The sequence below is a fragment of the Taudactylus pleione genome, unplaced genomic scaffold (genome assembly GCF_031769625.1).
Source record: "Taudactylus pleione unplaced genomic scaffold, aTauple2 ptg000178l, whole genome shotgun sequence".
Classification (NCBI taxonomy): domain Eukaryota; kingdom Metazoa; phylum Chordata; class Amphibia; order Anura; family Myobatrachidae; genus Taudactylus; species Taudactylus pleione.
This window is the reverse complement of record NW_028284580.1, coordinates 5,502,585-5,624,480: the sequence shown is the minus strand read 5'-3', so window position 1 is coordinate 5,624,480 and position 121,896 is coordinate 5,502,585. Positions and strand designations below refer to the sequence as shown.

At 43.6% G+C, this 121,896-nt stretch overlaps 1 protein-coding gene across 2 annotated transcripts; it reads right to left on the bottom strand.

Moving 5' to 3' along the window:
* Positions 1-3,765: 3,765 nt before the first annotated feature.
* PDE6A (phosphodiesterase 6A) lies at positions 3,766-103,571 on the bottom strand. Of its 2 annotated transcripts, none has more exons than XM_088475798.1 (22): positions 103,098-103,571; positions 44,150-44,302; positions 43,345-43,434; positions 42,190-42,330; positions 37,882-37,956; positions 37,134-37,198; positions 36,329-36,395; positions 34,407-34,454; positions 33,246-33,395; positions 30,498-30,641; positions 28,654-28,723; positions 27,344-27,486; positions 27,097-27,204; positions 25,332-25,441; positions 24,334-24,421; positions 22,194-22,294; positions 20,007-20,114; positions 14,290-14,353; positions 9,738-9,812; positions 7,513-7,596; positions 5,866-6,022; positions 3,766-3,934 (listed from the first exon to the last, which is right to left on the bottom strand). In XM_088475798.1, the coding sequence occupies exons 1-22, from the start codon at positions 103,569-103,571 to the stop codon at positions 3,849-3,851; spliced, it is 2,601 nt and encodes an 866-aa protein (XP_088331924.1). In that variant the 3' UTR covers positions 3,766-3,848. The 2 variants fall into 2 exon arrangements, with proteins under 2 accessions (XP_088331924.1, XP_088331923.1); XM_088475797.1 differs by having other exon boundaries at positions 27,344-27,490; positions 28,658-28,723.
* Positions 103,572-121,896: the final 18,325 nt, after the last annotated feature.

The following is a 121,896-nucleotide window of genomic DNA, read 5'->3' as shown; positions in this document are numbered from 1 at the left end:
AAACAGGGAGCACTCCTATTAGTGACAGTGCGGCAGGACCGCCTGTCACTTGCCCAGCGGTGAAAGTAACAACTCTCCTGCTAATCAGGAGAGGTGTGTATACTTACTGGTGCTGCTGCGGCCAGGGTGCTGAACAGAGAGGGGGGAGCGTGGACTCGGACACGAGCCAGTTTCAGCTGTGGCAGGCCCCGCTGAAGCTGTGGACTCCCCCATGTGGGGGACCCTCCATAGGATGACCGGACACAGGCTGCAGTAGCCATGGTGGTACCCCCCCTGGCGTCTCCCACAGTGCAGGCAGACTGCCACAGCCAGCAGTTTTCCTGTCCTCATAGATCTTGTAAAATATTATCAACAAATAAAAAATAGGGCTGGTGACAACCCCATGTGCATCGGTTTTCTCGGGAAGATTCTAAAAACTGGGGCTGATGGGGCATAGTGGGGAGGAGCCAGTCACACTTTTCTATTCTTAAAGTGCCAGGCTCTACTCAACCCCCGTCTGCAAAATATCAAATAATATCAAATAAATTCCCTTCTGATACCCAAAAGAGTCTCAGAAGGGAATTTATTTGATATTATTTGATATTTTGTATAACCCTTGATATTTAATACTTGTTTTAATTATATTTTCTTTGATATACCCCCATTTTGAACACTTGGGAATATTTTAAAGGGGTAGTATTCAATAAAATTTGTGTTTTAATAAATATACTCATCATATTGTTTGAATTATTATATTTAAGTGTGCCCCAAAAAGCCATTTTTTTGTCTTCTCCTTGCCTTCTGGCAAGAATACAAAAATAAAAAGTATAGATACTTAAAATTTGGGAGCACCACCAACCAAGAGCTGTACCATAGGTATTGTGTCAAAACAGCTAATATGTTGGGATCTATTATATAAATTATGTCCTATTTGATCTTGTGCTGGAATCAAGTTGTATATATGAACATTACTGTGGTTTCACTGATTTTGGTAAATTTAAGAAGTTTATAGATCACAGCAAGATTTTGCACAAATCCCCTAATGTTCTATTACCAGCAAAAGATTTATGGCCAACACATATGAAATGGAGTTCAAATTTAATAAATTTTCAATAATGATCGATTCATGATTCTTAACTTTGAATTGGATGTTTATTAACAAATACAAAATGAAAAGCTATTTGGTTTTTATTTGAATGGCTCCATCGACTGAATGAACATTTCTGGTAAATTTTCTATTTCGTGAAATATGCTAAATGTTTTGTTAGTTTCACACTGACAATAAAATTTGTAAAGAATTTGTATTTCATTTTTATTATAGAAATTACACTATTTCTCATGATGGTATTATTGTTATAAACAAAGTAATCTTCTATCAAACTACACATTTGTGGATATGTCCATTAATCACCATTCACGAGATATGGGTTAAATAATCTATTTTATGGGCCTACCTTATACTTGCAAAAATGTAAAACCCCATTTTTCCAGAGACCCTTTGCAGCTGGACAGGCAGACCTGGGTGCACTACTATCCCCATCATGATATGTCTACTGAACATTTTAAATCCCCTGCTTAAATAAATATTAGCATACAAAACCCACATACTAAGAACAGTTCTGAAAAACAGAGACATTTTCAGGGACAAATCTTTAAAACATGGGACCTAGAAATGTGGGATGCCTGTCAGTTTTGCAACCTGAACACTCCAATGCAATATGAATACACTGCACAACAATGAAAATGTTTCCGATGTGAAAATAGTTACTTCTAATTGATTTCAGCATGCAAAGAATGAATATGACATTTAAAACTCTCAGCTCTGAGTTCCAAGATATAGCCCATTTATGACGATGTAGGGGTATTCCTAGTGAAGTGGGCAGAATGGAGAGAATCTTACCAGCAATCTGCCTTCCACGCAGAGGGGGCGGGGCCTAATGACCCAATTAAATTAATCAGTTATTTGTCCCCTCCCCTATTCAAATATATGCGATTCACGGGATTACCCACACAATATAACTGTGGTGCACTGAGTGACAAGCATAGTGATGGATTCCACCAAGACATTTCAGCAATGGAACAAAGATACCAGGGTAGGTGATCACTACTGTTGGACAGTGACAAGAGATGCCCCAGAAGAGCAGCACAAGCGACAAGCAAAGAGAAAGCACTCCCATGAATAGGCCACTATATTAGATAGTACTTTCATATGCTGTATGTTTGTTTCATATGCTGTATGTTTGTTTCGTATGTTGTATGTTTGTTTCGTTTTGTGTTCTTATTTGTGATTGATTGAATTAAAACAACTGTTATTTATTTTCTATCAAGAAAATATCAGATTATTTTAATATAGCTTTTCACTATGTCTACATTACTAATGTACATACAGTATAATGCAAGTAGTGTAACTCAAAAACTAGAGCTAGTAAAAACATTCTGAAATCATTTTAGTTTTTCTTGACCTCAAATTAGTAATGTATGACTATTTTTAGAACGGAAACAAATTAAAAATATTCATTTGTTGTACAGTGTAATCAAAGCAATTGCAACGAATGGTGAAAAAATAAATCTTTCACGTTCTGGTAGTATGGTGATATTTTTACATTTTGATATCCTTTATTAAGGTTTTTGAGCAATATCCTCTTTTATTTGGATTCGCTGCTTGAAAGATCCTGTGCAATTGCTCAGTAAATGATTTGTATGAATTCTATGTATAGTATTTCAGAGCCAGAGTGACACATAGCTGCAGTCTTCTGCATTGTGCACTAAAGTGGCAAACGGCTTTCTCTATTAGCCATTCATAACATGGCCATATTCTAACATCATGGTCACCGATATCCATAGTGATTATCCAATGTATCTCATTCTTTCCTACATAAGAAAATCATTTACACAGAGCTCCCTGTCAGTTAGGAATATTGGAGACCTTTCTGCTACATAGAAAGACCTGCTCACTGTCTGTACATGTATACATATATTTAGATGCAATACCAACACAATGCCATGCTGTTGTGTTCACTTCCAGTGTGTGTCAGTACGGTTGTTATGACCCATACAAAGACATTAATTGCATAGACATCACACTGTGTTTTATATTTATTTCTGCTCTTTATGACTGAAACAAAACAATGTGTCTGCAATCACAACTGTATGGAGGAATTCCAACTTATATTTTTCCAAAAAATGTATCTGTATTTACTTAGATTTATATAAAAGTACAATACATAGTAATTACTAGTATTATTCATCGTGAAACAGTGATATTCTCAAGTAACAGTAATTACAACCAAGGATGTGCTTACATGATCACAGTTTTGTCAGTGTAGTGTAAATCGAGTGCACACATTGTTGCACATTTCAGCTGGTTGACAAAAAATTATTCTAAAGTGACTAAGGAAATGTATCAAGCCTTCTAAAGAATGGAGAATTTGGCCATGGCAACCAATCAGATTCGCGTTAGCATTTATAAAGTAAATGCTATCAAATGATAGATAGAAGATGATTGGTTGCTTTTGTCCACTTTTCCACTCTTTAGGCTTGATACATCTCCATCCAAGACAGTGGCTATTCTGTTGGTTGTTACTATAGTGTAAGAAAATGTTTCAATAGATCTGTATGGAACAGTGTTCTGATTGCAGCTTAATTTTCTTTTATTTCAGTCAGCCAGCAAGTATGAGAGACTTATGTGGGTTACACTAACTACAAAACAAACATTTTCACATAAAAGGGTGATAATTGGACATTTTTTACACATTAAAAAGTTATTCTGTTGCAATTGTTCACACTGTTATTAGCTAACATAATATATTATAACTGTATTCATAACCTGTCCAAAAAAAGAAAAAAAAAGAAAAAAAATATTTACACTCTCATAAGATAGAGCAGCTTTTGGACTGAGTCGTCTGGTCAGCTACTGGGATGTTTCCGCCATTTTCTTTTCCTGTCCCTGCTGGAGCTGTAAGGACAAAAAGAAGATTGTCTGATTCTCCATGTTCTGTGAGTTGCGCACCGTGATTCTTATGCATTGGTGCTGGTTTCTTGTGGATACTACTGAAGCCATTTTACTGTTTGTTTTACACTTTCAGCAAAAAATATTCAAGAATGTGTGAAAATGAAAGCATGTAGGCCAGCAACACATGTAAATAAAGGGTAGGGATGTTGAACTCTTTAGATAAGGAGGGCCTAATTTTTTAGCATTGACCATTGGTGAAAGGCCATTTAATCCTTGTGGAACATGATTGTTAAACGTCAATAGAGCGTGTTGTGCAATGGAAAGGCAACACACCTGTTGAGCTGTGTAATACACAATTAATAAATAAATAATGCATCTTCGTTTAGAGTGGGCCATTAAATTTAGGTAGAGCCAGAAGTATTGCCTTTGTATGTGCATATTTTCAGTTGCACATAACTTGCGTAGAGCTATAGCCATCATTATCATCAACAATTTGATGATTACTGCTGTATATAAGTAAATAAGTGTTAAAATGGCATCCCAGTGCTGTATTCTGTGGGTTTTAGCCCTGTGCTGAATATGCTGGGGTTGGTTCACTATATGGGGTATATATCATCAGGTTTTAGTCTCCACAACTGTAATTTTTTATTGTAGCTATCTGCAGAAATAAGAAATGATTTGCCACCTTTAGCTTGGCCTTGTGTCCAACAACAGACTCATGAACCCAACACAGCGACCTCATGCTCAGTGTAGTCCTGGCCACACTACTGTATATGAAGAGCTTCCTAATCAGAATTGCTTCATGTACACTACATGTACCTTCATACCAGCGTTAACCGTCACATGACCACCATAGTACCATGCACCACCATTTCACTCCTGGGCACAGCAGCGGAATTTCATTCATAACAGTCCCATGCCCACAACATACAACCTTTTATGCAGATTACAGCCCATATATACACATTGCAGAGACCTGTAAAATGTAACAGTCTCACAAATACCAAATATAATCTTAACCTTCACTACATTTGCCCTATCTTTATTGTGCTCCGTGGTAGCTATTACTTTCTCCACACTAGCGGTGAGGAGAACTCTGCAAGTGTGGAGAGGAAGCTCCAGTACTCCATCCAATGGAATTTCAGGGCTTCATTCTACTGGACCAAAGTGATTTAAATCAATAAAACTACTGTGATTTCATGTACCGAAGCCACCCGTTTAATTCTGCAACCACACGGCTTCTATTTGCTATAGCAAAAGTGGTTTCAAATAAAAAAAATTAAATAAACAATTACCGTTATGATAAGGGACAGAGATAATAGTGAGATTGCTTAGCCTGCTTGGCTTGATAGTAAGGCCTACGGATGCCGCTTGGACAGCCCTGATGTAGGACATACATGGCCACCTTCTGGCTGCCCCCTCCAGAAGGATGCAGTCTGGTGGGTACTGTAGGGGGAGTGGGGACGGCAATGGTGGGCGGTGCAGGGGGGCGCAGAGCAATCAAGGCCCTGCCCCCACTATACAATGCTGAGATTTACAGCATTGTAAAGAATGGGGCAGGGCTACAATGACAATTCAGTGCAAATCGCGTCATCGCCCCCCCTCCCCACTGGAGAGTGGGAGGAATTTTTTATGGTGACGGCCGGATTCGGAGACTTGCCCTCTCTTAAGGGCGGCTGGGAGCGCCACCCGACTTTTGGGAGCCTCACGCCTATTGCGGGAGAGTCGGCAAGTATGATGTAGGATACAGTTATTATTAAAACTACAAATGACATGGGCACTGAAAACTGTGCCACCTGCAAAGCAGGAGTGGACATTTATAGTAATATCACAGGAAAATGTGAGCATGTGTACTGGCACAGCTCGTTGCACTGCTACACTCTGCTCTTGGTCTGGGAGGAGGCATGTTCAGACGTGTTTTCTTATACCCCTACCTGGCTTTGCAGGCTGTATGCCTTCTCTCTTTTGCTTTTGTTCTTCCAAAGCTTTCATTTTTTCATCATACTCATCAGCCAGAGCTTTCCATTCCTTTTTGTTATTGAGAATCCTATCGTGCATTGGTTGTATTTCCGGATGAAATCGTGAAAATTCCTGTGTCACACCAAATGGCCAAAATTCATAGATTAGTAATGATTTCAGGTCGTCTCAACATTTCTGTATACTAGACCTGTCCAGCTGATGTTTAAATGGGATTTTCTTCTATTAGTCTCTGTCCCTCCTGCCTCAGCCATCTCTACCTTGCCTACTTCCTGCACAGGTCCCCCTCTACACACTCATGCCTCATGTCATCTGTCTGTCTCCCCTCTCCCCTATATTATAAGCACCTAGGAGCAGGGTCCTCCTCCCCACTGTCTCACAGCCTTCTTCTCTAGCACTTCTATGACAGCCTTCACCTTCACAGCTGTATTGTGTATGGAGAATTGTGTTACTAATTGTTACTTGTGTTCTGTTTATATTTTGGTTACTGTATTGTAATGTAATGTTCTGTGTACCCGTTACTGTATGTACGGCACTGCGGACCACTTGTGGTGCCCTATAAATAAAATTTAATAATAATAGTTAGGACTAAAGTAATAAGACTCACAGCCTAGGCTGGAACAAGGTATAGATCTGTTAAGCCCAAAAAATATTCACTGTATAGAATAAATCCTACTTTTATGAGACTTGAAGTTTTCTGGAGGAAGTGAGGAAATTTGTAGATTTTGGGTACTCCGTACCAGTTCTTACCAATGACCAGTTGCGGCTCCAGAGGTGGGGCTGCAGCGCTGTCCAAAATTCAAATAGGGGAGCCACTGCCCCAATGGTCCCAATGGTTATCCGAGCCTGCGACCTCAGTAGCAATGCTGGGATCGCAAATGCAGCAGGGGGGGGGTATCATACACCTCCTGCTGCATTTGCATATTTGCAAGGGCGGAATTAGCCCCTAAGTTAGGGGGAGATGGAGGGATCTTAAGAATTATATCAAGAAATTAGGCTGTACAATTATGGCAAGGCCCTCCAAAGTAATAGTGTTTGTGGTATACTACCTGAGCCACTTGCTACATGAGAAAGGCAGGGGGATATTTTACAGCATGCATAGCTGAGAATGTGTTAGAGGAAAGACATACCATGTGTTTGTAGTTTGAAAGAAATAGCCAGGTTTCTCTTTTGCTTCCAGGGAATACAGGAGTCACTAAATGCTTCAGTGGGGAAGATGGACTTCTTCTGTGGTGTCATGTATGTACACAAACTTTGTTTGAGCCACAAAATTATTGAAAAGTGTATAAAATGACCTGCAGGCTGTGTGTATAAGGTGTATATAAACATAAATGCATTCTGTGTTTAGATTTGTGTCCCATTCCCAAGATATCTCATAATGGTATGAAATTATTACGGAATATTCCGATATCCAAAATACCTCTGGTCCCAAGCATTTTGGATATGGGAGACTCAGCCTGTAATTATATCTTATTAACACCCCTTTCTTTCCAACCCAGTAGTCTTTTGTAAAGTGTTTTAAAGTTTAACATCATTGACCATTATGTGTTTTGCTTAATTTATTTTTTAATGATTACTTTCATATTATTATATGGAACACATACCTTATATACAAATGTGCACACAAAATCAATGAAACCACACTGTAGCTTTGGCAGCTCATCCGCTTTATTCCTGTCCATCATTGGCTACAAAAAAACAATATATAATATCATTCTGTTAATTAGTTATAAGGGATATACATTCATGAACAATACATTGGTCTATGAGTAGTAACTACTGCTTTCACTTCTAGTGCTCCCATTAAAACTATTGAATATTGAAAATATCACACTAACATAAATTTGGGAGTTACATTGTGTATAAGAACATATATTGCCCTAAGGTTTTTAGATATTATGGGGTAAATTTACTAAGAATCGAGTTTGCAATCTCACGTGAGTTTAGGCATGTTTTTCATCTCGCACATTTACTAACGACAAACTCGATTGAGTTTGGAAGTGAGTTCTCTCTTTTCACTGTTAAAACTCATGTGAAATTGCAAACTTGAAAAAACTCACCATCGGCCACATTAGGAAGTACTTTACATGAAAATGATGCAACTCGCAAATTTACTAAGAATCGAGTTTCCAATCTCGTGTGAGATTGTAGCAAACTCACTGTGAAATTGAAGTATCAAATAGAGCACCTCCTGAGCTCGAGTTTGGCAGAAACATACACAGATCAGTGTGATTTGTGTATGTTTCTGCCTGTATACCTAATATAAAGTGTTATTATTTTTTTAAAAATGACATAAGGTCCCCCCCCAAAAGCCTAACCAGCTCCGGATTTGCCAGCCAGTCCTGGTTTCTAAAATTGTGGGGAACAAAATGAGTAGGGTTTCACCGTGATTTAGGTACCAGCACCAGGCTGCAGGGCCAGTCCTTGTTTTAATTATAGGGGGAAAAAAATGCGCAGGGGTCCCCGATAATTAAAACTAGCACCAGACCCAAAACGACCGGGGTGTAATGCCACAGCCCAGAGACCATATTACCGGGTCTCCAGGGCCAAAGCATTCTCACCCCTAGTTGCTCAGGCCAAGCCGGGGGTCTCAGGGGAGGTGGGGACCCCCTAAAAAAGGATGCCAGTGTAGTGTGCTTTATTCCTGTGGAGGCCAGTGTAGTGTGCTTTATTCCTGTGAAGGCCAGTGTAGTGTGCTTTATTCCTGTGAAGGCCAGTGTAGTGTGCTTTATTCCTGTGGAGGCCAGTGTAGTGTGCTTTATTCCTGTGGAGGCCAGTGTAGTGTGCTTTATTCCTGTGGATGCCAATGTAGTGTGTATTATTCCTGTGGAGGCCAATATGTGTGTATATTTTTATGTGGGAGCCAATGTTTGTGTTTTCATTGGTCATGCACACCGCATAGCCAGATAGTGTGCCTTGCAAATGTTAAAATCTTGTGTAGTGTGCCTCGAGTTGAAAAGGTTGAAAATCACTGTTGTAGGGTATACATGAAATTGAAAAAGTGCTTCATAAATTCTGAAAATCCAAATATTTCAAACACAATATAATAAAACTAGGGCCATAGCAGGGCTACAGTCTGCCCTGTGCTGGCCCCTCCATCTAAACATATGACATTGCAATATGGCATCATGGTGTTATATGAAGGGGGTCAGGTCACCGAGACCAGGAGGGAGAGGAATGTGACTCTCTTGGTGGCTCTACAGGCTGCAGGGGGCATTTCCAGGGCTTCTTTGTGGTGGTTTTCTAGGCTGCAGGATGCCATTCCAGGTACACTGCAAGTCAAATGCAGGTGCAATGGGACAGCATCCGTGCCACCCACTAGGCCCTGTGAACTGTGCGGCACACACACCGAGTTATGACTCTGAATGAAACTCATATCGCTTGTAGTATCTATTATAGTTTTAACACAATTTATAATTTGGTTGTCGATAATCATTTTGTGTTAAACTGGAGTGTGTTTATTGGAGTGCCTTACGACTATCTCATATATTAGAGCTTTTGCGTCCCTTTTAAACTAGTATGAAAACAAAAAAAGAAAGGCGTGAAACATGCTCAACAGTATCTTTTTTGCATTCTCAGTTTCCTCCCAATTATAGCATGGAATACCTTCCTTTTTGTATCTCCAGGACTAGATATACATATTTCAAGACACATAATGATATTGTGGTCACTTACTTGTCTTATGCTAATGTGCAAAATAGCATCAGCTTGCTCGTTACATTTATACAATGTGTTCCAACAGTTGGCACTTGACAATGTAACAAATTCTTTAATTATAACAATATTGTATCAATGTCTTATTTCATATTTCTTTATATGTTATGCTTACAATAGGATTCTGTTGCAGTACAGTCCTTTCCAGGTCACCTTGTTCCCAGAATTCAGCAGCAACCAGTAGCGCAACCTACAAAGTAAAATACAGAGAGCTATAATATTTTACTGTATATAATTTTTTTTAAAATAAATATGTATATAAAACATACATAATGTACTTATAATTAATATTATTATTATTATTATTATTATTATGACACATTATGCTAATAGATGTGCCAATTAAATAAATTAGAGATCTGTCGATAATAAATCAGTAGACATTTAAACAGACAGTGGCCCTGATTCAGAGCCGGACGCTCTGACAGAGCGCTCGCTCTGAATCAGGCCCGTCCCTGCTCCTTTTTGGAGCGGCCTCCCAGCCGCTCGCATAGCTGTGGGTGACCACCCACAGCTACAGCGAGCGGCCAAAATGATGGTCGCGACGGTCGCGATGGTGCGAGACCCTTAAGGACGGCTTGGCCATCGTTATTCGGGTCTCGCGCATACGCACGATGGAGGCGCCTCCGTCGTGCGCATGCACACTTGGGCACCATCGACCCGCTTGCGAGCACTCAGCGCTTGCGAGCGGGTCTGAATCAGGCCCAGTATACATATTAATTTGTTATACCACAATACTGATTGTATTGTATACAGTTTTATATTAGCTGCTAAAACTTATGAGTGTGCTCCTTAACCTGAGTTGTTAATTTCTTTGGCTGTTTCAAATATTTAGACTTATTAAGGCTATATTGTTGTCATTTAGGCCTGGGCTGTGCATTTCACTGTGTCAGGATGCGGACTGGGATCGGCCGCAGCTCACCTCCGCGCCGGCGTCCTTGGGCTTAGGTGTTCAGTTGCTGGGAGTGGAGGTGAGTGGTGGCTGAGTATTCTCCCCGGGCTCTGCTAGGGCTTCCGTGTGTGTGTCATGGTTGCCGTGGTAGCGGGCATGGACGCAGCCATGTTGGTCCATATCATCTGACTAGTCTCCTCCAATGGTAGCCCTGCGGTCACTCAGCTGATCCTCTGATGCAATGACCAGCTACCTAGGGGTATATAGTCTAACTCCAGGAACAGGAAGATGCTGTTCAACTTCGCTGTTCCAGTGATTGTTATGCTCTCCGGTGTTTTTCACGAAGTATCTGCAGTGTGTTGTTTCAGCCCTCAGGCTGACCTCCAGTGTTACTTGTATTAGCTCCCATGCTAATTCTCAGCGTGTTACTTTAGCTCTCTCACAGAACTCCAGTGTTTCATGTAACAGTTCCTGTGTTATCTTTTAGTGGCTGCTTAGCTCTCTAGCTGGCTCTCTGTGTTACATGTGTCAGCCTTCAAGGCGATTATCAATTTAGCTGTCAAGCTGCCTCCCTGTGTTTACTTCTCCTTACATTTCTCAGTGCAACTCTGCAATTGGATTCCTACCTATTCTCAGTGTATTCCTGTGCCTACATTTCTCAGTGCAACTCTGCGATTAGGATCCCTACAAATTCTCAGTGTGTTCCTGTGTCTACATTTCTCAGTGCAACTCTGCGATTAGGATCCCTATCGATTCTCAGTGTTTCATACTAAGTGCTGAATACCATCGATTCCCAGTGTTTCATATCAAGTGCTGGCTACCATCACCACTTCGAATTTCATACCAACTATTGATTACTTTCGATTCTCAGTGTCTCATTCCAAGTGCTGACTACCATCAATTCTCAGTGTCTTATACCAAGTGCTGGCTACCATCGCCACCCAGCATCTTATATCAACTATCGATTACCATCGCCACTCAGCATCTCATACCAACTATCGATTACCATTGATTCTCAGTGTCTCATTTCATGTGCTGACTACCATCGTCACTCAGCATCTCATACCAACTATTGATTACCATCGATATCTCAGGTGTCATTCCAAGTGCTGACTACCTTTGATTCTCAGTGTCTTATACCAAGTGCTAGCTACCATCGCCACTCAGCATCTTATACCAACTATAAATTACCATCGCCACTCAGCATCTCATACCATCTATCGATTACCATCAATTCTCAGTGTCTCATTCCAAGTGCTGACTACCATCGTCTCTCAGCATCTCATACCAATTATCGATTACCCGTCTCATGCCAAGTCCTGATTACCATCGCTATTCAGCATCCCATACCAGGTTCTGATTAACATTGCAATTCACATATCAGTCTTTGGAGCATCATCTTTTGCTCATCAGTGCTTATATAGTCCTTCCATATCTATCTCTGTGTTTTCTCCAGGTACCTGTCTCAGGGGCTGCAACCTGTTCACTTGGTGCAGCAAAACCCACTTCCCGCTTGGAGGGGTCAATGGTGAATACCATCGAGTGGACTAGAATCCGCGCCCTGGGGTAGGTCTCGCCAACACCTGGGAGAGATGTATGAAGAGGACCTATATATTGCCTTCCAATTTCCATTCACCCGCTACCTTTAGCCCACCGGCCCAAGTTCCAGCAGTTGTAGCCTATATACATCCGGACATGACACACTGCCACCCATAAAGAGTGGGGTAACTAGGATATTTGGAGCCCAGGGTAATATGAAAAACAGAGGTCCCCCCCCCCAAGTATAGGAGCGCACTTAAAAAGGGGGCATGGTCTCTTGCCACAAGGGGCATGGCCACTGAAAATGGGGCTTGTCAACATGAAACACACCCGTTTCTTGTCACTCTGGGAACATTCCTTTCCATTCCATATGCACCTTAATACCCCCAGTAGTAATGCCCCTAGTAGTAGTGCCCATTATGCAATGCCCCCTGTTGTAGTGCACATTATGCAGTGCCCACAGTAGTAGTGCCCCTTGTGCAATGGGATGTAGTCTGGAAGCCGACGGTCTAAATGCCGACCGCCGGCTTCCAGACTGTCTAATCCCAACGTGGTACTAATGACAGGCGTTGAAAACGCAACGCCTGTCATTAACCATACCGACGAAGGTAAGCGGGACGAGGACTGCCGCGGGGGGGAGGGTTAGGTTTAGGGCTCCCAGGGGGACTTAGGGTTAGGCACTCCCCTGGGAGGTTAGGTTTAGGCTAGGGAAAGGGGGGTTAGGCATCCCCGGGGGGAGGTTAGGGATAGGCACCCCCCCCAGGGACTTAGGTTTAGGCGTGGGGAAGGGGGGGTTAGGTTTAGGCACTTAGAGGGGGGATTAGGGTGAGGCACTTAGTGGGGAGGTTAGGGTTAGGCACCCCAAAGGGAGGGTTAGGGTTAGGGGGTAGAATTAGGTTAACGATACTTACCTTAGGGATGATCGGGATCTTCACCCTTGCCGGGCTGCCGCTGCCGGCCGGCGGTAATACCTACTACACCATTGTGTGATGCCCTCTGTTGTAGTGCACATTATGCAGTGTCCCTTATACAGTGCGACCAGTAGTGCCCATTAGACAGTGCCCCTTATACAGTGCCCCCCAGTAGTGCCCCTTATACAGTGCACCCAGTAGTGCCCCTTATGCAGTGCATCCCAATAGTGCCCCTAATACAGTGCACCCAGTAGTGCCCCTTATGCAGTGCATCCCAATAGTGCCCCTAATACAGTGCCCCAGTAGTGCCCCTTATACAGTGCCCCCAGTAGTGCCCCTTACATATATAACACACAGACACACACAACACAAAACACAATACTTACCTGAATCTCTGCTCCAGCACCCGCCACCGTCCACTCCTCCAGCTCGGCACTATGGGAGAGACTTTATGTTCTCTCCCTTCACCCACTGCGGAAGCCGGAAGTTGTAGCTCACGAGTGAGCTCCAGACCGTCTCCGGCCCTGGATGCAGCAGCCAATGAGTGTCTGTCTGACTCTCATTGGCTGCTAACACAAACACACCGCCGCCGGGTAGTACACTCACAGTCAGTGTATTTGTTTTACTGTGTAGTGCAGACCGCACTCAGGGCCTCATTTATCAATGAGTGTTATTCTTGTTATCAGCTCCAAACTGTAATTTTTCCAACACATGACAGTTAATAGCTGATTGGTTGGAGCACCATTTAAGACTAGTAATGAATTATAACAAGAATATCACTTGTTGATAAATGAGGCCCTTAGTGCGGTCTGCATTACACACTGAAACCACTGACCTGGCCGGCGGCACACACACACACACACACACACACACACACACACACACTCTGCGCGTGCCACTGGTCTCATGGCGCCCATGGCACATGCCCCACCCGACCCCTCCTAATTACGTCACTGCTGATTAATACTTCTGCAATGGGGTTTATATGACTTTGGAAGCGGGTGAATGTATAGAAATATAAAATATAAGTATTTTCATAGAAAATGCTGCCTAGTAAAATTCACAAGTGCATCTAATAATACGGGCCTTATGTTATTGACAATATATTTCATTACTGAGAACAAGCTTTCATGCTGAGATAAATTAACTTTGTGTTTTACGGTTTGTGACTCTTCCAAATAGCAAATTGCCAAATAAATTACAAAGCAAAGGCTATATTCTTTACACAGCTTTACTAAATGTGCACCAGAAAAGATAGAAATGTTTGTTCTTCTATACACTGTGAACCTGTAATTGGATTTCTGTAACTGTCTTGGGCTGTATACCTTGCTTTGGATCTCCCAGGGTTTTGCAATGGCTGAAAGATCACAAGCTGTCATCATCATTGCCCTACAAAAAAAGCAATTAGTTAGATTACCTTGCACATAATACAGTATGTAATACAAGACATCAGATCTGGACTTCAAATACACAGTAGTTAAGCAGCCTACATGCAAGCAATTGTTTACTGCAAACATGTGACTGCATACAATTATTTTCATATACAAGAGAAGAGGAATAATAGGGCATTTCCTTCGCTTTCCCTATAAAGAGTAAAGAGCTTTTCTATATCTAACCTATAACTAGAAAGACTGGGCAGTGCTATACCCCTGTATCCTCCCGCGAGCACAGTTACCACGTGATTGTTTAATTGGCTTCTTCCAAAAATGGACCCTATGGGCGAGATGTAATAGGGAGCACGTTTTGAAAAAGTGCGAATATAGAGCTATACTCACGTATTTTCAGAAGTCACCCTATGTAATAGGGTGTGAGAATATACAAACTCGCATGTTTCTCACACCTTTACATCTCAATGGTGAAACATCCAGATGTTTTGCCATTGTGATCATTGAATTCAGGCAATAATAGAGGGCCTGATTCAGACCCGGTCGCAAGCGCTGAGCGCTCGCAACCGGGTCGATGGTGGCCCACAGCGCATGCGCACGACCCGGCTAGCGACGGGCACTCTGTCGCTCCGGGTCTCGCATCATTTGGGGCGAGCTGTCGATGTTGAGTGACAGCTCACCCCCTTTGGTGGGCGGGCCGAAGGGGGGGGTGGCTGCCCAAACAGAGGCGTTCCCATGAGAACGCCTGCCGTTTGGGGGCAGCCCCACTGACATCACAAGTGATGTCAGTGGAGAACTTCCAGGCTGTTAGAGCCGAAAGCTCTCTGGGGCTTGCGATGAACGAGACCCTACCACAAGGGTCTCATCGCAAGCCCGATGGTAGCGATGGTCTTGACCATCACGACCATCATCATGGCCGCTCGCTATAGCTGTGGGTGGCTCCAAAAATAAAAAAGCCCGGCTCTGATTCAGAGCGAGCGCTGTGTCAGAGCGAGCGGCTCTGAATCAGGCCCAGAGTGCGAGTGTTTCACTCGTACCCTATTACTGTGTGAAATCTCGGAAAAAAACAGACCTGCTTCAGGATAGCGAGTCTAGCTTGAGCAGGTTCTAGTAACACAGAAAGATGTACAGCTCCATGAGATCCATGGATCTTTCTGTGTGTAAAAAAAAAAACCTAAACAGTAACAATAAAAAGTTTTTTTTTAAATTACGTACATCCCCTCCCCACAAGCATAACCAGCCCCGGGCTCTGTAGAGCCTGTCCTGATTCATACTATAGAGGGAAAAAAAATGCGCAGGTGTCCCCTGTATTTTAAGAACCAGCACTGGGCTCTGCTGAGCCTGTCCTGGTTCTTAAAATACAAGGGAAAAATGCATAGGGGTCCCCTGTATTTTAAGAACCAGCACAGGGCTCAGGTGAGCTGGTCCTGGTTGTGGAAATACAGGGGACAAAATGAGTAGGGTTCACCTGGATTTTCCGTAACCAGCACCAGACTCTTTCTAGCGGGGGTGTAATGCCACAGCCAGGGGAACTCTATCACCAGATCCGCCGGCCAAAGCATTACCCCTCCCTGCTAGTCATGTCAAGCTGGGGATCTCTGGGGATGTAGGGATCCCCCTCTCCAGGGCACCCTGGGCCTGGGCTGATAGCCCAGGACTAACCCCAGCAGCCAGGGCCAGTGCTAGACTTCTAGGCACCCTAGGCAAAATTTCTGCATGCGCCCACGCCCCCCGCCCCGTACTCATTTAGCCCCTCAGGTGAAAATTACTTTGCACAGGTGGAGTGGCGGATAAGTTGTGTGTTAAAAAAAATATTTATATATATATATATATATATATATAAATATAAATAAAACACAAAACTTATCCGCCACTCCATCTGTGCAAAGCAATTTTCACCTGAGGGGCTAAATGAGTACAAAGAGGTAGAAGTATGTATATACCACACACACACGTATATATAAATACTAGAGATGAGCAGTTCGGATTCTGTGGAATCCGAACCGCTCCGAACATTGGGGATCCGAGTCCACCCAAACCCTGTTCGGGTGTTCACCGCCTGACTCGGATCCCCATTCGGGGCCGAACGGCGGCCGCCTGATGTCGGATTCTCACTAGAGAATCCGACATCAGGTCTCCTCGCGTGTAGGGCAGAGCGCAGTGATAGCGCTCTGCCCTACACAGACACAGACACACAGCCGCCAGCGGCAGCTGTGTGTTTGTTACAGCAGCCAATGAGAGTCACACAGACTCTCATTGGCTGCTGCACGGAGGGAGTCGGCTGGAGCTCACACATGAGCTCCGTCTTCCGGCTCCCTCCTCAGCGTGTGACAGAGCGGACGGCGCGGGAGCGGGGAATCAGGTAAGTTTTATTTTTTTTATTTTTTTACTTGTCAAAGGTCCGGGGGCACTACTGGGGGGGGTCTGCACTACTGGGGGGGTCTGCTACTGGGGGGGGGCATACTACAGAGGGGCCTGCTACTGGGGGGGCTATACTACTGGGGGGGGTCTGCACTACTGGGGGGGTCTGCTACTGGGGGGGGCAATACTACTGGGGGGGCCATACTACAGAGGGGCCTGCTACTGGGGGGGGCTATACTACTGGGGGGGGGTCTGCTACTGGGGGGGCCATACTACTGGGGGGGATCTGCACTATTGGGGGGCCATACTACAGAGGGGCCTGCTACTGGGGGGGGCTATACTACTGGGGGGGTCTGCACTACTGGGGGGGGTCTGCTACTGGGCGGGGCTATACTACTGGGGGGGCCATACTACAGAGGGGCCTGCTACTGGGGGGGGCTATACTACTGGGGGGGTCTGCTACTGGGGGGGCCATACTACTGAGGGGCCTGCTACTGGGGGGGGCCATACTACTGGGGGGCTTACTACTACTGGGGGGGGGCTGCTACTGGGGCAGCCTACTACAGGGGGGGCCATACTACAGGGGGGGCCCATACTACAGGGGGGGCTACTACTGGGGCAGCCTACTACTGGGGGGGCCTGCTACTGGGGCAGCCTACTACTGGGGGAGCCATACTACTGGGGGGGCATACTACTGGGTGGCATGCTAATGGGGGGCATACTACTGGGGGGGGCCTGCTAATGGGGGGCATACTACTGGGGGGCATTCTACTGGGGGCACTGCATAGTGGACCCTACTACTAAGGGGACTGCATAGGGGGCACCACTGCTGGGGGACATTGTGTAAGGGACACCGCTACTGTGGGCATTGTGTAAAAGGGTCACTACTGTAGGCATTGTGTAAAAGGGGCACTACTGTGTGTCGTAACATAAATAAGAGACACTACTTTACGGTGTAATGTGAATCAGGCCCTATGTGCGGTGTAATGCTAATAAGATTGTGCACTGTGACTCCTAGGGCCGTAGCCCACTTTGTAAACAAGTACTGTGACTCTGCTGGCCGTACCCCACTGGGTGGGTGCACTACTTTTCATTTCTGCCACTGCTGTGTGGCAATGTGTCATAGATGTGCTTTATACTGTGGTGTCTGTGTCGTTGTGCCGCTGCTTTGTAGCTTAGTAACCAGTCAGCTCACTGCAACCTTTGGCCAATAATGTTGAAAACAATATTATAAGCTGTGATATGGTCTAAATTGACTGGAAATTAATGTTATTGAGGTTAATAATACTCTAGGAAGAAAAAAAAGACCAATTTATGTGATTTTAGCTTTTTTTGTCAATTTTTGTAAAAAAATCCAAATCCAAATCCAAATCCAAAGCCAGTCACCGCAGTTTGGCAAATCCAAATCCAAATCCAAAGCCGGACGACGAATTAGAACCAAATCCAAATCCGGCAAAAATGGTCCGGCGCACATCCCTAATAAATACACAGTATATATATATATATATATATATATATATATATATACACAGTATCAGGGGTGTAACTAGAACTTTCTGGGCCCCATAGCAAGTTTTAAGGGGCCCCCCTAACTTGGGTCTTACACAATGCCCACAGTAGAAGTTCCCCTAAAACACTAAATGCCAATTTGTAATGGTGCCCCTTATGCAATGCCCCCAGCAGTAGTAATGTCCCTAAAAGTAATGCCCCTAAAAGTAAAGCCCCCTGTAGTAGTACCCCAGTAGTAATGCCTCCTGCAGTGCCCCAGTAGTAATGCCCCTTGAAGTGCCCCCAGTAGTAACGGCCCCTGAAGTGCTCCCAGTTGTAGTGCCCCCAGTAGAAAGGCCCCTGTAGTGCCCCCAGTAGTAAAGCCCCTCTAGTGCCCCCAGTAGTAAGGCCCCCAGTAGTAAGGCCCCTGTAGTGCCCCCAGTAGTAAGGCCCTATAGTAAAGCCCCTGTAGTGCCCCCAATAGTAAGGCCCCTGTAGTGCCCCCAGTAGTGTGGCTCCTGTAGTGTCCCCAGTAGTAAGGCCCCTGTAGTGCCCCCAGTAGTAAGGCCCCTATAGTAAGGCCCCTGTAGTGCCCCCAATAGTAAGGCCCCTGTAGTGCCCCCAGTAGTAAGGCCCCTGTAGTGCCCCCAGTAGTGTGGCCCCTGTAGTGCCCCCAGTAGTAAGGCCCCTGTAATAAGCCCCTCCGCCCACGCATACACAACAACACTTACCCTAAACCCCTCTCCGTTGCCTGCTGCCCTCCGTCCCCGGCACTCGCTCCTCGATACTATGGGAGTGACGTCATGACGTCACTCCCATAGTGCACTGCGGGACCCAGAAGACGGAGATAAGGAGTGAGCACCATCCTCTGGCACTGGGGAGCGGGGCGGGGGAGGGGGGTAGGGGGAGAGAAGGAGCCGGGTGCCCGCTGGTAACACAATCTCATCGGGCACCCGGCGAATGGGGGGGGGCGATCGGAGGGCTGGGCGCCCTCTAGTGGCCGGTGCCCCCAGGAAGCTGCCTAAGCTTGCCTAGTGGAAGCGCCGGCCCTGCCAGCAGCCCTGGGTGGTGGTTGCCGGTTTGATTGTGTTAAATGTGTGGTGTAAAAAATAGATTTAATAATATAGGGCCTTATTCAGACCCGGTCGCAAGCGCTGAGCGCTCGCAACCGGGTCGATGTTTGCCCACTGGGCATGCGCACGTGGGAGCCGGCTCCGACATGCGAATGCGCGAGACCCGGCTAGCGACGGGCGCTCCGTTGCTACGGGTCTCACACCAAAGGGGCGAGCTGTCGAGGTGACTGACAGCTCGCCCCGTTTGGGATGCGGGCAGGGGGGTGGCCGGCCAAATGGAGGCATTCCCAACGGAACACTTGCCGTTTGGGGGTGGCCCCACTGACATCAGCAATGATGTCAGTGGGGAGCTTCCTGCTCGATCAGAGCAGGAAGCTCCCTGGGGCTTGCACTTGCCGAGAAATAACCTTAGGGTCTCGTCGCAAGCCCTGATGGTCCTGGCAATCGCGACCATCAACCTGGTCGCTCGCTAGAGCTGTGGGTGGTAACCCACAGCTTAGCTAGTGACCGGGAGGCCGCACTTCACACCACAAGCGGTCGCCCTCATCCAGAGCGACCGCTTGTATCTAGCGATCGACTCTGAATGAGGGCCATAGTCTTTTGTTGGTGAACATTAGGTCCAAACAAGCCTTCCCCACATGCTAGAAAGAGAAACTGAAATTTTTATTACTGAATAATATATATTAGCCCAAATAATTTTGCAAGGAGAAATTAGAACAAACGTGTGAAACCTACATGATTATTTCTTTGCGGGTCTGTTCCATAACCATATACTCCGTCCATGCCTTTTCACTTTCATATGTTTTAGACTGGTCAACTATCTTCTGGAACATAGACCTCTTCCTACATGAACAGAAGAAATCCACATCAGTTTGGTTCATTCCATACAGAAAATATTTTATAAGTAATACTTGCCATACACATAAGTGGATGGTTGGTTTTAGGTTTATTGATGCTATATTTGTGCTTTTCTATTTGTGTGTGTGTATGTTACACTGTTACCTTGCAAAGTGTTGCTACTAGTGAGGAAGGTGGTCGACCTTGCATGTTATTGCAGCTCAAGAACGCACATGGATGTTCTGGATGAATATAATATGTTAGTGCTAGATATTGTGCTACCAATTACTGCACAAGCTTGTGTCCTTACATGGGGATCAAGTGGTTCCATCATCCACATGAGCAAAAAGAGTTACAAGACAACACAATCAGTTTTCTCATCTCTGATCACAACCACAGTACAATCTTGATCTATTTTAAAGCTTGATGAACAACCTAAACGATTAGGGGCTATATAAGTACTGTACTAAGATATATGGAGCCCTATTCCTCTATTTTCCCACACAGCTCCCAAATGGACCAGGGCCGACCTCTGCCACCTCAGAGGTAATGAAGGATTTCTATGCCTCAGCTGGTTCAACTGGATCGATAATAGCCCCACACAGCTGAATCAAACATCTGGACAGATTCTCGATATTAAGAGCAGTGAACCCAATTTTTAGGCAAATGGCTGTACTTTTTGATTAATTATAAATACCATAGGCTTTGCAAATTCAAGATTTAATGTCTACAGTTGTTAGTACATTTTAGCTTTCTAGTATTGGTATGTGTATTTTAGACACTAGCATTTAATAAATTACAAAGTACTCTCCATATTTTGGGAATAACTTTGGCTCATTTTTTAGTCTTTTCATTAACCCAAACAACATTGCTAATGATATTTACAGATGATGGTGGTAGCTTTCTGTCTATGCATGCTACATTATTGTGCTATTTGTCCAATATTGACTGGAATATTGTAGCATATATGGGCACTTTAAGAGTTGTTATTGAGCAGTAGCTATGGCTTCTTATTGGAGGCTGTGGGTCAGACTGGCATAAATGGAAAGAAAATATTTTGTATAGTAAGTTTATGATGTTCACTGTTAATAAATACACAACTCTACACAACTCTATGAACAATTTGACCCAATGCCGCACCGAATAGTTGATAAATCCTGTCAAGTCACACACATGAAGATTTGGTTGGGCAATTTAACTAAACTATACGATCTGATTGTGTGTGATAAGCTTAATCTACATTATGTTGCACATAACAAATACACACATACATCAAGTATAAGATAAAATAAAGTATTTTTTATAAGCAAGTAAAATATCTAGGGTCTGATTCAGCGGAGGACGCAGTTGTGTTTTTTGTGTGGTCACAGCACTGGTGATAGGCTAAAGGTTAGTTTCAGCTGTTCCCTTGTGTTCTAGCATACACTGGATTGTGCAAACCCTGAGGTGCCCGCTTTCATTGCCCATGGACAGTGCAAATCAGCCGTGTCTTTTGAACACTCCACCATTGGCACACCATCACGTCCACAATCGACACTTGCACCAGCCTATAACTGGCGCATTGTCCCCTTCTCATCTTCAGCATAACTTGGCATCTGTGGCTGTAGCCCTGCGTTTAGTAATGCAGCCATGTTCCCTGACACACCCGTGACATTTTCAAAACACGCCATGAAACAGCCCAATAATTGCGCACACTTAGGCCACCTCCCAGACATCACCCAGAAATGCCCACGATTTTGCCTCACGGATTCTAATGCCAGCACCACGTCCGCAATAGTGGGCTGCGGCTCTGCGTTTGGGAAACACAGATGCTTTCACTGACACACTCATGACATTCCCATGAGACGTCCTTTGTTGTGTACAAGAATGTGCATGGTTTTGCTTCGCCAGTTCTAATGCCAGCGTCTTCATACACAATAGTGGGCTCTGCATACACTCAGTAGAATGCATGTGTCGTATTTGTGCACACGCAGTAGCAAATAATCCTTGAACTGCACAAAAATCAGCATTGCGTCCACTTCTGAATTTTGCCCCTAGTATCAAAGCAATACCTGGACTAATCTTACTGACTAATTCAATACTTACTTGAAGTACAAAGCTAAATCTGTTGCAATGATTGCTATATCCATCATATGAATGACGTGATCATACTGTCTCCTGTTCAGGTTCTGGTAGATGTTTATTGACTGGACAACAGAATACATAATAACAGAATGTCATAATGCTAGGAAAACAGAAAAATAAAGTATTTATATGTTTAAATGAATCCTCATGAAAGATACACGTACTGTAGGATACATAGCTCGGTTAAAGAAAGAAAAACTATTTGCAAAAAGAACTATTATGCAAAGTCAATGAAATGACTCACTAACTACAAATAAGGAAGCTGGTCCGCTCACAGGCAAGATTAGCTCCAGACTTGTTGTCCAAGATACAACATGTTTAATTGCATTCATATTGTGTTCTCAGACACCATTTTAGAAAGGTTATGGCAGTTTGACAAGAATCATGCTTGGATTTATGTACTATAATTATAATTACATGTACAATAGGCTATCAAATAAAGGAAATGCTGGGTAGGAGGGGTCCACAGGACCCTTGATTTTGTTGAGCTGACCTTGTTGGTGAAATCAAAATGTGATACTGCTACTGATGGATGGGCTATTGACTCACTGATATTCAAACCATAACATATGCCCGTATTCAATTTAAAGCGAAATGTCAGAATCGGCGATAATTTATCGCTGATGATGTCATTTTCGCCTATTTGAAATATCCCCATATTCAATTACATTGACTTTTCACCGATGCGAAAAGTCAATGTAAAAAAACGGGGATAATTATTCGCCTACCTTTAGCAGGTGAAAAAAAATGCAAAATTGGGGTATAGGGGTGCAGGCTTAAAGAATTTAGCTTGCACCCTTGGGAATGCCCCTCTAAAATGAATATAAAAAAAAAGTAAAAAAAAAAATCGGGACACCCCCAATTTTTTTTTTAAATTTGGGGAAAAAAATAAAAAAAAGGGGAACAGTGTTTAAAAATGTCGAAATAGGTACAGTGGTATTCTGTAAGTATGCAGCAGGTGTTTTCTAGAATAGGCTATAAGTGACGTGCATTTTTGCAGAATTTTTTACAAATTAGTTTAGGGACTTAAAAATATGCTAGTACCCATTTTCATGTACCCCAAATGAAAAAAAAGCTAAGTGCTCTTCTGGATCACTTCTTCAATGTCGGGAAAAAAACACCTGCCTCGGCTATTTAAAAACCTCTTTCTTCTGGAGGCAAAAACGGGGGTACCCATAGTGATCCCCCAGGTCTGGACATCTTTAGGGGGGTCCTACAATTATTTACCGAGGATTCTCGTATTTTTTCGCCGATCCAAGTTTCGTCTGTTCCCGATTTCGCCTACTTTGGAATTGAATACGGGGAATAGCGGGCACGCGCGCAATACTTTTCTGCCTGGAAAACAGGCGAAGGAGGAAAAAAGTCCAGCAGGCGAAAAGTCTGGACCTCAAATTGAATACGAGCCATAGTCTTCATGGACCACTGCCTTCAAAAACTGTAGGTTGCATATCAGGCATAACCATAACCATCTACATCTATAGTCAGATTTGGTAAAGTTGGCAAGGGTATCATAGTACATTTTTTTAACTCTTAAATAGATGTCAGCCATTTGCTAAATAGGGGAGTTGACGGTGTGATTTTGGCAAAGTGCGTGTGGCCTAATTTGTCATTTTATAATGTTGACTGTTAGGTGGTAAGTAATTATTAGTTTTCAAATTGTCTATTAAGGGTCACCTATGCTTTGTAAACCCAGGTGGTACCATTGCTGTCCCATGGTACCTGCATGTGGCTGCAGGGTGCCTGGAATGGCACTCTGTAGCCAATAGCACTACTGCAGAACCATCCAAGGTCGGCACCCTGCAGCCTGTTGAGCTGCCTGGAGCATCCGTAAGATGTTCCAGGCTGAGCCCTAATTCCCAGAGCCGATGAGCCGCATAAAGCCCTGTACAGGCCCTGTATAAACCACTTTAAAAAAAATTGAACTTAATTTGATAGCAACATTATGAATAATAACTGAATAATGTTTCATATTGCAATATGGTTATTATAGAAATGAGAGGTTATGAGTGTCTCCTACAGTGATCATATAAAGATTCCATTGATGGACTTATGCACTGCCTGATTGCTCCATATAGTCCATGTAGTGTACTTTGCACGTTACCTCATCTCTCAGTAATGTTTTGCTGAATTCCAAATGATGCCTTTCTAGGATAGATGACCCATGGAGTTTTGCTAGTGGATGTCCTGATCTGTATAAAACAAAACAGTGCAGTTGTCATAAACCCTAAAGGATATGCAGTCGAAATGCCGACCACCGGCTTACCGACTGTGAAGTCCCGGTATGGGACTAATGATAGGCGTTGAAATCCCGACGCCTATCATTATCCTCCCACCAAAATCCCAACGCCCGGCATACCGAACGAAGGTAAGCTGGGCATCGGGAGCAGACAGCGGCGCGGGGGGTAGGTTAGGTTTAGGCGTCCCTGGGGGAAGGTTAGGGTTAGGCAACCTCCTAGGAGGGTTAGGGTTAGGCTAGGGGAAGGGGGTGTTAGGGTTAGGCACCCCCGGGGGTGGGGGGGTTAGGGTTAGGCACCCACCCGGGAGGGTTAGGTTTAGGGTGCGGGGAGGGGGGGTTAGGTTTAGGCAACCCTGGGGGGAGGTTATGCTTAGGCAATAGGGGGGTTAGGGTTAAGCACCCCTAAAGGAGGGTTAGGGGGAAAGGGTTAGGAATAGTTACAATACCCTGTTGGGACCTTCAGCCTTCTGCCTTCCAGAGTTGGTATTACATCTGCCAGGCTTATGTCCGGCAGTAAGCCATTGGGATGTGCATGTGCAAGCAGCAACTATTGGAGACGAATCGGAAGGATGTCTCTCTGGGAATATTTGCTGAATGTAGCCTGTAGACTATCGGGTTCACTCTTTCTGGAACTTGATTTATTCAGCCAGATTGCAGGCCCATAAAACCTATGGGGACTGCACAGTCCACAGCAGATATCTGCTCGTACCCTGATCTTACATATGAAGGATTCTAAAGTGATGTGGAAATCTTCAGAAAACTGCTGTTTTTGGAGAATCACTTTGATATATCTGACCCTTAATGAGCTCAGGCAAGAGTTACAATTAGGAGCAGAGCAGTGAACGATGTGTGAGTATACTTACTTCATTTGGTATAGGTTATTAGTGCCTCGGTGGTCAATATCGTGGCAGAATGCAGCAGTGACCATTGCCATGGCCTCCAGGTCTGTAAAATAACGTTTTAATTTCCCTGTCTGTAAAATGATAAGAAATATATCATATATGCATAATGCAGTGAAGGGACGGCACAAAGCACAAAGAACAGAATAGCTAACAACTAGCTGATTCACATACAGTATGCTCTCATGACATGGTAGCTGACATTGCTGCTAGGTTGTAAATAACCACTGTGAGTGAGTAGTTGGGCTTCTCAATGGTGTATATCTCAACCATACAGGACATTTAGAATTAAACCTATGAATTTTACTAATAAAATAATATTTCAATAATGTGTTTCCTATAAATGACTTTTACAACAAATTAAGTATACAATTGTTTGCACAATTATCTTTCATCTGACAACCTTACTCGGTTCTGTTTACATTCCAATGTCTCCACGTTGTTAATCCTGGGTAATTTATCAGTGTAAGTGCTGGCAGTTGGGAGAATCTCATAACCTGTTAAGATGGGCATACACTATACAATTATCTGTCAGATATCTGTCCAATCTGACTGGTTGGAATGAAAACCTGGTAATGGATGGGAGCAAATGACAGTCGATAATATGGTCTTAAACACTGGAAAATGGACAAAAACAATTGTTCAAATTGGTTAAATTCATGTGTTTTAATCAATTTGTCTGAACGACCATTTTTGTCTGTTTTCCAGTGTTTGTGAACAAATGGTCGATTGTCATTTGCTCCCATACATTACCAGGTTTTCATTCCAACCAGCCAGATTGGACAGATATCTGACGGGTAATTGTATAGTGTATGCCCAGCTTAAGGCATAAGGCCACTGTGGGGAGTGTGGTTTAGGGGAAACAGATAGTAATTTGATGCATATATTTAATAATTGTATAACACGGTAATTTAGGAAATAAAGGATAATAGGTACCTAAAAGGCCTAGTAACTAGAGATACACGTACATGTAGTTGAAGCAACATTGTAAGTTGAAATTTATGGTAGAAAAAAACCCTTTTCACAGAAGTTCCGATAATACAATCTTCCTGCTCTGATTTTGCCTTACCATTCTGCATTGTATTTGTAAATATGTATTTTTCAGTATTCATAGTGTATATATAGAGCTGGAACAATGACTGTTATTTCTATTGTGTGGAGTGCATGGGGTAGACTGGGAACCCCTAAGACCATATTCTGCTAGTGGAACATAACATTTTCCCGGCAAATGTGGATCAAGAAGAATATTTTTTGGAGCTTTTGTCGATCTCTACTGGGTCTAGAGCCTCATTTAGTAACAAGTTTTATCACCAAAACGAGTGATAATTTTCACTGTGTATGATAAATGGTGCTCCAGCCAATCAGCTCCCAACTGTCATCTGTTAGAAAATGACAGTTGGGAGCTGATTGGCTGGAGCACCATTTATCATACACAGTGAAATATATCACTCGTTTTGGTGATAAAACTCGTTACTAAATGGGGGCCCTAACGTTTTGAGGTCTGACCAACAGGTTCATAACACTTGCTCTACATTATATACAGTAGCATGTGACTCTTCAGCTGTTGTCACACTATAACTCCCAATGTTTTATGAAATATCTGCTAATATTCACTGCTATTCTCCCATGACTCTATTTGGATATATTTTGATTTTGATTTAAACAAACATCTAATAACCAATTCATAAGTCTAATAAGTTAACAAAATGTTCTTGCATTGTTTCCTTACCATGAGCAGAGTAAACATTGTTTGGCCTACATTGAAGCCGTGGCGCCAATTGTGATAGGTAATTTTCCTGTATCCTTTGCTTACAGAAAATATAAAACGCACTAAAACCTGTAAATGGATAAATAATATATTAATAGCTAGATCGCAGTGATTGCTATGGGTTACAATGCATGTTCGCACAATGCAATAAGCCCACAAGCGATTTAGTTTTAAATGTGTCACTAAAGGCAGTAATGCGATGTCATACCTCTTGAGGTATATGAAACTTGTCAACTACTTCTAACTCGTAGTACATCTGGATGGCGCATTTCACCAAGAAGAGCTCTGTCTGTGGCAAGTCACTGAAGTGGAATTCATAGATCTCAGCTTTCTCTGGATCCGGGAGCTCTTCTTGCTGTGACAGCAGGAAACATCTTATTGGTTTATTGCAGTAAACTTACTCTATTATCAGTAGCTCATGCTGGTTTCTATCAGTCTACATCATTTACCATAATATAAACCACTGTACCTTTCAGTTCTAACAATACACAAAGCAAAGAACATTGTACTGTACATTTGCATTCTACAAATAAGGATTCTTTATTAATAACAATGCAATCAATAGTGAAAAAGGAAACAACGAGTTCTGAGATGCTGTGAAATTGTTGGTCATGCGGACATTGTCTTATTGTGTGAAAAATGTTGCATGTTTTGTATGAGTAATAAAAGGTGTTCTACACCTTCTGCCCTTTTAATTTTGTTATGATAAAGATAACGCAATATACTTCAGAATCAGTATTTGACCATCTTATTTAATATTTCTTATATATGTAATATAAACAGTGCAAGTTATACCAGCTTCCTCTGTGACCCCACTCTGCCTCCCTGAGCAAGCATTGTCACAGGCATACAGTATGTGCAGTAAAGCTCCATTTGGAAATAATTGTGGGGTATGGGACATGGAGTTGCTGACAATGTAGTGTTCCATTCCTGCTTACTGTTAAATAGCTACAGTACAAAGGACCTTATTTATCAATGAGTTATATCATTTGCAATGAGCGATAAAACTTGTTAAATATGATAAATGGTGCTCCAGCCAATCAGCTCCCAACTGTTATTTTTTAAACAGATGGGAGCAGTTTGGCTGGAGCACCATTTATCATACGCAAAGAGGTTTATCACTCGGAAATTATAAAACTCATTGATAAATAAGGCCCAATATATATTTAAATTTTTATTTCTATTGGTAAATTAAGCAGCAATTTCCTCCACCATATGTTATTTTCCCATTTCCTCCACCATATGGTATTTTCCCATTTCCTCCACCATATGGTATGTTCCCTTCCAATATTAGTTTGTTTCCATTTCCTTTTGTTTCAATTTGTATGTAATGAAGTAACTGATACAATTGGAAAACAAGATGGAAAACATACTACAGTATTTTCCCATTCACTAACAGTCTCCATCTGATAAGATATCGCTATACGCTATTTAGCTTGAAGCATTATACTTTTTCTGCTCCTTTTTAGATATTCTCTAGTAGATCATTGTGTATAGTGATAATAAATGGTGTTTAACTTGCCAGTATTTCATATAATTCCTCCTCTTCACAGTCCTCTGGTAGCCGATCAAACACTTCTTTGGTTTTCTGTAAGTATAAGTTTATGTTAGAAAAACATGCAACACAAACAACACAGTTGGGTCTAATCTACAGCTGCATACGGACCTTTGTAAAAATTGTAAATCCATAATGTTAATATTTATGAGAAATACGATAAACTTAAAGCTTAAGGTCATGCAAAACAGCTGTTGGAACAGTAATTAGTGTTACATGCTTTATTATGGCATGGAAATCTCAGAATAAAGGAGCTTTCAGTAGCTGTCGGTGAGTGACGTCATCCGTTTCCCTGTGATCCATGACCGGTGATTGGTAGCTTTCCTATTGTCACGCACAGGAGCAGCTGGGAGCTAGAGAATATGGCTGTCCACAGAAGTTACCCCCCTGTATTACATGTAGAAGTGTCTGTGCACTGTGTATCCCTTTATGCCTAAAATGTGAGTTCAGATGAGTGCAGACCTTCCTCTTTAAATATTTAAATTTATTCACTTCTGTCCCAATATCTTCAGTAATTCAGCACATGGTTGTCACTTATATCAGTCTTGGGTAGAATTATAATAGCATTGTTGTCTTGTTGATTGTATTTTGCTCTAAAACTTAGGGTCTGATTCTGTCCCTCCTATTCTGAGTCAGACAGAATTTGGCTGGATCAGTCATTCTGTGAAATTGGGTGTTTGAAGGTGGGACCTGGGCGGCGACAGAGAGAGCACAAGGGACCGCCCTGACTTGTGGGAGTGTCATAGTTATGTCATGGGCGTGTATCTATTGCTCTGTGCAGTTCATGCATACAGGTAAGGGAAGCCTTTTCAGACAAATCTCTGGCACCTACTGTAGCATGAGGCTTGTGCAAGTGCCGATACTAATGGTTTTGCTGGTTGGCATAATATCAGTGGGCGACACGGCTTATTAGCCGTACGGAGTCTCACATTAGCATGAGGTAGTAAGTTAGGTTTCTGCTGCTGCTACTGTACAGCTACACTGCGTTCGACTAAGACTCAGAAGGCCTGATTCAGAGTTGGGAATAGAGAGATCTCTCTCTCAACTGATCATCTTGGTGAAACCATGCTGCACTGCAGGTGGGGCAGATTTAAAATGTGAAGAGATTTAGATTTGGGAGGGAGGTGTCCAAAATGACATCTAAATTGTAGAGTAATAATAAAGCTGTGCAGTATTTGTGGGCTACATGTAAAAGCAGCCAGTATTTACCTTACATGTAAAAAAAAATTATGTATTTATTTTACACCCCTTGCATTGCAACATGTTTTGTCCAAGCACACAGTTAAGTGCTATCTCTCTCTCTCTCTCTCTCTCTCTCTCAATTCCCAACTCTTAATCAGGCCAGAATCTCTAAATATTAACAGTGATCAGCTGGGAAAGTTGAATGTGGGGCAGAAATAAGTGTCCTTCAGTGCAGACGAGGATGGAACCTGATTGGTTGTGAGCTACTCACATAATACTATGGTATTTAAAACAATATAGAATATGTTGTGATCAGTGGTTTATTATTGCCGAGTCGTGCTTACAGGGAATATACAGATACCTTTCCTAAATATACAGAAACTAATACATTTATAGACTTGTGTTACAAAGTCCTAGTGCACACCAAAGTATTTAAATTAGGTGAATCATTCAAGGTTATGGGAGGTACAGGAAAATAAAGGGAACATTTCTAGAGCATTCAATAATACTGATCCTCCTGGTGACAGGTCCACCTTGCAGCATTATGACATATGTACAGACACACAGAAATACAATGACTTCATTAATAATTAGTCATAGAATATGGTGTTGAATGTTTCCTTACCAGGATTATCTGTAACTCATCATTGGAGCATTTCACGTGATAATTAACCATATCTTGATAAATATCCTTCCTGTTTTCAAGTTTGTTCATCTTGTCATAAGTGTCAGTATTTAGAACAGACCAGCCAAGGAACTGCGTCAAAGACTGCAGGAGGAGAGTATGAATGAGTATATATGTATTGGGGGTTTTTGTGCCTTTTGGGGAACGTTATTGTACAAGCAGCTTTATTGCAGTTGAAATTTGCAGTAACGCACTAATAGGCCTACGTATTTATTACAACAATGAAAATACCTCTCTCTGGTGAAAGTGAACAGATGTAGGGCTTCTCCCTATTTATCAAATGTCAACCCTGGTGAAAAGACTTGTTGGTTCTTGTCTGCAAAATTTTCCCCATGCAATATATGGGGTTCCTATCTAACAAGGATTGCAGTGGTACTTGTGTCGGGATGTAGTTGGTGTCCCGGCGGTTGGAATGATGACGCTCAGTATGTCAGCGCCAGAATCCCGACACCAGTCAGAATCCTGGCATAAGTATCCCGACCACTGGCATCCCGACATTACGTATTGGGCCAAGGGGAAGAGTTAGGTGTTAGGCCCAACCTCTTGTATCACCTCAAACTTTCTTGTTATCATCATCTCAGGATGGTGATAGCAGAAGATATTCAATTAAAAAAATAACTATTAAGCTGCTATGAACTACATTTACAATTGAACTACATTGTTTGAATGTAATTCATAAATCCCCACATGGGGTTCTGCCATTAATGACCAATCAGCGAAGGCTTGTCTGTTTGTGTCATTTATGGGATTTTCATGCTTTTTGTAATTGAAGCAAAGACTGGGGGTAAATTTACTAGAATCGAGAATGGTCAAGTTTAGTTTTTTTAATCTTGATTTGCATCGTATCTCGGGTGATTTTCCCGTTTTTCATCTTGCAAATTTACTAAGAAGTGAGTTTAGCTGAAAGTTGGCCTATGGTGAAGCAGATCGAGATATCTCCCCCGAGTTGCAAGTGAAGACGAGATTACTCCCCCGAGATTGCAGTATTTTCGCTCTGCATATCTCTCCCGAGCTAGCAGCCTGCACATATCAGTGAGATATGTGAAGGCTGCTTGTGTGTTAAGACCTGTAAAAAATGTGTTAAATGTTATAAAAGAAAATGACATAGAGCCCCCCCTTTAAGCTTAACCAGCCCCGGGCTTGCCAGCCAGGCCCTGCAGCCTGATGCTGGTACCTAATTACGGTGGAACCCAACTCGTTTTGTTACCCGTAATTTTAGGTAATAGGACAGGTTGGCAAGTCTGGGGTGTGGTTAGCCTTTTGGGGGGGGACTTCACGTAATTTTTTTTTTAATATACCCTATTTAAACTATTTACTGGCAGAAATATACAGAAATCACAATGATTCGTGTATGTTTCAGCCAAACTCACAGCTCTGGAGGTGAATGTTTAAAACTTCAATTTGGCAGAGAATTTGCTGTCATCTCACCCAAGATTATCATCTCGATTCTTGTTAAATTTGAGAGCTATACCTTTTAGGTGAAAAGTACTTCCGAGTTTCCCGATGGTGAGTTTATCCGAGTTTGTTATCTCACCCGAGTTTTACGAGTGAGAAGACAGAAATCTCTCTCTAACTCACCCGACTTTGCCTTTAGTCAATTTGCGAGTTGAAAATCATGCCTAAACTCTCCTGAGATTAGTATCTTGACCATTCTCGATTCTTAGTAAATTTACCTATGGGAGTCAGAAGAGGACACCATACACGGTCCGTGCTGATGATAATAATCATGTATGTACATTGCCTGCACTTACTTACCTCTTCCCTCCACCGTTCTTCCTTAACTACCATGGGTATGTATTTTTTTGGCACAAGTGTGCAGTACACAATTTAGTATTTTACACTAAACAAAGGGATGTAGGTTCAACTCAGCATCGCCTACAATAAAATGCTGTTTTCAGGTGAAGAAAAAAAACAGGAATCACTTTAAATGGTTCTCGGCAAATGCATTGAATATGTGAGAGACTGGTTCCAATGTGGGAGAACTCCAAATTGTCGGATATATATCTGCAATAGTATAGAAAAGCCTGATGCCAGATGTTTTAGCTCTCACTATGGGGAAGATGTATCAATCCTTGGAGAGTGATATCTGTCATTTATTTAGCTAATAGTCTTTGAAATGACAATTAGAAACTGACTGGTTGCTTTGGGCAACTTTATCTCTCTCCAAGGTTTGCTACATCTCCCCCTATATGTGATAAGAATGGCTAATATACTGTAGGTATAAATTGTTGTTAGTAACATGTGTACGTGATGGTGTCTATATGCAGTGCTTTGCAATGTCATCTTTTCAGAATCCATAAGAAGCTCTTGTAGGTTATAAGAAATGTAGGGGTTTATGTATCAGGCAAGCAGTGAAATGCGTGGAGAAGGGAACCAGTGGAGAAGTTAGCAACCAGTCAGCTTTGAAGTAACATTTACCAAATACAGTCTATATAATAATAAAAGCTGATTTGTTGCTATGGGCAATTTCTCCACTGGTCCACTTCTCCACGCTTTTCACTGCTTGATACATAAAGCCCATACACTTCTGTCTTCCACGGAATACAATATGTTACAGGTTACAAAGATCACAGTAAGAATAACAGAAGCAAAAATGTGACATCAGTTCTAGATTTCAGATGGAACATGGCGCTCTGTAAGGACTCTTGCTGGAACAAGTCCTCAGTGACGTCAGTAAATATAACTTACTTCAGTTAATACTTCATCCATTTCATCAAAGGGCTTTCCATCCTTTCTGTTGTAAAACGTGGCCACCCCCACAATCTCTTCCTTTTTGTTGACAATTGGCATTGAAAGGACATTTTTTATCATCCATCCCGAGTCGTCAATTGGACCTTTCTGTGGAAAGATAAGAGCATACGTGTGGCCATTATAATACATAATGCATTTATAAAGAAAATATGGTTTTAAAAGTTATTGAATACAGCTATAATAGAAACTGTTTAAAAAGAAATGCTTAGTAATGCCAAATAATGGAGCATACACACGGTCAGATTTGTCAGACTTGTCAGATGAACGATTGAACGATTTTACCAAACTTTTGAACGATTTGAACGATTGAACGATTTTTGACTGCATTAAAATGAATGGAATTGTCCAAGTCTGACTGTAAACACATCAGATGTCAGAAATCGTTATCTGACCATCGGGAACGCGCATCGTTGATCGTCCATCGTTCAGGTATGTCAGATATGTCAGATTTTCCTTCAGATATGAACGACTGAATGATTTTTACATCGTTATCGTTCATATCTGAAGGAAAAATCTGACCATGTGTATGCACCATAAGACTATGGTAATTTGGTAGTCAGGGGTCTATATAATGTACCCTTACTGTAAAATATACGGCTATCAGGAACCACAAGGAGTTCAGTGACCATCTACAGTAGCTTAAGGGGGAGATGTATCAAGCCTTGGGGAGAGATAAAGTGGAAAACTTGCCCGAAGCAACCAATCAGCTTGTCATTTATCTAACACAGTGTTTGGAATGACAGTTAGAAGCTGATTGGTTGCTTTAGGCAACTTCTCCACTTTGTCTCTCTCCAAGGCTTGATACATCTCCCCCCCTGTGTGAGGTGATGACGTCCAGTGTTTAGTGTCCAGTGTTTAGTGTCCAGTGTTTAGTCTTTATTGTCAGTTTTATCAGGATACACTCTGACATGGAACACTCTCACTATTGTGTTATACAGTGTATACAGTATGGCATTGTTATTACTTTCATCATAGTATAACTGTATATGCTTTTGCAATCAATATTTTAATAACTTAAAAGGATAAAGGACGTGGGAATAATGTGTGCATGGGCCCTAACTTATACATGTTATTTGCCCCTTTTCTATAACACTTTACCTGAAACTCGAAGTAATCGTCAGCTGCTGTGTTCATAATATTGCAAATCTGAAAGAAGCACATTAACAATTTAATCAGTATTTCCTACAGCTTGGGAAAACCTAAATAATTCAATACAAAGTGAATGAGTAGTCAGTGCCTAATGACTGTAGAACCAGGGCCATAATTAGGAGTGTGCGAGTGGTGAAATCCACCAGGGAGCAGGACCCTGGCGACGACATAGTCGCTGCCTTAGATACCTGCAACCCGCATTTGGCTTGCAGGGTGCCTGAAATGGCAGCCTGGAGCCAGTAGCACTGAAGCAGAGCTGCCCGGAGCATCCAAAGGATGACCTCTTAGTGTGACACCATTTTGTCATATGTTCAGAGAGCACAGGGCGACACGGAGTCCTGCTCCAGAACTGCTTATAGCAATGACATGGAGATCATTGCTAGTGAATCTGGTTTGAGTTCTAATGTTAGTATAATGTGATTTTGGATGAGTCACTAGTCATTAGAGTTGGGATATTTAACTATAGGGATAAAATTTGCACATGGACAAACCATATTGTAATGCAAGGACTGCAGATATATTTATTTTGTTGCATGCAGGGATAATACTGCCAGCTTGTGCATATAGCTTGTGGCTATACTTTAAAACTAACATGTAGGGCAAAATTTACTAAGCGGTGGTTTGACGGCGGTTTCTATTCTATTCTAAACCCCGGGGGTTTGGTGGCGGTTTTGCAGCAGTTTCTAAATGACAGCCCTGTTCTATTCTATTTTAAAATTTGTTTTGATGGCAGTTTAGCAGCGGTTTTGGCCTTAGTAAATCTGCAGATAGCAAAACCGTCGCCAAACCACAGTCAAAACACATTTTAGAATAGAATAGAATACAACAGGGCTGTCATTTAGAAATGGCTGTAAAACCGCCACCAAACCTCCGGGGTTTAGAATAGAATAGACACCGCCACCAAACCGCCGGAGTTTAGAATAGAATAGAAACCGCCGTCAAACCGCCGCTTAGTAAATTTTGCCCGTAGAGTTCAGATAGGACACTGTTCATATATTCCAGATTACGTTCCCCCTCCCCACAGTGCAACCATGTGCAAAGCCCCACAGCAAAATATGTTGGAGCCTCCCAGGACCCCTCTCTACCCTTAGGTAGCAGAGAATGAGTCTCTTCTAAAGAATGCAAGCGTCTGGCACATGAGAATTGAGAGGCATATTGCTTGTTCCAGTACCGCATATGGTCATAAGAGGACCATGCTGTGCTCTTATGAGAGTATAGCAGGGGTACCTCAGGAGTGTGGTTGCCAGGGCCCTCTCACCTCTTGTTCCCAAAGCTGCCACAACCACTGCAGGGGCAGCTGTTATGCCCCTGGGCACAATATGGTTTTCCCCAGGTGCAAAACTGCACCCAATGGATTGCTTCTAACCATAACTAAAGCCCATTGTCTTCATATGAGTGAGATTTGACATTAGTCTAAGGCTATTCTGGTAATAAAGCCCTCCTATCTGTTGTAGCAATTACAAGGCACTATCATGTGGCCTACTGGGTAAAGCATAACTGCTAGCACCCTATGTGATAAGGGCTGCACTTCCTGCTGTCATTCTCCTCTATTCTGGAATTGCACCTCTTTCTGGCTGTTGGAGGAAAGAGTGTCAGCTGAAAGTATAGTTTACCTGAAAGATTGCACAATATAGTGCCCTGCAGTCACATGGCCCAGGGCACAGCTTCCATTATAGCCCGTACATTGTATCTTTGACTCATTTTAGAAATTATTCTTTGAAAATTGATGTTTTCAATAGCAATTGGAATTATGACAAAAATAATGTAAATAGCAAGTTAACACTTTATTGTAGAAGAGTGACCTGTCTTTAGTGCTCTTTGGGCATATATTTACCAGTCACCCATGTGTAATACACATCAATTATACTTACAAGACCGTTTACTGCAACATATGTGGGTAGTTTACTAGCCAAGGCCCAATGATCTGCTGGTGGGTTCCTAAGAAAAATAAATATAAATATATTATTTGTTATTGTGATTTATGTACATAGCTCTAACATGTGTCCAGCATTAATAAAGGAATATTAATATACAGGATCTGTCTTGTCTACGATGGCATCCACTTTACTTCTGGATGATACCCAAGATTTGTAGATTCACAAAAGTTGCCAAATGAGTAATGCAGATGCAATAAATAACTATTTCCAAACTAAACACTGAAAAGATAACAGGAAATATGCCACCTAAGAAAATATTTTATTATGGTGCTTTTTTCCATGTTGTTTATACCAGGCTCTTCCTATTTTGTAATGCAGAACTGGCTCTTGGTTACTGCTTGTGATTGCTCTTCTATCTCAACTCAAACTCCCATCTCCCTGGTTTTCACCCAATGCTGTTAGTGAAATAGAGGAACCACAGGAAAAAAGGGTACAAGCAACACCCAGAGGCTCTGGCTAGGGGGAGGGAGGCACGGTAAAAAAATAAAAAAATCCAGATAGCAGTGCATCATTAATAGTCCACACCTAAAGATACACAAGTCTACATTTCGTTTTCCATTACTTCGGCATGAAGCCTTTAAATATTGGTGCACCGTTAGCGTTGTGATGTAGATATTGAAATAAGAGCAAGAAGTTTTGCATGCAATATAAAATTGACCAATATATTGCTGTACAATGTAAAAAAAAAACTTTAGTGAAATCATACTTATTCATTAATAATAATAGCATTACAACTTACGGAATAACTTTAATCTCCTCCTTTCCATGTAAAATGTAGTCGATCACTTTGTAAAAAGATATTTCCTGAAAAAGTGAAACCAAATGTTTCTAATTGTATATAGCAAATACAAAAAAAACATGTTAAGTAACATTATTTTGTGCTCAGTTATTGGAGTGCAGAGCTACACAAGTGTTGAGTTTATGAAACCTACAGTGTTCTAGCATGGAGTTATAGAAAATTACTGCTAGTGAACCATTCGGATTAGTATTGCTGGGTGCAAATGGAGTTGAAAGTGTTGGGGTAGGTAGCGATACTCTGGAACGTCGAGCTCTGACAAAACATGAAAGCACTTACTGATTGCTTTTGATTTTAACAATTTAATAACTTAACAGACTGTGGGGTCTATTTACTAAGCCTTGGAGAGAGATAAAGTGGATGGAGAAAAAGTACCAACCAACCAGCTCCTAACTGTCAATTTACAGGCTGTGTTTAAAAAATGACAGTTAGGAGTTGATTGGTAGGCACTTTATCTCTCTCTACTAAAGTGAGAGTTTTTAGAAGTGGAGATGTTGCCTATAGCAACCAATCAGATTCTAGCTATTATCTTCTAGAAGGTGCTAGTTAAATATTAAGTAGAATCTGATTGGTTGCAACATCTCCACTTCTAAAAACTCTCACTTTAGTAATTATACCCCCAAGGCTTAGTACATAAACCCCCTTATAAGATAATACATGTTGGGTTTCTAACTCATGTCCAGGCACCTACCCTGCCATCTGGAGTCCTTGGTCCAGAATATGGGGGCACTTCACCCATTAGAATTGGCCATTCATCAAAGAATTCCTGCAAAAAAAAGTACAGACAATATATTTATTCATTTATTTATTACTTCAGTAAATACTACAGTTTCCTTTTTTGCTAAACTATATCAAATGCCATGATTCAACGCGCTACATTCTCTTGAAGAGCTATTTTGAAAAAAGAAAAATGAAAAAGTAACTTTTTGACTACAAAGTTATTAGACATGAATCTGAATTTTCAAAACAGGATTTGTTTAGTGTAATTTCTGAGGCAAAAAGCTCAGCAAAAATGCTTTTATTTGCAGGAAAAGACTGTGAATGAGATACAATACGTATTTAGCTCCAAAAGAGCAATGGACTTAAAATGTGTCTTCTTGTTAGCATTGGGACATTCTTAAGCGATTACTTATTACTCCATTCTACTTCTACTTCTAAAAAATGTGTGCAGTAACAAATAGTTTTTCTTCAGGGTAGAAATGAAATGGAATGCAGAGAAACCATATAACAGGAAAAAAAACTGATATCAGCATTAGAGCACAGTGTGATAGGAAATATTCTGCAAGTATTACAAAAAGAAAGGTTTAATGATCCTTTTAATGTGTAACACTGATATTGACATTGCAAACATAGGGGCATATTCAATTGTGTGCGAGAATAGCAAAAATCCCGCACCTGTGAGGTTTTTCCTGCAGGTGCAGGTTTTTGCTATTCTATTAGGTGCGTGGTTTTTTAAAAAACACACGCCGGGAGTTTTTCTTTCACATTCCTCCTGAGCAAGCGTGATTTTTCCTAAAATCGATGATTTTAGAAAAAATCACCGGGACTTGCTCTGACACCCCCGCGGCACCCTCCCTGAGGACTAATTAAGCAATTGGAAGTATCCAATTAGCTTAATTAGTCCTTAATTACTTACCTCCAGCAGCGCTGTCTTCTGCATCTTCTTCTTCATCCAGCGTCGGGAGCCGGCTCTTCTGCAGCAGTGGTGAGTCTGTCAGTGTGTATGCTGTATGTGTGTATGAGTGAGTGAGTGTGTGTGCATGAGTGTGTGTGTGCATGAGTGTGTGTGTGTGACACCCGGTGCAGTGTGTGTGGCTCCCCGGGAATGGGCGCTGGGAGAACTACATCTCCCAGCAGCCCTTGCTCCTCCCATCAGCCCCCGAGACTCCCAGCAGCCCCCTCTCCAGTAAGAAGAGAGAGGGGAAGCCACTGGGAGACGTGGAGACCCCCTGCCAGGTAGGTGATTTTTAATTTTTTTTTATCTTTTTACGCGGCGCGGGGTTTGCAGAGCTGAAAACCAAGCGACCACTATTTTTTAAATTGAATACCGTGGGGATTTTAACTCTCTAAAGCTTGCGCCCAATTGTATATGCCCCATATACGTCCAGGGTATGAGCTAGCACACCTCTTAAGGGGGTATCCACTTGGCGATTTAGCCAAGCGATTGCAAGATAACGACGTCGTTATCGTGCAATCGCTTGTAAATTGCGCATGCATTGTGCATGCATCGGGCATGTTTTGGTAGGAAGCGACCGGTGATGCGCGTGCCCGCTGGTTGCTTCGACAACCGACATCACCCGTACATGCTGGTCTACCTGACGATCTCGTATGGTTCAGCATGTGCGGGGATAAGGGATGTGCCTGGACTGAACGAGTGAACGTTCAGTCTAGGCACATCACTAGATATACAACGAGAGCATGATTGTAATGTCGTAATCTTGCTCTCGTTTGTAGATCTATTAGTGGATGCCCACCTTCATGCTGCATACACACGGGACGATTTTCTTGAACGATATGAACGATAACGATATCGTTGAACGATAAATCATTCATATCATAAATTTTTAGGCAGTGAACGATCGACCAATGACAAACGATGCGCGTTCCAGCATGGACGATAAAGATATCTTTCATCGTCCATGCATGCAGGCCAACTTGGACAATATCGTCAATTTTCCCTGTTCAGATGTGGCAAGATGACTCACTGACAGATATCTTTGAACGATCTATGAACGACATCTATGAACGACATCTATGAACGATATCTTTGAAAGATATCTTTGAAAGATATCTTTCAAGTCATTGGTGGTACAGATCGTACCGTGTTTATGCACCTTTAGGCAGTCCAACCCCTACTAATCCGTCAGACACCGATCCTGGCAGTGTAGTTGGGGAGGAACTGTGCGTAGCAGTGACTCCAGTGGTGCTCCAATTAAGTGCTTCCACATCATCAGTTGGCCCTCAGGAGGTCAGTTACGAGTGAGGAATAGTCATAGGCAAAGTGATACACTGAACTGAGAGGAGCCACATGACTCAGCTCAGTGTCTTTCTCTTTACAGGAGGGACTAACTGCTCTCTCTCAGAGTGGTGTCACCCGGAGTGCAGCTGCCCAATCACAGTGTGGCTGTGCACAGTGAGTGCATTTTCCTGGAGGAGACTGACTGTGAGTGACAGAGAGAGATTATAGAGGCGGCTTTGAGTGACTCAAATCATTTGAACATCTAAATGATTTGAGTCATTGTGTCAAGACATTCACTCACTAGCCATCTCTAGTGAGGAGCAGCAGATGCCGATGGAGCAGCCGGGGTTCACTGAGTTCTCTATGATGTTGGAGGGTGTCCGGTTGGGTTGGGATTAGTTGTCCATGTCCCAGGGGGCCTGGGGATAGTGGTCCATGTCCTGGGGGAAAGGAGGGCGGAAGGTTGAGTGGTCTACGTCCATGGGGGCTGAGGTTAGTGGCCTATGTCCCTGGTAGTGGGGACTATGATTGCAGGTGGTAATTTGTAGTGGCAATTGCCTTTGGGATCAGCATTCAACACACTATATCATTCCTGCTTTACCAATTTTAATGCTGGGTGACATAACATACAAACTGATTACTGTTGGAGAGGAGTGCACTCCTGCACGATCTCCTCTCTGCAAAGCAGTCTGGGCACTAAGACCCAGAGTCAGTCGGAAGCGCAAACTTCGACCTGAGGTGCCACTAAGCATGCTTGGCAGCTCACGTCAATGTGTAGAATGCCACAGTACTGTGCGGATGCCCAGTACTTAGCCCCCCAGAATGCTACCTGTTATAGGCATTATAGCTATCACTGTGACCACCGCTGTGTATACTACATACCACTGTTTAACCCTGTGTGTTACTGCTGTTACCAATAAACCCGCAAGTCTGATTAAGAACCTCTCTGTGTGGATTAACCTCCATTTTAGAGCCGCTGGTGCGTATTGCAACTACCCCGGTCATACCAATAGGTTACATCAATAATAAAATGGTTGTGACAGATGCAAAACTACAGTGGGAATGGCTCTATGAAGCCCGGAAGTGATGGGGTTGCTAATTTCAGGTGTGGATTAAGAGATAGACAGTAAAAAGGTCGACAGTGTCTAGATAGACACCAGATGTTAGACAGTGAATAGGTCGACTGGGACAAAAAATTGACAGGGACAAAAGGTCGACAAACTAAAGGTCGACACATAAGAAGTTCGACATGTGCAAATGGTCGACACAAAAATATGGTCGCCACATTATTTTATTTTTTTCTAGCCCTAATCTTCACCCTAACCCTCCCCTTGGTGCCGAACAATAACCCTCTCTCCTGGTGCCTAACCCTAACTGTTGGGGTAGGTGCCTGACTCTAACCATCCCTTCTAGTGCCTAACCCTAACCCTCGGTAAGTGCCTAACCCTCGGTAAGTGCCTAACCCTAACCATCGGGGTAAGTGCCTAACCCTAACTGTTGGGATAAGTGCCTAACCCTAACCCTCCGGTAAGTGCCTAACCCTAAAACAAAAATTTTAAAAAATTGGTTCGACCATTTTTGTGTCAACCCTTTGACCATGTCGATTTGTTCCTGTCGACCTTCTTACATGTCGACTTTTAGTGTGTGGTATTTATTTAGTTACTGTCTATCTATAGTCTGGAACCCGCTAATTTCCCCCATTTCTGAGGACACTGCTTTCCCGTGTCCTCTTTTCAGCATTCACAGACACTGGGTCAATGTGCCAGACCGTGTATGCTCCGAAGAGCTCCCTGCCCCTGCCTCAGAGAGTGGCATTGCAGGGCCCCTACATTCATTTTTCCATGGGCCCATTAATCATCTGTTTTGCCACCAGGTGGTGATATAACATTAAAATGAAAATATTATATGATTACATATTATGATTACAAAAAAGTAGTTGGGAATATTTGTCATAGGCCTATTGGCACTTAGCAACTAAGCCACATTTATAATTCTGTGTATGATGGAAGTTCTTTGCCAAGTATCCCTGTGCTTACACACCTTTGTCTTTGTCATGTCGAGAAGCCCCACAGAGTATCTGTCACAGTTAAGGAAGGCGCGAACTGTATACAATGCTTTGTGAAACTGTCTCTCAATGTCTGTAAGCTCTTCAAAAACCTTGTTGGCCGACCACAACAGTATCTACAGAAAATAGGGGAAAAAAACAACAATTTATGCAATTAAGCAATATTTAAAATTTATATTTCAGTACTGTATTATTTGTGTTTGCTAATTATTATATTTATAATCATTATCTGTTTGCTATATTATTGTTGTATAAGGGCTTGTACATATGGGCACTGAAAAACAACGTGCTTTGACTATAGATCTGCATTATATTGTAATAATGTGTCTGAACAGGCAGCATTAAAATTTATGCAAAACGATTTCTTGTCAGGAAGTGAGTGTAAATGATACAAACAGCATACACACTACACTACAGTACAACGGCCTGCCGCCAGCTCTAATAAATCATCTGCACTCTAAGGAGACAGTTCTGCACTATTTTCTTTTCTAAAATCCCTACCCTGGAATATGTATAACTATTTTGCAATTCATTACATCCAATATCCCTTTTACACCACAGCTAAAAGCTGGGTTATTGCAGGGTTAACCCGGGTAGCTCCTTGGTGTAAAAGGGGTGAGGGTTGGATTGCCAGGTCGAGTGACCCGGCAATCCAACCCAGGTAACTAGCAGGGTTTAACACAGGAATAACCCGTGAAACCCTGCCGTGTAAACTGCACGATCCGGGTCACGGTGACCTGGATCGTGCTGCATGCCTGCCGATTGGCCAGCTTTAGTGGCGCTTGGAGGTGAAGTCATCTCCAAGTGTCCATTTCAACGCCGGAAAAGCCCGGTCTATGCAGACCCGGCTCCGGTGTGAATGGCACCGGCTCAGAAAAATCCTGGGTCGGTGCCGGCTAAATTCTGGGTCTGATCCGGATTAGAACCCTGTTCCAACCTCCGGGTCAGACCCAGAATTTTGGTGTAAAAGCGGTATTAGTGACTTTTCAAATTTGAAGACTGACAGTTTTTCATAATTAATGTTTCTTATGTTTTACAGTACATAGCAATATTGATTGTTTCAGTGTGTTGATTCGTATGTCATCCAAACATAGCAGATTATTTTCTCATTAACCGCATATAACCCATACCTGGCCTCTTCTTGTCTCACAGTTGTGCAGGTATGATAGGTGATGCACCTTGAGTATCAGATTGGCAAAATTTAGGTACTTAAGGAATACCTGAAAAACATAAAAATACCGCACATATCACAGTGCAATCTCTATTACAATACAGTATCAATGACATTAAAAAAACTCTGTATAAATCATTATTAAGAGGAAAAATGGCCCTGCACAATCTATAATAAAATAGGAGCATGATTAATGAAGTGTCACACATTTATTATTGTTCCAGCCTTATCGCATTATAAAAAAAGTTCTTAGTCGGATATATGATTCTATCACACTGCAATGTTGGTTTGGGAAACAGTAGTTTGCTTCAGTAACTAAAGAGAACACATGTAATTTTTGTGTGAACTGCATAGAGGGGTGGTAATAATTTAGATTAGCCTAGGGTGGGTTATCACTGTAGTGGGGAAGTTTGATAAACTCCATAAAGAGGTGGAATTATAAGATTTGGAGGCTAGAGAAAGGTTGTATGAGGAATTACATAGAGTGGGTGCAGCAAGAAGATAGTCCTGTAACTTGTAGAAGGTAATGAGTGAGGACAAGATGCGGAAATGTAGGGCAGTGTAGAGGGTTCGAGTTGGGAGATTGCATTTTTGAAACAAGTAACAAGAGGTTTGTTACTGCAGTTTTGTTAATGACATTCAAAGAAAAAAAAATAGTTTTACTACTGTAGCACTTATAGTTTCTGTACAGTATATTCCACTGTTGATCTATGGCATTTGTGTTATTGACATTGCAGAATTGTATGTGTCATTTCAGTCCTTACCTCTTCATCTTTCCTGGTAAAGCAGCTGCCATCATTTTTGTTGACAGCCATTATTACAGCCACAACATCTTTGCCGTTCATTACAGGGGCTGCCAGTATGGTCCTTGTTGCGTATTCTGTAAGGTTATCTACGAAACTGCAGAAGTGAGAGTCCTAAATAAGGAAAAGGAATCATGAATGAGAACAGGTCTCGGTGGTCTCTATTTTCTCACTTGAAGCAATATTACAGTTTTTATGGACAATTGAGAACTAAAATGTCACCAAAAATACACATGATGCCTATGCTGCTAATAGAGGACTAAATGTGCCTACTTATAAAACAGATAACTAATATACTGGCAAGGGAGAGTCAGGAAACAGGGAAGGTTTACATCTGCCCCATGTGTAATTTTACTGTTAATGGCCGGATTAGAGAGAAGGGTGAGTTTCCCTTGTATGGTGAGATTACATTTATATTAGGGGTGTGCACCGGCCACTTTTCGTGTTTTGTGTTTTGGTTTTGGATCTGGATCTTTCTTCGTGTTTTGGATCTGGATTGGTTTTGCCAAAACCACCCTTCCGTGTTTTGGGTTCTGGGTTTTGTGTTTTGGATCTGTATTTTTTTTTTAAAAAGCATAAAAACAGCTAAAATCACAGAATTTGTTGGTTTCTCTGCTCCTATGCTATTATTAACCTCAATAACCTTAATTTCCACTCATTTCCAGTCTATTCTGAACACCTCACACCTCACAATAGTGTTTTCATGTCCAAAAGGTTGCACCGAGGTAGCTGGATGACTATGCTAAGCGACACGAGTGGGCGGCACAAACACGTGACCCATCTAGGAGTGACACTGCAGTGGCAGACAGGATGGCAGTTAGAAAAACTAGGCCCCAAACTGTACATAATGCAAAGAAAAAAAAGAAGTGCAAGATGGAATTGTCCTTGGGCCCTCCCACCCACCCTTATGTTGTATAAACAGGACATGCACACTTTAACAAATCAATCATTTCAGCGCCAGGGTCTGCCACACAACTGTGGCTGAAATGATTGGTTCGTTTGGGCCCCCACAAAACAAGCTGGCAATTAATGTGTCCCTGCACAAACTGGCTCTACGGAGGCAAGATGTCATCCTCATCCTCCTCATCCACCGATTCCTCACCCTCTTCAGTGTGTACATCCTCATCCTCACAAAGTATTAACTCGTCCCCACTTGAATCCACCACCACAGGTCCCTCTGTACCTTCTGGAGGCTGGTCTCCCTGGAAGAGCTGATAATTCATTTTGATGAACATCATCTTCTCCACATTCTGTGGAAGCAACCTCCTACGCCTTTCGCTGACAAGGTTCCCGGCTGCACTAAACACTCTTTCGGAGTACACACTGGAGGGGGGGCAACTCAGGTAAAATAGAGCCAGCTTGTACAGGGGCCTCCAAATTGCCTCTTTTTCCTGCCAGTACAGGTATGGACTGTCTGACATGCCTACTTGGATGCTGTCACCGATGTAATCCTCCACCATTCTGTCAATGGTGACAGTATCATATGCAGTGACAGTAGACATGTCAGAAATTGTTGCCAGGTCCTTCAGTCCGGACCAGATGTCCAAACTTGGTCCTGCCTGCCCTGCATCACCGCCAGCGGGTTGCTTAGGATACCTAAGTTTTTTCCTGGCAGCCCCAGTTGCGGGAGAAAATGAAGAAGGAGCCGTTGACGTGTCACGTTCCGCTTCAGCTGACAGTGTGTTCACCAGCAGGTCTTTGCACCTCTGCAGGCTTGTGTCGGCCGGAAAGAGAGACACCACATAGGCTTTAAAGCTAGGATCAAGCACGGTGGCCAAAATGTAGTGGTCTGATTTCAACAGATTGACCACCCTGGAATCCTGGCAAAGCGAATGAAGGGCTTCATCCACAGGTCCCACATGCCGAGCGGAATCGCTCCGTCTTAGCTCCTCCTTCACTTTCTCCAGCTGCTTCTGCAAAAGCCTGATGAGGGGAATGACCTGACTCAAGCTGGCTGTGTCTGAACTGACTTCACGTGTGGCAAGTTTGAAGGGCTGGAGAACCTTGCACAACACGGAAATCATTCTCCACTGCGCTTGAGTCAGGTGCATACCCCCTCCTTTGCCTATGTCATAGGTGGATGTATAGGCTTGTATGGCCTTTTGCTGCTCCTCCATCCTCTGAAGCATATAGAGGGTTGAGTTCCACCGCGTCACAACCTCTTGCTTCAGGTGATGGCGGGGCAGGTTCAAGAGTGTTTGCTGGCGCTCCAGTCTTCGGCACGCAGTCGCTGAATGGCGAAAGTGGCCAGAAATTTTTCGGGCCACCCAAAGCGTCTCCTGCACGCCCCTGTCGCTTTTCAGAAAATTCTGCACCACCAAGTTTATTGTGTGAGCAAAACATGGGACGTGCTGGAATTTGCCCAGATGTAATGCCCGCACAATATTGGTGGCGTTGTCAGATATCACAAATCCCCAGGAGAGTCTAAGTGGGGTAAGCCACTGGGCGATGATTTCCCTCAGTTTCTCTAAGAGGTTGTCGGCGGTGTGCCTCTTACTGAAACCGGTGATACACAGCGTAGCCTGCCTTGTAACGAGCTGGCGTTTCTGAGATGCTGCTACTGGTGACGCTGCTGCTGTTGCTGCGTAAGGTGATACATCTACCCAGTGGGCTGTCACAGTCATATAGTCCTTAGTCTGCCCTGTTCCACTTGTCCACATGTCCGTGGTTAAGTGGACATTGTGTACAACGGCATTTTTCAGGACACTGAGGACACTTTTTCTGACGTTTCTGTACAGTCTCGGTATCGCCTGCCTAGTGAAGTGGAATCTAGACGGGATTTGGAACCGGGGACACACTACCTCCATCAATTGTCTAAATCCCACTGCACTAATGGCGGATACCGGACGCACGTCTAACACCAACATAGCAGTCAAGGCCTCAGTTATACGTTTTGCTTCAGGATGACTGCTGTCGTACTTCATCCTCCTCGCTAAGGACTGTTGGAGGGTCAATTGTTTAGTAAAAGTAGTGGTGTTCCTACTTCCTCTCTGGGATGATGAACGACTCCCAGCAGCAGCAACAGCAGCAGCGGCAGCAGTAGGCGTAGCAATGCAGGATCCTCCAGAGGAATCCCGGATAGGAGAGTCAGTCATGCCAGTGACATGGCCTGCAGGACTACTTCCGATCCTGACTAAGGAGGAAATTGACGAGGAGTGAGTTGACGGTGTGGTTTGCAGGCGCTTGGATACAACAGGACAACGGGATTTAGGTGTCCCTGGACTGCTTACGGTCTTAGCCAAAGTTTCTGAACTTGACAGTAACTTTTTATGAACGCGCTGCAGGTGCCGTATAAGGGAGGATGTTCCTAGGTGGTTGACGTCCCTACCCCTACTTATTTCACCTTTACATATGGTACATATGGCAAGACAGTTGTTGTCCGGATTTGGATAGAAATATTGCCAGACCAAAGAGGTGGAATGTTTGGTCTTCTGCCCAGGCATGACCGTGATGGGCTTTTTCATCCCACGGACAACAACTGTCTCCCCCGGAGCCTGATTTAAACAAACCACATCACCATCAGAATCCTCCTCGCCAACTTCCTCCTCAGCGCCAGCTACACCAGTATCCTCATCCTGTTGTACTTCAACAGTGACATCCTCAATTTGCATATCAGCAAGTGGACTGTGGGTGCTCCTTTCAGCACTTGCAGGGGGCGTGCAAATGGTGGAAAGAGCCACCTCTTCCCGTCCAGTGCTGGGAAGGTCAGGCATCGCAACCACCACCACACTTGGACTCTCCTTGGGGATTTGTGATATCTTCTTAGAAAGCACAGTTCTTCGCTGTGCTTTTGCCAGCTTAACTCTTTTGATTTTTTTAGTGGGAGGAGGGCTTCCATCGTCATGTGAAGCTGAACCACTAGTCATGAACATACTAGGGATCGACCTTAGCCGTTCCTTGCCACTCCGTGTCGTAAATGGCATATTGGCAAGTTTACGTTTCTCTTCAGCTGATTTAAATGTCTTTTTCAAGGTCATTTTCCTGAACTTTGCCATTTGGGATTGTATGTGCCCTCTACTATGACATTGGGCATCGGCCTTGGCAGACGACGTTGATGGCATGTTATCGTCTATGTCATGACTAGTGGCAGCAGCTTCAGCACTAGGAGGAAGTGGTTCTTGATCTTTCTCTATTTTATTTTTATCGGAGAAAGTTTGGTCCTCCATTTATGTTATATCGATTTGATATATACGTGCGGCTAAACACAGAAAATAATTTTTTTTTTGGTTTGGACTGGAGTGTACTTTGGGGGTTACAGCACCCTTTAACGGTCAAGCCAGCCGGCCCTTATGACACAGGCGCACTCTTGGCACTACTTTGTTGATGCACGTGCGGCTACTGCGCACACAATTCACAAACACAGAAAATAATTTTTTTTTTGGTTTGGACTGGAGTGTACTTTGGGGGTTACAGCACCCTTTAATTGTCAAGCCAGCCGGCCCTTTACTTATGACACAGGCGCACGCTTGGCACTACTTTGTTGATGCACGTGCGGCTACTGCGCACACAATTCACAAACACAGAAAATAATTTTTTTTTTGGTTTGGACTGGAGTGTACTTTCGGGGGTTACAGCACCCTTAACGGTCAAGCCAGCCGGCCCTTTACTTATGACACAGGCGCACGCTTGGCACTACTTTGTTGATGCACGTGCGGCTACTGCGCACACAATTCACAAACACAGAAAATAATTTTTTTTTTGGTTTGGACTGGAGTGTACTTTTGGGGGTTACAGCACCCTTTAACGGTCAAGCCAGCCGGCCCTTTACTTATGACACAGGCGCACGCTTGGCACTACTTTGTTGATGCACGTGCGGCTACTGCGCACACAATTCACAAACACAGAAAATAATTTTTTTTTTGGTTTGGACTGGAGTGTACTCTCGGGGGTTACAGCACCCTTAACGGTCAAGCCAGCCGGCCCTTTACTTATGACACAGGCGCACGCTTGGCACTACTTTGTTGATGCACGTGCGGCTACTGCGCACACAATTCACAAACACAGAAAATAATTTTTTTTTTGGTTTGGACTGGAGTGTACTTTCGGGGGTTACAGCACCCTTAACGGTCAAGCCAGCCAGCCCTTTACTTATGACACAGGCGCACGCTTGGCACTACTTTGTTGATGCACGTGCGGCTACTGCGCACACAATTCACAAACACAGAAAATAATTTTTTTTTGGTTTGGACTGGAGTGTACTTTCGGGGGTTACAGCACCCTTTAACGGTCAAGCCAGCCGGCCCTTTACTTATGACACAGGCGCACGCTTGGCACTACTTTGTTGATGCACGTGCGGCTACTGCGCACACAATTCACAAACACAGAAAATAATTTTTTTTTTGGTTTGGACTGGAGTGTACTCTCGGGGGTTACAGCACCTTTAACGGTCAAGCCAGCCGGCCCTTTACTTATGACACAGGCGCACGCTTGGCACTACTTTGTTGATGCACGTGCGGCTACTGAGCACACAATTCACAAACACAGAAAATAATTTTTTTTTGGTTTGGACTGGAGTGTAATTTCGGGGGTTACAGCACCCTTTAACGGTCAAGCCAGCCGGCCCTTTACTTATGACACAGGCGCACGCTTGGCACTACTTTGTTGATGCACGTGCGGCTACTGCGCACACAATTCACAAACACAGAAAATAATTTTTTTCTTGGTTTGGACTGGAGTGTACTTTCGGGGGTTACAGCACCCTTAATGGTCAAGCCAGCCGGCCCTTTACTTATGACACAGGCACACGCTTGGCACTACTTTGTTGATGCACGTGCGGCTACTGCGCACACAATTCACAAACACAGAAAATATTTTTTTTTTTGGTTTGGACTGGAGTGTACTTTCGGGGGTTACAGCACCCTTAACGGTCAAGCCAGCCAGCCCTTTACTTATGACACAGGCGCACGCTTGGCACTACTTTGTTGATGCACGTGCGGCTACTGCGCACACAATTCACAAACACAGAAAATAATTTTTTTTTGGTTTGGACTGGAGTGTACTTTCGGGGGTTACAGCACCCTTTAACGGTCAAGCCAGCCGGCCCTTTACTTATGACACAGGCGCACGCTTGGCACTACTTTGTTGATGCACGTGCGGCTACTGCGCACACAATTCACAAACACAGAAAATAATTTTTTTTTTGGTTTGGACTGGAGTGTACTCTCGGGGGTTACAGCACCCTTAACGGTCAAGCCAGCCGGCCCTTTACTTATGACACAGGCGCACGCTTGGCACTACTTTGTTGATGCACGTGCGGCTACTGCGCACACAATTCACAAACACAGAAAATAATTTTTTTTTGGTTTGGACTGGAGTGTACTTTCGGGGGTTACAGCACCCTTTAACGGTCAAGCCAGCCGGCCCTTTACTTATGACACAGGCGCACGCTTGGCACTACTTTGTTGATGCACGTGCGGCTACTGCGCACACAATTCACAAACACAGAAAATAATTTTTTTTTTGGTTTGGACTGGAGTGTACTTTCGGGGGTTACAGCACCCTTAACGGTCAAGCCAGCCGGCCCTTTACTTATGACACAGGCGCACGCTTGGCACTACTTTGTTGATGCACGTGCGGCTACTGCGCACACAATTCACAAACACAGAAAATAATTTTTTTATTGGTTTGGACTGGAGTGTACTTTCGGGGGTTACAGCACCCTTTAACGGACAAGCCAGCCGGCCTTTTACTTATGGGACACAGGCGCACGCTTGGCACTACTTTGTTGATGCACGTGCGGCTACTGCGCACACAATTCACAAACACAGAAAATAATTTTTTTTTTGGTTTGGACTGGAGTGTACTTTCGGGGGTTACAGCACCCTTAACGGTCAAGCCAGCCGGCCCTTTACTTATGACACAGGCGCACGCTTGGCACTACTTTGTTGATGCACGTGCAGCTACTGCGCACACAATTCACAAACACAGAAAATAAATTTTTTTTGGTTTGGACTGGAGTGTACTTTCGGGGGTTACAGCACCCTTTAACGGTCAAGCCAGCCGGCCCTTTACTTATGACACAGGCGCACGCTTGGCACTACTTTGTTGATGCACGTGCGGCTACTGCGCACACAATTCACAAACACAGAAAATATATTATTTTTTTAGCACTTGGCGGGAGCACCCCTGATGGACAGAGCACCCCCTGGACAACACTACAGCACCCCTTTAGGACTGGGACACTGCACAGGACTTTGGAGTGGACACAGCCCCTATGGAGAACTGACTGCACAACACAGTCCAGCCAGCCCCTATGGACTTTGAAGTAGTGGACACAGCCCCTATTAACAACAGCAGCACAGCACAACACAGCCAGCCCCTATGGACTTTGAAGTAGTGGACAACAGCAGCACTACACTACACTACACTACACAGCACTAACTCTCACCCTCCCTCTTCACTGTCCACAGCCGAGTGAGAAAATGGCGCCGACGCGGGTACCTTATATAGGATCCAAAACCCGCGAGACTCGGAAGGCGGGATGATGACGTTTTGCCTCGATGTCAGATCCGAGTCAGGCGGGAAAAGTCGAGCCTGACTCGGATCGGACTCGGATCGGGGGGGCTCGGGGGGGTTCGGATTTCAGAAATCCGAACCCGCTCACCCCTAATTTATATTATATTGCCTATACTTGTTTTGCCTGTTAGTGGTTTTCCCTGACCTGTACCAAAAGTCATAGATTCCCCATGAAGTTCTGGATTTTGATAGAGACTACCTATACATGGCTGCTGGCTAATCCTGGCTTGATATGTCTGTGTTTTCTCATAATAGCCTATTTATGTAATCATATATGATGTATCTGTGTTATGGGTCACTTACTTCCTCTTACTTACTTCTTTCCCCCAGACCAAATGCTGCCAGACCTCCCCTGCAAACCTGATTAATAAGTCACCTAAGGCAACCTTGTGATACATGATTGGTATTTATCTGTAATCATGTAACCCCATTGGTTGTCACTTAGACATGAGCATATTGCATTAATGATACTGTTACGGGTTCGGTATGTTGTTGTCAATGATCACAATGTCATCAGTCATTATCTAGGCACTATAATGTTGACAGGCAGAACATGTCATCAGACAAAATGTCAACATGTTCAGAATATCGACAATTTGCAAAATTCGCTACTGACAAAATGTCTATATGTTCAAAATGTTGACAGGGAACATAATGTGGACATCCAACTCTACCCCTAACCCAGCAGCGGCTCCTGTCCTCTTACCTGAGGGGGGCTGCCGCTGCTTCTGGTCCCAGCGCCTGCACAATGACTGTCAGGAACCGGGACTTGCGCATGTGCATAACACTAGACCAGCTTCTCGAGGCTGCATTGGTATCAGCCCCCAGAAGACCTGTAGGGCTGCCCAAAAGGCAGAGCAGCGGCTTCCACTGGAAACGGTTCTCTGCTTATGGCAGCCCGGACTGGCAGTCCCACGGGGAGGAGACACCTTCCCCTGGGGCTGCCTGTCCTGTGCATGACTGGCAGGTGGCGCTTTCAAAAGCCTCCTCCAGTCACAGTGTAGCCAGTGCAGTCACAGACTGAACTGGCTCCCTAAAGTGGAGGATTTTACTGTGGGGGGCTGCAGCCTCATAGCCCCTAGGTAAAATCCGCCACTGCCCTAACCCTAATTCCAACGCCAACCCTAAACTCAAGAATCTCTATTGATATATTATGTGTCAACATTTTTACTTGGAAAGTTGGATGTCAACATTTGAACCATGTCAAACAGTGTTCTCCCCACGCTATATTTGCAAAAGTTCCCTGCCACCCGGTACTGTAAAGTCGCTGAAAGTCACGCTGCACTGATGTTTCATATAGTAACGTCAGCATAGCGCGATATATTGACCGCGTCACAGTGCAACTCGCTGCTCAGAGCAGCCTACACTGGAAGGAGGATGCCTGCCACCCACCCGTTCACCTCCCCTTGGTTCGTAACTGCCTTATAATGCCGCTCAGCAAAAAGATTGAAAGATTCTGGGGAGAACACTGACGAACCTTATAACATTGAACATTATGCTGTTACTTTGGCTGTCGACTATGTGATTGTTGACATTCTGACTATATTGCACTGTTACACAGGGCTCACATGTGATATGTCCTGGTTTTGCAAAATCAGACTTTGTAAATGTTTGTTCTCCTGATTCAGGCTCTTAATACATAGACTGGTCAGTTGGAATAGAACCTTGTATCGGTATCACAATTAAAATCCAACAGGAATTATTTTATACTCAATGCTATAATAGTAATTTTAGCTTTATCCTAAACTAAAATGTTGAGTGGTCCCTGCTTGTAAATTTTTCCTCCATCTTCTTACAACACATTACTACAGAACAGGCTTATAGAATATGCATGGGCCTCAATAAGGACCTTGGTGTTGAAATGACGATCAGGCCATATTTAGGGATTGAGTACAGAAACCTGATGGTCGGGATGTCGATGGCATTTGGTAAGTATTATAACCCTTACCCTAACCCTGACCCAACTCTCTACAGCCTAACCTTAACCTTCCCATCCCGCAGCCTAAGGCTAACCCTAATTCTCCCCTCCTTCAGTCTAACCCTAATTCTCCCTTCCTTCAGTCTAACCCTAACTACCCCTCCCGCAGCCTAACCCTAACCCTCCCCTCCCGCAGTCTATCCCTAATCTGACTGTCGGGATACTGACTACAGCCGATATACAGTATAGCATAATACACAATAGATCTGTGTCTAGTGAAAACTGAACTGAAGAAAGGTCAAATAAGTTTATCTGTGTTAAAGTTGAATTGTGGAAGATTTTTATTATGGATCCCGCCGGGCCCTAAGCGGCCACTTTGGTGAGTATTTTCTAATTAGCATGTCGCTGGCATGGTCGTGCCAGGGCGTCCACCTCTATGTGGCGCCATACTCGGCTGCATAACCAGCGTATAGGTAAAACCAGCCCTGGCCCTGGTGACATAAGTGAGCACAAATACCGTTCCCTGACCCTATTCCCCTCCAAAAACATTCAAATAAAACATATTCCTGAGCTAATGTCATATTATTCATCCTTTTCTTCAGCAATCACACTCTGCCTCCTGATAGCAATAACAGCAACAAAAAGAATGAAAACAACAATTTAGCTTCCTTACTATCTACCATAGATTCAAGTTTAAAACGATCAAAAATAAGGAATAGATGAGGAACAAAGCAAAGATGGGGGGGGGGGGGTGGATAGCTAATAACTTTCCTTTAGCTATTATTAGTACATAACTATAGTAAGTCATATAGGGAGGATAGCGCAGTGTTTTATGAACAAATAATGGATTTCAAATAATGTTATACACACATTGATTGCCTATTACTCCGCAGGGCAGGGGGCGCTGTTTGGGCCTGTCAAATTTCTGTTTATTATCATTCTCACTTGTAGCTTCCTCTTATTTCATCCCCAGCATCTCCTGGCCTCTCCTATCTCTTCCCTGGCCCTTACCCATGAGGCCATGGCCCTTTTTTTTGGTGCATTATGTCCCTTTGAAAAATGAGGGGGGGGCGCCAATGCTTTCTCTGGCACAGGGCACCAAAAAGTCTAGTTACGGTTCTGCTATTACTATATTACCTACTAACAGAGATAAAACTGGGCTGTTGTTGGTAATGACAGTTCTATATGTATCTATAATAATCAAACTTTTAAACTTAATATTGTTATTTTACAAGTACTATAAAATGACCATTTACGCATGCTGTTAATCACATTATTTATTGTAACCTTTAACTTGTTTATTAGGGAGGGGTTGCTAATAACCTGGTTATCATATTGTTTGCAAACAGCTTAATCACCCTAAATTCCTAATTGGTGTTTATAAACTGTATTTAATGTACATTGTGAAAGACATGGGTGTGCCCATTTATGTGTTGTGTAACTTTGGGCCATAAGAAAAGTTTCTTACATTGGCAGATTTCTGTGTTAGAATATTCTTTCCTATGCTGTTCTGTAAGAAAAACCTTTTAAAAGAAAACTTATTTCTCTGAATCAATTATCTCTATGACACCGTTGATCTAGATCCTTTGAGAAATTTGACCTGACATTCGGTGAGATATATGAATTTCTGGATGAAAATTGCAATACATCCCGCCCTGTTTCACCTGCATACAGACATCAGTGACCCCCGGTATGCAGGAACACTTACCTGCAGAGCTGTCCCTTGCCATGAGAAGACTTCAGTGTTTATATGACTCGGGAGTCCTATTGTGCATGCATGTTCATCAGTCTGTGCATGCGCAATCATCAGGGGGTGGAGAGGGGCTCGGATCCATCTCCAGGGAATTCCGCGGAAAGAGGCCCGTAGGCTTCTATAGATGACGTTGCCTATCATGCAGAAGCCCCTGAAAGTTTTCTCTCTGGAGCATGCTGTCTACCGGCACATGCAGCCCCATAGGGGACTGCAGTGCCTTTGGTCTGCAGCGGATAGCTCTGATATCTGCTGTCGACCCTTTTAATTAGGGATCTGCGGCTCGGATTAGTTCGGATTTTCTCGCCAGTTCAGATTTTTCCCGACAAAAATCAGGTCTCAGAAAGAGGCAAAACGTCATCTTTCATGGACAAACATCATCTTTCATGGACTTTTGTCAATTTGCATCAATTTTAAATCGATTAAAAGCAACCTTTAGTAAATATACCCCTAAAACACCATGTCCACCCTGTCATGACATGTAAGACTACAGTTTTTAGGTGTAATTACAAAATGTGTCAAATCTGAATTTAGCTTGATTCTGTTAATCCATGAGAATTGGTAATTTTGCTTCTAGCGGTAGGACAGAAATATCAACAACAACGCCCCTCCCACTGAATATGTGACATCATGATCTCACACTATGGGGGTGGAGCTGCTGACAGCAGGAAGAAGGGCACTACCCAAAGCATCCTTAGGATGCTCCAAGCAGCAATGTGTGTGCCTCGAGCATCCTTTGGACGCAGTGGAGGGCTCCGCAGCAGCTTTACCGCCTGCAGGATGCCGTTACAGGCACACCCCATGCGAAATGCAGATGCTATGGGATAGCAACAATGCCACCCCCAAGGCCATGCAGCACCATTCGCACAACCCTAGTTACAACCCTGTCCATACATCTCAAATCTTATTACAAAATAACCCTTCTTGCCCTCTTAGATTTACCATGTTCCCATCTATACTACCCACACTAATGATCCTCCTCACAGTCTCCAATCCAAGCCACACTCACTTCTCTTCTTTCAGCTGTGCCCTCCTCCACCAACTAGATTGTAAGCTCCCTCATGAGCAGGGACCTCCCTGCCCTTTCTTTTCATATCTGCATTTACTTTGTCTATATTATATGTCCCTGTTTTGTGTATGACCTTTATTCCACACTACTCAGCGATGCGGACATTATGGGACCATGATGAGGGGATTCAGCGTGAAAGGCAGCATCAAGCCACCCATGACCACCCACCTCACTTGGGAGTGGGCAGCTGTGACATCTATGAATCGCAGGACCGTGAGGAGGGGGCAGTTTCACATCATTTAGCCCCACCCCTCCATACGGAGCCACAATTCCCTGCAATTATCTCCCCATCCTGCCCACTTCACTAGGAAGTGGATGGGATGCAGGAGTTGTGGACATTTCCGATGGTGCCGGGGTCTACCCGAAAATTTGGGAACCTCCCGAAACGTCCAGGTGACAAATTGTGGAGAGAGATAAAGTGCCAACGAAGCAGCTCCTGTCAATTTTCTAGCACAGCCTGTAGAATGACAGTTAGGAGCTGATAGGTTGGTATTTAATCTCTCTCCACTTTTGGCCTGATTTAGAGGTGGACGCTAAATGCACGATATGCCGATGTTTGCGTAGTTAGGTAATTATATGCTGCTGAGCATGTGCAAATTGTTCTGAAAACCGCAACGGTGCATGTGTTCCTCTTACTGTATGCACAAATGCATTGGAATTATATTGTGCATGGGCAGTGAAAGTGGGTGCCTCAGAGCTTGCACATTCTGGTACACAAGGGGAAGGCTGAAACTAGCACTTACATATCATTATAGATGTGGCACCGGAAAAAAGCGCAGCCCAGGCTGCATATGCATCAGTTTCTGAATCAGGCCTTTTATCGCTCTCCAAGATTTGATTCCTTTGGTTCTTTTGTGAAATTTGCCAATTGTGGGAAAAGGGTCCGGTATGATTTACCGCGGCCGCATGGTAAGTATAAACTAACCTAATTCTACACCCTAACCCTCCTTTAGGGTGCCTAACCCTAACCTCCCCCCCTGTGCCTAACCCTAATCCCCCCTCTAAGTGCCTAAACCTAACCCCCTTTCCCCGCCACCTAAACCTGTCCCCAAGGGGGGTGCCTAACCCTAAGCCCCCCCGGGGGTGCCTAACCCTAACCCCCCCTTCCCCTAGCCTGACCCTAACCTCCCGGGGGGTGCCTAACCCTAAGTCCCCCCCGGGAGCCCTAAATCTAACCCTCCCACCCTGCGGCTGTCCGCGGACGGTGCCCGGAATCCCTTTGATCGTGATGCCGGGCGCCGGTCTCCCGGCGTCGGTAAAGTGACAGGCGTCTAGATTTAGACGTCTGTCGGTTAACCCTCACCAGGATTAAGCAGTCGGGGAGCCGGCGGTCGGCATTGCGTCCGCCAGCTTCTTGAACATATACTGTAGGAAAATACACTAATATATTACCAAGTCTGTACTTTAAATCAAGTACTGCTCAGTATGTAAGTATCCCTGCACCCATATACTGTAGCAAGTAATTGCTGTCTGGCCTTGTATCTGTGAGTAGGACATGCCATACTATGAGGAAGTAGGTAGCGACATTTCATTTGCAGCGGCGCCTGTTGTCAGAGCCGTAAGTAGACTATTTGGTGCCCTGGGCCAGAGACAGCATTGGCTCTCCCCCCCAACCCCCCCCCGTCCCATTATTCAAAGAGGGACATAAGTTACGCGCCCGAAAAAAGGATGCAATCTCGTTCTATAGATGTTATCCAGGTGTCACTGCTAAATACAGTGTGAATCCAATGGCTGCAGTGATGGTACAAAATAATTATGCAGTATAACTCTCTAGCTCTAGATGTAGGAGAACGCTGGTGAAGCTGGATTTCTCCATCAGAGCGGCCGTGCACAAGCCTGGAGTTGGCAGTGTAGATCACCAACTGAAGGTATAAAAAGAGTGCTACTGTATATGCAGCATATAATAGTGGTGGGAAGGTCTGTGTCTGTATCCTGCTCCAGCAGCTGAACTCACTGGCAAAGGTACTCGAAGTGTGCTAGTAACACCTGGGTCTGGATCGGTGGTTGTGTTCAGGGCTGCCATCAGAAATTGTGGGGCAGATAACTCCATGTGTAAGGTGTCTGACCTCCATGTGAAAGGTTTGAGTCCCGGGTATGACAGTATTTTTAAAATGTGTGTGTTAAATAAAAAAGTATGTAACTGAAGGTGCTCAGGGAGGTGGCCAGATGGAGGGGAGGTTGGCCAGGAAGGAGATAGGGGCGGCCAGGAGATGCTAGGGACAGGGTTGGACTGGCCCACAGGGGTACAGGGGAATCCCCTGGTGGGCCCCACTGCCTGAGGGCCCACCCCCTCCTTTAGGGATCAGGTTCCAGACTGTGCACTTGAATTATACATTATACTTATGTTACTTTATACTGCACTGGAATATGGTGTATTTCCTACAATGCATTGAAGTTATTAATCTTTGTGGAGGCTGGTCACAACCCCACTGAATGCTGGCCACATCCCTAAGTATGGGCCCCTATAACTGCATTTCCCTGGTGGGCCCTTCATGCCCCAGTCCGAAACTGGCTGGGGATAAAAGAAACATAAGCTACAAGTCAGAATGATTATAAACAGAAAATTGACAGGCCCGAGCAGCGAACCCTGCTGTGCCAAGGCACATGCTGCTCCACCCTAGTTACAGCCCTGCCTGTTGTAAGGGGTCCCATGCTTGTGCTCCTGTTAGGGCCACCATCAGGGGGGGAGGCTGCCAGGACAGTAGTCCCGGGCCCGGACACTGGTATAACAGAGGGGGCCCGCCTGCTCCTACTGCCACTACACAGCCCGCAGCCCTGCACTTCCCCCTTGAGTGAACAAGGTGGTCGCCACCGCCGACCTGGCCCGCACTACCTGGATTTCCATAAAGTAAAAGGAGGAGGGCCCGCTCTGGTCACACCAAACTACACGCCGTGCTGAGGTCCATCAGCCCCTATATGCAATAAAGTTTATTTTGGAGTCGACGCGCGTGAGTCATGACGTCACTCCGCGCCTCTTTCCGGAAGTGAGAGGTAGGAGGAGCCGCGGCGCGAGAGGAGCAGCGCCAGTGTCTGCCGGAGGAGAAGCCAGAAGAAAGGACTCGGAGCTATCTTCAAAGAGATAAGGTAAGTAAATCATCATTTTAATAAGCCAGGGAAAAGTGAAGTGGGAAAAAGAGCTGGGCAGGGGAGCACTGGCACAAATTCAATAAACCATGGAAAAGGGAAAAAGGGAGCAGAGGAAGGGGCAGGGGGCCTAAGGTGGGAGGCAGGTGGTCCCTGCCTATTTTGTCAGTCCCGGACCCCACAATTTCTGATGGCAGCCCTGGCCCCTGTGGCTATGTCTATAATCTGGCTTTGATTCTTGCATTTGTTGCTGTGCATTTTATCTATGTAGCTGTAATATAATTACATTATTTAATATCATATTTTACCTTTGCCACACTTTTGTGCACTTTATTTAAAGATACTGACATTTTCCTACATTTTCACAGATTCAATATACTAAAATGTGAGCTTTTAGCTTTTCCCGCAAGTTGGTGTTCAACCTTTCTAATGACATTTTTATCTTACTATTTCACTGGGTGTGGGACCAGCTTTTGTTATGTTTTCTACAGTAAAAGAACACATACACCTTTATAAAACCACAGATAAATACTGTATACATGTGCCTCCTACATAAAAACCATTTGTATTACAGTGCAGCTAGATTACGCAGAATAAAATCTCAGCTGCTGTGGTAACATTTATGTCCAGCAGGTGGCAGTATGCTCTCACCAAAAAATATTTTTTCTTATGAAAATGTAAAGTGTCAACACAATCCACAGTATTGTGCAAACATTGCAAAACACTCAAGTCACTAATATATATATATATATATACTTATCACTGGTATATGCTTTGCATATACAATTTTCTTTAGCAATATTTCCTGTGCATGGTCATAAAAATTGAGACATTCTGCAATCCAGTATAATCACCAGAGACCGGCAATAAAGGTTTTTTGTTTTTTTTAAACAGTAGAACATTGTATTGAAACATACAAAGAAATAGTTACAAGAAAGAAAGTAGACTCTCTTTGTTGGGGCAGTCTTGTGTTAGTGTATTTGTGTAATTTAGATTTAACTTTTATTAATCATTATCATAAAAACTTGTGTCGAATAATCTTTCCAACACTTCGAAACAGTAAAAAACAATGAATAATTATGTGATTTCATGTGTGGTTCAAAAGTAGTGTGGTAGGTAATTTGGGGCGTTGTATGGATGGGACATGTGTTTTTGGGATTACAGGTGGCTGCAGCAGGTGTATTTTTAACTTTTTTTTTTAAAGTACCCTAAATTGACGCAAAAATATACTTGCACCCATTTTTTTGTACCCCTAATATATTTTGCCCCTCAAAACTTGCTTTCTATAATTTTCCCACTGTTAAGACAAATGCATATAACAGCATATAACAGTTATGCATATAACAGCCATTTGACACAATTTAAAAACCCAAAACTCTGTGATATTCCCCAATAATACACTTCTAAAACTATTACCCAATGTTAGTTTTCCTTTTTTGGGGGTATTGGCACATCTTCCCATTTTCAGGCGCACTTTTAACCTTATTTTTTGGGGGCAAATGCCACATTGCGTCCTTTGTAATAGGACAGCCTGAAAACCGCAATAGCGGCGAAATGTGACACATTCAGGCGAAGGGTGCAAAAAGTTTGCAAATGCGAAAACTTAAAGTTTTCGTGTCTAATTGAATCCGGCCCTATATATGATAACATTATGCGATCTTTATATCAGGAGAATTGTATTTAATCTGGTGCTTAGATGATTCCTGTATGATATCAGCAGCAGTTATGTGTGGAGTTTTTACTTGCTGTTCACAGAGTTGCTGTTTGTGTATGTTAGTCTCATATCAGATTGAAATAGGGACCTGATTCAGACCTGCTCACTAGGATGCGATCGCTCGATATTAGCAATCTACACATGCGTATGCATCGCATTGAGCGTGCGCGAACCACTGCGAAAGATTGGGAAGCGTTTGCTTGCCCAGCATAGACAGCCCAGCTGAATGAGTGACAGGAGAGGCCGTATGTGGGTGGTGACAGGGGCAGGCCACTAGAAATGGGGGAGTGGAGGTGAGAATGCAGGCGTGCCTGAGCGTCTCAACGCCGTTTCAGAGGCGTGCATAATTAAGAGGCAGCGTCATTGTACACGTCACCTGGTTGAAATACACACTGAAGTGATCACATGTGCTTGTGGCAGGGTATAGTCAACTCAAGCGCTGTGATCGCATCCGATGGTGCTCGATGTACCAATAGTTTCATGCACTTCCAGGAGATGATGTTTGTAAGTGGGGGTCTAATGAATGACTCGTGGGCGCCTGCATACACAAAGTGATTGCACGCCAAGACATAGTGGGCATCCTAATGCCTTGTCGTGCGATCGCCTGCTTTGCTGGGCATGTGCAGGATTTGCATACGCTGGGTGCGAGTGAATACATCTAGCAAGCGGGTCTGAATGAGCTCCTAGATGCGTACACATGGTAGATATCTATGAACGATATGAACGATAATGATATCGTTCAATGATATATCGTTAATATCATTCATTTTTATGCAGTGAATGACCAACAATGTGCATTCCTACATGAACGATAACGATATCTATGATCATCCGTACATGCAGGCCAACTTGCACGATATTGTCAACTTTGCCTGTTCAGGGATGTGGCAGGATGACCTCACTGACAGATATCTTTCAAGTCGTTGGTGGTATAGATCGTACTGTGGGCCTGATTCAGACCCGCTCGCGAGTGCTGAGCGCTTGCAAGCGGGTCGATGTTGGCCCAGTGTGCATGCGCACGAGGGAGCCGGCTCCGTCGTGCGCATGCGCGAGACCCGGATAGCGACGGCCAAGCCGTTGCTTCGGGTCTCGCTACAAAGGGGGCGTGTTGTCGATGGTGAGTGACAGCAAGCCCCCCTTGGTGGGCATGCCGGGGGCGTGGCTGGCCAGATGGTGGCATTCCCATGGGAACGCCTATCGTCTGAGGCTGGCCCCACTGACATCACAAGTGATGTCAGTGGGAGTGCTCTCGGCTCTGATAGAGCCGAAAGCACTCCAGGGCTTGCGGCAGACGAGACTTTACCACAAGGGTCTCGTCGCAAGCCCGATGGTCGTGATGGTCAAGCCCGATGGTCGTGTGGTCACCCACAGCTATGCAAGCGGCCAGGAGGCCGCTCAAAAAAAACAGAGGGACGGCCCTGATTTAGAGCGAGCGTTCTGTCAAAGCGTCCGGCTCTGAATCAGGGCCTGTGTGTATGCAGCTCCTGTTTATTCTTATGCTGATACAGATCTTTGCATGAAATTTTTTCAGGAACAGTTCTGTGCGGTTGATTTTCATTATTTTTCTCTGCTACCAGATGGTCTAATTCCATTACCTCGTAAACTAAAATTGCTCATGGTAGCATCATTTTGATATTAATACAAGAATGTGCTCAAATGTTTTCAAATAACTGTCTAATTTCACAGAGAGAACAATTTTGTTGCAGGTTACACCGGTGAGAGAACGTATTGTGATTATATGGAGGATAGATCCCTATCCACGTTTGATACTTAAAAATCACACCAATAAGTACAGTGTTAATTGATCTCTACAGATTGGTCATCAACCGCATATGAGATCACATAATTATTCATTGTTTTTTACAGTGTCAAAGCGTTGGAAAGGTTATTCGATGATGTTTAATAAAAGTTAAATCTTAATTACACAAATACACTAACACAAGAGTGCCCCAACAAAGAATCTACTTTCTTTCTTGTAACTATCTGGTTAATTTGTCCTTGACTCTTCGGAGCACCACCAACCAGGAATATTACCCGTACCTTAGGGGAAATAAATGATATTGGTTTGTATACTATCATAACCCAATGGTGAATTATTTTCTGTCATCGGGCAGTCACGCTATGTGATTACTACTGCTGCTGCACCAATAGCAAACTGGACATGTTGAAAGTGATGGCCTCAATGATAAGTAGCTCTTTTTACTTATGTTTGTTTCAATACATTTTTCTACTGTCTTTATAAATATATAAAATATATATATCTATTTTTAAATCAAGTAGTAATGATATCCATTCAGTTTATATTCTGTTTTGCATAGTCTATTTATAATCTATTTTCTTATAGGCATGTATGAAAACTTTAAAAGTGAACAACTTTCTTAAGTAAATATGACCATGTTTGCATCATGGAGTTGTTCCTTTAACTATAAACGACAAATAGTTCAAGAATTCATGTTGTTAATTAGTCCAATATGGTCATTAAAAAAAAACCCATCCTCACTAATACCGCTCTGATACCTAAATCCCAGGTCCAATCCGGGTTATTATACACTGGGCCTGATTCAGCAAGGATTGCAACTGCGATCGCGGCTGCGATTACGCACGCAGTCTCACTGCGATGATATGCTAATCCATTGTGATCACTATACCATCGCAGCACACATAAGGACACCCACCTTACCTTACACACATCCGGAATACTTAGCAAGATTGCAAAACCATCGGTAACATCGAGTACCATCGCAGCCTCACACACACTTGCACAAGCTCTGACCTTACTCAGTAATTTATAACCTCGTCGCACGCTGTGAGTACCCAAGCTGCATATGGCATCACAGTGAATAATTTATGCACGCCAATGCAATGCACTGGCATGCCAGCGTTTCGCCAACCCCTCCCCCCTTCACCTCTTACAAATGACATGTTAGAGCTAGATATCTTGGATGAAGGCATTTACTTATATAGTTTACAAATAATGATCAGCCAATCTGATTGTATTAGATCTGATGTTATTCTATTGTGATTTATAATATTGCACCATTCCTTGGGCTTATTCTGTTCTGTGTTTTAATAGGATAACTTTGGTGACCCTGCAGAAATTATTCCACCTTGCAGTTATGTAATATTATTAATACAAAGTTCTTACTTTGAATATACTTTAAGTATATTCATAATTTTACATAACAGTATATTGATGTTTAGTCTTATTTTAATCAGCATTTAATATGTATTGTTTTATAGATAAATTCTGCATCTATGCTGTAAATATAAATGTAATATTATTGATGTAATGTTCTAAGTAGAGATGAGCAGGTTCGGTTTCCAGAGTTCCGAACCCACCCGAATTTAGCAGATCCAAGCAGGCTCGGAGTTTCCCGCCTTACTCAGATCTCGAAACCGAGGCAAAACGATAGAGTCGTAAATCTCACGGCTCGCGAGCTTTCTACTCTATGATCAATGTAGTATATAAGGGACCACGCGATGGATGCCATTTCACTCCGGCTGTGGAGACTGAACAGGGAGGGTGGGTAGTGTAGGGCTGGGAGAGGTGCTGGTGCTGTCTGCTGTGTCCTGGGCTGGTGACTGCTGATCCATTCTGGACTCTGGTCACGGTGCTGTCACTGTCACTGTGCTGTCTGCTGATCCATCTGGGCTGTCTTCTGTGTCCTGGGCTTGTGCTGTGTCCATCTCTGTGCCAAGTTCTGGACACCAAAAAAAAAAAATAGCCAAAAAAAAAACAATCAAAGTGTCTTTTATATTTTTCTGTGTTAGGCTTAACCGCAGTACCGCACAAGATCCAGCCAGCAATGCAAGTTGCAAGCTAGTGCTGCCCGATTCCATCGTGATCAATCTGTGCTCTGGGCCCAAGTTCTGGAGCATAAAAACAATAAAAATCAATTGTCTTTTTTTCTAATAATTGTCTGTGTGTCTGTGAGTGTTAGGTTTAGCCGCACACGATCTAGCAAGTCGGCAACGCAACCTAGTGCTGCCCAACTCCAGTCGTCACCAATCTGTGCTCTGGGCCCAAGTTCTGGACCCGAAAAAAAAATAATAGTGTATTTTGTATATTTTTTTTCTGTGTGCGCACGACTGCACGTGTGTGAATTTTGTAACGCACCTTGCCTACACTATTGGTGCTTTTGACACTACTTCAAGACCGCATAAAATATGGAGGGCTGTCACATGACAGGAGAGCAAGGCCAAGAACCACATGTTGTAGCTGCCGCCAGCAGTCATCATGATAATGCAAGGCCATCAACTTCCTTGTCCTCTATGAAGGCCCATGCCTTCAATCCTCAAGGGTATCCCAACCATCATCTTTGCACAGTCCTCAACTCTATTAATAATTATATCAATCAGTTTTGAGCCAGCAAGCTGGATGCAACCTCTTGGCCCTTTAACTAGATGAAAAAATTCAATATTGTGAGCTGTGAGGTAACTAAAATTTACTGGAAACGAGTGGAAATAAATGTTATTGAGGTTATTAATACTGTAGGAACAAAAAAAGGCAAATTTTATGTGATTTTAGCTGTTTTTTTTATTTTTTAAGAAAAAAATCCAGATCCAAAACCAAAATACGAAAACAAAACACCAAGGAAAAAAATCCAAAACCAGATTCAGATCCAAAACCAGGGGAGATCCAAAACCAAAACCAAACTAAAACACGAGGGTCGGCGCACATCTCTAGTTCTTCTAAGCAATGTAATGTGCTGTCCCTGAAACTCTCTATTCCCCCCTCAACCATGATACTGTAAGACAAAGGAATTCCAGTATGAGTTAGTCATCGGCGGGACCCTCTGGCTTTATGAAGATCCAGCTGCACACACAAAGGAGAAGATCCTGACCTATCCAACGTCAAGTATACACAGATCCCTGCCTGTACCTAATGATTTTATTCCCTATGGACTATTTAACTGTGAACCTACAAATTGTACTGCAGTGACCGTTGGAAGTCAGTGCATTTAGAATTGAAGCCTTGTATTGGTGGCAACCGCGCATGCGCAGTGTAAGGGGCGGTACTCTTTTTATTTCTTTGTGCAAATAAATTTTTTGAACTTTGGAACTTCAAGTAAGCTGAGCGGACTTCACAATTGTTTTACTTTAATAGGCACTTCCTGTCAATCACTCTGCAATGGGTCTGCATAGTCACTGCGATCGCAGTCCCGATCACAGTGGCTGGTTCGCGCACTGCGATGCATATGCATGCGCAAAATGCAACAATCGGCTAATTGCATGCATAATCTCAGTTGCAATCCTTGCTGAATCAGGCTCACTGTTGTAACCCATGTTTCAGCTCTCCATACTCCTTTTACACTGCACCTTGGATCCGAGTAATTCCCGGATTGTCACCTTTCACAGAACCTGTGTCAACAAGGCCTCCATCAGGGAAAGACTGCTGGAACTGGAGTCTCAGGCTCAGACAGTGAAGGAGGCCACTGGCTCCAACCGCCGGTATCTGGAGAGCTGCACAGTGGTGGAACCCTTGAAGGCCACGGAAGCATTGGCCTCCAGGTGCCCGCTGTCATGGGGGCACAGAGAGATCCATCTATAACTGCTGCCTGCACCCTGCTGATCACTGCAGCGGTGCTGGCAGCAGTTATAGATTAATCTATCCTACCCGTTACTGTCAGGTCCGTCCGGCAGCCGCTCATAACGTCATTCCACTGACAGAGGAGCCAGCCACAGAGCAGGGAGGAGCAGCCAGAAGACACAGGAGAAGATAGGTGTCTATGGGCTGCAGGGGGCTGAATGCGGGTGCTGGCTGGAGAGACAGAAGGGGTGCTGGCTATAGAGTTAGGAGGAGTGCTGGCTGTAGAGACAGAAGGAGTGCTGGCTGGAAAGACAGAAGGAGTGCTGGGGAGACAGAAGGGGTGCTGGCTATAGAGTTAGGAGGAGTGCTGGCTGTAGAGACAGAAGGAGTGCTGGCTGGGGAGACAGAAGGGGTGCTGGCTGGAGAGACAGAAGGAGTGCTGGGGAGACAGAAGGGGTGCTGGCTATAGAGTTAGGAGGAGTGCTGGCTGTAGAGACAGAAGGAGTGCTGGCTGGGGAGACAGAAGGGGTGCTGGCTGGAGAGACAGAAGGAGTGCTGGGGAGACAGAAGGGGTGCTGGCTATAGAGTTAGGAGGAGTGCTGGCTGTAGGCAGAAGGAGTGCTGGCTGGAGAGACAGAAGGGGTGCTGGCTGGAGAGACAGAATGAGTGCTGGGGAGACAGAAGGGGTGCTGGCTATAGAGTTAGGAGGAGTGCTGGCTGTAGAGACAGAAGGAGTTCTGGCTGGGGAGACAGAAGGGGTGCTGGCTGGAGCTGGAGAGACACTGCAGGGCTGGAGATGCAGAAACACAGTGATAGAGGGGGGGAGGGGGCTGCCTAGTTTGCCAGTCCTTGGCCCCACAATTTCTGAGTGTCATTTGAAATGGATCTACCACTTCTAGATGACATCATCTCCCAGTGCTACTGATCCACCAGACAGTTCCTTTTACCACAGGCCATTGGCCAGGCATCCGCAGTAGGACTACCAGGACATAAATCCGGAAATCCTCACAATGCAAAGAACAGGTCTTATCGGAAGAGCTGTCTTTTACATTTTTTTACGCATTTATTTATGAATATGGCGTTAATAAGTGCAGCTGTGCATGAGGTGAGTGGTGGGATGTATCGCATGCATGATACATCCCGTCCTTTATATTGTTCACTGTTTATTGCCTTTTTTTGTGTTATTTTATATGTTGCAAATAAGAAAACTGTAATAAAAATACTCAAATTAAACATAAATAAACCACATCCTAATAGGGAATATTTACCACGCTCCAAATACATTATAAACTTGTTGAAGTGATCTAACACAATCTAATCCAGTTTTTTTCCTGTGTTATAAATCATAGCATAAATGATGTACCATCTAAAAGCAAACGGGTGATAAACACTAATTCTGGTACTCTTGTTGTATATAAACAAAGACCTAATACCTGTGTTTGAAAGGGCGATTAGATGTCATTGCAGTATAAACATTACCTTTGCTCACATATAAACATTGTGCATTGTACTTGCATTTAGCGGACATGTAATAGACAAGTGTAGATAAAGGAGAAAGTCTGACTCCACCAAAGGATAGTCATTTATTAAGCTGGGTACACACTTCTCGATTGCGGGCTGATCGGGTAAAACTGCCCCGATCAGCCGTGTAGTCTGTCCCCAGGGTATGCAGTCGGGAAGCCGGTGGACCTAATCCCGACAGTCGGCATCCCGACTGCTTAATCCCGCGAAGGGTTAAATGACAGGCGTCTAAATTTAGGTTTAGGCACTTAGAGGGGAAATTAGGGTTAGGCACCCCTAAGGGAGGGTTAGGGGGTACAATTAGGTTAGTGAATACTTACCTAGGGACAATCAGGATTTTCATCCTTGTCGGGCTGCCGCTGTCGGGATTTGAACCGCCGGCCAGGGGTCCGGCGGTAAATCATACCGATTCCATCCCCAGTGTGACCACCTGTCAACCGCGTACACACTGTGCAGACATAGCACAGTGTGTATGGGCTTCTATGGGATCGGGAGGTCGAACATTAAACTGTACATAAGATGCGACCTCCGGATCCCGACCTTTGCAGGGGCGTTAAAAGCCGTTAATCGGCTAACGCTCCTGCATCGGGACCGGGTAAACACCTATACAATCCAACGGCCGTTCTCTCGATGTTGGATGAACGCCCCGGTGATTGTATAGGTGTGTACCCAGCTTTAGCCATACACTCCCAACTGAAAAGAAATAAAATCATTGTCACTCTCTTCTTCAATTGTTACACCTCTAACGTATTGATGGTTTGATGGATAATTTTATTTTCTTAAATTAATTTAATTTTTTAACAGTGTGTGTTGCAGTGTGATAGCCAATAAGCCTACTGTCTTTTACAGCAGAGCAGCCTGTGGAGTTTAGTCTAATGAGAGACAGCCATACTCACAACACTAAGGAATAGATTTACTAACACATGGTTTGTCAAAGCCGCCGATGATTGGCAGTTGATATTGGGGGAACTCTGTAGGATTCTGTGGTTCCGCAAACCATTCATGCTGCTTCAGCCTTGCCTATCACATGTCTCTTGGGATCTTCATCTGTTAATCCGGCCTATTTTTGTGTTGTTCACTTCCAGCATTTTTTCCAGAACACCTTTAAACTCCATATACGCCCTGCTACCATCCAACTCTGCATAGCTCTCCATTACATCTACATGCTCTTTCTAAACCTTGCCTACGTGGGAATGTCCCATTGCAGTCCAGGTACGTGCCTTCAGTAACAATCATACGAGTGGAATATATATGATGTTACACTGTTCTTGTGCAGGCCTCCTAGGTAACATGGAAACATTGCAGTATTATTTTACTGTATTTTAAATATAATTTCCTCTAAAACTAATTTGTTTTGTAAGTTAGAGTATTAGATCAGGCAGTTAGAAGAGAATAACAAATTGCTCAACATATAATTAAAACTCAGAGGGCTTAACATGATTTACAATAGAGTCCAAGTCGCCATTCATATTGTGCCCAATTACAGTGACAGACCTGCGCAGTGTTCAAACACGTCTCATGTTTGATCAACCAAATAAACACAGATAATTATTTTTTACCAACTTCAATGCAAGCCCTAGATTAAGCGTATTAACATTTGGAGCAAGTCTCAGACTCCAGATCCTTGCAAAACAATTAAAACGCTATCCCCAACTGCTAGATGGAAATTCAGTATTTAATTTACTACTTAACATTCCACATTACCCTTTTAGATACATATATGATATTATACAGTATATATAATAGATTAATAGATGATCAGTCTTCTCTACTCAGACACAATCAGTGGTGGAACTATGGGCCTAGTTCAGGTTGGTTCGCAAAGCTGCGTTCACACGCAGCCAGCCGATGTTTGCATTCTGTGCATGCGTATAAGACGCAGTGCGCGTGCGCGAACCGGCCATAGCGATTGGGAAGCGATCACAGTGAGCACACGGTGATTGAGTCTTCACACAGTGATTGACAGGAAGTGACCATTTGAGGGTGGTGATGGGGGGTGGTCAGAGAAACGCAGGCATGCCTGGGCTTTTAAACACCGTTACAGGGGCGTGTATAATTAAGCCCCTGCGATAGCACACGCTGTCAGAAGTCTAGATGGCGACAGGAAGTTTACCAGTTTCTGCGGTAGGGTCAGGTCAACCACAACTGTGCGGATGGTTCCGATGTTACCGATGTTTTTGCTGACTTGTGGATGCATGTCATGGGAAGTGGGCGGCTTTATACAGTGGTGGGCATCTTGGTATAGTACTGTGAGTGCATTCATTAGCATATTTTTGCAGCAAGCGGGGTGCGTGCGAATGCAGCCTTGCGAACCAATCTGAATCAGACCCTATGGCCGATACATGTGGTTAGGTAGCTAATGACGGTATTGACCGGTCGGCTTTGCTGCACGTCTAACCGGACAATACAGCATGCAGCCCTGTTGCAGGTAATGAAGGACAGAGCGAGGGATCATCATCAGAACTGTTTCATGTAGCAATCACTAAACAAATAATAACAGTGCTCATATAAAAATACACAATCATATTAGTAAGAGGTACCATATGCTATTAATAACGGGATGCAGTCAATATCCCGACCGCGGGTATTCCGGCACTCAGAATACTGGCTCCGGCATCCTGACTGCCGGAATTCAAAAGGTAAGTAGTGGGGTTGGGGGGAGGGGTAGGTTAGGTTAGGCACAAAGGGTGAGGTTAGGTTTAGGCACCGGGGAGGAAGGGTTAGGGTAGGGAGAGCGGAAGGGTTAAAATACTGGCCAACAAGTGTTGGTATTCTAACCCTGTCGGAATGCCGATGCCGGTGTCGGGATTCTGACCGCCGGCATCCAAGCGCTGGCATTCCGTACCCATCCCATTAGTAACATCTCTTACTTCTTAATCAATATGAAAGATCGTCTTACCAGATACAATAGTATTCTAACACCATGATCATTCGATAATACAAGAAAAAACACCTTTGTTACACCATTTCTGTCAATTCTGTGCAACTGATCCACATGACTTATCCCTGTGAGTGGCTGAATGATCATGATGATACACTAGAGCAACTAGCAATGGCTTTCCTTGTCCTTCAACACATGAAAATCTTTACGTTAGATTCCCAATGCTTTAAAATATGATATTGTCTAGTATAAAAGTCATACCAAAATTTAAGAAAAATCTATTCTTGTTGACCTAAGAGCAGCCAGCTCTATATTGTCCGTTTGTCACTTCTGAGGAGTCTTCGAAAAGGGCCCAACTAAAGGGACCCATACATCTGCCTGCTGTTTCACTGCTTCCCCGATGTAACCGGAACTGCCGATCGGCGGCCATCGATGTTCGCCAATATGTCGGTGAATCTGTGAAATTCTTTATGTTAAAAATTCTTGATTTGATTATCCCAATCATATTTTGGAGGGAGTCTGCAAATTAGGGAAATTCACCATGTCTTGGGATCAAGAAATTGCCCCAGTTCATCGCTGATGTATGGGGGCCTTATCACACAGGGGACACTTGTTGAAAAATGCCTTTTTGCCTGTGTGAACGACCTTTTGGTCAAACCTTTTTTCATGTTGCCCAATTTAGGCTGGTTGGGTTCTACAATTTAGGAACAAGTGTATATATATAATGAATGAAATGTAAGTGATATGTTTATGATGACCGATGTATACAGTATCTTTATATGTATTGTCTTCTGTAGTCAGACACAATCAGTAACAGAACTATACCCGCAGCAAGTGGTACCAGGCAGTCCCAATGCACAGGGGCTGGTGCATACTGTATGCAGTGAAGTCAATGTTTGGTCGTCAGTCCTGGAACTGCAAGCCCAGATTGGTTCAATTGATAATCTGCAATGCAATCCTTACAATCTCCTACTCATCAGAACTGTTCAGTAAAGCATTCAGAAAACATGAATAGATATTGCTGGCTTCTTCATTTCACCACACCAACACCACAACCAAATGCAACAAGAATGCCTTCACACAAAAGCATGATTCAGTCACTGCACACATCTGTGTTTGAGACATATTTTGCAACTGAGGGGTCTATTTACTAAGCAGTGTTAGGAGACAAAGTGAAATGAGATAAGGTACCAGCCAACCAGCTCCTAACTGCCATCTCACAGGCTGTGTTTGAAAAATGACAGTTGGGAGCTGATTGGCTGGTACCTTATCTCCTTTCACTTTATCTCCTAACACTGCTTAGTAAATAGACCCCTAAATCTGTTACATGTTTAATGTTCTACTACCACCAACAATTTATTCAAACAGGGATCTTTATTTACAATTGTTTGTTGTTTCTATAAGACACAATTGAGCAATAATCGGCAATCTGAGTCACACGGCCCATGCATTAAGGTAATTACTATAGTCGCTCGCAGCGACTATTTACTCAAGTGTGATTTACAATCAAGGAGCATTTGTGAAAGGTAACATGGAGTAGCAGCAAAACGCAGGCATGTTGAGACCGTTTTGGCGGCGTGTCACAGCCTGTGTCTGCGATCCCGTTTGTGGTGAAAGTGGCCCCAGCGTCTCAGTACACACGCCTATTCTGTGTGACCAAAAGGCTAATCGGAACTGTGATAATCAGATGATCTGTGACCGATGCTGCGTCTTTGTACGCAGTCACTTGGATTGGGCGCCGCAATTCAAATCCTGGCAGCTGTGACATTTGCATATTTTGACACAGCGGCTTCGTACACAGACGCAGCAGTAGCAGCATTAGTGTACATCTCTGTATCAGGCCCTAATCTGTCAGCATTTAATCCATTATTCTAATAGGCCACGGCATATATCACTCACGAACCAAGTTCACCAGGTCACATCACGGAAGCAGGGGCGTTTTAAGAGAGGAGGGGACCCGTGTGCAGACTCAGTGCGGGCCCCCTCCTCTCTCCAGCAGTACCGCGGCAGCCGCAGATGCAGTAGATCCTGGCAAAGTGCATATCTATAATGGGTGCAGGGTGAGGAAGAGACCTCCTGCAGTGGAGTGCGGCGCACCAAAAATGCCGGCGAAGGTCCCCGCCCCCCATTTCCTGGATGGAAAGGTAAGCGCCCAGGGGGAGAAGTGGGGCGTGGGGGGGGGGGGGTGAGAGGGGCGGCAGTGCTGCACAGGGCGCACTGCCATCCAGATACGGTGCTGTGCCTCTGCACGGAAGCTAAGCACAATGTAATTGATTCTAAAGCAAGAAAACTGTCATCACAACGAGACAAAATGCCTTTTGTGTTAGCACCTTGTGTTCTGGTCATAAATGTTATATTTTCTCACTCTTATTTGAAAGTACATCCAGAATGTTAACCCTTTGAAATTCTCTTAGTTATGTACTTTCAAGTGTAAGAAAGTGTATACAAATAAAGCTTAGTAACCAGCTGCTAAGTATTGAGCGAGGTCAATCTGCACCTCTAGGATAATCTAAGACTGTTCTAATTAAATTAGGATTAAGGGATATTATCATGGGCCCTGTTGTTCTTTACATAACTATGTGAAAGATAAATATGTCAAATAATATGTTTCATTCTTCTGGTTATGCCACATAAAGTGGCTAAACTTACATTCTGTGTCTTCTTCACAGCAAAATATATCAAACGAAATTACAGCATTTCATTGTTGTACACTAAACCAATGTAAATAAGGATAAAATAATAATTACAGGGCCGTAGGGCAGCATGTGTGACTGGTACTGCTGCCAAAGGCATAAGGCTTAGGAGTCAGCACTGTTGCTGCCTCAGTGGCACCCTTCTTCCGCTTGTGAGGTACCTGGAACAGCTCCCTGCAGCTCGGAGAGGTGCTTGGCAGCATGTCCTTAGGATGCACATGGCCCTCTCTTGTTGACAAGTTCAAGGTTGGGGGGCTGGGAATTGCCCTGCTACAGTCCTGGATAAGATCACTACTTACTATTCCTAAGTATAATGAAGTGAACATCTCTGGCTAAATTAAGGGAAAAATATGTGTGATGTCTAGGATTGTGCCTCACAACACTGGGGTCTTGGGTTCAATTGCAACCGATGTCCTATTAGTATGTTATCCCTGAGTTTACAAGGGTTTCCTTCGAGTACAGGGACTGGTCTGAGTGATTAAAGTATTTGCTATAAAGCATTTGCATAACACAATGTAACTATAAGAGCAAATAATAATAAAATAATCAGTCAGTTAATATTATCTCCAAACTTTTAAGCCAAGTTTTCACAACACGTGGCATGTGTACCCCTACAGGTAGCTCAGGTAGACTCAGCCTACTAAATGTAACAGTTTAATGTACAGTATTAGTAAATAAGACACATTATACAAAGAAATAAAGTTGTTTTTTTTTTTTTTTTTTTTAAATATATGCCAATATAATGGGTTGATTGGTATACTGGACCTTATTCAGAGTCGGTGGCGAGCGCTGAGCGCTCGCAACCGACTCGATGTTGGTCCACAGGGCATGCGCACGACGGAGACTGCTCCGTCGTGTGCATGCGCGAGCCCCCACTAATGACGGATCACCCGTCGTTAGCGGGCTCGAAGCAGACGGAGCGAGCTGTCGATGTTGATTGACAGCTCGCTCTGTTTGCTGGGCGGGCAGGGGGCGTGCCCGGCCAAACGGAGGCGTTCCTTTCGGAACGCTTGCCGTTTTGTGGGCGTCCCCACTGACATCATCAGTGATGTCAGTGGGGAGCTTCCTGCTCAAACAGAGCAGGAAGCTCCCTTGGGCTTAAGGTTGACGAGACCCTACCCTAGGGTCTCGTCGTAAGCCCCGATGGTCGCGATGGTCTTGACCATCGTGACCATCTCCCTTAGCGGTCGTCTGAGCGACCGCTTGCATCCTACGACCGCCTCTGAATGAGGCCCACAGTGTATTCAAAATAAATGAATATACTTTTCTGAGCTGCCTGGGATAACCTCAAACACTGTAGGAGTACTTGGTAAGCATATGTCATTATAAGTGGTTATGCCATGTAAAATGGGTGGGAAATGTTGTCTTTGTTGATTGGTGGTTGTGATTAATTTGTGCAATTTCAATACATAGCCAGAAGGTGGTACCATTGTCTATTATTTGTATGGATGCTTTAGTACTGTATGATAACACAGATAAGAAAGGACATACATTTTGATTTTCCTGAAATTAGTACAATTAACTACTTTTCACTGAGATCTGGATTCTTTCTTACATCAAGTTACTATCATCAGTAAGCTAATCATTCCACCAATGACACAGATCATTCAGTACACTGGGCCATTATGGTCCCATCACAGATCATGTGCCTGCATGTGATGCCATCTCTAGTTACAGCTGTTAGAGCAGCAACCGGTGAGTAATAATAGCGTTCATTTCTCCGAACTGTGTACCACTCCACCCCTTGCTTACTCCACTTCCTCTGTGTGCTTCGCCACCCCTGTGTACCCCACAACATTTTCTTATCGGTGTCAATATGTTTGTTTGTTTTTTTCATGCAAAGCCTATATGTGTGTGTTTTTTTCCTGTGGCCAAAGTATTTCTTTATTTTCCTATCGGTGCTATTAGGGGCTACTCAATTTAGCGTGATGTTGAATAGCACTGAGCTGTTCAATTGACCCCGTTGCTAGACCAATTAAAGAATTTATGCTGTCAGCGTTGCTGACAGCATTGCGACCGACACTTTAGGTGGAAAATGTCAGTTAGCGCACCTAAACACCTGGCTTAAGACGCGCTAACCGGCATCTCCCGACTTCCGGGCGCAGGGGAAACAATTGAATAGCTCCAGGAACTCCTTCCTTGTGCTATTCACATCATGTTTTATTGAATTGTTCCCAATGTGTTTTTTTTCCATGCAAAGCCTGTGTGGCCACACCCCTCATAACACATAGCCACGCCCATTTTTGGTACACGCCTAGGCGGCCATACCACCACTTCGAAATTAAATTCCCACTTCGACCACTGCATACAAGTGTATGTAAATGTGTAGCTTATTGTGTCTATACTGTATGCAGGATATATCTGTGTGTGTGTGGGGGGGGGGTCACCAGAAAGGAGCATAGAGTGGAGAGGGCCGATACACAATACGGGGACCCACAACCTTAGGGCAGTGGTTCCCAAACTGTGCGCTCTCACCGGGGTACCGTGGCGGCTAACTAGGCAGTGTATTTATTTTTTTTCGCAGTGAGTCACAAGGCTGCCTGTAGCTGCATGAGGTACCCACAACACAGTGCATGTCTGATCTCCTTTCCTGTGTGATCTAAGAAACGATACTGAGTGGGGTTGCTTCTCAGCCAAGGGAGTGGGCTCACTCACAATTTTGCCTAAGAACACAGCCATGAATAAAGAATGGTGCCAAACGTCCTCCAAGAGCAACTTCTCCCAACCATCCAAGAACAGTTTGGTGATGAACAACGCCTTTTCCAGCATGATGGAGCACCTTGCCATAAGGCAGATGCAACATGTGCAGGGAGATGTAGATTTGGGAGGGGAGTGTCCAAACTGAAATCTAAAGTATAAAAGTAAGCTGTGCAGCAAATGCTGTATTACAGAAATGGATACAATATAAAATATGGATACAATATCAATAGTAAGATTGCTCACCAGGATAGGAGTACATTGTATGTAGATATGTATCGCTTCTGAAACACTCTGGGCCCTATTTACTACAATCCACATTTAAAATGCTGTTGTAGTGTGATATTTCCGAGTAAGGACCGTATTCAATTAGAGGCGCGGCTCTCACCTGTTTCCGAAGTGTCGCCCTATTCAATTCCAGGACGTTTTCGCATAGGTAAAAAAAGGCGAAAAAGTATCTCCACCAAAGGAAGGAGAAAGAAGTACAAATTCCATATTTTGGGGTAAAAATGTGGGAACTTGGTTTAGAACCCTTTGGACACTCTCCCTAATGACTAATTAAGCAAAAAAATAAAAAAAAATATCTTAATCCACCCCCCAAAAAATTTAATTTTTGTGGCGAAAATGTAAAAAGTGTTGAGGCTAAAGTACTGAGATGGGTATTTGGGGTGCTGTATGGATAGGACAGGTGTTTTTAGGAGGCTGTAGCAGGTGTATTTTAAAAAGATGTTTTATTGCACTTTACAAACCCCAACATATACTAGTACCCATTTTCATGTACCGCCAATTTAACTACAGCAATTATTTTTCATAATATACATTGCTTAATATCATATTTCCACACTAATGCAAATATGCATATAATAGCCCTTTTACTCAAAATAAGATCCCTAATTACTGTTTTTATGGCTAATAATACACTTCTATATTGATTCCATATGTGAGTTAGGTGTTATTTGGGGTACAGACTTATTTCCCCCCCCAAAAATTATCTTTTCGCTAGTTCCGCTATTCGCTGCATCGCCCATATGCATTTTCGCCTGTTTTACAATTGAATAGGGCGAAAAGCGGGTGCGCGCATTGAGTAAGCAGGCGAAAACTTCACCTCAAAACACACAAATGCGGCGAAAACATTTTGCTATTCGTCGTTCTCGGCTTTTCGCGGCTAATTGAATCCGGCCCTAAATTTGCATTGCGAATTTAGGAAATATCACATGGATGTACTAACATCCGCATGCAGGGACAGAGCTTGCAATATAACTCTGTCCCTGCAAATCCCATCAGCACACTTCTCTCTGTATTTTACGGGAAAAATACAGGGAGAATGTGCCTGCGCATGCACTGCTGCCGGATACCGCAAACCCCCCCTACACGCCCCCTCTCCCACTCAGATTACACTTACCTCAGTGATCAGTACTCTGGTGATGTTCTCTGAGGCTCCGGTCAGCTGGTCTCCTGGCTCCTGCACTGTGACAGTGTCACAGTGCAGGAACCCAGAGACCAGCTGACTGGAGCCCCAGAGAACATGATCAGTGCACTGATCACCGGTCCCTGGATGTTGGGAAGTGTTTTTTTTTTACAGTGATCAGCTTGTAGTCTATTTAGACCACACAGCTGATCACTGAGGCCTGGCTCCCAGTTCTATTCTGCCTGTCAGAGCAGAGCAGGAGTTGGGGAACCGGGGGAAACCCTGTATAACGCCATCTGCAGGTGACGTTATTATCACAGGACTTCCCCGGGTATTTTTTAGCAATATATTTTTAGTAAATCTGGGCAGATCACATTTCCCATTACAAGCATGGGAAATTTGATCTGCTTACTAGAATATGTGTTACTTAGGGTTTGGAGTAGAATTTTGAGAATTCTACTCCAATTGCTTTTTAGTAAATTCATGTGATACTAAAATGTTGTGAAAAAGGTGTGTAAACACCCGTTTTCACATTATTTTAGTACAAATAATGTTAATGAATAGACCCCTCTGAGAGATCATAGTTTCTCTATGGACCTTCTATTCTGCTTAGAGAAGTGGTTAGAGAAGTGGTTCCCAAACTGGGTGCTGTGGCACTCTGGGGTGCTGCGGTGCACTTACAGGGGTGTCACAGGTTGGTGGTCTAGGACCAAATACAATTAATAATGGTCAATGTTATAGGCAAAACCAGTGCTTGTAGCAGTCAATTATAAAATATGTGGACAAACAGAAGAGCAACCACCACATAACTGAACCTAAGGATGACAGAAAAGCACAATTTTCTTAAATGTAATATTTTTCCTGAATTTCTAAATAAGAAACCTTCCCTGGGATACCATGAAAAAAATGCTTATACTCTAGGGCACAGGTTCTCAAACTCTGTCCTCAGGACAGTGCATGTTTTCCAGGTCTCCTCACGGAATCACAAGTGAAATAATTAGCTCCACCTGTAACTCTTTTAAAATGTGTCAGTGAGTAATGACTACACCTGTGTACCTGCTGGGTGACCTGGAAAATGTGACCTGTTTGGGGTCCTGAGGACCGAGTTTGAGAACCACTGCTCTAGAGAAGCCGTGATTCAAGAAAGTTTGGGAACCACTGGCTTAAAGGGTTCTAGTACAAACACCATATGACGGTATATTGGAATGGATCTCTACCCAAAAATAATGTTTGTAAGACTTCTGTGGATACATTTATTAGTTGTAACAGTTCCTCTTACAAGTCAGGGCAGGTGGTTTGTTCATCCCTGCTTGGAAAGTGTAGCATATAGACAAATCACTACTAATGTAAGAGAATGGGGAGAATTGTCTTTTAATTATAAAATTTTTGTTGTAATATTTCTATTTATATTAACTCAGAAAGGGTTTAATACTGCCCAAATAGATCAGAGGTCCCAAAGTGGGCAATCCTTTTAGTTTGCTCATTACCAGACTGTATGCCAATGTTTTTAGCAGGGTTTTTTATTTTCACGTGAAAGTACTTTTTGGGGGGATTATAATAACCTCTGATATCTGAAAAGTGGCGATTTTCCAGTGAGATTCTGGTGAGATTGAAGTTGCCATATGTAATGGGCTGTGAGTAGATATAAAATTACCAGAATCCCGGCACAATTACTCTTTACTGGATACAAGGCGCCATCCTGATTTTTAACATGGGAAACATATAAGCCATCCGATGTAGTAAGCTGAGACCTGCAAAATAAAAGATGTGCTTGTGGCAGGCAATATGCATAAAAAACTATACATCTGTTAACTATTTATGCAGCTGGAACCTATAATTACTATTTTTTTTCCCTAGCGCTCCTCCCTTCAACACAATTGTGGGAGACCTGATTTGTTTGGAATGATGGCAGGCAGTGTTTGACAATGAGGTGGAGATGATGTTCTTAGGATGCCTGGCACAGACTCTTTAGAGGAGCAGGAGCTTGGAGGCTCAATTCCACCAGTTCCATGGTTTGCACACGTCCCGCGCTAGACTTGTATACAGATCTCAGGTGGCACTGTACTCTCTCTCAGATAAGGAGGTTGTGCAAACTCCTGAATCTCTATGAGCATGTGATAGATGATTTGGAACCAATGGTGGGGGGCAATTATGAGGTGTCTGGGTTGCAGAAATTAATCTGTGCCCTTCACTTTATGGCCACAGGCTCCTTCCAGTCTGTGAGTTCACAAGTGTTAGGGATTGCACAAGCAACATTGCAAGGCATTTAAGCCAAGTATAAAATTCCCTTAAAATATTCCCACTCAGGAATCAGAGTGTCAGGACATTAAGGTTGCTCTCTTTAGAATCTCTGGTATGCCAAAGGTCTTGGGTGCAATAGACAGCACTCATATTGTGCTGAGAGCACCACACTTGAGGCCAGAGGTATATGTCATTCATCACCATTACAACTCCCTTAATGTGTAGGTAATCAGTGATGCAAACCTTCAAATAATGAGTGTGGTCACAAGTTTCCCTGGGTCCTGCCATGATACCTATATCCTCCATCAGTCAGCCCTGTATGAGAGGTTTGAGACTGAAGAAATTACAGATGGCTGGCTTCTAGGCATGTGGAAAACAATTTGCTTACTACAATCTGCATTTGTAATGCAGATTGTAGTGTGATATTACTGACTGAATTCTCATTGTGGATTTACTACAAAGCTTGCGATAAAGCTCTGTCCCTGCGAATCCCCTCTGCACACTTATCACGGTATTTTCGCAAAAAATACCGTGACAAGTGCCGACGCATGCGCCGACCGACCATCGCTAAGCCCCGCCCTCGTGATCGCGGACCCCCCCACGCGACCCCCTCCCTTAATTACATTTACCTGCAGTCAATGGTGCTCCGGTGATGTCCTCCGTGGCTCCGGTCAGCTGACATCCCATACTGCACTGGGACTCGGTCAGGTGACGATCGGGCACCATTGCAGACTGGGAGACCAGCTGACCGGAGGGAGGACATCACAGGAGCCCCGATCTCCGGTCCCTGGACTCTGGTAAGTTTTTTTTGTACAATTTTTTTTTCTTTTTTTTTACAGTGTATCAGCGTGTTAGAGCAGAGCAGGAGTCTGGTAACCGGGGGAGAGCCTGGATAATGCCACCTCCAGGTGGTGTTATTATCACAGGGCTTTCCCCGGTATTTTTCACATTTTATTTTTAGTAACTTTGGCCAGATCACATTTCCCATTACAATTATGGGAAATGCAATCTGCTTACTAAAAATAAGTGATACTTAGGAGTTGGAGTAGAATTTTACGAATTCTACTCCAATTGCCCTTTAGTAACTTTAAATGATACTAAAACAATGTGAAAAGGGTGTGAAAAAATAGAGCCCTTAGTCTTTTGTGTGCTGCAAGTTAACAGTTTGTATAAGGTTATACCTATAATAATTTTGTCATAACTGATTTTGTTTTTCAGGCGCTGCAGGATATGTATGTCACTTTTGGTTACTGACACCTCTGTTGGATCCACAGATACCTGCACATTACAAATGTAATGAGGCACACATATCCACTACGAGTGTGATAGTGCAGTGTCGGACTGGGGCACAAAGGGTCCACCACGGAGACTGTAGCGGTAGAGACCAATGTCAGCCACCAGTCCATGGTCCTACTCTGCCAAGTAACTGACCAACTGCTAGAATAACAATGTATTATTCGAGTGCATGGATTGGTACCTGACACATAAAGGTTGTGGAAAGGCTCTCAGGCAGTGGGGCAGTGGCATAACTAGGGTATTTGGAGCCCAGGGCAAGTTAAAAAACTGAGCTCTCCTCCCACCTATGTACACATGCTGAAAAAGTGGGCATGGCCACATACCACAAGGGGCGTGGCCACTGAAAAAAATGACTGTTGGGTCAACATAACACGCCACCGTTTCTTGTCACTCTGGGAACATTCCTTTCTATTCCATATGCACCTTAATGCCCCCAGTAGTAGTGCCCCTCTTGCAATGCCCCCTGTAGTAGTGCCCTTTATGCAGTGCCCCCAGTAGTTCCCCTTATACACTGCTCCCAGTAGTGCCCCTTTTTCAGTGCCCTCAGTAGTGCCCCTTAAACAGTGTCCCCAGTAGTGCATCCATATACAGGTAAGAAAAATATATTGTGAGTATACTGAAGTCCAAAGCTTGATCTTATTTAAATAAACTAACCCTTAAAATTTCCAAAATCACATTGACAGCTGGACGGATTTCAAGTACCAAATGAAGAGGAAGCTACGGAGTAGGGTGGACCATGCTGCGGGGACAGGTGGTGGTCCCATCCCTGAGGAGCTGGCCTTGACGAGGTTGGAGACGTTGGCTCAGGGATGTGTAACGGAAGAGGAGATAGTCGGCGTGTCCACTATGGACACTGACATGGCCGACTTCAACGCTCCACATGTGCAAGAAGGTAATTTTTTTTTGGTAGCCAAAAAGTATAAAGCTCAAACGTCTATGCGATTTTTTTTTATGAAAACAAATAGAAAATTTTTTTTTTATATTCCAGACTCAGAGGAGGTAGGGCCTGCTCCTGAGGTCAGGTCTGGGTCCAGCACAGATGGAGACTCTGCAAGGGAGGATCCAAGTACTCCATCTGGGGACCCTGTGGAGTCTACTCCAGGGCAACCATCAGACTGAGCAGTGCCTCTCCTCACCAGGTTGGTCTCCCAAACTCAGGAGAACACATGTGTTCTTCTGAGGATGGAGACCACTCTGGTGAGGGTGGCGATGGCCCTGGAGACCATTGCTGGGGCCCTAGATCGTTTGGCCAATACCCAGGAGCAGGCCAACCCACCTGCCATGATGGAGCGAGAATCCCTTCCTCCCAGGACCACCACCTCTGGCAGCCCAACAGCTACCCCCGCAAGTATGGAGAACCCTATGCCTAGGCCAGAGGAAATCCCATCTACCTCTGGCCAGGCCAGTCGGCGTGTTATACGTCAGTCGGCTGTCCGTAGCTTACCTCTTCCTCTGAGCCGGCCCAAACGACGAAAATAGCCCTGGATATCTCCTCCCTCACCTGTTGTCCAGTCCCCATATTTCTTGTCACCAATGTCTCAAGCTCTTTTTTTTTTTTTTAAACAAAAAATTTGTTTGTTTTTAAAAAAAAATTATTTTAATTATATACAAATGTTGCCGTAACAATTATTATTTAAATTGTGCTGAAAGGCAAGTTTCGAAAAAAATAAAAAATGTAATACCAAAAATGTCTATCTTTAACTACATCAATGTATACAAGGTTTAAAAAGTGTGGTATCTAAAAAGGCTGCTACGCAAAACACAATGCTAGATGTTTTAAAATCTGTTTTACAAAAAAAAGGTTTAAAAAGCACAAATAAACATTTGTGTTACGAATTCCCTAATGCACACGCAAGTGAAATGAGTTACAAGGTAATTAGCAGTGTTAATAGTTACAATGCAGCAATCTTAGCTGCTTGGTTTGTGTGGTTCCAAATCGAAACATCGCAGGTAACATCAGATTAACGATTGTACTGTTGTGGCTTACGGACGCTTCTTGCCTACCTTAGCCTGGACGATCATCCTGTCGTAGAGTGACGTTTTCATGCATCCGCAATTCTTGGTCGTACGAAGCAGGTAATTTATGCACTCCCCTAAAATGCCTGGAAACGCTGAAGAACTCCTCCATTTGCAGACCACCACCCCCGTATACTCCCACAAACGGTCTTTCCTGTCAATCAACTTTTGCAATCCACTTCCGTGTCGGAAGCCCTACGACCGACAGTATTTTTGATCGGTAGAGCTCGTACGCACATGCGCACTTCTAGCTGTGCACAGGCGCAGAAAGAAAAATATTGTATGCGTACGACCGTGCGGCCGCAACGACCGACTCTGAATGAGGTCCTGTGTTTGTTACTGTGTAGTGCGGACTGGTCCACACTACACTGATTGAAACCACTGCCCTGGACCATGGTCGGCGGTGGCCATGGCTTGTGTCCTGCTCGACCCCCCTAGTTACACCACTGCACTGGTGGGCCACCAGGAATTTCCCCTGTCTACGTGTGGACCAGTCTGACCATGATAGAGTGCACCTTTGCACGGTTGAAATTGCAGGTTGAGGTGTTTGGACAGATCTGGTGGGGTGCTACTCACATGAAAACTTTGGGGATATTGTTGCAGACTATGGGCCTTATTCAGAGCCGCTCGTAAGCGGCCGCTCGTTCGCTCCGAGCGATGTTCGCACATCTGCGCATGCGTATGGGTCGTAATGCGCATGCACCAACCAGTCAGTGTGGTTGGAATTCGTGTGCTCGCAAAATAGCGAATGCCTGCTAATTTTAGTGACAGAATGAGGCGTTTGTGGGTGGTAACAGGGGAAGGTGCTTGAAAACGGGGAGTGGAGATCCGAACGCAGCCGTGCCAAACGGTCAAAACGGACGTTTTAAGGGTGTGCATAATTAACAAAGCAGCGTCATCCACCACGTCACTTGGTTGTCTTTTAGCCTGAACTGCTCGCATGATTGCGGTAGGAAAATGCTACCACAAGAATAGCGAGCAGTTCATACGCCGTTCGATGTACTCGATTAATCTAATAAATAGCGGAGATGATGTATGATGCGAGCGGCCAGGGGGCGTTTTTTCAAAATAGTGAGGGCATGTTTCGTTCGCTCGTTCAGACATAGAGGCGTCAACAGACCGCAAAGAGCGAGCGCTTAATTTAAATATCCGGCCCCTTTTTCAGAACGACCGTCCGCAAATAGCGTCCGGCTCTGAATCAGGCCCTATGTACACCCCTTCATGGCAACTGCACTCACTGATTGCAGTGACCAGGATACTGTGCCCTGATACACTGCAAAAATCTTCAAGAATGGTTTGAGGAACATGACAAAGTTTTCAAGGTGTTGACTTGGCCTCCAAATTCTCCAGTTCTCAATTCGATCGAACACCTGTGGGATATGCATGAAAAACAAGTCTGAGCCATTGAGGTCCCTTCTGCTGCTAACTTCTTGGTGCCTGTTACCATGGGACACTTTCGAAGGTCTTGTGGAGCCTGTGCCTCAACAGGACACGGTTATTTTGGTAGCACAAGGGGGACCTACACATTTTTAAATACAAGCAAAAAATAGAAATGAGCGCTTCAATAATGGATTGATATGTATACTTATGGTTGATATAGTCCGTAATTCTTCTTAGTTCTTTAGTTTTTTCTCAGATGTTTTCAAATGGATTTTTTCTCCATGTATAAAAAGAATAATAAAGAACAAGAAGAGCTAATAGTGTAGTATTTCTATGATCTTAAAAGTCCGTATATAAAGTCACAAACATATTCCCTTCCACATATAGAAAATGGGGTTTAGTGTTGATCTATTGATAGAAGGTCACCCACAAGTGCAATTTTCAAACTGGGACGCTCACAATCAAGCTTACATCCACTGGTGTTTGCTATACTTATAAAGGTTTCTTTATACTTCTTTCCCTTGTGTATCAGTAGCGTTATCACACCATGTATAAATTCAAACAATAAGACGTGCTTACACGTATGCTTACACGTATACTGTAGTGAGTCCTCATATAACGGTTTCTTTTATCAAGGAGACACTTTCCAATCCAGAAACAATAATGGCAATTTCTTATAAAAAATATTGTTTTATTGGTATATCCAAAAATAAAATCTTCTTAGTATTTTTTTACATATATGGGCAACATGCATATTCCTGATGAAAATACCACTAGGGAAGTAAACACATCCAAAAAACATAAAATAAAATAAACCCGGGTATTCTTACCCCAGTGGTGAGGTAATGGCTGAATGCTCCAATAGTGGATAGATAAGATGGCACCACACCAACGCGTTTCGACTAACAAGTCTTTTTCAAGGCAGTGGTGTTCATTCCAAATGAGCTTCTATTTATCCTAAGTTAAGTCCCGCCCCTCTCACCTGGGCAGATTTAATTAAAAATCCTAATTCTAACATCAGAAAGTTTCATACTTATTGTATTTATTTCTAATGTATATATAATCTTAAAAATGTTTAAGAACTTCATAAATGAATGGTGTAAAGTGTAAAATCTTAACATAGTTGTAAATTATGTCCACTTCCGGTTTCGAGTGGCAGATTTATTATCCAATCACGCTCCCCCATCCTCAGTCGGCGCTAGGGAACAGGACTTTTGTCCTCTAGCGTCTGGACCGGAATATCCGGCGTGCGTGTCATCGTCAGGGTGTCACTAAAGCGCGACTTCCTGGAAGCCTATATGCGTGTCACCATTAGTTCTCTATGCGTGTCACCTGCTGAACCATCATTAAGATGCGACTTCCAGATGCTGGTATGCGTGTCAGCGCTGAGGTCTTATATAGAAAGTGGATACCGGGTTGTGTTACCCGAGCGAATCTAAAAAAGGGAATACTTCCCTTCACATTATCTGCCCCCGATTTTTCTGTATAATACAAAATCTGCTGTTTATAAACAGACTAAATAATAAGTGGAACATATATTTAAATAAGTAAAACATCTCTAACAAAACGGTATATAGAGGTAAAGATCTTCCAATATTATTGCACATAAGAATAAATAAACTTTGGAGCACAATGAGAATATTATCATTAAACCCGCGGATAAGGGAGGAGGCGTGGTGGTTATGGATATCAGCAATTATGAGAAAGAAGTACTCAAACAATTAAACGATAGAAATACGTACCAACTTCTAAGAGGAGATCCAAGTACACGTATAGAAAAAGAACTGAACCAAATGATAAAGAAATATTTGGATTTAGAAATTTTAAATGAAAAAGAAGCTAAATTTATCATACACACTAACCCCTCCATTCCAGTATTTTATATCCTGCCGAAAATACATAAGGATATAAAAAATCCGCCGGGCCGTCCCATTGTGGCAGGTACAGAATCAAAAACAGTAAATCTATCAGAATATGTAGATTTTCACCTGCAACCAGAAGTGATAAAAATTAAATCTTATTTAAAGGATACTATCAATGTGATTAACAACCTTAAATCGGGGGCAGATAATGTGAAGGGAAGTATTCCCTTTTTTAGATTCGCTCGGGTAACACAACCCGGTATCCACTTTCTATATAAGACCTCAGCGCTGACACGCATACCAGCATCTGGAAGTTGCACCTTAATGATGGTTCAGCAGGTGACACGCATAGAGAACTAATGGTGACACGCATATATAGGCTTCCAGGAAGTCGCGCTTTAGTGACACCCTGACGATGACACGCACGCCGGATATTCCGATCCAGACGCTAGAGGACAAAAGTCCTGTTCCCTAGCGCCGACTGAGGAAGGGGGAGCGTGATTGGATAATAAATCTGCCACTCGAAACCGGAAGTGGACATAATTTACAACTATGTTAAGATTTTACACTTTACACCATTCATTTATGAAGTTCTTAAACATTTTTAAGATTATATATACATTAGAAATAAATACAATAAGTATGAAACTTTCTGATGTTAGAATTAGGATTTTTAATTAAATCTGCCCAGGAGACAGGGGCGGGACTTAACTTAGGATAAATAGAAGCTCATTTGGAATGAACACCACTGCCTTGAAAAAGACTTGTTAGTCGAAACGCGTTGGTGTGGTGCCATCTTATCTATCCACTATTGGAGCATTCAGCCATTACCTCACCACTGGGGTAAGAATACCCGGGTTTATTTTATTTTATTTTTTTTTGGATGTGTTTACTTCCCTAGTGGTATTTTCATCAGGAATGTGCATGTTGCCCATATATGTAAAAAAATACTAAGAAGATTTTATTTTTGGATATACCAATAAAACAATATTTTTTATAAGAAATTGCCATTATTGTTTCTGGATTGGAAAGTGTCTCCTTGATAAAAGAAACCGTTATATGAGGACTCACTACAGTATACGTGTAAGCATACGTGTAAGCACGTCTTATTGTTTGAATTTATACATGGTGTGATAATGCTACTGATACACAAGGTAAAGAAGTATAAAGAAACCTTTATATGTATAGCAAACACCAGTGGATGTAAGCTTGATTGTGAGCGTCCCAGTTTGAAAATTGCACTTGTGGGTGACCTTCTATCAATAGATCAACACTAAACCCCATTTTCTATATGTAGAAGGGAATATGTTTGTGACTTTATATACGGACTTCTAAGATCATAGAAATACTACACTATTAGCTCTTCTTGTTCTTTATTATTCTTTTTATACATGGAGAAAAAATCCATTTGAAAACATCTGAGAAAAAACTAAAGAACTAAGAAGAATTACGGACTATATCAACCATAAGTATACATATCAATCCATTATTGAAGCGCTCATTTCTATTTTTTGCTTGTATTTTATTGTGACTATTATAGGTATTGATAACACCTATTTGAAACAGTAGCAGCTTCGTTGCAGCGCGAGGGGGAATCATCATTTTTTGATACATTTTTAAATGTTGTGGCTGATGGGTAGATTGATATATAGATAGTCCAATTTGTAATCCTTGCTTTAGTATGGAGGCATAGAATGGATCAGCACAGCAAATAGTAAGTTTCAATTCAGAAAAAGTATATTGTAAAGCAAGCACCATTCCCACAGGGGTATGAAAATAGTGTTCTTGTCATAGCACCTTCCTCATGGGCACCAGCACTGAAATGGCCTCTGCTTAATGATGTATTACTCCATACTGCTGTGTTAAGTACACTTTTTCATACCCCTGTGGGAATGTTTTTCATACTCCTGTTTGGGTTGCTGGTCTTTTCTGTGCCTCCTTGCTCTAGTATGGATTACATTACAAATTGGACTGCAAATGCCATTTGCCTTGCACCCATCTAATATGATGGACTTGTAACATCCACTTCTTTTTGTGTATGGCACTCTTTTGTATTGTTTATAATAGACATAGTTACAAGGTGTTTCATAATAAACTTAAATATACTTCACCCCATTCAAAGTCAACGTTTAAGAGGGACCCCAGCCCCCTTTCCTCAGGACCAAAAGGGGTTACAATACCAACAGACAGTGGCGTAGCGTGGAGCCATGGCACACGGAGCAGGCTCATGTCATGACCACCCCACACACACCATGTTGTGGTACTTTGGTAAAGGAATCTTTTTGCATCTTTTTTTTGGGGAGGTTTGATCTTTTTTTAATACATTTTTTATTAAAGCATTATATGCATAAAATGACATATTTGACAAAATCAAAGCATGTGCATGTATAGTACATTCACAGAACATAGCTTATATCGTGTAGTCAAGAACAAAATTGTACACAAGAATCGCAATATAGATCGCTATTACATGAGATTCGTGTCACTGTAAATCCCTAGTGCCGGATATGCAGAGATATACACAATACCGATTTTTGCGCAGATCGAGCGATTGTTTGCCATTGCACATGCATGTAATCTGCACTACACATGTGCAGCGATTGTTTTACAATCACACTCACACAGAGGATCTATTTGCAAAGTGAGTGACAGATAGTCAGAGTTTGGGGGAGGCAATGGGAGGTGGCTGGGGAGACGCAGACATTTCTGACCATTTAAATGGCATTTCATGGGAGTGCATAAATTAGCCATTGTGATCTCCTTCACACACTCTTTACGTGTCAGGAGAGCTGTAGTGTTTGTGGCTAGTCAGGCTTGCCGCATGTGCAGCATGGCTGCCCGATGTACGTCGATGTTACAGATGTTTACACTGTTGTACGTCAGTTGATGGATATGAGAAGGCAGCAGTAGTCGTCCCTATGCTTGGCTGTGCTTTAGAAGGTATTAGCATATTTTAGCAACTGCAATCCATGAGAGAATGCAGTTGCGACTGTATTAGCATTCATCTCGTAATTAGGCGCAGAGTGCATAAGAAAGGACCGCTAGGGTAATATAATGTATACAATATAGAATCTCTCAACTGCCCCCCCCCCCCTCCCACCAGGCCATTAGGGGATCCAACATATCATCTGTGGACTTATTTATTTTTTAATTATTATGGTTTATGTAGGCACTGGAGGAGGCATTATCTTTTTGGTGTGCCATTGTCCAATATGCATAATACCATTACGTATTTTTCACGCACCGGTGAAGCTCATTACTCAAATCAATGGGGGACCGTGGATATGTACTGTAACTCTGTTTCCACTTTAGCTTCCCGATCTAAAGTTACCTCGACCCAGTCCATACGGAACAAGTGAAAAAGTCTGGAATTAATTAATGACAACTCCACTTTGCGGGCAGCTGCACTGAGTGCTAAAAAGAGATGCTGTCCCCCCCGGAAAAATGCAGAAAATTGCCCAGTCCGCCGTGAAAGGAGGGTAATAGAGCAATCAGGTCTCAGCACAACATTGAACTTGAAACCAAAACCTCCAAATTAAAGGGCATGACCAGAAGCAATGATATAGATCTGCATTACTTTTTCAGCATCTATAGCAGGAGTGGGAGGAGGAACGTCCCATGAGAAAACCTCTATGTGGGGATAGCTACGCTCTGTGGAAAATTCTCAAAAAACATCTTTTAAAATCCTATGAGTGATTGTGTTCTTTTTGAACTACTTGGAATTTACTATTAGTTTTAAAGATGGCACCAAGGTAGCTCCATTTTTTACTTGGTCTAGTGACAGTAATCTCTAAAGTTCGCCACTCATGGCTTGATTTGGTAATCTAAAGGTGCCCACACACATAGTGACATTTTACACGATTTGGCCGATTTCAACGAATCGTGACGACGAATCGGGTAAAAAAAGTACAAATCATGAGTTTATACTCACGAGTACGATGCCGATGCGCGTCCCCGCTCGTCGTATATCGCATCTTCTGATCTGCCGTGCTGTAGGGCAGATTAGCCAACCATGAACCCGATGGACGCCGATCGTGAGGGTTTTTTTCCTCACGATGAATCGTACGATTCATCACACAATGCAGAATTTGACTGACAGAAGCCTGGACACGCCCCATCGCCATCTTGTGCAGCATCGTGTATGGAGCAAGTCAGTCGCACTTTGGGAGCCTGCACACTGGATATTTGTTTTGTTGGTTATTTGGTGAGTATTTGTACAGTTTGCAACCACACTGACCACCAATATGTGCTCCCCACTGCCCACCAATGTATGCCCCCAGGCAATAAATGCATGACCCAGCCACCGCCCGCCGTATTGAGGCGGGCGGTGGCTGGGTCATGCATTAAGCTCCCCCACTGCCCACCAATGTGTGTAATACCTCAAATAAATAAATAAACACGTTTTTTTACAAAAAAACACCATATATTACATTTAAAAACACATATTATTTAAAGCTGGGGGTCTTCTACCTTTCGGTCTCCAGCTGTTGTGGAACTACAGATCCCAGAATGACCTGCCACCCACCTTTGAAACTGTTTTTAGGGCATCCTGGGATCTGTAGTTCTACCACAACGACAGGCCCAAAGGTGGAAAACCCATACTGTCAAAGAAAAACATTATATTACCAAGCAATAAACATAACATTCCAGTAAAAGAAAACATGATTAGAATACCATAACAAACCTTTAAAAACCTGTAAAAAAGAAAATATTAAAACATTAAAAATGTGAACTATAACAACTATATACACAAATATTTAAATGTCCTTTTTTTTCTTATTCATAGATAATGTCCATGGAATCAGAACGTGAATTCATTACAGGATTCATTGAAATCCTGCACTCGAAAGACTGTCTGTGGAAGATCAGTTCTCGGAAGTACCACAATAAGTCGCAGAAGTTGGCTGCACTCGAGGAACTGTTGGTGTATACAAAAAAATACATATCTGATGCAGACCTGAAAACTACGGCAAAAGAAACAAAATCTCAGGACAGTATACATCAAAGAAAAAAAGAAGGTGGATGACTCCAAAAAATCAGGAGCAGCTACAGATTAAATATATACTCCTGCGCTGTGGTACTACCAAATGATGTCATTCATCAGTGAACAAGAGCCTCAAAGGGAATCAATCATCTTGATGTCTGAGCGTGAGGGAGATGAGGAGGTTTTTGAAGTCTTGGTAAGTAGTGACACAGTTTAAACCAAAATCCTTAATGTTTTTGTTGTTAAATCCCAAATGTCCAATTTAGTCAGTAGTTCACAGATAGTTCTCCTGCCATGGTACAGCACCTGGTCCATTGAAATAGGTCATGTACTCCTCCCTCACTTCTTTGGCACGTGCGGTGGATGTTGTTGTAGTTGTTGGTGCAGACACAGATGTCAAATGTTCAATGTCCTCCAGGGGTCCTACATCTTCTGGTCTAGCTGGGACTGGTCCTCGTTGAGTAGATTTTCTTCGCAGAAAGTTGTGCAGCACACAGCACGCCATCACGACCCAGTCTATCTTCTCCACATGTAGATTGATGGTGGTGTGGAAAATGCGGAAGCGGTTGCTCATTATTCCAAATGCTGTGCCCGGGATAGACGGTAGTTGTATATCCTTTTCTCTCTGGTCAGGCCCCTGTGTGCAAATGGCTTCATCACATGTTCATGTAATGCAAAAGCCTTGTCTGCAACGAAAACGTAATTTAGGCCGTGCTTTGTCTGGTCCAGTGAGGGCAGGTTGAGGGTTTTGTTGGCGAGTCTCTGGTAGAAAGCCGTCTTTTTGAAGGATCCACCATCTGAAGCACGCCCATTCTTGCCGACATCCACAAACAGAAATTCGTGGTTGGCATTCACCACTGCCATGAGAACGATGCTGAAGAATCCTTTGTAGTTGTAGTAATATGATCCGGTGTTGGCAGGTGGGTTGATGCGGATGTGTTTCCCATCGATGGCTCCTCCGCAGTTAGGGAAATTCCAACGTTGTTCAAAATCTTCCGCGATGCTGGTCCACTCCTCCACGGTGTTAGGAAACTGTAAAAATAGGAAAAAAGATGTTAAAACATGACTATAATATTTTTTATATCTTTTTTCCCTATATAGACTCCCACCCAAGACCCTGATTTAACATCAACACCGGACCTCAGTCTGCTTGGTGGCGACAGTGATCCGGAGAATAGCACACAAGTGGAAAGTCAAGTTCCACCTGGACCCTCATCTTCGCAACAACCCCAAAAAAAGAAAAAAAAAGTCAGAAAGGAGAATTTTACAGAACGAGAGGACCATTTTTTACAAAACGCAGAACGGCTGCTGCAGAAACCCCCAGATGCAATTGATGATTTCACAGCTCATGTGAACAGCACATTGAGAAATCTGGATGCAGATATCCCAAAAAAAATTTTACGGTTAAACTACAACCTCGAGTCGCTGTATGAGCAAAAATATCTCAAATTCGACATACATTGCAGATCCTATGCTATTTTCCCCTGCCCCAAATAGGTATGTCCGCCCCCCCCCTGCCCAGTTAGATATTACTCCCCCACCAAGCACCCCAAGCACCAGCACCACCTTGTATAATGCTCTGCTGGATGCAGCAGATGAGTCGCCCCAATATACAGAGATGTAAATTTTTTCTATATTGTAATATCACCAAATTTTATGAATTCCAATCGGTGCTTGCTGCATGGGATAGGGTGGTGATGACGCCATTTGAACAAGGTCACTACGCACATGGCACAAGTACACATAGCTGGAAGCCGGGGCCACAATGTGTACTTGTGCCATGTGTGTATTGGCCTGTTCAAACTGGCGTCTGACCCACCCTATCACATACAGCCGGCTACCTATTGGGATTCATTAAATTTGATGATATTTAATTTGGTTGTTTTTTTGTCTTGATTTTAATGTCACCAAATTTTATGAATTCCAATCGGTGCTTGCTGCATGGGATAGGGTGGTGATGACACCATTTGAACAAGGTCAATATACACATGGCACAAGTACACATAGCTGGAAGCCGGGCCACAATGTGTACTTGTGCCATGTGTGTATTGGCCTGTTCAAACTGGCGTCTGACCCACCCTATCACATACAGCCGGCTACCTATTGAGATTCATAAAATTTGGTGATAATGTTCTTTTGTAAAGTTGTAATAAAAAAGTATTTTGCACATAGTTTAGTGCACACTTTCAGTTGCCTGCAGGTCAGTGCACATTGTACTAAAAGAAGGCAATTTCTTGCTTTATATGTTGAGTAAAAAATAAATATAAAAAATTTTCTTTGCACAAGAAACCAATGTGTGGTGTTTTTTTTTTACTTACCTTGCAATACTGGTACTGTAGCACTTTTACAATGGCTTTGCAGGTCTCCGGAATGATGACGCCCAAGGACTGAGGTGAGATGAGTGTCCCAAACTTTAGGTCTTCCAGTGACCTTCCTGTAGCCAGGTATCTCAGGGTAGCCACCAGTCTGTCTTCAGCAGGGATTGCCCTCCTCCACCTTGTGTCCTGTCTCTTGATGTGGGGGGTCACCAGATGCAGCAATTCTTGGAAGCTGGCGTCATCCATGCGCAGGTAGTTCCGATAGTCCTCCGGGTTGTTCTCCTTGATCTCTATCAGCAGGGACATGTGAGAGCGGGTATCCCTTTGAAGCAGCCACTCCTTGGTCCAGCATGCTCTCGTCCTTCTTCGCTGGGCCCTCTTCCTAATCTCCCGGACCCCGGCTTCAGTGACCAAAACTTTATACTGATAGGGACGCATCAGTACAGAATTCAGGAACAGGACAGAATGCAGGTAGGTAGCACACACTTGCAGGTAGAATAAACTTTGTATAAGGCAAGCCAATACAAAGAGCACAGTAGCAATGTACAGGATTCAGCAGGAATACACCTAGCCTCATCTAGTAGCAGAGCAGAATGTACACAGAGTTTAGGGTGCCTGTTTTTTTTATACTCCCAAGCTAGCCCCTCCCATTGTTATGACTATTTAAATTTCCCTCCAATAGTCAAGAGCCTGTTTTATTTTTTTTTTCAACTCACGATTTGTTATGTCCAATCTCACGATGCGTACGATCCGATAGATCGTGAGATCGTAAGACAGATTGGGTGTCTTTTTTCCCAAATCGTAATCACGACGGCAAGGGAGCTCCTGTGAAAGTTCTTGAGGAAATTGGCCATAAAATCGTATCGTGAGCACATCGGTATATGTGTGGGCACCTTAACTTGGTGCCAGTCCCAATAATGCACATACACAGACTGAGGATGTATTGTTAAAAATAAAAAAAATACCCAGGACGGCACTGAAGGATTTTGTAAATTGCTGTATTAGAAAGCCGACAGTGTTTTTTCGGCTGCGATGAGCCCTGTCTTTAGGATATATATCCCCTGATTTTAATTGTCATCATGCTTACGTGTCTGTGCATGCAAGCTTGTTCTTACGTGCACTGCGAGCACCCCGTCTATCACTGCATGGTGCACAGAAAGAGCACCAAAAACAAAGGGAGGTAAGTATTATGGGAGGGGGTGGAGAGCAGGAAGGAAGTAAGGAGGAGAGCCGGATGGGAAGGGCCTGGTGAGACGGGGACAACTGAGGTTGACCTGGCAGAATTAGCTGCAACTGTTGCCCACTAAATCCCTTTAGTATAAGAAGCTAACCAGAGAATACTTTATTTTATATATCTTCTCTTCCTCCCTATGGGGAGATTTAGCAAGCATGGAGAGAGATAAAGTACTAACCAACCAGCTCCTGTCATTTTTCAAACACAGCCTGTAAAATGGCAGTTACAAGTTCATTGATTGGTACATTATCTCTCTCCACACTTTGGTAAATCTCCCCCTATGGATGAAATTAAATTTTTTTTTTTTTTCATCATTACTTATAAAGGTAATAAAGGTGAACTGCTGACACAAAGCTCCTGTTGGTTTTTACCACTCCCTCAGTGCAAATAGTAATAACAGATATGCACTCATTTCCATGCAGTAAACCCTCATCATTGCAAAAGACAAAGTGAAATTTTTCAACACACTTCCAACCCAGCCCTGTTAGAAACGTGTTTTACTTCTTTAATTCTATTACAACTTAAAAGAAAAAGGTTTGAACAAACAAATCTAATTATACATGTATGAACAGTATGAAAGAGAGAGAGAGACATGTGAGAGAGCCCTCTTTCCATGAGTGTGTTTATATGGTGAAGTTAGTGGGGCTACAGCGCAGTTCAAAATTCAAATAGGGGAGCCACACCAACTGCCACCCCAAACACTGCCAAATATCACCGGACGAGACTCACTGGCAGTTGGTGTATCTCCCCTATTTGAATTTTGGACTGCGCTGCAGCCCCAACTCTGGAGCCACCACTGGTGGCAATTCCAGATAACTCCACTTTGCATGTCCCCGGATTCTGTTTGATTTTCCATTCAGTTTGGTTCGATTTTGGGGAGATTTACTAAAGCCAAAATCGATTGTCAAATCGAACTGAAAATTAAATTTCACTCAAAATCGAATATATTCAAAACATAGATGTTTTTCCATACTCGAATATAGGATCCCTTCATTTACTAACATTCGATTTGCAAATCAAATGTAAAATTAACTCAAAATCGAATTTCAAATCCCCAAATGAAAAGAACTGCTTCATGCTTTCGATTTTAGCATGAGCAGTTCTATTTGACACAGATGCATGCAAACATCAGTGAGATGCATGCATGTATCTTAGTGTAAAAAGCTTGTTAAGTGTTAATTTAAAAAATAAAATTACGTGGGGTTCCTCCCTAAAAGCAAAACCAGCCCCGGACTTTTCATAGCCAGTCCTGGTTTAAATACAGGGGACAAAAGACGCAGGGGTCCCCTGTATTTAGCACAACCAGCACTGGGCTCTGAACCGGTCCTGTTTCTGGAAATGCAGGGATAAAAATGCGTAGGTTTCCCCTGTAATTTCCATAACCAGCACCTGGCTATTTCTAGTGGGGGAGTAATGCTACAGCCAGGGAAACCCTTTCACCGGGTCCCCTGGCCAAAGCATTACCCCTCAGCCCAGGCTGGGAATCCCCTCTCCAGGGCACCCCAGACCTGTGCTGATAGCCCGGGGATATCCACGGCACCCCTGAGCGGTGGGTGCCAAACAGATTCTGTCAAATGTGTGTAAAAATAGAAGATAAATCATTGTCTTTAACAGCAGAACTACAGGTCCCAGCAGGGCATTAAGGGCCCGCTGGTACCTCTAGTTCACCTGTAAAGAAATGTTAAAATAAAGACAAGATACATACACCGTGACAGTATAAGTTTGTTACACTCACACATACTCACCTACAATACTAGGACCGGTCCTCTTCTCCATGTAGACATCCACCATCTTCTGAAAATAAAAAAACTAAAAGTCCCGATCCACAAACTCAGTATAGTCCTCTAAGGATGGTACCTCCCGAATGACAGCCTCAGCCGCGTCATTTCCCTAGGCGGGTCCGGTTCTGGGACATGGAGATCGGCAGCACATAGGTCTGAGCCGTCCAGCCCCACCTCCTGCTTCTCCGCACAGGACGTGATGGTGAACTCACACCATGACCTCCGGACTGGCTGTGCCACTGATGCTGTGGTCGCTGCTGCTCGGCTGTATCTCCTCCAGCTGTGTCCGGCATTAGCTGAAGGGGAGCAGGACTCAACCGGCAGGCATTGCACCCCATGTGGTCATGGTTAGCTCTAGACTAGGGAGTTCTAATGGACCTGTGACGTCACACCCACGTGACCCGGCATCAAGGGGGGAGGGGCGGGGATGCTAGTGGGGGACCAAAAGTGTCCCCTCCCGGGCTCGCTGCGATTGCCACGCTTCCCCCTCTATGCCCACGTGGATGGTAACACAGGAGCGGTCCAGGCCTCCTGCAGCGGTCACGTGGTTGATACGTCACAGAGGTCCTTTCTCCACATAGGATCTAGCATCAACCATGTGGGCACCGGCAGCAAGCGGTCGCGCATCACAATGAGGTGGAGGAGCTAAAGAAAGTGAGTGGCACACCAAATGCCTCCTATCTCTGCCATGCTCCACTGTTGCAAAATGCCGGGAGTGGTGGGGCTTAATTGCAGGCCCAGGCAGGCCGCTCCGTTCATAGAAAAAAAATGGTTAATCAGGATGATGTGGCCGGGTACAGTGTGTGGGGGCCCCCTATATGTGGGGGCACCGAGACGACCGCCCCTGTCGCCCCATCTATAATCCGGCCCTGCCAAACAGCAAGTTGCACTTGCTACTCATTCTGAGGCAGGAACATGTTTCTAAGGTCAAAACTAAAGTGCATTGAGTTTAAAAAGCATTATGTGCACCATAAATCTATAAAAAGTGTATAGATACTCAGATATAATACAGAAAAATGGTCTGTAATCCTTAAATATATACAGTACCTCACCTAATACAATACATGAGCTGGTTCCTAGTTAATGCCTTTAATAAAGTTATATTATAACAATGTATTGCATTGTTTACAAAATAATATAATTAAGTTTTTTTTTAATGCACTGTGTAAGGGCATCTGACTCCCAAAAGCTAACACATTTATGTCATCATGGCACTGCCCCTATGATTTAAAGCGACGATTCATAGGTGGCATTGTCCAGTGGTGACAAGGCCATGCTGCTGTGTTTTACAGGGGAAGTGTGCAGGATGCTGAAGGGTGTAGCTGCTTTTCTGGGATTGCAGGAGGACTTTCCAACATTCAGCTGTCTAGTAGGCAAGTATGGACTGTGGATCCTCTATATCTACCGGCAGCACATGTATAGTGACTGGGAGAACTAAAGTTATGGAGACTATAGTCTTAGTTGTGAGAAACACTGTAGGAAAAGCCAAACTAAAACCCAACATTATAAAATACATTATGGAATTGTAGCATAAATGTAGGACCACCAAAAGCAGAGACGCCTTGGTGTGGCTTGGTGGCTTACCATATGTATGCAAATATACTCATATGTACTGAATTGTCTGCAGGCAATGTAATCCAAGGATTTTGGGAGCATTAGATTGGAGAACAAGGGCTGTTTGTGGAGTGTTTTTTCAATTAAGATATAAAACATGCTGTGTCCGTGTCTTGTTTTTATTTTAATACAGGAAGAGTACAGGTACCAACACTATTAACTACTTATAAACCATTAACCCCGCACCCACCGTCCAGGGGTGCGGGAAAGAGCCATGGGATTTCAGCCAAGGGATGTTTGTTCCTTGGGAGGGGGACCCCATTTTATATTTTGGGTTTCAACTTTCCAGGAGATTCCAGCCCTAAACTCACCAGTTTGGGTCTCGCTAATGTGATGGCAGAGGGGTCCCATGCTATATGTTACCCTACTATAGAGTTACTCTCCAGCTGGTTAAGCCTGGTGCTGGTTATTGGAAAATAGGGGTAACCCCACTCCATTTTTAATTTTTCCATATTTTCCAATACTAGCACAGACTGTCAACATTTTGGTTTTCAGCATTATGACTGTCAACATTTCAATTGTGTCTATATTTTGACACTGTCGACATTTATTTATTCATTGTCAACATTTTGACTGTATTTAAATTTCAACTGTCGACCTTATGTCCATGTTGACCTTTTGGTTGTAGACATTATGACCATGTCGACAGTCTAAGTTACATCCCTCTAGCCACACAGAAGTATGCAATAACCATTGTCAACATAGTTCTATAGTTCTATTCAGAGACTATAAAATAAATACCATTACATGACAAACACAATGGGCCTGGGCCAGAGTTGGATGCATCTAAGACGCACCTCTCATGTGTCCCAACAGTGTCCGTGCTGCGATTCTGCTGTAGTTTCAGGCACACAGAGGGAGAGGTGTATTGCGTGTATGTGGATAAATGTAGTGGGCATTCCTGGGTGGTGAAAGGGAGTGTTTTAGTGCACCCACGGAGATGGTCCGTCTTATGAGAGTTTTATGGAAGTGTCACTGGCGTGTCGCTCACATAGGAGGCCATACTCAGCCATAGGGCTGGTGCAAGTTTCCATGGTGCAACCAATGGTGGCGTCTAAACATGCACCAATCTGTATTTTTGCGTTTATGGACACAGACAGTGGGCATCTCAGTCCTTGCATCTTCGGACATATGGATGTACACAAGGGAAGGACTTTGTCTTGGCATTTGCATAATGTTGCAGATGGGTGACCATCAATAGATGAAGCTGCTGGAGCTTCTGTGTCCACCTCTGAATCAGGCCCTTTGGCATTCTGGGTAATAGTGAAGCCTGACTGGAACTGCAGGATTGTGTCACCAGAACTTTATACCCCTTTGAACCAGCCTGTTATGCAGCACAAAATTTCATTCATCTCTAGTGCTGGGTTTATGCCTTTGAGAATGAAATACAAATTAAGCTATTGAAACATTGCACAACTACCATGCCTAAAGACTTGTGATGGGAAAGTGCTCGCCCGTAGCCCCCAGTCGGGCCGCTATTTTGAGTGACAGATAGTGCCGTTTGTGGGTGGTAACAGGGGAAGGTGCTTGAAAACGGGGGTGTGGATGTGCGAACACAGGTGTGCCCGACCGTCAGAATGGCGTTTAATGGGTGTGCATAATTTGCAAAGTAGTGTCATTACACACGTGACTGGGTTGTATTTTAGCCAGAACTGCTCGCAGTGTTGTGGTGGGAAAAGGCTACCACAAGCACTGCAAGCAGCTCCGATGGCTCTCGATGTTCCCGATTAATCCTACAACTGCCGGAGATGACGTGTGTTGCGAGTGGCAAAGGGGCGTCTTTATACAGGTGCGAGCGCATAGTGTGGCCGCTCGCTATTACTTAGTGGGCGCAGTGCGAGCACATGATTTAAATAGCCAGCCCCTTTTAGCCAGCGAGCAGACGCAAATAGCATCCGGGTCTGAATCAGGCCTAAAGTACCCATACCCTGAACTTTCTAATGGCCTGGGAGTTCAGGAGAGGCGTAACCACGCCCCACATGATGTCTCAATCGTGCCCTTCTTTGCACGTATCATAAGAACATAGGGCCTGATTCAGAGATGAACGGTATTGTACAGCCGCACAGAAGCGGCTATACAATACCGTCCAACAAAATACAAATGCAGAAGTAGGTGTGTATAGGAAAAAGGTGAAGCATACCTGTTGCCTGGTGACTTGCGAGGTCAGGAAATCTGTGTCCACCGGCGTAGACCCTGGTCTCACCGGTGACCAGGGTCTGCGTCGCCCCCTATAATGCAGCTGCATGTCAATCATACTGCCTCTAGGGGGGCAGTGAGCAAGATCACAGGACCGGTTCGGTACCTGCGCAGACCCCTAAACATCAGAGATGTACGTTAACCATCTCTGAATCGGACCCATAGTCCACATTGGAGCATAGCCACACCCCCTCTGGGTACTTTAATACCGGGCCTGCTTGAAGTCTGGGGGGCCCTGGTCAGATCTTAAACTTGAAGTAGACCTGCATTTTTATGTGGCCATGCATAGTACAAATTTAAGCAAATAAAACAGACGAAACCCAGACTCCTCAACCCCTAAGCAAGAGTAATTACATTTCTGATCCAATGTAAAAAATAAAAAAATATATTTTGTACAGAAAATGGATGAGTGAAAGGATTTAAAAATATTTGGATTTTTTTAGTCCTTCAGTTAATGTATATTTTTATCTCCCTACCATTTTTATTTACTCTACTACTATGGCCCTTTACACTCTGATGTGCATCGACAGTAGGACACACTAAGCAAAACAGATGAAGACATATAATAGAAATACAAAGTAAGCAAGTCATCTGCTGCTTGAACTTACACTTACATGTAAATATTTATTTTTATAATCAAATTCATTTAGATCACAGACAGATATACTCCAAAGTCTAAAGTACCAGGTGATCAATATCTAGTAATCTACTATTCAGTCATTGTGATAGCTTACATAAAGAATAAACATTTCACATGCCAAATACACAAATAACATAACATACTACATTATAAATGGTGAATAAAAAATTATTTTATCTGGTATTCCTTTTATTCCCTACTTATGCCTGTTGACATAGCCAACATGGCATCTCTCACATGTAATGTACAAGTGTATATGCTATGAAAATAAACTATACTGCCAGAAAATAGGGCACACTTAAATTACAATGTACTTTTATATTAATAGGGAATATGGTCTATTCAGAAGCATTTCAGTGGGTTTTAATTGAATTTTTTTGTCATATTTGCATTTGTGTGTCAATACTGCCATTTTATTTGATCAGGTGATACAAAATGGCCTACATTATACATAGTCCATTTACAGCTGTGTAATAGTGCATACACACAGGACGATCTTCAACGATAACGAAATCGCTGAACATTCTCCCGGGTGTGCTGGATGATGGATATCGATCATCCAGCACACCACCAACCCACCAACGACGGCCAATGACCCACGATCAACGATCGCAGTTCCCTATAGTAACCTCATAGATATCAAACAGGTTGGCCTGCATGCACGGGCGATGGACGATATCATTATTGTCCATACGTGCCCACGAATCGTAGGTCGTTGGTAGGTTGGAAGGGCCCAAAAAATGCACGATATAAACGATAACGGTATGATCGATAGCGTTATCGTTCATGTTGAGCATTTTAATCGTCCTGTGTACTTGTATGGAATTTGCATTAAATCATTTATAAACAATGATCTGACAGACATGCATGCAACATTGCCTACATTATTACCTAAATACATTTTTTCAATAAGAGGTGCCTTTAAAAAATAAATTCTGGTAGAAAGCAACACTATTCATTGTAGCAATAAATATGAACAATATAGAATACAAAAGTAAATAACATCTTTGTTGTATGTGTAACGTGACATTTGTGAATCACGTTATAATACAACTGTCCTTGACATGCCTTCCACCTATATCATCTTAATGGGATTATCCTCTCAGACACAAATTAGCTCGACAGGACTTCTATTGAGTTATACATGTAAACGGTTAGTCTGTGTGGTGCTTCTGTACAGGCATGGTAGTTACTAAGGAAAATGACTCATCACAGATATTATGCATAGAGCTACCAAGCTCACAACAGACAGGATAAGGTGTCAAGAAACATAACGGAAGTCTTGGACAAGTGAGACTAAAGCATATATTACAGGGTGATACAATCATTGTGCATGGCAGCTTAGCTTCTATACTAGCTGTACTATTTAAAACGAAGGATTTAATCCCGGATTAAATATTCATGTGACTTGTACAGTAGATAACCTGTGTACTCATGCATGGAATTATTATTAGTATTACTACTAAGAAGCATAGAACAACATACGTACTTTCTACTTGTTTTAGCAGTATAGAACAGGCAACACGGCTACCGGCCATCATATGGTATTTAAAATTTTTTAACTCACCTCGGTCACATTTCCAACATTGACTAACTTCTTAGACTGTGCCACAAATCCCAGCACTCCAGTATCCAATGGAAAAACAATCTCAGAGTCTGGCACCACCAAGCATTCCTCCATGGTGGCATCTTTATGGACATTAAAAAGCCTGGTTGCCAACTCGGCAGTGCCGTTCCTCATGCGGTACATGAACAAACTCATACGATCCGCTTGAATAATAAAGGATAGCCTCTTGAGTACATTGAACACGCATCTTTCCACATTGAGATTCTCTTGGAATCCTCTAATCAAGTCGAAGACTATCTCGCTCTGCTCCACGCTACTTAGGTCATGGTATGTGCTGAAATCCACATTGGTATTGTTGGAGCTCAATAGCTCAAATATAACACCAGGTCTAAACTTCTTGTCATAGTAGTTTTTGGCAAGTCCAGGGTTGGAGTCTAAAAATTTCTCCACTGCCTCCTCGGTCAGAGCACTCATGTTGAGTACAGTACTTACACCTTAGACCGCCTTCCCAGGAATGCCTCTGAATTTGAGATAGTTTAAAGCATTAAAGTAATAAGAAAGAAATTAGAATAATAAAATAGAATATTACAGAAACCCAGGGAAATTCAGGAATCCCCTGGGTCTTTCTCCTTCAGGGGGACAGGAGGAGATCTCCAGTTCATGCCATCTCCCTGCTCTGAGCTGTAAGCCTTCTTTGGAAGCATACGTGTAAGATGAGTCTTAGCAAGGCCAGCATTATTCCACTAATAGTGAAGGTGAAATGGGGATTACCCTGATCATTTTAAATGGTCACATGACTGCTGTAATCCTGTAACCAATCACATTAAAGACTGAAGGCTATTGCCAGTGATACACAATAAACTGCAGTTGGCAGATTAAAAGAGCGAAGGAAGGCAACATTTTCATAAAGAACAAATGATCACGAATTCAAAGAATACCACACTTGATGTTGGACAAGATTTGTATTCTGTAGTAATCATTTTGATGCAAACACAATCTATGGGCAGTCTTTTACATCAGCAGGCTTACACACCTAAGGTGTCAGGTAGTACCTGAATCAACAAAGATACTTTTAATTGTTTTTTGTTTTACCAAAAATTGATTTATTTTGACATACAGAACGGGTACTGAATAAATATGTCACTGAGGGGCTTATGTATTAAGTGCAAAAATGCAGCAAATCCTCAGAGAATAGGTGTTTGGGGGCTTGCCGCATTTTTGAGACTTCTGCAGCTCTCCAGAGTCCTGTGATAATTTGCACACAGACCACTTTAAGTTTACACACATCAGGAGGATACATGTGTCTGGTTTTCATCTCATTGTGAATTCACACATTATATACGCAGAGCTGGCCCTAGCCAATTTGGTGCCCTAGGCAAAATTTTGACTGGTGCCCCCTAGCAAATAATCCCACCACCAATCTTACGCCGGGTACATACTAGATAATTAAGATAGATAAATAAACAACAAGTCGGGCGCTCTCCACTAAGTTACAATCAAAGTCTCTTAGTTAATGTCCCATGTGGAACGTCTTGTTCGTTCATAAGTAAAAATTCCAATTGTCATCCATCGATGTAAGTAAAAGGAATGTTTATTCAAACATAAGGCTCACAGGAACCGCACATAAAACAGAAGAAAATGAAAAACAAATAGTGAAGTACAGTAAATATAAATTGTAAAAATAATAATCGCCACGATTAGTGGGAATGCAAATGCGTACCAGAGGTAAAGGTGTAATCAGTACACCAGCATGCGTGTAATATAACAGATTTAAATCCGGACTAAAAACCTGTTCCAACACAAGCAGGTGCAGATATTCCTCCAAGTTGTTCCCCTGTGGTATAGTAGCTCCCTCCTTTCACCAACGCGTTTCGACCGCCAGTGTCTTTGTCGTGGCGATTATTATTTTTACAATTTATATTTACTGTACTTCACTATATGTTTTTCATTTTCTTCTGTTTTATGTGCGGTTCCTGTGAGCCTTATGTTTGAATAAACATTCCTTTTACTTACATCGATGGATGACAATTGGAATTTTTACTTATGAACGAACAAGACGTTCCACATGGGACATTAACTAAGAGACTTTGGCCCTCATTCAGAGCCGTACGCTCTGAGCAGAGCGCACGCTCTGAATGAGGGCCGGGCTCCATTTTCATGGAGCGTCCTCCTGGACGCTCATATAGCTGTGGGTCACCACCCACAGGCTATACGAGCGTGCTTTGTGATGGCCGCGATGGTCGAGACCATCGCGACCATCGAAATTGCGAGCCGGAGCCTGCGGTTGAGGTTTTCAACCGCAAGCTCCGGAGTGATTTTGGCTCTATCAGAGCCAAAATCACTCCCACTGACATCACTAGTGATGTCAGTGGGCCGGCTTCTGACGGGAGGCGTTCCCGTGGGAACGCCCCCGTCAGGGAGGCACGCCCCCGGCACGCCCACCAAAGGGGGCGTGTTGTCAATCAACATTGACAGCACGCCCCCTTTGATCGGACACAACGAGCGAAGGACATTCCTTCGCTCGTCGCGTCTGGCGCATGCGCACGACGGAGCTCCCTCCGTCGTGCGCATGCTCAGTCCATAACATCGACCCACTTGCGAGCGGACAGCCGCTCGCGAGTGGGTCTGAATCAGGCCCTTTGATTGTAACTTAGTGGAGAGCGCCCGACTTGTTGTTTATTTATCTATCTTAGTTATTTTTGGAGAAAGTGACCTCCATATTTTGAGTCAAGTGGCTGCACTCCCAATTTTGGAGCGCATATCATATTTGTTTGTTTACATACTAGATAATATGACGTCCTATCCGGCCGGGTCGGACGACATATTGGGCACATGGTCTAGTGTGTACCCACTATGTCGCTGATGATGCGCACTCCCGCGCAACATTGCCTGTAGGACCTACATGCTGGCCCGATGAGCAGCATCGTTAGCGAGGGCCATGCTGCCGAATGCAGCATGGCCCCCGCTGTTGGTTCATCACTGTCGGCACTGGCAAATGTGTACGCACTTGCCGATGCCGACACCCCACCATACACAGAGGTAAACATCTATATGGATATCACTATATAAATTGATATACCGTGTTGGACTGGGCCGTAAAGGGCCCATGAGGAAAATGCAATGGAAGGAGCCTGCTGATTGGGGTGTGGCCAGCCATTAAGTAGGTGTGGTCATCAACTGGAGGAGTGTGGCAAGATAACTTTAGGACATTAAAGATAAAAAAAATTATGAATAGAGGCCAGAATCTTAAAGACAGATCTAACATTCCAAAAAGTGCACAAGAAAGGGGATGCTCGAATTGGGGAGTTGTGGCAGGATTGCTGGCAACTAGGAGAAGGAGCAGGATTAATAGGAACAGTGGCGGATCTGGGGAGGGACAATTAAGGCCCCTTTTACCGCCATAGTAGTGCCTGTGCTGTGAAAGAGGGATGGAAAAGTCTAAGGAAGATATATGAGTGAGGGGTGTATTATGGTATTAATAGGTGGGTGGAGCAAACGGTGACAAAATGGATTATATGGATATCGGAGGGGATGAAGGTCGAGGCTAGTGGAGAAAGCCTTGGTTAGAAGGGGGTAATAGTGAACAGAAAGGTGTAGATCAGGCATGTCAAACTCAAAATCCCAACTGGGACGAATGTTCAAGGTCTAAGAGTGTGCGGACCGCAAGAAAAGAAAAAAGCTGTTTTATTTCCCCTCATATATCACTGTATGGTCCCCTCCTCCAGTGCATCACTTCACTGGTAATACCTCAAAATTAAAAGATGCATCTAAAAATCATATAAAATTCCCGGAAGAAACATATGCGTTCCATCTAGTCACGTGATATGTCAGGTGACCGCATCCGGAAGTACTATGTGCGTTCTAAACAAAACGTGAATTATATAATTTATGGATTGGCAAGGTACCATTTGATTTCTAATAAAATTAAAGAGATATGAAATTGGAAGGTGCTTATAATATAATATAGAATAATGTTTATATGTGAAACACATAAGGTTTTTACCTACTTCCTGTCATTAACCAATGGGAGGGAAAGGTGGGGTATATTAGGGTTGGATATCCATCACACCAGCACACCTTAACAAAGACTTTAATTGTTGAAACGCGTTGGTGTTCAAGGGGAAGGTACAGACACAGACGTGAGGAACTGTTTGGGGGCATCAGTGATTGTGAAGACAGGGGCTTTTTCCGGGACTGCTTCCTGATTCGCATGTGTTTGCTGGTGTACAGATACACCTCTCCATCTGGTACGTTACGTAAACCCCCAAGTGCTGGAGGATAATATATTTTAAATTGTTTTTCAAATAAAAAGATTGTATTTCACTATATTTGGCAATCTTTTTCTCTTTTATATACATCTGAAATATATGCCTGGTGGCAATTAATGTGGAAAAAGAAAGAAGAACCACCTATAAAGGAACTTTCATTCAAAAGATTCTGCAGGAGGGAATTACACTTTACACTGGCCTAGGAGGAAGCGCTGGGACTTTATTGTTTATAGATGAAACAATGTTCTCTTACTGGAATCCCTAATATAAATCTGTCAAAATGTGTCCCCAAAATACAATACAAACGATTAACAAAAACAGCCACAGACAGGTGCACATACAGGTAACCACATGCTCGCACAGACAAGGACACAGGTATGCCTATGCCCTCACGGACAGGGGCACAGATACGCCCATGTCTGTACAGATGGGCACACAAAGGTAAGCACATGTTAACACAGACAGATGCACAATTAGGGTGACACCATGCCCACACAGACGAGCACAGGGAAGCCCATGTCCGTACAAAAGGGGCACAGGTAAGCCCCTGCAGACATGGGCACAGATAACCCCATGCCCGCACTTATACAAGCACACTGTACAGGTAAGTACAACACACTAATGTACAGGTAGCTGACATAGTCCCCTCCCCATTATTCAGTCTAAGAATCAAGGTAATAAAGAGATATGAATGGTGACAGCTTTTCCTCTATATATAAAACCAATCAGCAGAAAGTTTGTTATAACAACCAACATTTTATAAATGCATGTATATGTGACATTATTTTTACTTCTCCAATATATGTTATGCTGGGTTTGCTGTGCGCATGGAATGACTGTTCCAGCCAGAGGGCACAGACTTATGGACTGAGGGCCTGATTCAGACCCGGACGCTATTTGCGGACGGTTGTTCCAAAAAAGGGGCCGTCTATTTAAATTGAGCGCTCGCTCTTTGCGGTTTGTTGACGCCTCTATGTCTGAGCGAGCGAACGAAAAATGCGCTCGCTATTTTGTAAAGACGCCCCTTTGCCGTTCGCATCACACGTCATCTCCGGTATTTATTAGATTAATCGGGTACATCGAAAGGCATCTGAACTGCTCGCAGTGCTTGTGGTAGCTTTTTCTTACCGCTATCACTGCGAGCAGTTCAGGCTAAAAGACAACCAAGTGACGTGGTCGATGACGCTCCTTTACTAATTATGCACTCCCATTAAACGCCCTTTTGACCGTTTGGCACGCCTGCATTCGGATCTCCACTCCCCTGTTTTCAAGCACCTTCCCCTGTTACCACCCACAAACGGTACATTCTGTCAATCAAATTAGCAGCCCCTCGCTGTTTTGCGAGCGCACAATTTCCGACCGCAATGACTGGTTTGCGCATGCGCATTACGACCCATACGCATGTGCAGTTGTGCGAACATCACTCAGAGCGAACGAGCGGCCGCTTACGAGCGGCTCTGAATCAGGCCCTGAGGGTTGTCACACACACATATAACCTCAACACATATGCATACACACACCCCCAGTATACATCATGTAGTCTCTGCACACACCAAGCAGTCTCAACACACATGCACACACCATGCAGTCTCAGCACACACCATGCAGTCTCAGCACACATGCACACACCATGCAGTCTCAGCACACATGCACACAGTATCAGCACACATGCATAAACCATGCAGTCTCAGTAAACAAACATTGACACATACAGTATGTAGGCTCAACTCACATAAATACAATACATACACACACACCTGTAGCCTCAGCACATGCATATACACACAACATAATTTATCAACAGGGGGAAATAGCAGCGCTGCTGGGGAGTTACTGTAGTTAGTACTTACCATCAGGGTAGATGAGCAGCTAGAACGAAGTGAGCAAAGAACCATGGTGATATCACAACCATGTGACTGGCTGGGTGTTAGTCCCACTGTACTGCTGCAGCATGAGGAGCATGTGGCTGTATGGTGACAGATCATAAGATACACATTGAATCAGATCCCCCAGGGCCGGTATTCAAGCCGCTGGCTTGGCTCCTGCCCCCGAATACACAGCCACCCAGCATCCTTTGCATTTTCCACAGGATGTTCCGCAGGGGCTGCTGGGAAATGTAGTCCCTTCCACCACTGTAAGACTGGCCACAGAGGTTGAAGGAACTACATTTCCCATCAGCCCCTGCGGAACATCCTTTGGCTGCTGTGTTTGGAAAGCAGTAAATGAACAGCTGAGCTCCGGAGGGCAGGGGGAAACTGCAGAGGCGAATGCCCCTTGGCATTCCAGTCGCCCTAGGCATTTGCTTAGAATGCCTATGCCTAGGGCCTGGCTCTGTATATACGTGTTTCTCCAGGTCTGCATAAGCCTCAATTTCGGAACATGTTCTTACTGTACTCGGCCCCCAGTGCCTTGTGCCTTGGGTGACGACACTGCTCCCACACTCCTCCCTACAGCCCACCATTTATGCTACGTACACTGGCTGAACTCAATTCAGCATAAGGCTCCAATGTGTTTGTGAGGGTGTTTTGCTATTGCTAGTATCGTGCTAAAGGAGGAGTGAGTCCTCCAGTTATGGGAGCTTTGGTCAGATGGGACTCTCCAGTACAGTTAACAGGTTGGGCTAAAAGGGTGAACTGCAGAGCAACATTGATTAAGATGTTGTTAGCCAAAGTGGCCAACACCATTAAGAACCAGTTTTAGGAACATAATCATTTGGGCTGTAGTGTTATCAAGGTAGTTGCCTCTATTGTACCAATTCTAGTAAAATGTCTTAAGAAGCACATAAGTAGTAGCAACCATCCATCACCACTTGCTTTAAGTTAGAGAATTGTAAGCAAAAACTGTCTTGGTTAAATATACATTATTCCTGATGGTTCTACAAGACATCATCATGCCGATTACTTACATGACCATATCAATCAGGCGTAAGTCACCAGATACTTCAAATAAGTCACAAGTCAGGCTGAATTTTTCACTCGGAAATGAATCATCCACAGGTAATTGTGAAAGCTCCGGTTGTAGCTGCAAGTTATTGGTAAATAATACCACTCTTGTTTAAAATATCACAGATCTTAACCAACCACTATTTTTCAGGGAAACAAATATTCTACAAAATATTGCTTTTTATGGATTACATCATTTCTTTTTTATGTCGATCAAGGCAAGTAAATGTCATATAGAAATGGATATATGATCACACTTATGCAGAAATAGAATTAAATGTAAGATGCATCATCATTGGCATATCTATAATGGGTGCAGGGTGTGCAGTGCACATGGGACCCCGGGAGCCCACACTGCTTATTCTGGACCCGTTATTAATACTTAAATCTCCGGAGTCCTGCTTCAATGGTGTGACGCCCAGTTTCCCAGTGGTTTGCGCATGCGCAGTAGAGACATCTTCTGGTCCATGGCGTGTGCGCCATGTTACCGTAGGAATGCAGGAGGGGGCCTGCTCGTAGAAGTCTGCATACAGGCCCTCTACTCATAAACTGCCCCTGTGCATCATCTCTAGATATATAAAATAAAGTTCCCGGTTTAAGGTTCTATGTGTTCATTAAGGCTAATCTCTTGAAATACTAGATGGATTTTAATGGTTTTCACTATTCTATACAGTATTCGTCGATAAAGTGACGATTTTAGTGAGGCAGTCACAGAAAAAATCTTGCACCAAGTTGCTGTTGAGGAGCTGCCATGGTGCTGAAACAACAAGACAGCATCTGAAATTGAGGCTTAGAATGAAGCAAGTCACAGAAAAAAATGTGCTGTGTGAGTGACTGACTGCTTCTGCAGGGGCAAGGGCTGTGCTCTGAATGGCTCTCTGAGACCGTGAGAGCCAATTAGAATAAGCAATGTGCCCTGTTGCTTAGTAGCAGCCTAGAGAGGGGAGGGAGTCAGGGACTGAGCAGAGTCACTTGTGAGGCAGAGAGTGAGAGACAGCCTCCAACAAACCCATGAAGATTGCCTCATGCAGACACAATAGCCGGAAAGAAGCCAGGGGAGGCATAGCTATCAGGTATTGAAAAACAAACAGCCATCAGAACACCAATGAATGATTTACATTCAATGGCAGCAAACATTGGACTACCACCATCAAATAGTAAAAACACGCCCATTGGAACAAAAACACTGATGGTTAGTCACCATCAGATTCCGATGTCCATTCCTATGCTTAACCTGCAGGCGGACTCCGCCCACCACTCTTTCACCACCCCATGCCCTCAATGAACAGGAGGCACCACCCATGGAAGTCAGCACTGTTCTCGGACAGGGGCACCACGGCGAGGAAGCTCAATAGGAAGCCCAGGAAATACAGGGTACATTGTCCAAAGAGGACATTGCTCATCGCCATGTTTGGCACCCAGGGAGGGATGAACATGGAGGCTGCAGAAATATGCACAGGTGCCCCATAATCCTCCTGCCCTTCCCAGCACATCCCAATGGCCGGGCCCCAGCCAGCTGCAGAGTAGCAGCAGGGTGAGGTTTGTGGTGACACTAGTGAGATGCAGGGGCAGGAGTGAGAAGCAGGGGGTTGTGGTGAGATGCAGAGACCTGTGGTGTGATGCAGGGGCATGTGCTAAGAAGCTTGAGTGAGAATCAGGAGCCTGTAGTGAGATAAATATATGATGCTGTGCTGAAATGCAGGGGACAGGAGTGAGAAGCAGGAGGCTGTTGTGAAATGCAGGGGGCTATTGTAAGATGCATAGGACTGTGGTGACATGGCGTAGGTTGTTATGAGAAGCAGGGGGCTGTGACGAGATGAAATTGCTTCCCTACAAAGCCAGGGCGGGTTGCTAGTCAAATTTAGCATGATGGTGTAGTCTGAACAGGATTAGGTTTTTGGCTATGTTTGACATTCGTCAGGGCCATGGAGGTCTACATGGTGCCAAGTTGCCAACAAGAAGGCCCTGGAGTCTCTGATTTGAAATTTTAAGCACGTTCACTCAGGATGTCTTCCAGTGCCTAAAACTGCACTGATCTGAAGGTACAGGCTGATATGTACCAGTGGGGGTTATGTACCAGATAGCACTCCTGGGTCCAGAGTGCGTCATCTCACGTGCTGCTGCTTGTGTCAACCCGGTGGCAAAGGGCGCACTTTTGCATCCCGAGTATGCAATCTTGCGTACTGCTGCCAGTGCCATCCCGGTGGCACTAGGCGCAACTCATCGTCCAGGATACGCAAACTTGCGTACCACCGCTAGTGTCATCCCTGTGGCAGTTAACGCATCCCAGTGTCATCTTGCCATGCATACCAACCCTCAAGGCTGCTACACAGTTTAAAGGATGCAACTCAGCCCAAAGGCTGCTGTTTGGCTCAAAAGCCACCTCTCGCCAAGCATACCAGCCCTCAAGGCTGCTACACAGCCCAAAGGCTGCTACTGGGCTCAAAAGCCGCATGTTGCCAAGCATACCAGCCCCCAAGGCTGCTACAAGGCCCAAAGGCTGCTACTCAGCTGAAAAGCAGCATCTCACCAAGCATACCAGCCCTCAAGGCTGCTACATGGCCCAGAGGCAGCTACTTGGTCCATAGGCCACAACTTGCCAAGTATTCCAGTCCTCAAGATTGTTGCAGGACTTTTTGCCTGGACGTTATTGGTAGTTCCTCACAATTAACTACCTGATTACCCTCTGGGTCACAACATTATCACCGGCCCGAAAATATATAATCAAGGTTTAATCATGGAACCCGGACAAAATACGGCGCAAAGTCTGGCAGCCCAAATTCAGGTGCTAACTCATAAAGTAGAGGAACTTTCCATCAAAGTTGCGGAGACTCGGGTTGCACCTGCCCATCCTATGGTCTTTGAGCCTAAATTGAATATGCCTGACCGATTTTCAGGGAGTCACAAGGACTTTATCAATTTCAGAGAAAGTTGTAAACTTTACTCTAGGCTCGGGTCTCTGTGCTCTGATTCCAAGGCCCAGCAAGTCGGGATTGTGATTTCCCTTCTGCAAGGAGACCCACAGACTTGGGCATTCGGCCTTCCCTCAACCTCAGCCTCTCTTCAGACCGTGGACTCCTTTTTCTCGGCTCTGGGCTTATTATATGATGAACCAGACAAGGCAGCCATGGCAGATGCTAGGCTTCAGTCTCTAAAGCAGGAGAACAGGGCAGTGGAGGATTATTGTACGGAGTTCCGGAAGTGGGCCGTCGACTCGGGTTGGAACGATCCTGCTCTGCGGAGTCAGTTCTGATTGGGACTGTCAGATCAGATCAAGGACATCCTGGTCCAACATCCTTCCGCAGACTCAATGGATGACCTCATGATTCTGACTATCCGTATTGACCGATGTCTCCGGGAATGTAGATTGGAAAAGAATCTGCTGGCTCAAACTCCCTGTGTACTTCTTTGGGTCCCTTCTGCGGAACAGGAGGAACCTATGTACCTGGGAGCTTTCCGTCTTCCTGCAGAAGAGAAACGAAGGAGGTGCACACTGGGACTGTGCATGTATTGCGGAGATAAAGGACATTTGACCCAACTTTGTCCTGTCAAATCGGGAAAAGGGAATGTCTAGATGATTGTGGAGAGTTGCATCTAGGCCTTGCATCCATCTCTCCAAGAAATTCTGTCCTGTTCCCCACCTTACTCAAGTCTTCATATGGCCAGGTCTCAGTTTCTGCCTTTATTGATAGTGGGGCAGCGGAGAATTTTATGGACCAAGCATTTATGGACCAAGCATTCTTTGAGACATTGGGTCTTTCTCCTGAACCTTTGGCTAGCCCAGTCGCATCCATTGGTCTGGATGGTAGGAATTTCTCCTCAGTTCCCATTTGATTCCCGACACCACCTATACAGTTGACCGTTGGTGCTCTTCATCAAGACGAACGGTTTCTTTTTCATCCAGAAGAAGGATGGATCTCTTTGACCTTGTATTGACTTTCGAGGTCTAAATAAGACTATGAAGAATGCCTATCCTTTACCATTGATCTCTGTGCTCTTCGACCAATAGCGGGAAGCATCAATCTTTTCTAAAATTGACTTGCGCGGTGCCTACAACCTGATCTGCATCCGCAAAGGAGATGAGTGGAGGATGGCTTTCAACACCCTGTCACGACCAGGGTCTCTCGGCATGGTAGTCGACGGGTAATACCTGTGAGGACGCTATGGCGAGGGGCGTCTGGCAGTGGTGGTGGTGCCTGGCGAAGAGCATTGGCTGTGCGTGGTTCTGTGGGGGCATACTGTCACTCTGGTCTGGTTAGGCCTGGTGGTGCTTTCGTTCCGTTCTGGCATGGGCGCCGCCATCTTGCCTCCGGACATGTGACCTAGTTGCCCTATCCTGGTGTGTCACATGCTCCTCTCTGACCAGTCACGGCTGAGCACTGGGGATTTAAGGGAGTTCAGAGCTCCCTTGCATTGCCAGTGCAACGTGTTTCTCTGTGAGAGCTGAGAGAGAATGTTCCTGTGCTTAAACCTGTCTATTGGATTCATTGCCTAAGCCTGCTTTTCCTAACCTGCTCCAAACCCTGCTGGATTCCCCTACCTCCTCCATACACCTTTCTACCTGCCTGAGTACCTGAACCTGCTGTTTCCCTGCACCTTGTTTCATTTCATTCCCAGCTGGACTTCACTACCTCTGTCTGCATCAGCTACAGCTCACCAAACCTGCATTCACTTACAGCTCATCAAGCCTGCATTCTGTTTTAGCTCACCATACCTATAGTAGACTGTTCTGCCTGTCACTACCTGGACATTTGTTCATTAACCCTCACAACAGTTATCAAGTGCACTTTAGTGCTATACCTGGACTTTTGTTTGCCACTCCCATGTCTTCTCAGTCCCTTATTAAAAACCCCACTTTTTCATTTAAGTCTGCTCCTGTGTCTGCTTCTATCACCACCCCGGGTCCACAACAAATTTAGAACCTTACACACCCACTCTAAGCATTTACAGTATTTAGTTATGCCGTTTGGTCTGTCCAATGCCCCAACCGTCTTTCAGGACTTTATTAATGAGATCTTGAGGGATTTTCTGGGGTCTTCGCCGTTGTTTATTTGGACGACAATCTTATCTTCTCCAAGTCTGTGGAATAACATCAACAACACGTGAGACTGGTGTTGCAAAGACTCTTGGATAATAGTTTGTACGCCAGGTTGGAAAAGTGTGAATTCAAAGTGGAGGAGATCTCCTTTTTGGGTTACATAATTTCCTCCAGGGGATTCTCCATGGATCCGAGTAAGGTGAATGCTGTCTTAGATTGGGAGCAACCCACATCCTTAAAAGTCATTCAGCGGTTTCTTGGATTCTCAAATTAATACCACCAATTCATCAAGTCCTTCTCCACAATCGTCTCGCCTATTGTGGATTTGACCAAGAAAGGGGCGGATGTCTGTAATTGGCCTCCCAGAGCCATCTCAAAATGGCGTTTGTATCTGCTCCTGTCCTCCAACATCCTAAACCCGATCTTCCTTTTAATGGTAGAGGTAGACTCTTCTGAGGTTGGAGTAGGGGCCATTCTCTCCCAGAGAGGTTTGGAAGACAATAAATTGCATCCTTGCGCTTTTTTCTCTTGGAAGTTTCAGTCAGCCAAGAGAAATTACGATGTGGGCAACCGTGAGCTTCTGGCCATCAAGTGGGCATTTGAGGATTAGAGGGGGCTAACCATGTTAAAAATCTGGTTTATATTGAGTCTGCCAAAAGATTGAATTCCAGACAAGCACAATGGACCCTGTTCTTCAACCGCTTCAATTTTACCATCTCGTTTCGGACTGGGTCTAAAAATGTGAAAGCAGATGCCTTTTCTCAGAATTTTGCTGTTGACCATTGTCCTACTGATGGTGAGGGACCCCTGGTCCCATCTTCTCAAATCCATTTCGCCTTGACAAGAACCTTGGCTGACTCTCTTAGGCGGTGCCAGTCTGAAGCTCCTCCTGGGATGCCCCTAGGATTAATTTTTGTTCCAGAAAGGTCTTGCAAGGTGGTATTTAAGGAGTTCCACTCGTCCAAGGCTGTTGGGCATCCAGGCATTTCCAAAACTCTTGAACTCCTTTCTCGCTTTGTCTGGTGGCAGTCCATGTCTCGTGACGTTCATGAATTTGTGGCAGCTTGTGATGTCTGTTCTAGAAACAAGGCACTCTTTACCACTCCTTCTGGTCTGTTGTGTCCATTATACACTTCTCTCAGACCTTGGACGCATATCGCAATAGCCATCATCTTCCCGCTGCACGGTCATCAGGACCATTGTGGACCGTTTCTCCAAGATGGTAAATTTTGTTCCTCTCAGCAAGTTGCCTTCAGCCAAGTTTTTTGTTCAACATGTATTTAGACCTCACGAACTTCCCGTAGACATTGTCTCATTCGTTGCCTGGTTCTGGAGATGCTTTTGTGCGGATCTCTGCATTAATGCCAACCTGTCATCAGGGTATCACCTTTAGTCCAATGCACAAACAGAGCAGGCCAATCAGACTTTTGGAGCAGTACCTCTGTTGCTTTATTTCCAAGTGTCAAAACAACAGAGTATCTCTGTTGCCATTCGCTTAGTTTGCCTACAACAGCTCCTGCCATTCTACCTCCTCAGTGTCTCCATTCTTTTGCAACCTCAGAATTCATCCTAGAAGTAATTCCTTCTGCAAGCGTCTGGTCATTCCAAGATCTGGGCAGACAGACATCGTAGACCCTGTGGTCTCAAAGTGGGGGATATGGTCTGGCTGTCTGCCAGAAATATTAACCTACGTCAGAGGTCACAAAAGTTGGGACTCAAGTTCATCGGTCCATTCAGGATTATTTGTCAAGTGAATCCTGTGGCTTTCCAATTGAAGTTACCCCAGACTCTCAAAATCAATAATACTTTCCATTGTTCTCTTCTGAAACCAGTTTTCCTCTCCACCAGGTTTTCTTCTAAGCATTCGGTTAGACCCCAACCAGTGCTTGTTCAGGGGTACCAGGAATTTGTCCTTGAAAAGATCTTGGAGTCCAGAATATCTAGAGGTGGTCTTCAGTTTCTTGTACATTGGAAAGGGTATGGACCAGAGGTGCATTCCTGGATTCCTGAAAGACCATGACATGCTCCTATCCTGAGAGACAATTCTTTGAAGACTTTCCTGACAAGCCAGGGTCTAGGGGTTCCTTAACCCCTCATCAATGGGGGGGTGGGTACTGTTAGGATCTGCGGTTAGCAGGTCATATTGTTTGCAGTTCCCAGTCTTAGTTGCTACTGAGACACTGCACATTTTTCCTGTCTGTCTGTGTACTGATCTCATGTGTTTCTATTATAGCCCGTATGTGTACAGTATCAGCTGCACACTAATTGATTGTCCTGTCTGTGCACAGCCCAGGTGCACACTAGTCTGTCATTAGGGAGGCTTGCTAGGCTTGCTCTGATTGGGCCCTGTATCTGTTACATTTCAACAAGCCCTTCACTTCATGCCGGTGATAGCATTCACGTGTTTCCGATTGTGGTCAGTCTCCTGAGTATTCCAGTGGAACTCCAGTAATCCTGTTTGCCTTAGCTTCCTACCGTTTGTGTAATCTAAGCGGCATAGTCCGCATACCAGCTACCAGCCATTTGTGTCACACAGGCGGCATGGTCTGCATACCAACTTCTTGCAGTTTGTGTCATCTAGGAGGCACGGATCGCACTCCTGGGTCCAGAGTGCATCATCTCACGTGCAGCTGCTTGTGTCAACCCGGCGGCACGGGCCGCACTTTTGCATCCCGAGTACGCAATCTTGCATTCTGCTGCCAGTGTCCAGGATACGCAATCTTGCTTACCACCACTAGTGTCATCCTGGCAGCATTTAGCACATCCCAGTGACATCTTGCCAAGCATATCAGCATATTTGTACAAGGATGTGAATCGATAGCACAAGCAGCTTCTGCAGATTGAAATGTTATGCAGCATGCCTATGTTCTATGTGCAGCTGCGGGTGTATTTGCATGCAAAATGCTATGTTACAGTGTTAGCGGCTGTAACACTATATTCACATCGCTGTGTGAATAAGATGCATTTGAAGGTAAAAAGATGCACGAAAAAAAGCTCAGCGCTACCGAGTCACACTGAGCTCTCGCGTTATGTGTGGCGCGACTTGTAGCGAACGGAGGATAGATGTATGTGGGCACATCTGTATATATATATTCCAAGAGAGAGAAAAAGGCACTCCAATGTTAAACACCCACAAAGGACCACAGGACACCTTCAGAGGTCTTGTGGAGTCCATGCCTCGATGGGTCAGAGATGTTTTGGTGGCATGATTGGGACCTACACAATGTTAGGAAGGTGGTTTTAATGATAATGCTGATTGGGGTATATATTACTGAGTCTTTCCAGTAGTAACAGTTATGGTCTTTATTTATACTAATTGTCTGGGATCTACAGTTCTAGTAAGCTATAGCTTCACTTATTGGCCGATCCCACTATACTGTAACACTTTTAATAGGATGTGAAATTCAATACTATGATACCTCTATACTGTAACACTTTTAATAGGATGTGAAATTCAATACTATGATACCTCTTTTACACCAAAGTCCCGGGTCTGACATGGGATTTTGAACACGTTTCCAACCTGGATCAGGCCCGGGACAGATCCAATTCACACTGCAGCGCCAACCCGGGGTATGCCTGGGTTGGCACCGTTTACAACGGAGCCGGGTCTGCAGTGACTCAGCTCTTCCGGCTTTGCAGTGGACGCTTGGTGATGATGTAATCTCCAAGCGCCAGTGAAGCCAGCCAATCAGGTAGCATGCGGCACGACCCGGGTCATTGTGATCACACCGTTTACACTGCAGAGTGACACTGGAACGACCCGTGCCCAACCTTGCAAGCTACCCGAGTTGGATTCCTGGGACACTGGACCCGGGTGAATCCATTTACACTGACAAAAATCCTGGGTTGATGCGCGTTTATGTGCAACAACCCGGATTTTCAGGTCGGTGTAGAAGGAGTATTAATTATCTCCTCAGCAATTGTGTCAATTGGAGTAGACAGTTTACTCCTGGTTGTGCCTTCCCCTCAACCTTCCCCAGGACAAGTGACTAGGGGAGCAATCTCCACCCTAATCAGTGTTGTTAGGATCAGTGCAGTAACTGTACTACTGTTTGAAGAATAACACCAGTCACTGTGCAGCTTATGTTCCAATCAACCTCTGCACTAGGGATCCTGGCAACTGATTATTATGTTGGGCTGACAGTGTACATGTGATTCCCCACTGGGGTCATGAGTGCTATCTCACTAATACTGTATGTATGTATATATATCTCAACCCCAAAAATGTATGCATGCTATGTAAGCATATTTTATATTGATAATATTTTTATAATAAATACTTCAAAAACACTATACAATAATTGTCCTTGTGATTTTTTGGGGTGTTTTCTGGTGGAAGGGTCTAATTCCAGGATCCGGAGGATTTAAAAATACATTCATCCACAGACCAACCTTTAAGATGAACATTTGAATTGGTGCAAAGAATCTTTAATCCATTTTCCATTCCTCCATTTTGAATAAGAAGATTTCTTGGTGGGGAATACAAAAGATTTACTAAGCACTACAGGTAAGCACAACAGATTTGTAAAGACCTTTGTATTATATTGGTTTAGATAATATTCATAAAACACACCATTGAGCGCCTTCTTAGGAAATAAATAAATAATAATAAAAAAAATAAATAAATATATATATATATATATATATATATATATATGCAGTATATGTACAGTATATAGCTGAATTCAAGTCTTCGTTTCAACTGGTTTTAATCATCCCAGAGAAGCTGTGTAATTCAGATGTGTCCCGAATTAAAGGGATAGTATGGCAATCATATATATATATATATATATATATATATATATATGTAAAACAAAAAGGTGGAGAAAGGGCGCCTCCTAATGCATTAAAGTGGTATATATTGTACCCGTCACCAAAGGTAATCACCCTCTGTGCGGATGGGGGTGTACCTTATGTAGTGGAATACACCACTTATTAAACAGCAAGAACAATCGCAGTAAATCCTTATTTGTCCAATTGCTGGAAACCATCAGACTTTTCCGGTATGTCATAGAGCAGGGGTTCCCAACCACGTGAAAACAAACAAATGTGCAAAAAAGGTTACAAAGGTAAAACACACCAGTGCTAAAGCTGCTGTGAATGTTAATGCATATCAAAATCAGCTAAGAATTAGAGATGTGCGGGTTCGGTTTTATTCGGTTCTTATAGCCAAATTATCGCAAGTTCGGATTAGTTCGGATTTATCTTATTGGCTATCCAAAACACGTGACAGCCGGATAGCCAAGTAAATCCAAGTAAAGCCGTACCTCACATCTCTAGTAAGAATATACATATGAAAATAGAACAATGAGTTAAAAAAATTATAGAACCTAGTAAAATATCCATAATGCTGAGCAGAAAACGCATAAACATATTAATGAAAAACATATTCTAGAAAAACACTTCTGCGGAAAGAGCTTATATACTGTAGAATAATTACGACTGGCCAAAAAGTCCTTTCATATGGAAACTATATCAGACAGAGGAAAAAGAGCATGTTCTATTTATATTTATATATTTAGATTAACTATTGCTATGAAATCTCGTTATATCAGTTTTTTTAAAAAAAGGAAAATGAAAACTCCCAAAAGAGGCCATGAATATATACATATAACAATAAAAATGAAAAATAAAAAAAATACAAAAAAAATATAAACTAGTTTCAAAGAAAAACAGAAAAAGATAACTGATCATTAAGTCCTCTTGGTTTTACAGTATCAAGACAATAAATCCATTGTGTCCACTTTGTAGAAGTTTCCTGCCACAGTCACCTCCTCAGATCATCTTGCACTTGGTCAATAATAATGTAGCGTAAACATGCAAAATTATGTTTTTTCTCAGCAAAATGTTTTGCTACTGGCCGGCCAAGGCACCTCTGATGGCTGAATTATGTAGTGTAATTCTGTCTTTTAAGGGTCTGATGGTTTTCCCAACATAGCAAAGGCCACAAAAGCACCTAATTATGTAGACGACATGTGTACTGGTGCATGTCACTGGAAATCAGGTGTCATAGTTTTGTCCAGAATGTGGATGGAAGAAATTTTTTGAATGAATCATGTGTAGCTGCATGTCGTGCAGCCCAAACATTTGTAGCAACCTCCCACTTTCACTCGAGTGTTAGACACACCAAAATGAGTAATGTCAGTACGTTTTAGCCAGTCACTTATATTTTTCCCTTTTTTTGTAACATGACAATTTTAGTTTGTTTTAAATTCTTAAGGTCTCTATCATTCTGTATAATGGGCCAGAGGGTATTCAAGGTTTTGGAGATTTTTTATTTTATTTGATGTAGTATATCTCCGGATCCAGTGTACTGTAAACTATCTTGTTTGGCAGTTTGTGGTTTTTGAACAAGTGTTTGTGATCTTGAGATGGAATTAAGCTTTGTTTCAGCTTGACTCAATAATGCTCTTAAATATCCTCTTTGTGCAAAACATTCTTTCATCTTATTGGATTGTACCAAAGAGTCATCAGTGGTGATTCTTTTGTGATAGTGTTATCAACTTTTCTAATGTCCACATGAAGAAATCCCAAATTAATGGTAGGAT

What these genes read in the sequence shown, in the direction of transcription:
- PDE6A (XM_088475798.1), bottom strand. Translation starts at nt 103,571, where the DNA reads ATGAGTGCTCTGACCGAGGAGGCAGTGGAGAAATTTTTAGACTCCAAC. An exon ending in CAAGGACTCCAGATGGCAGG is followed by an intron (nt 37,199 to 37,881) that starts GTAGGTGCCTGG and finishes TCACTTTTTCAG; the next exon opens with GAAATATCTTTTTACAAAGT. An exon ending in GAGGAGATTAAAGTTATTCC is followed by an intron (nt 36,396 to 37,133) that starts GTAAGTTGTAAT and finishes TATTTTTCTTAG; the next exon opens with GAACCCACCAGCAGATCATT.